This window comes from Carcharodon carcharias, chromosome 32, assembly GCF_017639515.1.
Source record: "Carcharodon carcharias isolate sCarCar2 chromosome 32, sCarCar2.pri, whole genome shotgun sequence".
NCBI lineage: Eukaryota > Metazoa > Chordata > Chondrichthyes > Lamniformes > Lamnidae > Carcharodon > Carcharodon carcharias.
In genome coordinates this window covers 17,463,416-17,607,594 of record NC_054498.1, presented here as the reverse complement: position 1 = coordinate 17,607,594, position 144,179 = coordinate 17,463,416, and the positions used below count along the sequence as shown (strand labels likewise).

The following is a 144,179-nucleotide window of genomic DNA, read 5'->3' as shown; positions in this document are numbered from 1 at the left end:
GCTGTGTCCAATTCAATTAAATCCCTCTCTCTCTCTCTCTCTCTCTCTCTCTCTCTCTCTCTCACACACTCACACACACACACACACACACACACACTATCCAAATCCCACTATTACCTAATTTTACAGTAAATCACAATAATACTATGAGAATTATTATACTTTCGTGACACCTCTTCCTTGCAGGAAAATGGACTTTCATAATTTTAAAACATGGATTCATTTTCTTAACCCATCTTACACTACCTCCTATACTTATATACTTACACTATTACATTACCAGATGCATACACACACACACACACACACACACACACACACACACACAAACCCTTGGTATCAACAGAAATAATTTCAGCCCGCTGTCCAGGTTTTAAATGTTTTTTTTTGTTTTTGAGCTTTAAACTCTTGACATTGCATCTGCAATTAGATGTTCTCATTCAGCCACATGCATAATCTGTAGATTAAACAGTTGCAGTAATAAACTCCATCCGAATACACACATCTGCACTTTGTCCAGAAACTTTGAAGGATTTTGGCTCATATAAACAGTTGTTTCTGATGAATTGTTTACAATGTAAATCTCGAACACTAACACCAGACCCAAAGTCCCCTTTTTGATTGTTGAATAATTTCTCTGTTGTACATTCAGCTTCCTTGAAAAATTCCCTATTGGTTTCTCAATTCCAGTTTCATCTTCTTGCAACAGTATGGCCCCAATGCCTGTATTGCTGGCGTGAATGATCAACTTAAATTAGTTAGACAATTGGACACTGCCAAAACTGGTGTTGTAATCAATACAGTTTTCAAACTGTCAGTTGCCTTCTGACATTCCCCTGTTCATTGAAACTTCAGTTCCATTAGTTCAGTCAATGGAGCAACTGCACTGCTAAAATTTGGCACAAATTTCCGGTAAAACCCACACATGCCCAGAAATCTCGAAACTTCTCATTTTGTGTAGGCACAGGGAAATCCACGATAGCTTTGACTTCCACATCTCTCGGTGCCATCTTACCATGTCTAATGGTATGGCCTAGATATGTAACTTGCGCTTTTGAAAATTCGCTTTTAGCCAAGTTCATCACCAAGTTGGTTCCTTGTAGTCGACTAAATAATTCTTCCATGTGTTGTAAATGCTCCTCCTACGTTTGACTGAAAACTATCAAGTCGTCGATATAAACAGCACAATTGCTCAGTCTTACAATTTGCATAAGGGATTGTTCATTCATGACTGGGATGAGGAGAAATCTTTTCAGAGAAATTTGAGTCTTTGCAATTTTCTATCCCAGAGAGTTGTAGATGGCTCAGTCATTAAGTATATTTAATGCTGAGATTGTTAGATTTATAAACACAAGGGAAACAAGAGATTTGGGGATAAGACAGAAAAGCAGAGTTGAGGTAGATAATCAGCCATGATCTTATTGAATGGTGGAGCAGGTTAGAGGGACCAAATGGTCCTGCTCCTATTTTTTGCATAGAACTTTGATGTGATTTAGCATTTGCATGTCTTCACAATGTCACATGTGCACTTAAAATCAATTAATCTTTAAAGGATTGTTGCAAACATTATGCCTTGAGAAGTTGTGCATGCATGTGTGTAAGGGAGCTATCTTGTGCAGATAGGACAATACCATTGGATAAACAGGGACAAGGTTATAGTTGACTCATGGTCAACCTATTGAATGAACAACCAATGGCTGAATGTTCAAATCCCCCTTTGGTAAATTGTAAAATTCAATAAATCTTGTAGTTTATGGCTGTCACCGGGAAATTAGACTTTTGATTGTTAGGAATTCATATCTCTAAGAACTATATACATTTTTTAAAAAAAAAACTGGAAGGACATTGAATTATTTGGACATTCTCCTGAGTTTTTTTTCTAAAAGGTTACAAGTTCACTTTGGTCTTTGAGCAAGCTGCTTTTTCCAAGAAATCTCACGATTTCAGCTATGTGGCCAGTAAGGTACCTGGGAAGATAAGAGTTACCTTATTCACTTGAATTAAAATAAAATAAAACTGCTGGTTCCAGGCTTTGGGCGCCTGCTGATTGGCTGGCTGAAAAACACCTGGCCTGGGAGAAATTATGTCTGAACATGTTTTTTGAATTGTGTGTGTCATGGGAGTGAACTGTAAAGGAAGATTGCTCCTCTCTCTTGTCCTGTATTGCTTTCAGTCCAGAGTAGGTGTTCAACTTCAGTCAGAATAACTCCTCGTCTCAGTGTAACTCGCCAGTGTTTGAAAGCCTGCAAAGTTGCAAGAAGCACAAAACAAAGTCAGTGTTTCACCGAAGACCCTTTGGAAAGGACTTACAGACAGCTGCTGTGACTAGCGCTCCATCTTTGCATGCAGGAATGCCAAATCGACAACTCAAGATTTTTTATAACTTTATTTTTTTTCATGAAGTGTTCCCTTAGGCCAGCCTCTGCAGAGGCCTTATTTGTCCTGTCCTTTTGTTCTGTGTGTATGCGCGAGCATGTGTGTGTAAGGGGTAAATCATTACGCTTCAGGATTACAAATTATGTTAACCAGCTTTGCAACTTGGTTTTAAAAATAAGTTTTGTTTCATAATAAATCAATTATTCTGAATTTATTGAAATAAGCCCGGTTAAAGTCTCTTTTATTCCGGGTCAGTGATTTTAACATTTACACTTAGGGTGTGACCTGTGGAGTAGTGGGGCTGGAGAAAATGTGTACTCCTCCCATCCCAATCGTAACATGATAGTCAAGGGAATCGAGAGTTATGGGGGGCAGACAGGAAAGTGGAGGTGAGACCACAACCAGACCAGACATAATCTTATCAAATAGTAGATCAGGCTCAAAGGGTAGAGTGACGTACTCTTGCTCCTAAGTCCTATGTCCCTAATTGTCAGAAAAAGCTGTTGAATTGTCATGAAGACAACACAACTGCTTCACTAATGTCCTTCAAGGGAGGGAGCCTCCTAACTCTACCCTGTCTGGCCCTAAATAGATGCTTCTGACTGTCCCCAAGGTTGTTAATGCACCCAGAAACAGGAACACAACATAATTAACTCAATGAAAGTTAAAAGGTAGCCGTTTTTTATACAGTAAAGCCTAGAAATTGTATAATTTGGCTAACTATAAATATCTGCAAATAAGATGGAAACATAAGCAGCACACGCACTCCATGAATGACATTGAAAGAGCTAAGGGTGAAGTTGAAAGAAACCTTAGACTCTTAGTAGAGTCCATGCTCAAAACCTCCAAGCAATCAACAAACAAAGCCAATGGAATGTTGAAGCATATAGACAGGAAAGTTGACTTCAAATCAAAGGGAGTCATGCTCAAACTGTACAATGCTCTGGTCAGACTGTACCTTGGTTATTGTGACCTATTTTGGTCATGAAGATACAGGAGGGGGAGCATGAAGTGAGGCCAGAGGGATACAAAGAGGAGGCATGAGGCTGATCCCTAATATCGAACCAAAAACATGAGGAAAGACTAGCAGATGATCTTAGGCTTTATGTTTCGGGCTGCCACCACACTTTGTACTGTCATCATGGTTTGCCTTGTTGCTCTTTACTTCTTTGGTCTTCAGGCTTGATGAGGTTTCTTTTACTCTGAGTGACTTGGAGATCCTCAGCATTGGGGTTTCTTAAAACTATCTATTCAGAACTGTTTACATCCAAAACCTCACAGTAAGTACATTATTCTCTGGACACAAAACAGTCTGTGTTTTGTGTCTTGCTCCATTGGAGTCTCTTGTCATCTGACCCTGATGTCATGCTTACATCATCATTAACATCATTGTCTAATCAGCATAACAATTAATCCTTTAAACTTTACAGCAGTGATGATTGTGAAGGAAAAACACCGAATTGCATCCGGTAATATTGGACTTTGAAAAATAGGACCTGAGATTTTAAAAAATGCACACAAGCTACTGGCTGGAATGCTGCAGGGTGACTCCCTAAGAGATAATGGAACCCCACCCTGTTGCCAGACAAGGTACTTCTATAGACATCCAGAAACTAATTGCTCCCTCCGGTAGAGGCAATGGGACATAATGGGAGATGAGTATAATCTCATCAAGAAATCTGAGCAATGCCTGGACAGATTTGTGAATTCACTTCCAACTTGGTATGTACAAAGAAGGGGTTAAAAGTGAGCTAAAAATCTGTCACAGTGTCTGTCTGTTGGTGGGTGCTCTGAGAGAGAGCAAGTGCTGGAGGTTTGACTCAGGAATAACAGCCACATACAGGGCCTCTGCAAATTGCCATTTTTCAGGTATCCCGATCTCTCTCCCTTTCTACCAAATTCAACACTACTGGAGCCTTGAAACTGACTAGTTCTGTCGAAGGATCATGAGGACTCAAAACCTCAACTCTTTTCTTCTCCGCCGATGCTGCCAGACCTGCTGAGTTTTTCCAGGTAATTCTGTTTTTGCCTTGAAACTGACTATTTGTCTACTGGAGTCAACTCTACTGGAACCTCAAATACAATGGCTGCTACACTCAATCACCTGCTCCCCACGAGTCAAGGGCTGTTCCATATACCTTTTTTTATATACATGTTTGTATTCACTTACTTCAAGCTAAATTCTTACTTTTATCCTGTATGATTGTATATGCATGTGTTTTATCCTTTCTTGCCTTTTAGAAGTTAGTAACCTTACTTTTACCTTTAACTCAATAAGGTCTGATCAAATTGGCTCCTTCAAAACCAGAACAATTGGGTCTGGGGAAAAAAGTATCCGTGAAAGGTGTCCTTTTCAGATTAAATCTTGTTACGACCAACAGAAGGGGGGTGGGGGGAATAAAGACAGGGAGCCAGTTCATCCCTCCGCACCCGGGGCATACCAATTTGGGGGTGTCCCAGCCACACTGTGACAAATTGAGGGGTCTCGCCTGGATTCAACAACTTTGGGGAACCTCACCTGGGTGGGTCGTAGCTCAGCTTAGAAAAGAGAAGTCTGAGAGGTTATGTTGTAGATAGTCAGTGGTATGGAATAGGTAAATTAAATGTATTATTTTAAATTGCAGAATATGATAAAGGTTGAGGATCATGCTTCTCTATGATGCTCCTCTTGGTCATGTAGCTTGCCAATATTCTTGGTTTAGGCACCACCCCCCCATCAACACCCCCATCCCCTAAGGAATGCAAACCCATTGCCTTGCACACGTTTGTGCCCTCAGGAGAGGAGAAGAGAAACATTAAAGAGTAAGAAACCATGAAGAGGCTGACAGCAAGGAGGCAAAGTACATTAGCAACAGAGAGTTCATATAAAACAGGTTCAAAAGGATTAAAGGATAAAATTAATTGTCACTTGTGCTAATGAATAGGTCATTCATACCAAGCTGTACATGAAATAATTTGGGTGTATTTGAATATTAAAAGCAGAATGGTCATCTGAGATGCTTAAGTCTCCAACACCTGAATGCAAGAAGCATTGTCAACTTGGGTTGAGTTTCCAATTAATTTGATATCACTCAGTGGGCACAATTATTGACATTGGCTGTCACATCTCCTGCAATTAACTCATGATGAAACTTCAAAGAAAGGCACTTTGAGGTGGCTCAATATTGTGTAAGGTGCTACATGAAGCCTTCATTTGAATGTATGTGACCGTTTTGTTTGCAAGGCTTATTTAATAGACAGATAGACATGCTAAAGAGTCATTTAGCTCAGACAGCCGCATCAAACACTGCTTTTTCCATTGGTGCCATGACAATGGTAATCCCACCTGATTTTGATGCCTTAATGAATCATTCTCTCCCTCAAGGTACCTTGCTTGGGTAAAACATCCAATGGTATTCTGCCTCGTGTTAGGAGATAATGCAGTAATTAGTGTTAAGGGTTGTAAAAGTGAGTGGCCCCAGCTGCCACACTGTTTTTAGCAATGACATTAAGACCAATTATTGCTCTTCATTCTAGAGATTCAAGTTTGCAACTGAGCCAAGAATCTCAGCAATGGTTTTTATTGCACTCAAATGGAGTCAAAAACCGAATGGTGTTGAAATGATAAAGCTGCATCGTTCCACTATTTGGTCAGTTAGTCACAATCCTACGCAGTCAGAAAGAATTGAAGGAAATATTTTTTAATAAAGCTATAAATGCACATTGAGTTCCAATGCAAACCCATAGGGTATTTTTCAACTTGCCGCGAGGGGATAGAACTGGTGTTGTGGAGCAGTCACATTATAGAAACTACTTGATTTTTGTTTCCATGAAAACAAGCAGCTTCCCTGACTGGTGGGGGTGTGTGGGGGTGTGTGTGTGGGGGTGTGTGTTGGGGGGCAGGGATGGTGGGCACTTGCTAGGGGTGGGGTTGGGGGAGCAGTTTTCCACCCAGGCTATTTGAAATTTAGCTCATTGAAATGTTACAACGTTCTATTTGGAACTCTTTCTATATTTCTTGTAAACTAGACTGGCAGGAAGAGACAACTGAAATCTTTTTGCATGGAGTGCTGTGAAATAGTCACCATTCTGTTGAGTTGCAAAGCACAGGGGGACATTTTACCAGTCAGTTACATCTGATATCATCTACTCACCATTGGCATAACACACTCATCTGTAAGGAAAAGTGTTAAGGGTACAGAGAGTGGTGTTGGCCAGAGAGTTAAACAAGAGTTTGAATCCTGGAGATGCTTGCCATATTGGGGTAATGGGCTCGTTTTTCCACCTATCAATTGATGTACTTGTTGGGAGGAAGAAGAATTGACAGCCTGTTTGGAACTCGTCAGTTAGCTACTGAACGACATTGGGAATTGAGACTGAAGAGTCCTTGATTTGGAATTTTCTATCTTTCTAACTACAAGCATCATTATGTTGGAGAGCTGGCAAAGAACGAAAACTAGAAGAATAATGCAAATCAACAACAACTTGTGTTCACATTGCGCCTTTAATGCAATAAAATATCCCAAGGCGCTTTGCTGGGGCGTAATGAAGCAAGGTATGACTCCAAGTCACTGTGGTAACATTAGGGCAGATGGCCAAAAGATTAGTCAAAGAGATATGTTAAAGGAGGGAAGAATGGTAGAGACATGGAGAGGTTTAGGGAGGTAAAGTCCAGAGTTAAGGCCTTGGCAACTGAAGACATAGCCACTAATAGTGAAGTGATTAAAACCATTTCTTCAAGAGGCCAGGATTAGATGAGTACAGAAATCTCTGAGGATTGTGGGCTGGAAGAGACGACAGGTGTGATACAATGGCTCCCAGTCAAGCAAAATTCTCATCCTTGTAAGTCAGTGAGCAATGAGTGACAGATGAACGGGACTTGGCTCGAGTAGGCAGACAGGAGAGTTTTGGTTGACCTCAAGTTTATGGAGGCTAGAATGTGAAAGGCCGGCCAGGGGTAAGTTTGAGGAGTCAAGTCTAGGGCTAACACAAGATATGGATGAGGCAAGAAATAATTTGAAATCACATTACTGTATTTCCTCTTTTTTTTCATTTAGTGGTAGTTTTTAGCCAAAGTGGCTCCATTTCCTCTTTCACTTCCTTTTCTATTGAATGTCATCTCAATCTAGTATTTGGTGAAGTTAGTTTCTAACAGTTTTGCTAATTTCTCTGCTTATGTTATTCTGTATTCTCTTGCACCTCTGTGGGGCTGAGGAACATTACTGAAGACTCTTATTATGCAACTGCTCCACAATCCCAACAGAGTGGGTCTCTCTCAGGTTGACTTCGGGTGTGAGAAGGCCCATTTACAATTGCCTTTTTTAATTTGCTGTCCATTGATGTTCCAAATAGTTTTCATCTTCCAACTTCTTTCAGCAATAGCTGAATCACAGTGAACCCTTCTATTATAATATTGTTATTTTGCCTTTATTCCAATTAGCTTGATGGAGTGAGTCAGTTTTTTTCAAAAAGCCATACCTCATGTAGATAGTGAGGGGCAAACTCCATTTTCAATTCTGAACTTTCGACCCATATTAGAGGAGATTAATTTACATTGTGGTTTGCGTTATGTGCTCTGGGCGTGAAGCTTTCAGCTGCTGATGGTTTCACTTCCACGAAGCAGGCCCATGGCTTAAGTTAATCCCTAATTTATATCCAACCTTAGTGGGCAATGTGGACAGGGATGACTTTCCCGTGGCACTACATTTGTTGTGTAGAAGTTCCCTGCATCCCCTGGAATGTGAAATATAGCATAACCCAAAATAAAAACCTGTACCCCTTTAACACTGTGACACTATGGAATGTTCTCCATGATCTTTTGCAGCCTCCACTAAGCTGAAACAAATCTTTATCCGTTACCAGATAATAATTGCCTCCCTTTGATGAATGGTTAAAGGTAAATCACACCAACCAGTCTGTCCGTATGTGTGTATCATATATGTGTGTGTGCGTATTATGTAGATGTACATGTAGATGTATGTACATGTGTATATATATGTGTGTGTGATTTCCTAAGATAATTCTAATGAATTGCCACTAATCAAAATATGCAGCCTGACCATATTTTTTATTAACTCTAATAACGATATGATTAACATATTTATTGTATTAGTTGGGCAGATCTCCATACCTCACTTGACTTTTGGGTGGTAGATACCATATCACTCCATTACCATTAATGGTCATTTTGCACTGGTATGTTTTCCCTCTTCTCTCATGGATCGTTTTGGTAGGATTTAGTTATAACTTATCTGCACTTGTGTCTCTGGTCGCTCTTTCCACAAAGAAACAGTTTATTTTCTTCCAGTTTTATTGGGGGAAAAAGTGTATAAAATGGTTGCTGCGCTTTACCAGGCTGCAGTCATCCCCTTTCTGTGCCCTACATCTGAAAGCACTTTGGGAGTTTGTCACTGGTTCAGATTAAATTCAGTTGTTTAGCCTGATATATATCCTACTCAAGCCTCTGTTCATTGCATTCTGTGATACAATGCTGTATGAAATCAGGTCCTGGGTGGCATTTACAGGTTCCATTTGGGGTGCAGTACCATCCTTCACAGCCAGGAAACAGGTAGCAATAGTCCTTGCCCTTGATCCTTGTTTAATGAGGCCTGCTAAAAAATGATGGCGCTTAAATGCCAAGCAATTATAGGCATTATCTACTTACCATCGATTTCTGAGTCAGGGCCAGCAAGAAATTCTATTTATCCTCTGCTTAACCTTTGGAGTTTTAGGGAGCAGCCATGTCTTTAAGCCAATAGTTGACTTCTTCCCAAATGAATGACTAAACTTGCTTTATACCAATTGCACTTTTAATGAATAACTAGCCAATTTTCATTCAGTACACAAGATATCATCTACCATAAACCTTTTCTCCTTTTATGAAGATGCTTTAGAAACAAATTATTAGTCATGTTGAACTAACTTGGAGACCCAGGCCTGAATTTTTCAGTTGGCGGTGGGTGGTGGGGTGGGCGGTGGGGGGTGGGCGGTGGGGGGGGGGGGTGAAGGCAGAGTGGGCGTGGGCTCAGGTCCGCGCCGCCATTTTGCGTGGGTGGGCCAATTAAGGCCCGCCCAGTCTACTTCTCGACTCCTGAGGATAGCGGGAGTGGGCGGACGGGGGTGGGCGTGGACAGACCGCCGGGTCCAATGGCGACCCGGCAGCCTGTAGGCTGCTCATAACGGCAAATGCAAGGCCGCAGCAGAGGGCTTCTGGTGAGCAGGCCAGGCCGGAGGGCAGGCCAGGGGGACAGGCCAAGCCGGACAGGCCAAGCCGGAGGACAGGCCAGCGGGACAGGCCAGGCCGGAGGGTAGGGCTGGGGGACAGTGCGCCCCTTGTTTTCCAGATGACTGCCTTGCTGCCCTACTCAAGGAGGCAGCAGCACGACGGGAGGTGCTGGTCCCCCAGGACGGGAGGAGGAGGCTCCCCCGACATGACGAAATGTACCTGGGAGGAGGTGGTGAGCTCCCGCGATGTGGTGCGGCGCACCTGGGTCCAGTGTTGCAAGCGCTTCAATGACTTGTTGCGCTCTGGCAGGGTGAGTACCATGTTGGCATTGGGCACTTAACCCAGTAGGTTCGGCTTTTACCCTCCCTGCTACCCCGCACTCCCAAATCTGAGTGTAGTGACTGCATTGAATCATTGACGGCCTGTGTCCTTTGCTGGGTGGGCCAGCAGATATTACCCACGCTGAGGTCAGCCTAAGAGGGCGGTGAGCAGATGAGTTTTGCTCACCAGCATGTGTTACACTGAGACCCACACGACTGGTTTGGGGGCAACCTGGAGGAGCTGCACCTGGGCGCAGTGCTTGAACTGTAGGACACGTCCAAGTCAGGGTGATAAGATGCTGGGAGGGGAGCTTCAAGGTGGCGTTGGCAACAAACCATCTGCTGCCCTCTGGGTTCCACATGTTTGCGCCTCCTTGCTTTGAAAGGAGATGCCGTGTGGTGCCTAATGTGATGTAGGCAGCATGTGGCGAAAGGGGTGGTGAGGGGTGGGGACAGGCCCAGTGTTTTGGCAGCAGTGGGGTGAGGAGGCACTGGAGCCCTGATATGTCCCACTCTGGTTGGGGTGGGCTGTGCAGACACAGAGTCCGTGTGCAATTTGCACTAATCAATGCTCTTATTTTCAGGAGAATGCTCATAACGCGGCCAGGCAGATCACCATTCTAAGCAGTTTCGAGCAGAAGGCCCTAGGTCCATGGTCATCAATGCTCTCACTCTCTTAAAGCATAGTATCTGAAGAGAGAGACTTTACTGCTAAAACTGGTTCCTTAAAAGATCAATTGTATATACTCCTCCCACCCTGCAACCCTCCAACACCTCGGTGCTCCTCCAATTCTCGCTTCTTGCGCTACACCATTCGAGGCAGTGCCTTCAGCTGCCTGGGTCCTAAGCTCTGGAATTCACTCCCTCAACCACTGCACCTCTCCACCCCTCTCTCCTTCTTGATGATGCTGCTTAAAACCAACCTCCATGACCAAGCTTTTAGTCACCTCTCCTTATCTGTGGCTGGGCGTCAAATTTTGTGAATCTTGTGTGAAGCAACTTGGGACATTTCACTGTGTTAATGACACTATATAAATGCAAGCTGTTGTTTTCTTAGGTATATACAATTGTTCTTTTAAGAAACCGATCCTAAAATGTGGTTCCTTTGTCTTTTGCACAACAGTGCTGATTTCACCAAACTCGGAATATTATTATTATTATTATTTTTATTTTTATGTTTTACAGTAGTTTGACTTTGCCATCAAATAGTGAAACTTAAATTTAAGACAAATATGTAAGTCCGTGGTCATCAATGCTCTCTTAAAGCATGGTATCTGAAGGGAGAGACTTCTCTGCTAAAACTAAGCCAATACCATCCTTTTTTAAGGACAAATTTCCCTGAGTAAATGGGCTGGCTCTTGTGTTAAGGGGAAAGATAATGTATTCCATGGATGCTGTCTTCCCTGAAGCAGGGGAACCAGAATGTAACAACCTGAGGGCCCAGTCCATGTTAACCAAGGAAAATCTCAAGTAATGTCTATCATCAAAGCCCTTCCATTTTTTAAATAGTATACCTCCATTGTATTAAGTTTAGAATATAAGAAGTAAACACAAAGTATATTAATATAGAATCAAAGGAGGTTATTTGGCCCATTATGCCTGTACTGGCACTATCCAATTAGTCAGTCCCACTCCCCTATTCTTTTCCCGTAGCCTGACGTTTTCTTTCCCGCTTAAGTATATATCCAGTTCTCCTTTAAAAGTTACTAGAGAATTTGCTCCCACAACCCTTTCAAATCATAGCGTAAAATCATAGGACGGTTACAGCACAGAAAGAGGCCATTTGGCCCATCGTGTCTGTGCTGGCTCTTGGAGGGAGCAATTCGCCTAGTGCCTCTCCCTTGCCTTCCTCCCTGAAAATGTTTCCTTCTCGGATAATGATTCAATTACCTTGTGAAATCCGCAGTTGATGCTGCCTCCACCACCACTCTCGGGTAGAGCATTCCAAATTTTAATTGCTCAGTAGTGTGGGTAAGTTTTTCCTCATGTCGTCATTGCTTCTTTTTCCAATTACTTTAAACCTGTGCCCTTTGCTTCTCGATCCTTCCACCAATGGAAACAATTTTTTTCCCTATCTACCCAGTCCAGGCCCCTCATGATTTTGAACACCTCCATCAAATCTCCTCTCAACCTTCTCTTCTCCAAGGAGAACAGTCCCAACCTCTCCAATCTTTCTACGCAGCTGAAATTCTCACCCCGGAACCATTCTCGTGAATCCTTTCTGCACTTTCTCTAATGCCTTCACATCCTTCCTGAAGTGTGGTGCCCAGAACTGTGCAACAAGCTCCAATACTTAAGTTTAAATTGAAGTCACAATCCTGAAACTACAGTTCCCAGTGCACCTCCGGCCTTTTGCACATGTGCAGTTGGCGTTTTTTTTCCATCTCTAAAGTCGGGATCCGGCCCTGTGCAGAAGGAAAAGGAAGCAAAGAAGTGGAATGGAGCAAAACGGCAGGTCAGGTAACCTGAAGCAGATTGCCATTGTGCTGAAGGTGTCACAGAGAGCAGAGCGCAGGAGAGGGACAGGGAGAAAGCCCCAAACCGAGAAGGAAGTCCCAAATCAGCACCGTTGTACAAAAGACAAAGGAACCATATTTTAGGACTGGTTCCTTAAAAGATCAATTGTATATACTCCTCCAGCCCTGCAACCCTCCGACACCTCGGTGCTCCTCCAATTCTTGCTTCTTGCGCTACACCATTCGAGGCAGTGCCTTCAGCTGCCTGGGTCCTAAGCTCTGGAATTCACCCCTCAACCACTGCGCCTCTCCACCCCCCTCTCCTTCTTGATGATGCTGCTTAAAACCAGCCTCTATGACCAAGCTTTTAGTCACCTCTCCTTAACTGTGGCTGGGCGTCAAATTTTGTGAATCTTGTGTGAAGCAACTTGGGTCATTTCACTGTGTTAATGACACTATATAAATGCAAGCTGTTGTTTTATTAGGTATATACAATTGTTCTTTTAAGGAACCGATCCTAAAATGTGGTTCCTTTGTCTTTTGCACAATAGTGCTGATTTCACCAAACTTGGAATGTTTTACAGTAGTTTGACTTTGCCATTGAATAGTGAAACTTAAAATTAAGACAATTATGTAATGCTGTTTTGCATTGAATGAGGTAACAATCTGGAGAAGGAAAGCACGTTACATAAGAAAATAAGGGCAGAACTAGGCCATTAACCCCTTGAACCTGCTCAACCAATCTATAGGATCATGGCTTATCCGATTGTGGCCTTGACTTCACTTTCCTGCCTGTCTCCCATATCCCTTGACTCCCTTGTCAATCAAAAATCTGTCTAACTCGGCCTTGGATATAATCATGAACCCAGCCTCGTCTACTTTCTGGGGGGAGAGAATTCCAAACGCTAACAAACCTCCGAGAGAAGAAATTCCTCCTCACCTCCATCTTAAATGAGAGACCCCTTATTTTGAAACTGTGCCCCCTAGTTCTAGATTCCCCCCACGAGGGAAATATCTTCTCAGCATCTGCCCTGTTAAGCCTCCCCTCAGAATCTTATATGCTTCAATGAGAGGTCAGCTCTCATTCTTCTAAACTCCCACGACTATAGGCCCAACTTGCTCAACATTTCCTTATAAGACAACCCCCCAAGGACTCAGTCGAGTGAATCTTCTCTGAACTGCTTCCAATGCAAGTATATCCCTCCTTGATTAAAGAGACCAAAAGTGTACACAGTTCTTTTGGGTGTGGTCTCACCAACACCCTGTACAGTTGTAGCAAGACTCCCCTACTTTTATACTCCAACCCCCTTGCAATAGAGGCCAACATTCTGTTGCCTCCCTAATTACTCCATGTACCCTGCAAGCTGGCTTTTTGCGATACATGTACAAGGACACCGAGGACCCTCTATACTGCAGCACTCTGCAGTCTCTCTCCATTTAAATAATACCCTACTTTTCTATTCTTCCTGCCAAAGTAGACAATCTCACATTTTCTACATTAAACTCCATCTGCCAAATTTTTTGCCCACTCACTTAACCTATCTACATCCTTTTGCAGACTCTTTGCAACTCGTTTTCTTACCAGCTTTGTACCATTAGCAAATTTGGCTTCAACAGAGTCGGTCCCTTCATCCAAGTCATTGATATAGGTCATACATAGTTCAGGCCTCAGCACTGATCCATGTGGCACCCTAGTGGTTACAGTTTGCCAACCTGAAAATGACCCCACTTATCCTGATTCTGTTTTCTGTTAGATAGCCAATCCTTCATCCATGCTAATATCTCACCCCTGACCCCATCTGCTCTTGCCTTGTGCAGTAACCTTTTATGTGGCACCTTATTGAATGCCTTTTGGAAATCCAAAAACACTACATCTACTGGTTCCCCTTTATTCAACTTCTTTGTCAAAGAGCTGTAATACGTTTATCAAACATGATTTCTCTTTCACAAAGCCATGTTGACTCTGCCCGATTGCATCATGATGTTCTAAATGTCCTGCTACTATCTCTTTAATAATGGATTCTAGCATTTTCCCAACATCTGTCATTGGCTAACTGGTCTGTAGTTTCCTGCTTTCTGTCTCCCTCATTTCTTGAACAGCGGTCTTACATGTGTGGCAGCAAAGACAAATGTTTTCCTTGTGAATCCTCATATCTAGACAAAGACGATAGGGAGATGTGTTCCAAGAGATGGGGCGGGATTCAGTTGCATAATTCATTCAGCCACTCTCCCTTAAAGCAAAGAGGCAGTACCTGGGACATTTCAACCCTGATTTTGACTTTCTAGAGCCTTAAAATGGTCGATCCATCCAAACCTGTCCTGCCTCTTTCAGGTGAAGTGAAAATAATCCCCTTCAATTTGTTGTAGAGATGGTACTGAAGTCCTTCAAGGGTTGAAGGGACCACATTAAGGGTTTTGTTTCTCCGCAGATCAAAATGAAAACTTAGTAGTCACTAAGCTCATTCTGAAAGACTTCTTTTTTGTTGCAATTGTCTTCGCCTCCTTTCCTGAAGGCAGTGACTCATGCTGAGGTTTGGTTTAGCTGGAACCTCCAAACCGCAAAGAACTCAGACGTGTTACCATGAATGAGCCTAAATAGAAGAGTCAGTGGGGAAACTTGACATGAGCGAGAGAGGAATAGAAGCGTGTGCTGCTAGGGTTAGATGAAGAGGGGACGGAGGAGGCTCATGTATGGGTTTAAACAGTAGGGCTGAATAGTCTTTTTCTGTGCTGTGTGTAGTTGTAATTCTAGGTGCAAGACATAGCAGCTGTGGCCCAGTTGGTAGCACTCCTGCCTTTGAGTCATGAGGTTCTGGGTCCAAGTGCTGCTTGAGGCTTGAGCACAAAAATCCAGGCTGACAATCCAGGGCAGTACTGAGGGAGTGCTGCACTGTTGGAGGTGCTCTCTTTTGGATGAGATGTTAAACCGAGACCCTATTTGCCTGCTCAGTTGCATGCAAAAGATCCCATGGTACTATTTTGAAAAAGACCGGGGGAGTTCCCAGTGTCCCGGGCCAATATTTATCCCTCGATCAACATCACAAAAACAGATGAACACATTATTACATTGCTGTTTGTGGGACCATGTGCAAATTGGCGACTGTATTTCTTAATTGCAGCAGCTTTTACACTTCAAAGGTACTTCATTGACAGAATGGCACTTTGAGATGGCTGGTAGGCATGAAAGGTGCCATATAAATGCAAAGCTTTCTTCCTTGCTTTCTTCTGTGAATCAAAATTCCCGTCCTTACCCGAGATGCCCCACGCTCAGTAGGAATCCTTGGATAGAATTCAAAACTAGCTGATTCTTAACCCATTGAGATCAGGTGCAGCACTGCTAGCTCAGCAAAAACAAGGGGTGGAATCCAGGATCTTTCTAAGTGAGTCACCTGGGAGTGGAATAGCATGATGATTTAATTCTGATGCAAGTGAGTTAAGCTCATTTTTAAGTTTGCTCCTTCTACACACCAACCTTAATTAGTGGATCAGAAACTTGAATGTTATTGTTCAGTTTCATTTATTGCAATGAGCGGTTCTGCATTTTACATTTATTAATATTTTAATCTGTACAATTGAAAAAGACAAATCAATTTCTGGCTGATCACTTAATAGAAAACATGTGCGGGCATTGGAAGGTATGTTGCTCCCGTGAGATTGTTCTTGGATGCTGCATCTTATTCTGTTCCTGTTGATTCACACTACAATGGAAATAAATTCAAATAAAGTATAAGACAGTGTTGGATGATTGGAATGGCTTCGAATTTCAGCCTCAGACTAGCTAAACCCTCTTAGATGTGTCAGTTGTGGCTCAGTGACTTGCACTCCCATCTCTGAAGGTTTGAGTCCTGCTTCAGAAATTTGAGCACAATATCTAGACTGATATTCCAGTGCAGTACTGAAGGAGCGCTGCACTGTCAAAGGTGTTGCTTTTTGGATAGGGTGTTAAATCAAGGCCACGTCTACCTTTTCAGGTGGATGTAAGAGACATTGTAACACCATTTCAAAGAAGAGCAAAGGAGTTCTCCCTGGTTCCCTGTCAAAGTTTATCTCTAAGCAAACATCACTCCGGCAAATGATCTGGTCATTATCACATTGCTGTTTGTGGAAGTTTGCTGTTGCGTTTCCTGTACTATAGTTGGGGCCGCAAATCAAAAGTGGCCGCAGAGCACTTTGGAAAGTCTTGAGGTTGTGATAGGTGATACTTAAAACCAAATTCGTTTTTTCCTCTATTTTATCATCATTGGACCTCTCTCCCCATTAGAAACAGCTGATCTGCCAACGTGTGAAGAAAACATAAATCAGAGCTGAGGCTGTTGGCTTTCTCACCACGAGAGCCTGGCTTGACCATCGGCTTTCCGTCCCCAACAGTGCCGCTGTCCATTTTCAACCAGGGCTGCCTCAGCAACTACTCTCAGCGCAGAGAGGCGGGAGTGGGGATCCCCTTGGGCAGGAGCATAAACGTCCAGTTGCAGCTAGAGTTAAAATGGCACCTGGGCTTTCTGTTTTGCAGTCAACTTTGAAAATGTGTATTTTCTGCACAGAGGCATGGCAGGCGTCTGTTTGTATCCATTGATACAGGAAGAACAATGCATATCAGACAAGGTGCCTTCAGTGATTGCAATCCTACGAACATTTTCCAAAGAAATGTGCACAGTATAATGCAAGTAAACCAGAAATGAATCAAGAACAACCAAGGAATAAAGATCACCCATTAACTGAATGGTAGGACAGGCTTGAGGCCCTGAGTGGCCTGCAGCTATTTCTAAGTCCCTATGTTTTTACTAACCAATCTCCCCTAAACTATGGAAGATAGGTAGATTATAAAATTACTTCCAATGCAAGAATTTGTTTTGCCCTAGATTTTAAAGGCCCATGGTACTAGCTTCAAGGACACCCCCATGACCCAGAGCAGTGGAAGCCTCCTGGACTTACAGTCCATGCCGACCAAAAAAGTGAGGCAAGTACAAAGCCAGCGCAGGGAGACCAAGCCCAGTTTTCTGCCCAGTTTATGCTACCAGTGCATAGGGGAGCTCTGTTTCAGACCAATAAGACCAGTGAGTTCCCAAACTCAAGACAGCTTACTTCTAAGCAAAGAGTGGGTTGAGTCAACTTTTTACAACACCAATATAGAAGCAAAGCGAGCCAGCCGAAGATGAAAGATAATTGGCATGAAATTACAGGTGGCAGAATGTTAAACAGAAGCAGCGAGCGACGAAAGGAAAGCTGAAAAAGATTTATCAAAGAGAGCTGCAAACCTCGTCAGAAATACAGAGGTATTATGCGAGACATGAATGGATTGTTGAGGGAAGAATGCTTTTGAAAAATGCAATCAATTGATGCATTCAGCAAGGAAATTCAAAGTTTTTTTTGATCAAAAGCAGTGGTTTTCAGTGACAAGTGAGCCATAAAGCCATTGAAAGATTAGTGGTACACAACGTCCAATTACAAAAAAAAACGAACGCATTTCATTATAATGGATGTTCTACTTATTTTGATCAAATGGTTAGATGAACTTGGAAAACTGTCAAAAATTTAGCTCGGGTATTGGATTTAACTTCAGAATTGAGATAATTTAGGTGGTTCAAAGACAGTTTAGAACTTCAAGCCTTTTAATTTAGCTCTTTGAAGTGACTTGCAGAAAGGGCATTGGTTCCACATGGAATTTTGGATGAATTCAATCTGTTTTTTAAACTGCAGTTTATAGATTCAGGAAAAAAATGCATTGGGCTAGAATTAGTTTACAACAGTTAGAGAGAAACCTTGAACTTCTGGAAAACTGAAATGAACCCCCAATCCCCCAAAAAACATGTGGAAGTACATAAGTCGGCCTGTGGAGAGAACATTGTCAATGTTTTGGACTCATGACCTTCTTCAGAATGAAAACTAAGAAATGGGCAAGCATATCAATGAAGATTTTTACATCACTTTATACACGTTTATATGGTACAGTCACGTGGTGGTGATAATACTGGGCTAACGTTTCAGAGGCTATGAATTAAAATCTCAAGATGTGGAATTGAATTCAATGAACCTGGACACAAAGAAATGAGAATGGTATGCGATAATGCAAAAAAAAACCCAAACTGCGTCACTAATGCCCTTCAGGGTTTAGGTTTGGGTTTAGTCTCATGTGAATAAACCACACCACAGTATGTGGCTGACTGTAAATGCCCCCTGAGAGCAAGTCACTTGATTTGCAAAGTCAAAATTAAATTGCTACCAAGAAGAAGGGTTGGCACCACTTCGGGGCAATGAGGATCGTATCCTGAGAACAAATTATACAAATGGTTGGCATGCCTCCAACAGCCGCCTCTTATTTCAGCAGCCACCAAACCTACAGTCATGTTCTTAATCACACCATCGCTTGTCTGATGACTCAAGCCAATAAATTGTGTTTATTTTCCATTTACTTTTTGCTGTATTTCCTTTCATCGCCCACCCACCTCTTTTAGCTGGACCATGGGAGCATTGCGACAGGTGTTTAAAGGGTTGCTGCAGCATCCTTTGATTGGAGCTAAACAGGATTTTTACAGCACTGTTTTACAGAACCTGTTGTTCACTGAAGTAAGTCTAAAGATTACAGCAGAAGAAAAGTTCGAGTATCCGACAATTCTGAAAGGGATAAAGTGAACTAATCTATAAATTGATTCAATGTAACTATTTTAAAGTCTTAAAAACATTCAATTTTCAGTAAACACAAAGGTCCAACACTTAAAGTGATCACTACTACATAGTAGGCAGATGGACAAAGGTATTGGTTAGTCTTAAGTCAAGGCAACTGTCATGTGCAATTACAATGTTAATGATTTTGTGGGGGTGCAAGGTATCTTTTTTAGGTCTTCCTCCATAGATGTTAGTAGTCTTTCAATAACTCACCAAAATAATCATTATTCATGTCTAGTTAATGAGTTAGGGGAATACCATAATCAAAGACAGTCAACACATCTGATTTCTGCACTTGCACTTTGCAGGAAGCATTACTAATAGTGGTCAGCATGAGGACCATTGGTTTTTCCCTTTCTTAATATGGAAGGAGTGGGGTGAAATTGCAATGAATTGTAAGACTACACTCTGCATTAGCTAAGACCAGCTAACCCAGCACTAAGCAGGAATCAAACCATGCTGTCATGGATACAGCTTAGTTTCACAGAATTGAGTCACTGAGGCATGGAGAAAGGAAGTGAAACCATTACAAAAATAATCCAAATCATAATGACTCAACCATTCTCTCGCATGTAGTGCAAAGAGCTTCAACAAGACCAAGAGATCAAATTTTACAATTCAGTAAAAAAAAATAACCATACCACCGTGCTTCAATGTTCATTCTAAGATCAATAGTTCCTTTTTGAAGATTCACTAGATGAGAAGATGATAAATGACCTGCCCTCAAGCTCCTGAGGATGCTTCTCCTGTTAAAATTCCTGTCTCCTTTTCAGCTCCTGTGATATTGAAAGGCTATTGATGGTAGGACAACTGGAGTTCGCAAGGCTGAGATGGTCCCTTGTTAAGTGAAGGTATCAGGGAGTATTGGATCAAAGGAAGAAAATTGACTGCAGGTGCAGATCTGGAACAGGACAGGAGGAAGGGTTGAATGACCTACTCCAGTTCCTATGTTCCTGAAAGACAACCAAATTGTGTGTTCAGGTCGTCTAGTTGACGTGGGAAGCAAGGGCATGAAAGACTTGAGTTTATATAGACCAATGGCATTAATCTTAGGTTGTCGTAGAGTTTAAAGCCAGTGAAGTACTTTTGAATTGTAGCCACTGTTGTAATGTAAAAAATGTTGTAGTGAATCACAAATGGTAAAGGAGAAGATAGGGTACAATTGTTCAGTATTTATATAATAGAGGAAGGAAGAAGAAATACAGTCACATGTTCAAAATTCAGCACTGTTCACAACTCCTCAGATACTGAAGCAGTCCATGCCCAAACACAGCAAGACCTGGATAATATCCAGGCTTGGGCTGACAAGGGGCAAGTAACATTCATGCCACACACATGACAGGCAATAACCATCTCCAACAGGAGAGAATCTAACCAACGTGCCATGACATTCAATGGCATTACCATTGCTGAATCCCCCACTATCAACATCCTGGGGGTTACCATTGACCACAAACTGAGCTTTCCAAAAATACTAAATAATCAAGGGGCAAAAGGGGGAGGAAATAAATGCAATAACTATCACTAGAGAAAAAGTACTATGGGAAACTATGGGGCTAAAGGCCGATAGGTCCCCTGGACCTGATGGGTTGCATCCTAGGATATTAAAGGAAGTAGCTACAGAGATAGTGGATGCACTGGTAGTAATCTTCCAAGAATCCTTAAATTCTGGAAAAGCCCTAGACGATTGGAAATCTGCCAATGTAACAACCTTATTCAAAAAGGGAGACAAAAGACAAATAACTATAGGCCAATTAGCTTCACATCCATCAATGAGAAAATGTTAGCGTCTTTAATAAAGGATGTAATAGCAGAGCATTTAGAAATGCATAATATAATCAAGCACTGTCAGCATGGCTTCCTGAAGGAGAAATCATGCCTGACAAACTTATTATTAACAAGCAGGGTAGATAAAGGGGAACCAGTAGATGTTATATATTTGGATTTCCAAAAGGCGTTTGATAAGGTACCGTACAAAAGGCTACTTAATAAGATAAGAGCCCATGATGCTTGGGGTGGGGGGGGGGGGGGGTGGTGGGATAGAGGATTGGTTAACTAATAGAAGACAGAGAGTTGGGACAAGGGGGCATTTTCAGGATGGCAACCTGTTACTAGTGGAGTGCCACAGGAATCAGTGCTGGGGCCAAAAATATTTACAATATATAATAATGACTTGGATGAGGGAAGTGAATGTGCTATTGCCAAGTTTGCAGATGACACAAAAATAGATGGGAAAGTAAGTGGTGAGGATGACACAAGGAATCTACAGAGGGATCCAGACAGATTACGTGATTGGGCAAAAACTTGGCAGATGGAATATAATTCACTTTGGCAGGAAGAATAGAGGAACTGAATATTATTTAAATGGAGAAAGACTGCAGAAAGCTACAGCACAGAGGGATTTGGGGGTCCTTGTGTGTGATTCACAAAAAGCTAGCATACAAGTTCAGCAGGTAATAGGGAAGGCAAATGGAATGCTGGCCTTTATTTCAAGGGAATGGAGCATAAAAATAGGGAAGTCTTGCTGAAACTATACAAGGCGTTAATTAGAGTGCGCCTAAAATACCGTAAACAGTTTTGATCCCCTTATCTAAGGAAAGCTATACTGGCATTAGAAGTAGTCCAGAGAAGGTTCACTAGGTTGATCCCAGGTATGGAAGGGATTTTCTTACGACTAGGGGTTGAGTAGCTTGGGCCTGTACTCATTGGAGTTTAGACGACCTTATTGAAACATATAAGATTCTTAGGGGGCTTGACAAGGTAGATGCTGAGAGGCTTATTCCCCTTGTGGGAGTGTCTAGGACCAGAGGCCATAATCTCTGACTAAGGTGTCGCCCAATTAAGACAGAGATGAGGAAGAATTTCTTTTCTCAGAGGGTAGTGAATCTGTGTAACTCTTTGCCACAGAGGACTGTAGTGGCTGGGGCTTTAAGTATATTCAAGGCTAAGATAGACAGATTTTTAATCAGTAAAGGGAATCAAGGGTTATGGGGAAAAGGCAGGAAAGTGGAGATGAGGATTATCAGATCAGCCATGATCTCACTGAATGGCAGAGTAGACTCAATGGGCCAAATGGCCTACTTCTGCTTCTACATCTTATGGCTTATGGTCTTATGGACTAGCCACATAAATACTGTGGCTACAAGAGCAGGTCAGAGGCTAGGAATCCTGCGGCGAGGAACTCACCTCCTGACTCTCCAAAGCCTATTATCTGCAAGTCACAAATCAGGAGTGTGATGGAATATTCCCCACTTGCCTAGATGAGTGCAGCTCCAACAAGACTCAAGAAGCTCGACACCAGGACAAAGCAGCCCACTTGATTAACACCCATCCACAAACATTCACTTCCCCCATCACTGACGCACAGTGGCAGCAGTGTGTACCATCTACAAGATGCACTGCAGGAACACACCAAGGCTTTTTAGACAGCACCTTCCAAACCCATGACCACTACCACCTAGAAGAACAAGGGCAATAGACACATGGGAACACCACCAACTGGAAGTTCCCCTCCAAGCCACTCACCATCCTGTCTTGGAAATATATCACCCTTTCTTCACTGTCGCTGAGTCAAAATCCTGGAACTCCCGAACAATACTGTGGGTGTACCTACACCACATGGACAAAACAGTTCAAGAAGGAAGCTCGCCACCACCTTCTCAAGGGCAACTAGGGATAGGCAATAAATGCTGGCTTAGACAGCGACACCCACATCCCATGACTGATTCAGTTTAACATCCAATACAAATCGAAAATTCCTTCACAAAGGTGGGAAAACATTTTCCGGGACACTTTCCAACTTTGCTGTCCTATCTCCTCAATCTGATTAAATCATAGAAGCTGGTTCTGAGGGTAAGATCCACAGGAAATAACAATGCATTCTAGTCTAGAAACTGATCCCACTGGCCAAAAGGTCAAGAATCAGAGGACACAGATTAAGGTGATTGGCAAAAGAACCAAAGGCAACATGAGGAAATGCTTTTTTTTGCAGTGAGTGCTTATGCTCTGGAACGCACTGCCTGAAAGGGTGGTGGGGGCAGATTGTATTGTAGCTTTCAAAAGGGAATTAGATAGGTGTGTGAGGGGAAAGAAATGCAGGGCTATGGAGAAAGGGTGGGGAGAGTGACTAACTGGATTGCTCTTTCAGAGAGCTGGCATTGATCAAATGGCCTCCTGTGCTGTAACCATTCTATGATTCTAACTGGTGTATTCAAGAGAAACTTAATTTCAGTTAGTGCAGCACAATGTTTCACAAATATGCATATGTAACGGTATACAAATTGCTCCTCTAGTTAACTATGAAGGATGGTTTTGACTGGCTTGTGGTGGAACACACATTTTGTGGGTATTATTTGGGCTGTTCCAAAGGCACCAACTGCCATCTTGCAGCAAAATTTAATGGCTTGAACATGACCCTTTACCCCCCCTTGTCTTAAATGATGTTAAGATTTCCCCTACCAATGTCAAGATAGGAATTAAGAACCATAAGGAGGATGTTTCTTGTGATGGTGGTGAGTAGTACAATCAATTGAGCAAGGGACTTTAGCCCCAACATTCCTTTGGTGCAATCATATACGGACAGCTCTTTGCAATATATTGGCCTTTCAGTCATGCCTTAGGTGCACATTATCAATGGACCTGATCTACAAACAAACCTGTGGCTTGTGGATCACTATGAAAGACCATCAACATGGAAAGGAAGTTGAGATAGATGACTCAATTGACATTGAGAACTGTATCATTAGTGCTGAAGTCAATTCCACTTAAAGGTTAGGTCACTCCTAAAGCAAGTTTCAAGGAGGTTCTGAGAGGCATTATGCCCAGTAAAGACATATCATATTCTTAACCTTCAAGGCACAAGCTTTATTCAATGGTTTTTCTTTTTAAAATGGCCAATTTCAATGTGCTGCAAAGGTCAGATGACCTGGCTTGTGTAGTCAAAAACTACCTCAGAAGGGCAAAAGGATACATTCTAGACTAATTGTCAAACTGCACCCATCTTGAAACCATCAGGAGACATTCCTGAATTGAATGAGTCTTTTTTGAAACTTAACCCACCTCTGTATATCTTCAAACAATAAACCAGGATGTGGCTAATCAACCCAAGATCACCACCATATTTGGAAAAAGAACTGCAATTCTGAAGAGTCAAATGACAAGATATTATTGTTTGTCCCTTTGTAATCTCTAGCCGCTATCTGCAGAAAGTCACAGCAGCAGGGAAGGCAGTAAAGTCTATGCCTTAAAATAACCGAAGGCTGTAACATAGTAAGGTCTTCAAGCTGGTTCTCTTTTCAGGTCCACCAATACAGCAAACTGACCTCCTGGTAACAAGACTACAAGCAACTAACTTGTGACCTACAGAAAGTCCAATCCTTTGCTAGAATCCTGGAAAAACTTGGCATACGACTTTGGCTGCTGAATTCACCTAAACTATCCTTCAGGAGTGAAGATGTCTCTTCCACAGGCCTGCAACGTGTTCTTTCCAGAACAAGGCAATGAGGTGAACTATGAGCTATTCTTTTGCTTGTAACCTGTAAAAGTGCACTATTCCCTTCAACTGTACTTTGCTTGAGTGTGTTTGTGTGAGTGCTGTAGCAGGGCGAGTGTATACATTAACAATCCTCTTTATTTAAATCCATGAAGTTTGAAGCTGGTTATTTAAATTACCCACACTCAGGGATTAAAACACACACACATCTTCGTATCAAAAGATTACTGATTTTGGACAGTTGGGAAGGAATAGGAATTTCAGTAATTCTCTCTCACCCTACCCGTAACAGAGGCCTAAAATTCAAATGACATTCTCTTAATCACATGAGCTCCAGCAGAAAGCATTATGGCCATGTTTAGCCACTCACTCTTTGACACAATGGTCACGCGATGAGAATTCCATCCTCATAAGTTTTACAATCTTTGTACAACCAAGAACAAGTATAATCAACACAATCAGCGATTTTGGATATTAGAAATAAAGGAGCTTACTGAAATTTATTTCAACAAGATTTATTTACAGTACTAGGTACAGATAAAGCACAGCTACCTTAAACCAGATAAGGTAAATGTGGTCTGGAGTTCCTCTTAAGCTAGGTCCGTTGGTGGCTAATATAGCTATATTTATAATTAACTCCATTATATTAATAATTTTGAGTTTGCCAAATGATATCTTTTACTCCATTAGTACACTTGTGGTCTGGCTTTGCTCAAGATAACCTTATAGCCATTCATGAATTCCTCTGTTAATATCACAAAATCAGATACCATCTTCTTGGCAAAGAATGCCGGTTTCCATATCCTTTCTTTAAACAGTTAAGACATATCTGAGTTAGGTGATCAGTACACACATAAGCTAATTAAAGAATGCTGGTGCTTGCATTTGTAGTAAGTTGGGCCTAGCAGTGATAGTCAAGTGTATTTTGATTCAATGTTCAGCAGCTTTCCATTTTGGGTTGGTTGCATCTAATAGATGAACAGCATACGTGTCAAGTTATAAATACCTCATCTGCTCACATCTGCAGAGTTTCCAAAAAGCTCAATATGTTTCATAGCAATTACGAGCAGGAGGCAACAAAGACAAAGGTTGTTGGTGTCTGCTATCAGAATGGTTCCAGAAGAGGCTATAAAAATTGCACAACCAGTTGCTGGCCCACACTAGATGAGTTTTCAAAAAAAAAATGACCAAAACCACGCTTAGGCTACAAAAGGCCAATTGGGGCTAAGAAAAACGAGCCTGGCAATTAACAGGCGAGATCCACAGTTCCAAAATTTTGATGGGGTTATGAAAACTGCAAAAAAAAGTTTAGCAATGGAAGTCAATTTGAGTCTAGTATTGCATTTGTCTTCCTTCCAAGACAGAACTCAGCCCCAACGACACGAACCACTGTTAACCCATTGTAATTTCCTCCACCAGGCCCCCATTGTGTAAGCTGGTAGGTTTGCTACCACTGAGTGTGGAAATTCAGATTTGCAGTGGCAGTTCAAAGCAGCACAGATCTTTCTGCAAAACAACAGCTGAACGGGTAGCAGCAGGAGTGTCAATAGTCCCAGACATATCTGTAAAAGGTCCTCTTGATGGACATGAGGGCCAGAAGAGCAACATTATTGGGCACTGAAGGGAGCCCTGTAAGGGATTTAGGTTGCATGGAAATGGCTAGAGGCAATCAGCGCAACCTCTACTATCCAGGAATTGACATCAAGTGCCAGAAGAGGTTCAATTATCGCACAAGGGGCGATCAAGGTAAATCTTATGTACTGTTGTCAATTCTTATCTTTTACCATTCATACAGCCTTATCCATTTTCTTTCATTCACTTTTTCTTCTAGCACCTGGGCATCAGGGAAGCTCACCCAAAAGAATAATCAAAAAATGAAAAATCAAGCACCGTATTAACCATACCATCAGCTCATACAGCTGGCTGCAAAGGCTCTGACTCTTCACAGGCACATCATTTTCAAGTTGCAATGTACCAAATCTCCCTCTGGGCATGGGATGAATGCCTTCATAAAGGGACAAATGCTCATACCACTCATGTCTGTTAACATTTGCCTCCATCCCACAGACAGGCTTAAGTAGAAATGCAGCATATGGAAAGCAGCCACGAGGAGCATCAAAGCTCTGCAGGAAAAGGCCGTAGACATCATAGGCTTAGACATGCTCCCATAAATGGCAAAGTTGCAGGCAAAGCTGGCAACAGATTGATAAAGCATGACTGTACATTTTCTCAGCTTCACCTGCTTAGTCAGCAATGATTGCTTTAAGCAGAAATATCACCAAAAGTCTGGCTAGGTAAGCTCTTCTGTACTTCATAATCACAAAGGGTGCCTTGGAGGAAGGGGTTAGCACTTCAGTCACTTGAGAACATCCTGATCTACAACTTCCAACAGTTCGTCACGAATGCCATCTTACTGGTGCTAGCAACAGCTCAGACACCCAGGAAGTAGCTAGTGAGACAGAAAAGGTGCCAGTGGGTGAGGCACTGAGTACGAGTGAAAATGAGCGAGTTAGGAAATAATGCAGGTAGGGTCATCAAAAGTTTTGGCACTTTTGGGAAACCATTATATAAACATGGCTTACTCAAACATCAAAATTAGGTCAGAATTCTACACGTTTTCAACTTTTGATGGTTTAGATGTTGACAGTGCTTATGAGCAAACTAGGTAGAAGCTTTTGACAGAGAGGAATTTGCAAGGACATGGAAAAAGAGAGAATATGTCTGACAAGTCAATCCTTAGTGAAAGCTTTGGGCCGTCAGTTGTGTGATTTCCTCTAGCTCCACTGTCTACAGGACGTCCTACTTCCCTTTAGGTATCTTCCATGTTTGGCAGTATCATTCTCACCTATTTTTTTATTCATTCACGGGATGTAGGCTTCGCTGGCTGAGCCAGCATTTATTGCCTATACCTAATTGCCCTTGAGAAGGTGGTGGTGAGCTGCTTTCTTGAACCGCTGTAGTCCATGTGGTGTAGGTACAGCCACAGTGCTGTTAGGGAGTGAGTTCCAGGATTTTGACCCAGAGACAACGCAGGAACGGCGATATATTTCCAAGTCAAGATGGTGAGTGGTTACCTCCAAGTCACAGGGCTGTGGGGTTAATGCTTGAGAGACTAATGCAGGATGGTGCAAATGCTGCACTGATGGAAGTTTCTTCCAATTGAGATGTTAAACTGAGGCTCCACTGGCCTCTCAAGTGGGCTTAAAAGATCTAATTGATCAAACTGAAATTGTGAGCTTTCCTGATGTGTTGTTGATAGTTATCCCTCACTCAGCACACAAGACAGGTAATGTGTTCATTTATTTCATTGCTGTTTGTGGGACTTTTCTGTGCACAAATTCACTGCCACAATTTCCTACAACAGTGACAACGTTTCAAAACAAAAGGCAGTGATATGCATTTATATAATGTATGTTCTATCTTGTTTCTCTTCTATGGAGGATCCTTCAGCTTCTAGCAGCAGTAAATGGTTCTTCATCATGGGGTTAAAGTTGCACACAGAATGCTGCAATGATTCCAGGAGAGCCACCAGGCCCTATGCAGGGCTCCACTTGATTTGTCCAATCATTTAAAGCAAGACTTGAGGATACTTTTGGGTTGCAGGGCCATGCATTAACTGTTCCCCTGCAATGGATGCAGTACATCGAGCCATCACAATTCTCTTATCTCATTTGTTACTTAAGAACACAACACAAAAGAACGAAAGACAAAGTTTCAAGTGGTTTCAAATCTTTATACAAAAGGATACACACACACACACAAAAAAGGAGTCTGCAATACTTTTTTCAACCTACCGTTTTCACATTTAGTATTTCAACAACTGAAATATGGAAATGTAACAGTAACATTTAATTTAACTAGTTAAGTTTTATATTTATTACAAAAAGTACATAAAAAACACTAGTGTAACTACACTACTTAATGCAGTCATTATCAATGCCCCAATTTATCTGAAGTCTGTACACCAGTAACAATTTAGAAGAACACATTTGTCTCAACACAGTATTATAAATACAAGCTCTCTTTGGGCGGAGGGAAAGGGAGAGATGTTTTAAAAATTTATTGCATATAGAGGCTGATCAGGCGTACATTGAAAAAAAAACTGCTAATGGTGTTTATAGAATTGCCGCTCAACAAAAAATGGTTTTAATTTGATAAAATATTGAAACTAAAGGAGGCCTCCTGTAGTACCAGTAATCAGTTCTTCAAAAATACTTCAGCAGAGGCCAACAAGCAGTGCTGTTTTTGCATTAAAGCATAATTCAAAGCTCTGCTGGCACCCACCTCCTCACTTGAGAGATGCAAATGGACAGCGTAGGGGTGGGGTGGGAATGAGTTAATAATTGTGCTGGTACTATTGAAAGTTTAAAACTAATTCTATGTCTAAATAAACTGACTTGCAGATCTGAATTGCTGAACTGAATTTGAATGGCTGTGGTACAAAAATTGCCAGTCTAAAAAACACTCATTGATTACAAGAATTTCTTGTGCACCATCTGTTAATTGTAAATCAGAGCCCTGAGTTAGTTCATTTCCACTGGGGATATGGTTGAGGGGCCCCAACCGACCTCAATAGCGCAGGCTAGGGGATACAAAAAGGTGAGCGCCAGGGTGACAATTCTGGATGGCTATCCAGCAATTTCAACTGGGAAGTGCATGTGTGGACACCCTGCAGCAACTGGACCAGGCTCGGGTGTAATGCTCGCCATCACTAAACATCCCACCAACACTCACTGACTTGGCTGGCACATGAAGAATGGTTACTTGGTCAAGAACTGAAGAGGCTGCTGCTGGCACATGAACTGTGCCCTAAAACAAGAGTCAACATCTTCACATGAGAAATTTTTTTTTTTTTTTTTTAAAAAAGTGGTGCGAAACAAATCTAAAAAATATTGATCCTTAGCTCTGGAATTCCAAAGGATGAGATCTGGTACAGGTCCTTTCTTGGATTAATTGTTTGGGACAAGGAGACCTTTATCTTTAGTTTAACTCTAATAGGAACATTATTTGATTCCCATTTTCTTCCAACATTTCCAGATGTTAGTGAAATCATTGCACTCAAAATATCATCTGCCTTTGTAATGGAGACCTGCAGTGTTCCCTTTTAACTGTGCAGCAACTCTCATAGGCTGCCGCAAATTGGTCTCTTTAAATTACCACGCAAAATATTTAAAGGGGCCCTGCACTTCTAAAATAATTAGAGGGAACATTAGACCTGCAGCATCATCTTCCTTGCAAAGTGAACTAAATAACAAAGACCTGATGAATTACTTCCCCTGGATAAACATCTACAATTCTATTTTACTTTTGCCAGTCAGACAGGGTGTTCCCCATTACAAACACTGAAACAAAGAGTGCTCAGTTTTACAAGTCAGTCATCAACCCTTAGCCACCCATTTTCATAATCCTGTAAGAGTTCAAGGTAGTATTGCCAGTCAGGTTCAGTGTCATATTTAACTTCATACACAGTCTTTAAAGGATTCTGGTGCTTTTCATGTACTCTGACCACTACACCTTTATACCAGGACTCAGATTTATCCTTTTCCTCATACAGATGTCTAATACGTTTGCCCACTAAATTTGGATACTCTTTCCCTTGACGTTTTCTGCAGGAGAGGGGTTTGGTTATCTTCTGATCCTGTCGTTGGGAATTACATGTTAATAAAGGCTTTCTTGTAGCAACAATTGATTTCAGCACTATGTTTCTGCATGGAACAGCTTGCCTTGGTTTTTGAAACTTTAACCGCACAATTGAGCTACGAAGATGCAGTACTTTTGATGTGCTTCTAGTTGGCCTGAGTGCACCATTATTCTTTTTCCTTATTGGCATTTGAGATTCTTTGATCTTTCTAGCGCAGGAAATGCCTGTTCCTTTATTGTCCTCATTGATAGGCACTCGATTCAGTCTAACTACCAAAGTACTGCCCTTTTCAAAATTGCCCTTCATGAAAGCCTTTTCATCCAAAACTCCGTCTGTTCTTTTTCGTAACTTTCTACCACCTGGCTGGGGCTCCTTGCCCAACTGCGCTCTCCTAGCATCTTGATCAGGCTCTGTGCAGGATGTTTTCTCTGAACGGACAACTGATTCTGGCTTTACTTTCTGTACAGATTGTGAACTCTCACTTGAATCAGCACATTTAAGGTTAGAATTTACAGGTGAGGTCATAGCTTTGATTTTCCTTCGTCTTTTCCTAAGCTTTGCATTACGTTTAGCTATGGCAATTCCATCTTCAGGCTTTTTTTCTTTCAAGCAAGCAGGGTTTGCTAGGGTTTTGGTTTTGATTTCTGCAGAGCTAGTCTGTGTTTGATTTTCATTAGCAGTGCTGTCAGCTGGATTTGGAATGATAGTTGTCTCCATCACGTTTGCATCATTTTGCTCACCTTGATTAAAAAAAAACAAAAATTGTGTCCCATTAATATTTCAGACAAATGTTTATGAAAGAAAACAAAAAAAAAAAATGCTACAGGATTCAAAACTCTTTGGTTAACAGATACCTGCACTGGAGCATCTAGACCAACATGTGAAGGTAGATCTGCAAAAAATAAATTAATTTACAGTGATCTTTAACTATTAATGCAAGACTTATAGGTCTAATATATTCCAACTAGGTTGCTTTGATATCATTGTTCTTTAGTTCTTGTTGCCTAGAAAATATCTTAAAGGTATTAAAATTGCTGACATGATAGCGGTGTTTGAAAAAAAAAGTCTGAAACTTTTATTGGGTAGCAATAATCTTTTTCTCCCTTCCTCTTCCACTCTTTTTTTCACTTTGCAAGTCTCCCAGAATGACTCATTTCATATTCAGGAAGGCAAAGTGATCTTATCCATGGCACCAACCACAAGACATGGATCGCAATTTGAAACATCAAAACAGGGTCATAACCTGAATATCTAGATTTCAATTTGAGACATCTACCAAATACAAATTCCAAATTGAATTTATATTCAAGTTTGTATGGGAAGATGCAAAAATATAAGATGCAAGGCACAGAGGTCCTCAATTTTTAAAAAAGGCTCTGCGTGACTGGAATATCTTCCAAAGCTTGTATCAGACACTCAATGCTGCAAAAGGAAAAAATAGATTTCAAACTCAGCTTGACATCCCCAATCAAATGACACCTTACTGATGCAATGAAAGTGTCAACCGAAAATAGCCAATTTTTTTCCAACAAGGAAAATAATGCAACCAAGATGTTACTAGGATGCCAAAAATCTCAACCTGCTTATCCCTATGACAGGATGATATTTTTCTTTGTTTTCATTTTACAGTGAAAGGATTTTTAAAAACAACAACCCAGGACCAAAAGTTCTCCAATCTAGAACAAGATGTGCAGTGGATAGGCAAGTCTTTATTCTTTGAATTGCACAAGGTAATACTCTGATATATAATCACTAGTATAAGAAGACACTTTATAAGGATGAGAACTATAAAATAGGAGCTAGAGCAGAAATAAACATCTGCAGGGTAGTATGTTGTTAACTTTCAGACCAAGCCCAAAGTACATGTAATAATGAGTTACTCTGTTTCGCCATTTCACAGATTCTTCAAAGGTCACGTAAACTCATCTAATTTTGATTCCAAAAGGAAAGTTTACACTGCAGCAGTCATAAAAAAACCACGAGTCAATTTAGTCTATTACTAGATTCCATGATCGGGATCCATGCCCCAAAACAAATTTACATGGAACAGGCCAGAAGAGAATAGGATTTGAAGCAGTTACAGCACCAATACCAATGGTTTTATTTCAGCCATTCCCACCAGGCAGGAAATGGATGACATTGGGTCAGCCGTCAGTTTTACCTTTTTCAGCAACTAGGAAAAATTGGGAGGGGTGTAAAATGGAGAGCTGACCTACTGCTGCTCACACCAGGCTCGGCAGGAATAGCTAAACATGACGACTTTTACCTTGCCTAGAATAACAAGACACTTTAAATCAGAGGCATCAGACAAAGGTTAGCTGGTCACAAATCAATGCCACTCATTGAACCTCCATGGCAAGACAGAAGCCAACATTTGAGATGATGTTCCAAGCTTTAACTCTCAAAAATAAACTGGCTTAAATAAAGAAACCCTTTCTCTAGAATCTACTGCAGAATTTTCTGACTGCTTCGTATTGTACAACATCTCCTGTATAAATTCACTGTAAAGGATAGAGAAAAATTGTTATAAACACCTTACTCTGAAGGTTACAATAAATGTTCATTGCTCCTTAATGACTCACTGGATAGCATGATAGTACTACATAGACCAGGATGATCCTAGGTTCAATTGCTGCTCTGAACTCAGTTTGCCGATCTCAGCTAGGGCAGCAGTATTGTCAGCCTCAAACTGCAGGCTTGACAGGTTTCTGCTCCTGGTTGTTACCCAATGTCTCTCTGCAAAGTAATGCATGGATATTGGATAGGGGTGAAGTCAGTTTTGGCAATGATCTTCTCTTCCCCAAAGCCCAATGTTCAACTGTCTAGGGCTGACACTTGAATGTTGTCACTTGAACAAGATGCTGAACCACTACAGATAGCTATGGAACATGTCCCAGTGCCAATAACTGTCTTCAAAAAGAGGAAGGAAAACTAGAAGAGAGATTGAAATAAAACATTGACAGTAGAGAAAAAAAAATCACCCCAGGAATGGAGATAATCTTATAATTTTACATTGGCAATAACTATAAAATAATAAAAAGGGCATGATTATGGTTGTGCAAGTTTAGAAATAGGACGTCATGTCAAGTTAGAACAAGTGAAGAAAGCAGATAATAAAGCAACAGAACAAAGCCAGTGGCGACTGGGTGGGGGATGTGGTGATGATGATGTAAGTGATAATTAGAAAGCCTAATAAGTATTACAGGGAGTTGAACGCAGCCCACACCTGATAAATTAAGAGTCTCTGTTAACTGTCTAACGCATTTTGTACAGAGTGAATTGGGGCAGTTACAACTTATGGGCCCAGAGCACAAAATTACCTTAATATGGCATCAACAAGCAAAATTAGTAAAAAAAAAAAAATGCCACATATTTCTTGGGTTAGGATAGGCAAAATAACACTAGGACAAAGAGATGCAATTGGCTGTGAACATGGATCTGGATTTCATGACATCTGAAATAGGAAAGCTTTTCACTGCTGGAAACTGAGAAAGGTATATCTCCACTATGTGTAGAAACTAGGTATTTCAAGATGTAAATAATAGAATGCTCAGCTTGAAGGCACCAAATTTTTCAATAAATAAAACTGATTAAGGAGATTATACAAGAACGGTGGAATATAAGTATTATTTATCATATGCAAATATGTACAACTAAACCATCCAGAGAAATGCTTCAGCAGTACAGGATTGCACCTGTTAAAGTGCTTTTAAAACAAAAGCTAGTAAATCTCACTCAGCATTGCCCATGGCACTTGAAGAGCCAGTTGGACATTAAAATAAAGGAGGTATAATTGGCAGAATGGGTTTGAGAGTGTAGGCTGGGATGATTTTTTTTAAAAGGTGCCAATTTGGGGGTTAAAACAGCTAGCGAGAAAAGAAAACAGATAAGCAGTTCAAGTATAGCTCAACTGAATGAAAGAAAAAAACCTAAAAAATGGTGATTAAGAGAGAGTTTGGTTTGGATAATTTAAGAAAGGATACAATTGAGAGCCTAAAAGACCAAGTTAAGAATTCAAAGCGAAACCCCACAAGACACAACAACTAGAAAATCAATAACTAGGGCTCAGATGGATTGGGGCATTGGGTGCAATACCAAGGCAGGAGGAAAAAACAAATTAGGAGGAGTGGGCAAACATTTATCTAATAGTGATAACATAATAGAGTTCGACACAGTAAAACAGCGGCAAGGTTAGGGAAGCCTGGCTTCAGTGCATTGAGACAGAGATTGCTCATAGTAAAGTGGGTAATGAGCAGAACCAACTGATCAGCGGCAGATATTCAAAAAAGATTTTAAATCATACAGAACCAGTTCATAACCCAAGGGACAAGAGCACTAAGTGCCAACTAAAGAAAGCCATAGCCAGAGAGGTAAGAAACAATGTACAATTAAAAGAAAATGCACAAGAAAGCACAAGTCCTGGTGAATGGGGAAAAAAAACAAAGAATATTGAAGGGTAACAAAACAGCTATGGCCTAAAGACAGACCTTTGGGGAACAAATGAAAACTTGCAATGATATAAAAATCAAGAAAATTTTTGCAAACAGGGGGAAAACAAAGGAGGTTGGTGTCAGGGGCCACATGGGTCCAGTGAAAGCGGATATCATCAATAAAATTAAGGAAATGGTGGATACGTTGAATAATTACTTTGCATCAGTATTTAAATAGGAGCAAGAGGTTGGGGGAGGGTGAGGAGGAGTGCAGAGAGAGAGGAGGAGTGCAGAGAGAGAAAAGGGGGAGAGGAGGAGTGCAGAGAGAGAGAGGAGAGTAGGGGGGATTGTGGAGAGAGAAAACGAGAGAAAAAGGGGGGGGTCATAGGCAGACATTGAGAGAGTGGGGGGAGTCACAGAAAGACAGGGGCGGAGACAAACAGGAAAGAGTTTCCTTTATTGCTTATTTTCAACTAAGTTTAAAAAAAAGTGCAGTATATTTTACCTGAGATTTTTGATCTCAGGGCATCAAAGGATATAGGGAGAGTACAGGAAAGTTGAGTTAAAGCCCAAGATCAGCCATCAGAATGGCAAAGCAGGCTTAATCGGCAATATGGTCTTCACCTGGTCCTATTTCTTTTCTGCTTTTGTATTTGGATGACTAGTAATTTTCAGAAATTAAAAAAAAAACTTAGTGTAATATCCTGAAATGATGTAGCACTTTTGCTTTAAAAAATGAACCATTAGTAAATCATACTGATACAAAGTCCATCTTCCTTGGAGCCAACTTTTCATCTCATTAAGTCTCTACTTTCCACGGACTAGTCCATCAAGTTTTTGGTAACACTAAGTCTTGTGTTTGTTAAAGAAAAGAAGTTGGATAATGTGTTGCTACCATCTGTCTCGAGTTCTAACCTGCTTGGCTCCTGCCATTCAGTAGAGTTGAGCAGGCAGACGCTGTGGCCTCTCCTTAAAGTAAAATGGGCCGTGGGGAAAATCTCTCCCCATCACCTAGAGAGAGTGTCATACCTCAAGAGATCACTAGCATCTTCCAGTGTATTCTACCAGCTTGGCTGCCTAGTCAGTGAACAAAATTGTAAATGGAATTTGCTGGAGGGTGGTGCTCACTAAACTCAGTGAGTAAGTCTTGCAAGAGCTAAATAGGCCATTACATTCAAACACATTATTTCACTTCAAGCCTCACCTCACGTTTAAAAGGTAGTGTTTTATCTTGGGAAAGCAAACTATCAAATTTGTCAACCAAATGAAATAAACATGCAAGTAAAAAGTCATTATCCATTTATTTCCTCCTGTTAAAAAAAACATTTTTGATATTATTGCTCTTTGCTTAAAACACCAAAGCCAATTCCCAGTCTTTTCAAATCAAGGCAAATTATGAAAAGTAGGATCAAATATAAAAACAGGGATAATTTTAATACTCTCTCTTCAAAAATAACCTGCACGGTAGTTATAAAGCAAGCTAGTAAAAGTGCAAAATATGGGTTTATATATGTGGAAAACTTCTACATAGGATGTTTTCCAGAAGGCTGGTCAGTTCCAGTTTCCATACAGTTAACTGTTTGACGACTGTTATGGTATTTCTGCACCAAAAGAAAAGTAAAAAGATTAGTTTTATAATTAGTGTTTTGGGATTTAATATTCTTATTCCATAAGATCCAATATTAGCATTGTAATAGAAATAAAGGGAAACATGCATATTTTGCAATATATATTAGCATGCAGAGATAACAAATTAATTGTTACAATGAAGATGGATAACTGGAGGATAAGTGTGTGAAAAGTGGCAGGCAAATTTAATTAGTGTAGCTTGGGAAGCGATATTAAGATGCAGAGCAATTATAGAAAGCGACGGAAGGTTATTGATGAAATTACAGTAAAAGAATCCCTGTGATAAACATTTGACCTTTATTTCAGCAGACAGAGCTTTTAAACATTTCCAAGTTACAATATAACTGTGTCATTGGTTAAGATTAAGCTTCTCTGAAGAACTGCTCTCAGCAGACACAAAGTGCAAAGTGTAAAAGTACTCACCAAGATGAATTTTCACACAAGAATGCCAAAGAACATCCAGCAAATCTTGATAGATTTCAGGTAACTGCTTTAAGGAAAGTAGCTTGATTAATCTGGATGAACACCTTTGGAGCTGCAACTCATTTTGCAGTTTCTTCTCCTCTGAAAGGGTAGTTGGTCGCAGTTCTATTTTATGCTCCTGAAAAACTTTATCAATCGTTGCTCCCTTAAGGCTAGAAAATAGTTTCTCCTTGACTAAGTATATTGGAATAAAAATCGTGCCAGCCCTTATTACATGGGGAAATGGGCATGTTCTAGAATAAATATAGCTCTCCAGGTGAGAAAGCAGTTTTTGCAGGGTCAGTTGAACTCTGCCATGGTTGCGCCAAATTCCTTTCGATTTTGACATCTTTAATGCCTCAAAGTTTCTTGGACTGTTCTTTGACTTTAACGAAGACCTGAGTTTTGGATTTTCCTGTCCTTCGACGTCCTGCAAACACGCACGCAGAACTTCTTCAGAAGTTTCAGCAACAGACTGTGTAATCATGTCACACAGGGACTGATGAAGATGCACAAAATAATTGTAAGCATCATTCTCATTCTGCATTGCTCCGTCATTACAGGGCAAATCAACTTTAGTTTCACAAGGTGACTTCCTAGCTTCTGGAACAGAACTCACAATTGATTTAGCCACGTCGGGTAATATTCGTTTCAGGGGTTTCAGGTTCCTCAGAATTAACACTGATGGGTCAACTGATCCGATTAAACTAAATTTTTTAACTTCAGTGATGCCCTCAGATGGCCGAATTGAATGATTTTCAGCAACCTTTGGAGGGGCAGGTCTCAGTATTTTATATTTATTCATTTCTATCCTATGGCGGTCACTCATGCTGCTGGTTTCAATAGAGTTTGTAACAATAGTCTTATCACCATGTTCTACTGATGGAGCTTTGCTTTCTTGCTTCTCTGCATTACTCTCAGATTCTGCAGTATTTTCTTCCTTTTCGTTTGATATTTCTTTGGTGCTTTTCAATTCTTCAGGCCCATCAGAAACTGGTGTTTGCTTAGTGACATCCAAAAGTGGATTTTTTGTCTTAATGCTGAGGTCCAACGCCGTGTCAGAATTCGTTTTGTTCATCTCAAGCTTCCCATCATCATGGTCAACTGCACAAGTTGTATCACAATTACCATGTTGCTGAGGTGTGCCATTTATAAGCCTACTGAGGTCAGGTGAAAAATTAATCTCTTGGTGCAGAATGTCGGAAGAGTTCTTCTCAATTACTGTTTTATTTAGTTCATCATCCCCTTTTGCATTAGTAGGTTCTACGCACACAGAAGGGTCGTCTTTTCTCAATTCAGCATTCTTAGGTTGCAACTCATTGATGGCCTTTGGAACCCTCAGAGGGCTATGCTTATTGGAATCCAGATCCACGACACCATCATTTCTGCAGTTTCGGGTTTTATTTTCTAAAGAACATGAACATGATTTATCGCAGTCCAGCCGACATTTCAGGCATTTTGAAAAGAACAGACCTGTGGCTTCTAGGTAAGCTTTGTAAGGTGCCAAACTGAACACATTGTTTATCACTGGCATAGGAGGGGAAGGAGGGGGAGTTGCCCTCTTGCTTTCATTAGAAGCAGGGGAGGAAGCAGGAGAGAAATTAATCACAGATGTTCTTCTGGTTGGACTAGCAGTATAACTTTTTGGTGGGCTTTCCAGTCTAAGTTCTACTGGTTTATTATTTAGGTTCTCAGTTTCTTTACTGAATATAGGCCTACCATGATCACCACTGGATGAAATGCTTGGGCTATGCTTCTGCATATAAATGTCCTTTGGTCTTTGATCTGCAGGGGAGCCAGCAGGTCTCTCAAATGGCCCCTTCAGTTGTTTTCCAGATTGTACAGGGTGAAAGGCACTGTGTTTACTTATCAACTGTTGCTGACCAGCATAGTCCTTACTATAAAGCGAGCTTAATGAATTGTAGCACTGTTCATTTGTTTGTGCAATGATTTGTGACCTGAAACGTAACATGTCTGGTGAAAGATGCCTTGCATTTGTTGGATCTTGGTGAGATGGAGACACTTTGTTTCCAGAGGGACTCTGTGGCTCAAACTCAGCTGGTTGCGCTGTAGGCTGTGATGCAGGATGAATCAAAGGATTGGTCACAGACACACTTTTCTGCTTTGAAGGAGGATGAGCAGGATATCCAAGAGATTCTAAAGTCTGTACGTAAGGATTCCCTGGACTAAGTTGGCCAGCAAAAGTGGAACTGGGTACAGGCAGCTGCCCAACTGTGCATGGAACGGAATAATGGCCCACCTGTGCTTTGTAGCTATGTGGATGTAACAATGAGTAAGTACCTGCACTTTGCTGGTTTGAAATAGTGTTCCGAGAGTGCAAAACTTTTGGCTGAATTGGCATTGGAAACTTTGGCGGTGATAGCTTATCACAATACAAAGATGGTTGTATTTGTTGCACTTCAGTTCTTGCAAATGGATGCAAGGGACCTTTCTGGAAGTCTTGGATGTTACGCATAGACATGTTACTATGGCTTGGTACATTTCCATTAGAGTTTTCATACGAGAGTGCAGAATATCTGGGATCTTGTAGAATGCTACTATTGTAAGTTCCATATCCTCGACATAGAGGTAAATGCACTCCAGGTGGTTTCCCAGTTTCTTTTGTGATTCTGGCCACAGAGTTAACCTGCATGTTGCCAGGTCCATGATGCAATGAGTTATTTTTCACAAGAGGATTACCATATTGCTGACTATGAATCAGTTCATTGTTATTCACAAGTAAACAGCTTGAAGTAACTGGAGGTGGCATCCTCCATTCAGTTTCCTGTCCTCTCCTATGAAGGTGATCCAATGAATTTTCCAAAGAGCAACCAGTTCCTGAACAACAGACACTATTTCTATATACCGGCTGTGGAAATGCTACATTTGTACAGTTGCTAACTGTAGATAAAGGAGGTGAAATTAAACTCTGTTTCTCAACCGCAGAGGAGCAAAGCACAGCTGGAAGATGCTGGCTTTTTCTCAAGGTTTTCTGCCGTTCAACAAAAGTGACCCATTTTGACCGAACGTTCATCAGATCTTTCACCAAGTCAAGCTTATCATTCTCGCTTACAGATGACTGAAATGTCCGGGGTCCAGTTTCAGATTCTGTCTGATATAAGTGGCTGCTGAGACGTGAAATATCACCTGGTTGTGACTGGATATTTGGACTGCCCATGTGTTGCATATAAGGTCGTGGCTGGTTCCAGGCTCCTGGTAGTAGATTAGCTCCATCACGATTTCGAAGATGATATGCTAAATAAGATCCAGTGTACTTAAGAGGATTTTCAACACCATAACTAGGTAGGGGACTGGGTTTACAAAGCCCTGCTGATAATCCACTGTGTTCGTTCTCCAGTCGAGGCATCTTGCTACAAATAAGTGAATCCATACGATCGAGGTTTCTTTTATTGGCCATCATGATGCTTCCAGACCTTGTGCTGCTCCGGATAAAAAATAAAGAGCCTTAACTAGAAGGAATAGAACAGAGTGTTAAAATTAAATCAGCTCTTTGTTTTAAAAGTGACACTGTATATCATAGTGCAGAATGTACATGCTAATTAACAGCTAGACATTTGAAATGGCAGTCTTTGCAAATATAAAATAATTTCAGTGTGGTGCAATTTCTTTCACAATTTAAATGCATTTTAAATGATAGCAAGAATGATGTGTCAGACAATATAGAAAAATACAATTAAAAAGAACGAATCCTAATGACAATAGTTAATATGCATTGTTTCATTATTCACTTTTAACAACTACTTGCTTAAGACAGTTATTGTCCCTGCTCATTTATTGGAACCAGGTTTCCTGCCATAAACTTCATATCATTAGGAATCAACACGAAGAGAACATATTGCAACAGGTGACTCAATTGTTCATCAGTTTTATCGAAATGAACTGGAGCATAGTCTGCTGGAACTGGCATTTATCTAGCATTGTTAACAGCAACACAAAAGAGGCTTTACTCACTCTCAATTCTTAAAATTGTGAGTCAAAAGACTAGGTTTACCTGACTCATTTTCTATTTAGCTACACTCTAATCTCCAACAAAGACAACCATTTTCTTTGTAGTAATTCTCTTTGTAGTTTGCATGTTTAATTTGCACTGTCAGGATTACAATGAACCATGAGATTTACTGGGGTAAAGTGTCAATTAAACAAGTCTTAGCTGGGGCTTAAAATGAGCCAAATACAAAGCTATATAAAATACAATTTATAAAGTGGTTCACAAACTGTAAATTAAAATCCCAATTACCTGCTCCCAATTTGTGGCATGCTAATCCTCTTAAGTGAATACATTTACCTCACTTCCTATTTTTAAAAATCTTCATGAAGATCAATTACTTAAATCATTTATACAATGAACCTCTCACTATTACTCACTGACTAGTCAGTCAAAAGCAGTTCAACTATATGATATAACCAGTGGTGCTGGTTTAACTAATCTATTTCTCATCACACTTGCCTATTAGGTTTACATCAAGTTCTGAAGTACAAACAGAGAATTTGGAAGGAAATTAAAAATGAATCCATTCAAAATTGCAAACTGCTGTGAAATATTCAAACAAGTCTGCAGGACTATTATATGCCTTCCACCTAATTTCATGGGAATCACTTCCAATGTTAGAATGTTTGAACGTAAAATTACATTCACAGAGATAGGATATTGTTTTATTTTAAGAATGCCATTTTAAAAATCAAAACTCTGAGCTCCAATGTCATCTGCTTTGTAGCTTGCACAAGAACTTGTGGAAAAGAAAAAGCAGCTGTGTTATTGCGCTTAGCAAGGAGTATATCTCAAAACTGGACTTAAAGCAATCTCAAACTAGTAACAAGTGAAGAGACTATTCAGAGCACATACCTCCACCAAGATTTTTCCCTGCCTGGTTGATGCTAACACTACAAAGCTGAAAAAAATGAATCTTCTTATTAAGAGCTTCCACCTCACTTAGGAGGCATATCCAACAACCGGCTCTGAAAACTCTGCTCACATTTTGATAGCTGTGATAAATTCCACACAGCAGTTGAGACTAACACTGCATTCTAAATAAAACAATCCACAACATTCTAAAAAAAAGTAAATTTACCCTGTCTGCCAAATGATGAGCAGTTTTCCCTTAGACTATAACCTGTGTACCAAGTTTCATTAAAGTCCATCCAATAGTTATTGAAATATATTGTTTACAAACAGGGTGAAAACATTATCCCTGCCCAATTTCAGTGGCAGAGATAAAGTTATTAATTAGCATTGCACAGGCATGTCCAATGGACAACTGACATTCCAATTAATAAAAAACAAAGTAACTGAGTTTAAAAAGTGAATGAACAGTTCTGGCACATTTACAGTATATACCAAAGACTTATCTAGAGGCAGGGTCTTACTATATTCTAACCTTTTCTCTGAATTTGGCTCTTTGAGTTCAATATTGACTTATTCCAGTTAGATATTCAAATACAGAATGCACTATAATTGTTAAATACAGTGTAAGCACTTCACGGTATGTTCAGTCAAGATTGGACTGTGAGCATTACAGTTGCGGACCAATAAAAAAATGGTAGTTACAAGAAAGGTTAAAAGCTTCAAGTTGGGTTATCGTCTGCAAATCTTAAAACTGATATAGGAATCAAAAACATTTTGATATAGTCATGAAAACCAATTATCCAAATCACTTGGTTTTATGACATAACTCCTGTGTATCTATATGCTGCAAGATGAGGGGTTTAGCTAAACTCAAGCCATAGGAAAGTTACGGTGCAGAAAAGAAGCAATTCAGCCCATCGTGTCTGTGCCAGCCAAAAAGAGAAAAGAAACGAGCTGCTCATTTTTAATCCCACTTTCCAGCACCTAGTCTGCAGCCTTGCAGGTTACAGCACTTCAGGTGCAGATCCAGGTACCTTTTAAATTAGTTGAACATTTCAGCCTCAACCACCAATTTAGGCAGTGAATTCCAAACACCTTTCAAACTCTGGGTGAAAAAGTTTTTCCTCACATCCCCTCTAATCCTTCTACCAATCACCTTAAATCCATGCCCCGTGGTAATTGACCCCTCAGCTAGGGAAACGGGTCTTTCCTGTCTACCCTATCTAGGCCCTAATCTGTTGTCAGCCTATTGTGATTTGAACACACAACCTTCTGATCTGGAGTCCGTTGTGCTACCATTTCACAACAAGTGATCCCTGTGCTTTGATACTATCTCAATTAATTTACTCAAGGCTGTATATCAGTCATCCATCTGCTACTTCAAGTGAACGTATATTATAAATGCAAGTGTTTCGTGTAAGTAAGCAAGACGCTAGTGCAAAAATGAAGTATTATAACATTAAAAAGTGCAATACAGGGTATAATCAACTGAACAACAACCTGCTGTTTATTGCACTGTGGTTATACATTTTAAGCAGTGCAGTTTTTCCAAACCACCACTAAGTGGCAGACACACACCAAGATTTCTACTAAGACTTGTTACAATGTCCTTTCTCAGTAGGACAGATTGATCAAAAGACCCTGTTCACCGAACGCACTATGTTGTCGGATTGCTAATTTTAAACGGTGCCATCAAGAGAAAAGTAGATGTGGAATTTTACAGAGCTTCTTCTGTAATTTAAGGAATTAAATGATTTTTCACAGAATTTTGGTCGAACTGAAGACAACTCATTACACTTAGCAACTTGTAGCATTGACTTCTAAATATTACAGTGTTTAATCACAACCTAAGAAAAATGTACACAATATATTACAATATTAAAGGGGAGGCATCTTCCATCACTTAATGTATTCTCAGCCAAGTTTCTAAATGAACTACATTCCTCATGTAGAAAAATGCTCCAGTGTATGATCTTAACTTGTAATTTAAGAACCCCCTATTGCAACAAAAGGGTTGTGACGACCAAGAGCTCAAATAATGAAAATACATACCATTATAGGTCTTTACTAATAATAATCCGTAATTAATTCCACAGATAAAAAGACACGAACAAACAAAAGTCGGCTCATCAGAAACTTCAGGTAATTCAATCTACCTCCAGTGCTGTAGCAGAAGCAATAACGAATGGGAAGCCTTTAGGTGCTGCATGCTGCCTATTTGGCAAAGGAAACAGACTCGTGACAATCACTGCAGGTTCAGCCAATAACCAACTGCCAAGTACACTCTCTGAAGAGCAGCTATCAGCAGGGATTGTAAATATTTATCATCCACCATTCACTATTAAACTAACTATAGTGATTCAACAAGCAGATCTAAAAATTAAGATAAGCAAATTTATACCTAGACAAAATCATAAAGATTGCCCTAACTACAGCAATAATGACAACGAACCAGAATAATATCATTTAAGGTTATAGTTTCTTTCTCTGTGCTTGTATTTTGAGCTGAAGCTTTAGCTTCCTCTACCAGTGTAAAAGTGAAACTACACTTCACTTTCAATATTCACCAGCTACAGAGACCTGAACTCTCAGATTTTGAAGTGAAACTTTTGGTGAATAGAATGCTTTTTAATTTAAAAAAAACACAGACAGCCATTAGGTGTCCCATCTCTTCAATACTTACCTTTTAAGGTTCTATAAAATGTGAAAGCCAATAATTCAATTTTAAAAGGCATTCCATTGTTGAAGTTCTTTGGAAAGAAAAAAAAATGTCAAAAAACAAAATCTTTGTTGATGCCAACACTCAAAACAATCTGGTTTCATTAGAGAAAAAAAATGCACTACATATATGGTTGAGTTAACACAATGTGTTTAATTTGGATTGAAACCCAAGGGTGAACGCCAAGGTACCCCCAATCTGGCACACCAACTATTTGTTCTAAATCCTTGATTTAGTTCCAAACTAATGATGCAAGTACAAAAACAAAAACAGCTGGAAAAACTCAGCAGGTCTGACAGCACCTGCGGAGCTAATACAGTTGATGTTTTGAGTCCGTATGACCCTTCATCAGAACTAAGACATATAGAAATGAGATGAAATATAAGCTGGTGGGTTGGGGGGTGGGGGGGGCGGTGAGTGGGACAGGTAGAGCTCGATAGGGGGCCAGTGATAGATGGAGGCCAAGAAGAGACTGCCAAAGATGTCATAGACAAAAGGACAAAGGAGTGTTGATGGTGGTATTATTTAAAGGATGTGCTAATGGGGACATTAAGGGTAGAAAGCAGGACAAGCAAGTGGCAGATGGCCCTAGTGGGGGCGGGGGAAAGGGATCGAAATGGGCTAAAAGGTGGAGATGAAACAATAGATCCAAATAAATTTAAAAATAGGAGGGAAAAGAAAAATATATTTGTAAGAAAAAGTTATAATTTAATTATTGGAAAAAGTGGGATTGGAAAGGGGGTGGGAATGCTGTCAGACCTGCTGAGTTTTTCCAGGTATTTTTGTTTTTGTTCTAGATTTCCAGCATCTGCAGTATTTTGCTTTTAACTTAATGATGCAAGTACCATGACAAAAGTAACTGTACCAGATTTAACAACATAATTCCCTCCCTCCACATCTATCCATTCAAACAGAAACAAAAATCAGATGGAGGGGAGGTAATTGAAAGAAAAAGGGCATTAATTGCCACTAGTTAAAATATTTTCACAAGTTCCTAGCAGTCTCTTAAGCCGTCTTAGTATCGCTTTTCTAAGCAAGCAGAAAGCATGTCACAGTAATTTAACAATCCTCGACTACAAGAGCGATTTGTGGGTTTCAATATTTTTTTGTGGGCCAGATCAAATGTAATAAATGCCAAACCAAAAAATATTGCAGACGTTAATAATTTCCAACTGTAAGCTTCAAACTAGTATTTTGAACTACAAGCCTTCAACTTCAGTAAAAAAAAAACATGAAATAACTAGGGAAATTAATCATATCTAGTAACCCTCTTCCCTTCAGCAGTATTAAGTGTTTTCATGAAGTGGTTTATAACCATAACCCTTTATGGGGTTAATCTAAATTATTAGAGAAATGCTCCCAATTACTCTTAAATTTAAGCTAGCCAGATCTTTCAGACATGTGTTTGGGTCTGAACAGCTGATCTCCCTCTTCCTTAAGGAAAAAAAATTACCTTCTTCCAGATAGCCATCTTTAACAAGCATCAGCTAGGTCATAAATATCCCAGAAATAATAAGAGTCTGGAGGTCTCACTTCAATAACAAATCTCCCCACTTAAGAGTCTAAAGAGAGGGGCTCTTGGCGGTATATACAGAATACTATGCGGGATTATATATTTACTAGCTTATTTAAACATTTAAAGAATTAACATGCAATAGACTCAAATTGGCTAAGTTTTTTTATTCATTCATGGGATGTGGGCATCACTGGCTAAGCCAGCATTTATTGCCCACCCCCAATTGCCCTTGGTAAGGTGGTGGTGAGCTGCCTTCTTGAACCGCAGCAGTCCATGTGGTGTAGGTACGCCCATGGTGTGTGCAAGGGAGGGAGATCCAGGAATTTGACCAAGCGACAATGAAGGAACGACGATGTATTTCCAAGTCAGTTCCAACTGAGTGGCTTGCTAGGCCATTTCAGAGGGCAGTTAAGAGCTAACCACATTGCAGAGAGTCTGGAGTCACATGTAGGCCAGACCAGGTTAAGGGCGGCAGATTTCCTTCCCTAAGGAAGTGAACCAGATTACGACAATTCCAAATTTTTATTGATCGAATTTGAACCCAGGCCCCCGGAGCATTACCCTGGGTTTCTGGGTTACTAGTCCAGTGACAATACCACTACATCACCCCCTCCAAGTATATTACAACATTAAGTGAAACAAGCACACACTTGCCCGTTATATGCCATCCGCAAAATATTTACCCACTCACTTAATCTGTCTATATCCCTTTGCAGACTCTCAACTACTTCTTGATAATTTACTTTCCTAACTATCTTGGTGTCATCGGCAAATTTAGCTAAAACAGTTTGCCAATCTGGAAATGGCCCATTTATCCTACTCTCTGCTTCCTGTTAGCCAGTAAATCCTTTATCCATGCTAATGAGTATTACCCACTACACCATGTGCTTTTGTGTAGTAACTTTTGATGTCATACCTTATCAAATGCCTTTTGGAAATCTAAGCACACATCTACCGGTTGCCCCTTTATCCACCTTCAACATTACTTCGTCAAAAAACTCATTAGTTAAACTTGATTTCCCTTTCACACAGCCTAGTAGATGCGCCAGGAATCTGGTGTCAGACATATGAACATCATGTTCTACCCAAAGGAATTGGTTTTGAGTGATTAGCGCTTTGATGTTGGGCGAGTTGGCTTGGCAGAGGATGTTGCTGGTGGACTGCCTTTCTTGCCACCGGATTTGGAGGATCTTGCGAAGCCATCACGGGTTTGTACTTCTTCAGTGCTTTGGGGTGTCTGCAGTAAGTTCTCCAAGCCTCCAAAGCATATAGGAGCACAGGAATCACTGCTGCCTGGTAAACCATGACTTTTTCCCCAGGAAACACTTTTTTTGCGCAATACTGGTATTATAAAGTCTGAGAAACGAAGTTGGTGCTAGTTCCATTTGACAGGAAAAGTTTATAGGGGTGCCTAGTTTGGTTATCCATTCGATGGATTCCTGAGATGCCAAGTGGAGAAATGTCATGCCTCCTGCAACAGACCTTAGTGGGCAAGTTAAGTGTCGCATTCCACAGCCTAGGATTCAAGACCACAATCTCATTTTGAGTCGTCACTCATCTTCTACTTGTGCAAGTGTCATATTTAGTTGAGCACTGACCAGTTTAAGGGTGGTTGAAAGCAGGGGTCTTTGCTGCTGGGTCTGTGATGAGGTGTTGGTTCCTCATGCTGCACGAGACCCACAGTTCTGGTCATCTGGGTAGAGATGATAGCAGCTAATATCTATGTAGCTGATATTTCACAGAACAATCCGAGCCGTTTTAAGCACTTCCGTGGTGCGGCTTTCAAGTCTTCATGAATGGTAAGGTTGGTGTCGCTCATGATTTTTTTCCCATCTCACTAAGCACGATGGTGTTGCAGTGAACAGTGGGTAGGACAACGTGGGACATCAATGGAAGCCATTCAGTTGGATCTCTCCGACACTGTCCTCAAGGCCGAACGTCCACAATCTTTGTGTGGCGGCTGCAGGGCCATGAGGCAAACAACTAAACTAGAGCCGTTTGTGGTGTGAAACGTTCAGGCTGTGCTTCTTCTTGAGGAACCATTGACAGGTTGCACGTGGTCTCCGTGTGTGCTAATTAATTGAGAATGCTAAGACTTCCATCTAACAGACAACTGATCACCCGAAAGTGGTGACCCTGTCCGAAAAGCAGGAAAGCATCAAACGAAGTTAGTGTTTAACTGGAAAAAAAATAGTGGTACATTGCAATTTGAGGCACTGGAGATGACACAGTCACCATCAGAATGCATTACGCTAACTTTCAATTAAATATAAGCGTGAATTTTATAGAATTAACTTAAATGCCTAAAACCCATTAATGTGATTGTGGAAATCATGCTTTGGTGTGTTGTAAAGCATTGCATTGAATTCAACTAATAATGTGCGACTGCAGTACTGAAACTGAGCTATTATTTGTTCGGATCATTGTGATGGCAATATTACTTTTTAAATAAATTTTAAATAATTAGAACAGTAAATCTCCTACACAAATCTGATATTTACAAAGTGAGCCAACGTTGAAACAGACGAGGAGTCAGAATTTAGATCTGTTTTAAAGTTCGTATGATCCTTAGTATCCTTAATTCAGACATCCACAGAAACAGTTAAAAAAATGTCACCAGCAGGGACCAATACAGCACTGGCTAAAGAATATTTAACTCAAAAATCTCAACCCCAAAGTAAGTAAACAATTTGATTGTGTTACTAACAACAAATTTATTTTTCCATTTCCACAGGATAATATGACTGGCACCTATAATCATACCTTGCCTTTAGAATTGCAAAAATAACTCTAATTGGGTTGAATTTAACAGGGCATAACAGTAAAATTGACAGGAATATATGCACGTTTCAGAGTTGGCCTTTTACAATTTGTAAAGTAACTTAGCCAGCGAGCAGCTGTTGATTCCCTAATCAAGAAGTAGTAATGGTTAAACTGTAGTAAGAGGAAAATACTGGAAATCTGAGGTGCTGGAAATACTCAGCAGGTCTGGCAGCATTTGTGGAGAGGGGAGCTCTGAAGCCATATTTGACTCAAAATGTTAACTCGGTTTCTCTTCTTTTAAAACGTAGCGCTCTATTCAGACTGCACCTTAAATACCATGTTCCGTTTTGCTCAACAAGGTACAGACAAGGCCTGAAGACTTGCAAGCTGGTGTCCCTGGTGTAAGATGGTTGAGCAATCCAAGATGAAAACCCAAGAAAGGACTTGAGCAAAAGAGGTGAATCCAGAACAGAACCTCAAATTAAACAGTAGCGTGAGGCAGCACAAAATGAAATTAGTGAAGTCAGGATATTCTTCCTTCACAAAAAGACTAATCAACATGTGGAATGGATGGCTTCCTTTAATGTATAAATTGTACCTCTTCTTCTTTATCCATCTTATAATCTTGTAAATGCAGTCCATGTCCAAATGCAGCAAGACCTGGACAATATCCAGGCTTGGGCTGACAAGTGGCAAGTAATATTCACACCATACAGGTGTCAGGTAATGACCATCTCCAACCACAGAGAATCCAACCATCGACTCTTGACATTCAATGGCATTACCATCACTGAATCCCCCATTACCACCATCTTGGGGGTTACCATTGACCAGAAACTGAACTGGACTAGCCATATAAATACTGTGGCTACAAGAGCAGGTCAGAAGCTAGGAATCCTGCAGCGAGTAAGTCACCTCCTGACTCCTCAAAGCCTGTCCACCAAGGCACAAGTCAAGAGTGTGATGGAATACTCTCCACTTTCTTGGATGAGTGCAGCTTCAACAACACTCAAGAAGCTTGACACCATCCAGGACAAAGCAGCCGCTTGATTGACACCACATCTACAAACATTCACCCCCTCCACCACTAATGCACAGTAGCAGCAGTGTGTACTATCCACAAGATGCACTGCAGGAATTCACCAAGGCTCCTTCGACAGCACTTTTCAAACTCACAACCACTACCATCTAGAAGGACAAAGGCAGCAGATAGATGGGAATACCACCACTCTGGAAGTTCCCCTCCAAGTCACTCACCATCCTGACTTGGAAATATATCGCCGTTCCTTCAATATCACTGGGTCAAAATCCTGGAACACCCTTCCTAACAGCACTGTGTGTATACCTGCAACACATGGACTGCAGCTGTTCCAGAAGGCAGCTCACCACCATCAGCTCAAGGGCAACTAGGGATGGGCAATAAATGCTGGCCTAGCCAGCGACATCCACATCCCGTGAATGAGTGAACAAAAAGATGGTTATAACCCTGGAATGTACCTATCTGGTCTCTGGCCACAACAGCCTTTTAATCTGCCAGGTTTTCCATGTTTTCGTCATTATTTTGTAACCGTTTACACCTCCTCTAGACCTGCCTTTGCTTTGTTAATGCCTCACTATACTCTCCTTTCCCTTGCACCATCATCTCTTTTGTTACAAAATCACTCCTGCCTCCACCTGATCACAAACCTTCCTCTTTGTTCTTGCCTATCTCCAGTCTCCTAGCTCTATACTTAAATAAATCTGTTTCTCTCTCCATGGCAGCTGCCTGACTGAAGTGCTTTCCAGTTTTTCGTTTTCATTTGAGATTTCCAGCAGATGCAGCTTTTAGGTTTTATTCTGATCTAGAGTGCACTGTCTGAAAGGATGGTGGAAGCAAGTTCAATAATATCTTTCAAGTTTTTATCCAGTTCTTTCTGAAGGGGGAGAATTTATGGAGCTGTGGAGAATGAGCAGATGAGTGGGGCTAATGGGTAGCTCTTTCAAAGTGCTGGTACAAGCTCGATAGGCTGAATGACCTCCTTCTGTGCAGTCATTTTATTCCATCCTGGCTGGCCTCACATCCTCCACCTCCATGAAAACATAATCAAAACTCCGCCGTCTATTCTAACTCACACCAAGGACCATTCATTAATCATCATCATCAGTCCTAAAATGCTGCATACCTTCAACCCAACTTTTGCCCCACAATTGGGGGTCGTGTCTTCAGCTGTCTCAACCCCAATCTCCAGGAATTTCCATCCTAAACCTCTCCATCTCTTTTCCCTCCTTTTTGGGGTTTTTTGGTACTACACCTTGGACCAAACTTTTAGTCAATGGTCCTAATATCTGTCAATCGTTCTTTGATTATTGTCACACAAATATCAAGAGCGCTGTGCTCCTCAGAATCTCCATTTTCCACCACTGCTGCGCCTTCAATTAGAAGCCCTGAACTCTGGAATGATCATTTTTCTACCTCTCTTTCCTTCTCTCCTCCTTTAAGACACTGCCTAAAAACCTACCTCATTGACCAAGCTTCTGGTCACCTATCCTAATATTTCCTTAATGTGGTGCAGTGTCAAGTTTTATTGATAAAACTCCTGTGAAGCACTTTGGGAAAGGGAAATGTTACCATGTTAAAGGTACTACCTAAATGCGTCATATAAATGCAAATTGTTATTGAATTTCTTTGTCATTATTTGAAAACATTTATCTTGAAACCCCATACAGAGCAAAATATATCAGCTTTACATTTAAAACTCAAGTGCATAGGATTTAGATAGATGTAATGTCACGACTCACTGGGCATACAAAGTACGCTGTAATGTCAAGCCTCATTGCTCCCCGAGCTACAACAAATGTGCAAAAAGTGATCAACCCACGTGTTTGCTTAATTTAGGTCAACAGAATACAAGCACCAGGTTTGTAAACTTAATAAATAAATAACTGTTTATTGAACAAACTGTCGTTAACCACTGGCACAAGAAAGAAATATGAACTGCTAACTTCTAACTCTATAACCTAACCTCTATCTCTTCTTAAATCCCTACACACACACACACATACAAGACACATAAGTCACACAAAAACCTGGATTTTAAGGGTGGGATAAAACAGTTCAATAGCACCAATTCTGGAGTACAGGATTCGATGGGTTGATTTTGATTGATGTCTTCCAAATTCCTTTCAGTTCTTGCTGATGCCATGAGGCGGTCTTCCAGCACTTTTCAGTATTTAGTTCACCAGTTGAGAACTTGGTTTTCCAATGTCTCCAGCAGAGGTTTTCCCCTTTTCCTTTTTATAGGGGGTTTTCAGAGACAGCAAGTTGTAGAGATATGAGAAGAAAAAGTCAGCTAGCTATTATTGTGGAATTACTGGAATCTTCCACATACAGGAGGAGGTTTTAGGTTTTGTTCCTTTCAGGCTAGGAGCTATTCTGCTGCACTGCTTCTCACACAAAACCTGGTCAGGAGCCACTTAAAATGTTATTATCAGTCAACTCCCTTGGTCCAGGGCTCCTTTCCAGCACCATCCCGTCTTTCATGGCACACTCTTGTTCCAGGACTACAACATTGTATACATCTCTCACCCTGTTCCAGTAGGCATGTCTTTCAACCTGCAGCCAATATAATTTTAACCCCCAGTCTAACAGAAAATAAAGATATGTTCCTTATAGTAATTAAAATGGTTTCCCTGAGCCTGCTGCTGCTAACTAGTCTTTAAAGGTAGACAAAAATCTTCCCATCAGCATGAAAACATTGCACCTTAGCAGGAAGCAGACCAAAAAGAAAATGGTATAAGTTAAGTGCCATCCTCACTGGTGTTTCATGACATCTACAGTACTTGTTTCAACAAATAGCCAGATAAGCATGCAGGGCCTCATGTCTTTTCACACTCCCATTACTTATCATTATACAACAAAGCTATGGCTCAGGTAAAACAAAGCTTTTTGCAAAATTGTCTTTCTATACAACAATCTCTTCTATTACACTGTTTCCTGCTGTGATCAGTTTTTAGCTATAACAGGAATGATGCAGAGGTATAGTCTCCATTAGAGGGTGCCACATGCTCAAACTATCAGTCAGATAAAAATCAGACAAAAACAATGAAAGCAAAAATACCGCGGATACTGGAAACCTAGAACAAAAACAAAAATACCTGGAAAAACTCAGCAGGTCTGACAGCATCTGCAGAGAGGGATACAGTTGACGTTTCGAGTCCATATGATGAAGGATCATACGGACTCTAAATGTCAAAAAATAATGAAAGCTCTATTCCACAGAAACTCAGAGATCTGTGACACAAAGATCACTGCATAAGCGACAATGATGCTTCCTAACCTGCTGAAATTTCCTGTTTTTATTCACCCCATTTCTCATTTGTGGGACCTCACTATCTAAATTGGTACCTACATTTTACCAATTGGACAGTGACTACATTACAAAAAGGATTCTGGTGGATGCGAATTGCTCTGGGAAAGCACCAAAGATTCAATAAAGGCATTGTAGACACCCCAACCCTCTCCAGCAATTGGTGGACAAGACACAAAATTGCAGCTTAAAGGATATACACCACTGAGCAAGTCTCCCCCAAAGCAAAATGTAAACATCTATGTAAAAACACATAAGTGCAAAAAACACTGAGATGCAACAAACTTTTGATACCAAGTGATCACAAGAGGTTTGCATGACAGCAACATGAGTCAAATTTCCTTCCTTTTCTGTGGTTTAAGCACTTTCCTCTTGAAAAAACAAAGTAAAATTGGTAAACAGACCAGCAACTCTCCAGTCTAGTATGGAGCTCATCAAGAGTAAATACACTTTTGCAAATTAGAACATCAGTTACTTGCTAAACTACAGCCTTTTAAAATCATCATTAGGTCAAAATGGACTACAAGGTGAACTACATTACAATCAACAAATGGCATGTCTGCTGCAATGCACTGCAAGAACCCAATCTAAAAATGCGCAGTAAAATAATGCAGGATTTCTTTCAGGCAGACAGCAAAATACAGGAAAGCCGCGCACACATCATACACCAGATATGCATAGGAGAGGGATCCTGCAATAAAAGAAGATTCTGCAAAATATATAGGGAGATACAAAATGAAGTAAAACATTTTTTAAAAAAAAGTTACAGAAAAAATTATGCAAAATTGCACTGGGTCACGAGCAAACCATAGCAGCAAGTTACAGAAAGGGGGAGGGATGATTTGTGTAAAATCACCAATACCTAGGTACTTGGGTTGGGGGTACACATACGAAAGGCATGAGAAAAACAAAAATACCTGGGAAAAACTCAGCAGGTCTGGTAACATCTGTGGAGAGGAAACAGTTAACATTTCGAGTCCGCATGACTCTTCAACATAAGTAAGGAAAAATAGAAAAGGGGTGAAATATAAGCTGGTTTAAGTGGGGGGTGGGGGTGGGTGGGACAAGAGCTGGATAGAGGGCAAGTGATAGGTGGAGATAACCAAAAGATGTCACAGACAAAAGGACAAAGAGGTGTTGAAGGTGGTGATATTATCAAAGGCAATGTGCTAATTAAGGGTAGAAAGCAGGACGAGCAAGGTACAGATAGCCCTACTGGGGGTCGGGTGAAGGAATCAAAAAAGGCTAAAAGGTAGATATAAAACAATGGCTGGAAATACATTTAAAAATAATGTAAATAGGTGGGAAAAGAAAAATCTATATAAATTATTGGAAAAACAAAAAGGAGGGGGAAATCGGAAAGGGGATGGGGATGGAGGAGAGAGTTCATGATCTAAAGAGAGGTATGAGATGTTGCTGAATATAATCAACTCAGCCCTGACCCTCAAACTTCTCTCACTCCCCCAATCAACGCCACCACTGCCCCAATCTCCCACTGCCCCATTTTCCCCTTCCACCTCCTCCACCCACACCCCCACAATCCCCTTCCCCAACCTTTTCCCTCCTCCCCACTTGTCCTCCCCCACCACATCATCTCACGCCACGCCCCCCTCCCCCCATACCTCACTCCACTCAACACTTTCCCCTCCCCCACCACACCCCCTCCCCTCCCCTCTTCCCCCTCACCCGCTCTTCCCCCTCCCACCCCAACACAGGCCGCACCAACCCCTCCCCCACCACCACTTCCTCTTCCCCCCCAACCCCGCCACTTCCCCCACACCCTGCTCCCCCTCCACTTCCCCCACAACCCCCCTCCACTTCCCCCACAACCCCCCTCCACTTCCCCCACACCCCCTCCCCCTCCTCCACACCCCCCTTCCTCCTCCACTTCCCCCAAACCCCCGTCCCCCTCCACTTCCCCCCCTCCACTTCCCCCACAACCCCCCTCCACTTCCCCCACACCCCCTCCCCCTCCTCCACACCCCCCTTCCTCCTCCACTTCCCCCAAACCCCCCTCCCCCTCCACTTCCCCCCCTCCACTTCCCCCACAACCCCCCTCCACTTCCCCCACAACCCCCCTCCACTTCCCCCACAACCCCCCTCCACTTCCCCCACAACCCCCCTCCACTTCCCCCACACCCCCTCCCCCTCCTCCACACCCCCCCTTCCTCCTCCACTTCCCCCAAACCCCCGTCCCCCTCCACTTCCCCCAAACCCCCGTCCCCCTCCACTTCCCCCAAACCCCCCTCCCCCACCACTTCCCCCACACCCTCCTCCCCCTCCACTTCCCCCACCCACTCCCCCTCCACTTCCCCCACACCCCCCTCCCCCTCCCCCACACCCCCTCCACTTCCCCCACACCCCCTCCACTTCCCCCACACCCCCTCCCTGCCACTTCCCCCTCACCCCCCCTCCCCGCCACTTCCCCCTCACCGACCCTTCTCCCTCACCCCCCTCCCTGCCACATCCCCCTCCCCCGCCACTTCAAACCCCCCACTCCTCCCCCCCCCTCCACCCACTCCTCCCCCACCCCCTCACTTCTCCCCCCACCCCCCCAACTCCTCCCCCCCCTCCACCCACTCCCCCAACTCCTCCCCCCCCCCTCCACCCACTCCTCCCCCACCCCCTCACTTCTCCCCCCACCCCCCCAACTCCTCCCCCACTTCTCCCCCCCACTTCCCCCCTTCTCCCCCCCCACTCCTCCTCCCCCACCCCCCACTTCTCCCCCCCCAATCCCCCACTTCTCCCCCCCCCACTCCCCCCCCACTCACCCACTTCTCCCCCCCCACTCCCCCACTTCTCCCCCCCCAATCCCCCACTTCTCCCCCCCCACTCCCCCACTTCTCCCCCCCCCACTTCTCCCCCCAATCCCCCACTTCTCCCCCCCCAATCCCCCACTTCTCCCCCCCCACTCCCCCACTTCTCCCCCCCCCACTTCTCCCCCCAATCCCCCACTTCTCCCCACCACTTTCCCCTCACCCCCTCCCCTCTCCTCCCCCTCCCCGCCCTCCCCACCCCAACCCCCACTTCCCCACCCACCCCAACCTCCACTTCCCCCCCACCCCCCACCCCCCACTTCCCCCCCCCACCCCCACTTCCCCCCCCCACCCCAACCCCCACCCCCCCCCCCACCCCACCCCCCACCCCAACCCCCACTTCCCCCCCACCCCACCCCAACCCCCACTTCCCCCCCACCCCACCCCAACCCCCACTTCCCCCCCACCCCACCCCAACCCCCACTTCCCCCCCCACCCCAACCCCCCACTTCCCCCCCCACCCCAACCCCCACTTCCCCCCCCCCACCCCCACTTCCCCCCCCCACCCCAACCCCCACTTCCTCCCCCCACCCCCACTTCCCCCCCCACCCCCACTTCCCCCCCCACCCCCCACTTCTTCCCCCCCCACCCCCCACTTCTTCCCCCCCCACCCCCCACTTCTTCCCCCCCCACCCCAACCCCCACTTCCCCCCCAACCCCCACTTCCCCCCCAACCCCCACTTCCCACCCCAACCCCCACTTCCCCCCCCACCCCAACCCCCACTTCCCCCCCAACCCCCACTTCCCCCCCCACCCCCCACTTCCCCCCCCCACCCCAACCCCCACTTCCCCCCCCCACCCCAACCCCCACTTCACCCCCCCACCCCAACCCCCACTTCCCCCCCCCACCCCAACCCCCACTTCCCCCCCCCACCCCAACCCCCACTTCCCCCCCAACCCCCACTTCCCCCCCCCCCACCCCCCACCCCACCCCCCCACCACTACTACCACTTCTCCACTCACTCACCCTACTTCCCTCCTCGATCTCCTCCGAAAACCATAAGCCCATACGAGATAAACCAAAGCTATTTTATTTTCCTCCACAAGCTCCCATGGCAGTTCGTCAATCTCCAAACCAGTTTTAATCTTCTAGTCTCTTGAGTTTTTATTTCTCCCGCCTACACAAACTCTCTCTCTCTCTCTCTGTGCACTTTTTTCAAATCTCTTCTCCGGCGCCGCCTCCATGCCCTGGGGGCGGGGGGGGGTGACGTATGTCGGTGACGTATGTCGGTGACGTAAACGGTGGTGGCTGTTCTCCGTTTGAAAAAGAGCGGGACGGAGAGGGCCGGGAGAAGAGGAACAGGGGTCGGGGAAATCGAGGGAAAAGGGGCGGGGAGAAGTGGGAAAGGGGGCGGGGGAAGAGAGAAAAGGGGCGTGGGGAAGGGGGAAAAGGGGCGGGGAGGAAAAAGGGGCGTGGAGGAAAAAGGGGCGGGAAGAGGGAAAGGGGGCGGGGAGAAGGGGGAAAAGGGGCGGAGAGAAGAGGGAAAAGGGGCGAAGAGAAGAGGAAAAAGGGGCGGGGAGAAGGGGGAAAAGGGGCAGGGAGAAGAGGGAAAAGGGGCGGGGAGAAGAGAGAAAAAGGGGCGGGGAAATCGAGAGAAAAGGAAGGGGAGAAGAGGACAGAGAGGCGGGGTTATTGGGAAGGGGTCAGGAGAAGAGGGGAAGGGCGGTTGGAGGGTCAAGGGGGCGTGGATCGCGACCGGCTCGGGGGGGAGAAGGGAGCGGTGTTCAGACGGAGGGGGAGGGGATCGGGGCGCGGTGCTCGGACGAAAGGGGGCGGGATGCGCGTTATAGAGGGCGGGGCTTGGTGGCGGTGTGGGGTTTAGGTGGGCGGGATTGAGGGGAATGGGGAGGAACTCAGGGAATAAAGGGGCGGGGCTTGAGGGGAAGGGGCGGGGTGAACGTGGTTGGGGCTCTGAGGATTCGGGGGCGGCGAGGCTCGGGGCGGGGCTCCGCTCGAGCTGCCTATCACGTGAGCTTCAGCTCCCTATAAAAGGCGCTAACGTCAGCGCCATCTCGTCAGTTGATGCTGGCGGTCGGTGAGTGGATGTCTGTCTGAAGAGCTTTTATTTAGGTGGCGACTGTGATAAGCAGCATTAATAAGGCGTAGCTGATGAGAAAGAGCAATGTCGGTGCAAATGAGAGAGGAAGCAGCAGGAGCAACGTCTCCTGTCAGCAGCACATTGAACCTAATGTTGTAGGGGACCCATCTCTTCCCCTCCCCCTCCACTTCCTCCACTCTTAAGAGTGACCATTGGCTGTGAAGCCCTTTAAGATGTTCAGTCTAACAGTGCTATAAACGTGCTGGAAATACTGAGCAGGTCAGGCAGCATCTGTGGAGAGAAGCATTTCAGGTCAAGATGACCTTTCATCAGAACAGAAGGGACAGAATGTGTGAGTCTTTGAAGCCAGTGGAAAAGGGGGAAGGAAGGACAAAAGGGAAGGTCTGTGGGTAGGGTTGGAGGACAGGAGAGATTAACCAACAAAAGATTTCCTTGCGCAAAAGCCAAAGAGTAGTATTGTGCCCAGGTGAGCCTTGAATGACAACGGCCGCCATCTGAGTGCAACGTTAAGGGGCAAAGAATGAACCAACCAAAAAAAATACAGCCCCCCCCCCAAAAAAAGACACCGAGCAAGATGAAGGCAGAGGTTATGATCTAAAGTTGCTGAAATTGATATTGAGTCCAGAAGGCTTTAGAGCACAGAGACTCCGGATAAAAGCAAGCTGGAATATGTGGTATGTTCCTTGTTCCAGTCCTACTCCGGCCCCCTCCCACAACTCTTTCTCCGGTACATCGATGATTACTTCGGTGCTGCTTCATGCTCTTGTCTGGACCTGGAAAAAGTTATTAATTTTGCTTCCAATTTCCACCCCTCCATCATTTTCACATGGTCCATCTCTGACACTTCCCATCCCTTCCTTGACCTCTCTGTCTCAATTTCTGGTGATAGACTGTCCACCAATATTCATTACAAGCCTACCGACTCCCACAGCTACCTCGACTACAGCTCCTCACACCCCGCATCCTGTAAGGACTCTATCCCATTCTCTCAATTCCATCGCCTCCGTAACATCTTCTGATGATGCCACTTTCAAAAACAGTTCCTCTGACGTGTCCTCCTTCCGTAACCGAGGTTTACCACCCACAGCGGTTGACTGGGCCCTCAACTGTGTCCGGACCATCTCCCGCGCATCTGCCCTTACACATTCTCCCTCCCAGAAACATGATAGGGTCCCCCTTGTCCTCACTTATCACCCCACCAGCCTCCGCATTCAAAAGATCATTCTCCGCAATTTCCACCAACTCCAGCATGATGCCACCACCAAACACATCTTCCCTTCACCCCCCCAGTGACATTCCACAGGGATCGTTCCCTCTGGGACACCCTGGTCCACTCCTCCATCACCCCCTACACCTCAACCCCCTCCCACGGCACCTTCCCATGCAACCGCAGAAGGTGCAACACCTGCCCCTTTACTTCCCCTCTCCTCACCGTCCAAGGGCCCAAACACTCCTTTCAGGTGGAGCAGCATTTCACTTGTACTTCCCTCAATTTAGTCTACTGCATTCGTTGCTCCCAATGCAGTTTCCTCTACATTGGAGAGACCAAATGCAGACTGGTTGACCGCTTTGCAGAACACCTTTGGTCTGTCCGCAAGCATTACCCAGACCTCCCTGTCGCTTGCCATTTCAACACTCCACCCTGCTCTCATGCCCACATGTCTGTCCTTGGCTTGCTGCATTGTTCCAGTGAATCTCAATGCAAACTGGAGGAACAGCACCTCATCTTCCGACTAGGCACTTTACAGCCTTCTGGACTGAATACTGAGTTCAACAATTTTTGATCATGAGCACTCTCCTCCATCCCCACCTCCTTTCCGATTCCCACCCCTTTTTTTTCCAATAATTTATATAGATTTTTCTTTTCCCACCAACTTCCATTATTTTTAAATGTATTTCGATCCATTGTTTTATCTCTACCTTTTAGCCTTTTTTGATTCCTTCACCTCACCCCACCCCCACTAGGGCTATCTGTACCTTGCTTGGAAAAACTCAGCAGGTCTGGCAGCATCGGCGGAGAAGAAAAGAGTTGACGTTTCGAGTCCTCATGACCCTTCAACAGAACTAGGTGAATCCAAGGAAGGGGTGGATTCACCTAGTTCTGTTGAAGGGTCATGAGGACTCGAAACGTCAACTCTTTTCTTCTCCGCCGATGCTGCCAGACCTGCTGAGTTTTTCCAGGTAATTCTGTTTTTGTTTTGGATTTCCAGCATCTGCAGTTTTTTGTTTTTATATTTATGTTTGTACCTTGCTTGTCCTGATTTCTACCCTTAATTAGCACATTCCTTAGATAATATCACCACCTTCAACACCTCTTTGTCCTTTTGTCTGTGACAGCTTTTGGTTATCTCCACCTATCACTGGCCCTCTATCCAGCTCTACCTGTCCCACAGCCCCCTTAAACCAGGTTATATTTCACCTCTCTTCTATTTTTACCTAGTTCTGTTGAAGAGTCATACGGACTCGAAACATTAACTGTGTTTCCCTCCGCAGATGCTGCCAGACCTGCTGAGATTTTCCTGGTGTTTTTGTTTTTGACTCAGGATAAGGTGGTATTGCTGGCATTTTTGTGTGAAACACCAGCAGGCTATGGAGTGAAAGGGCTGCCTGGGAGCGAAGTGGCGAATTAAAATGACAAAAGATGGGGAGCTCTGGGTCATGCTTGTGGACTGAATGGAGGCAATCACCCAGTCTGCGTTTGGCCTCCCCCCATGTAGAGAATGGGGAATTCAGTATGCTAAATTGAAAGACATACACTTAAGCCACTGCGTCAATTAGAATGAGTACTTGGGTCCTTAGATGGTGAGTTGGAAGGAGGCAAAAGGACAGGAGTTGCATCTCCTACGCTTGCTCAGAAAGGTGCTGTAGGAAAGGGACAGAATGTTAGGGGTGACCGAGGAGTGGACTATGGGATGTTGTAGATGGAAGTGTCTCCCGAAATGCTGAGAGGGGGAGGGCAGGACAAGATGTGTTTGATGATGGGTATCACACTGAAGGTGGTGGAAATGGGGAAGGATGAACTATTGAATATGGACACTGAAGGGGTGGATGGTGAGGATGAGAGAAACCCTATTGTGGTTCTTGGAGCGAGGGGAAGGAGTGAGAACAGAAGTGAATGAAATGGATCGGATTGGTGGAGGATCCTGTCAGCTACGCTGGGTGGGAATCCTCAGTTGAGGAAAAAGGAAGACAAATGGCAAGCGTTGGTGTGGAAGGTTGCATCATTGGAACAAATGCAATGGAGATAGAGAATATAGCAGAATGGAATGGAGCCCTTACAGGAAGCAGGGTGTGAGGAAGTGTAGTCAAGCTAGCTGTGGGAGTCTGAGAGTTTGTAGTAAATATTAATTGATAGCCTATCTCCATAAATGGAGACAGAAGTTGAGGAAGGGAAGAATCAGAGATGGACCTGGTGAAGGTGAGAAGGGTGGAAATTGGAAACAAAGTTAATGAATTTTCCAGTTCATCGTGAGAGCAGGAAGCAGCACTGATAAAGTTATGAATGTGAGAAAAAGAGATGTGTGGGTGAAGAGTGGGGGGCAAGTAGATCTGGATAATGAATATTTCAACATATCTCAGTAAAAGGCCAGGAATGGCTAGGGCCCAGTGGGTACTCGTAGCAACACCTGTTATTTGGAGGAGGCGAATAGAGTTGAAGGAGATGTTGTTCCGAATGAGAACAAGCTCAGCCAGGCAGAGGAGGGTGGATGTGGAGTTGGACCTCCATTGGCAGAAAAAGCGGAGAGCACTGAGACCATCCTGGTGGTTGGGGGTGGAGGTGTAAAGGGATTGGACATCCAGAGTGAAGAGGAAAGGGTTAGGGCTAGGATACTGGAAACTGCTGAAGTGACATAGGGCATCAGAAGAATCATGGATGTAGCTGGGAAGTAATTGTACAAGGGGAGGGAAAAAAATAGAGTTGAGATAAAAAGAAATAAGTTCAGTGGGCCAGGAACAGGCTGAAACAATGGTCAACCAGGGCAGACTTGTTTATAGATTTTGGGAAGAAGTTAGAAATGGGCTGTTTGGGAAAGTCTGTCCTTCCTTTCACACTCCATCTCCCCTGACTACATCTCTCATTCTTGTCCAAAGCTCATCCCTTTTCGAAGGACATTTGTAGTGGCTTGCTTAGTTTTTTCTTCCTAATATACTAAATATATTTTGGAAAGGATTTATTTTTGTTCAGAAAGGAATAGTAAATGCTTCTGACCTGGAGTTTATAATTGACTACAGTGTTGTTTGCCTTGGATCTCACAACCATTGTTGTTGCTGATTAATTGCTGGTATGCACTTGGCATTCTTTTCATTTATGGGATGGGACTGTTGCTGGCAAGGCCAGCATTTATTGCCCATCCCTAATGGCCCTTGAGTAGGTGGTGGTGAGCTGCCTTGAACCGCTGCAGTCCATGTGATGCAGGTACAACCACCGTGATGTTAGGGAGGGAGTTCCAGGCTTTTGACTCAGCGACAGTGAAGGAATGGCAGTGATATAGTTCCAAGTCAGGATGGTGTGTGACTTGGAAGGGAATTTGCAGTTGGTCATGTTCCAATGTGTCTGCTTCCTTTGTACAATGAGAAGCTATTGAAGGGTTTACAGTTTATGCGATGCCTTCTGACTGACACAAAAGATGTAAATGTGCTCTCCACCTAACTTGCACAGGGCCTGTGTTAAAATTGAAGTTGGCCTTTTGGTTGGCTAAAGTGCTCCAATTTGGTTTGATTGACAGCTCCATTGCCCGAGTGTGATCAGTGGGATATGAACATTTGAAATAGGAGCAGAAGTAGGCCATTCTGCCCCTTGAGCCTGCTCCGACATTCAATAAGATCATAGCTGATCTGTTTGTTTCAAATTCCACATTCCCATCTACCCCAATACCCTTTGATCCCCATGCTAACAATAATTATTTACCTCCGCCTTAAACATGTTCAATGACCCCGCTTCCACCCACTTCTGAGGCAGAGAGTTGCAAAGTCACACAACACTCAGAGAAAAAAATTCTCCTCATCTCTGTCCTAAAACTGCAATTCCTAGTTTTAAAACAGTGCCCTCTAGTTCTGGATTCACATTTCTGAACAGAAACATAGGCTGAAGACTGCAGTATTGAGTGCTGGAAGATGGTAACAAGAGTCCTAGTTGTGATGAAAATGGTAATATCTGAAAAGCAATGAGTTCTCTCCTTGCCCTCTATATAAAGGATTTTTATAATCTCTATAATAAAAGGAAGAAAGACTTCCATTTATATAGTACTTTTCACAACCACGATGTCTCAAAGCGTTTTATAGCTAACAAAGTGTAGGCGCCGTTATAGGGCTGAATTTTACATGCCCCCAGTGGACCTGTTTCTTGCGGGGGGGGGGGGGAATGGCACGTAAAATGGGGTGGACGCCCATCCCACCATCTTCCTGCCTACCCCGAGCTCTCCCCCATAATATTGGGGGGGAGGGGCTGCAGGGTGCCGAATTCAGAAGCCAATCGCCATCATTTAAATGAACAATTGAGGGTTAACTAGGCTCGTTATCAAGCCTACTGACCCGATAATATGCTGCCCACGCCATAAAATGTTTGACGTAGGTAGCAGGGCCGGGACTGGGAAGGGGTTGCTTCTGGGGACTGCCCTTTGCTGATTGTGTGGCAGCCCCAGCCTACCTTAAACTGAACCCCCCCACCGTTCTTTATACCTGCTCCGTCCCTTAAACCACCCCCCAATCCCACCCCTCCCTGACACATGCACACTCTCCTGGCCCAAGACACCACACTTAACTGCTCCACTCTTCAGCTGCAGTCCCGGTAGCTGCCGCTACACCTTCCTAGTGCTGTCAGGACTGATGGACCAATCGGACCGGCCAGCAGCTTCAGAAGTCGAGACTTAGTTCCACTCCAACCTCGTTAATCTGCCCCACAGCACTTTTTGGCTGCGGGGTGGGTTGCCGTGGAGCTTGTCGGTTTCCAGAGGGGTATGCTGTTCACACCCCTCCCCCCACACCCCCTCATATTATTCCACCCATAATGTGGGAAATTTGACAGCTAATTTTGCACACAGCATACTCCCACAAACAGCAATGTGATATGACCAATCTCTTAAAAATCTCAATTTGACCTTTTATTTAATACTCAAGTCACTTAAAACATTCAAGCTTTTAAGCATACGCATTTAATTGATTATTCTTATTAATCCTTACTTATAGTAAATCACAAGACTCATGGCTTGGACTTAGATACTACCTGTGCGAGGTGAACTGGCCAGGCTCCCTCCAATGGGTCGTTCTCTTTGAGTACCGAAATCAGGATCTCCCCTTCGTGATGATTGTTCCCAGGTTGTCGCTGCTGAGGCTTCAAACCCTCCTATTTTTACATGTTTTCTTCTGGTCTCCAGAATGTTTGAGAAGGTTACATCATCCAAGACCCCATGACCCTGAGGTCATCCTCCAATTCAATGGTCGTTACAAACAGGATACATCTGTTCTATTGTTGTTCCCTTTATCTGTCCTTAACTTAGCGACCTTTACCTCCAGAGGTTTTGTGTTGAGCAACCATTAGCATGAGGAGTCTGCTCAGCAGATTAGTTCCTCAAACTGCAATCTCAGTCTTTTCCACAATCCTTGGTTCATCCTCTGGAAAGGCCACCTTCCCATCATGTTCTGAGGGCTTTACTTGTTAGCCATTCGGCTATAGCAGCTAATCCGTTTTTGTGATATTGATTGAGGGATAAACATTGGCCAGGACACTGGGGATAACTTCCTTGATCTACTTCAAATAGAATCCTTACATCGACTAGAGCAGGCAGCTGGGACATCAACTTACATCTCATCCGAGAGACTGCACTTCTGACAGTGTAGCATATCCTCAGCACTACACTATAGCATCAGCTTGAGTGAGCCTAGAATCTAGAACCTTATGACTCAGGGGCAAGAATGCTATAATGAGTGACAGTGATTAATGCTATTTGGTATGTGGCAAAATAATTTAGTGACCAACTCAACAAGTCATTTGAGAATTAAGACAGTGGACTACAATAACAAATGTTAACATTATCTTATGGTTGGGGGAAAATCCAGCAGTACAAACCATAATATAATTGAAATAAATACTTCTGTCTACATTCTGAATTTAATTGCTAATTGTCTTGTTTACTTGGAATCTTGTCCAGAAGTTTGAGTTAATAAATATCATTGAACCGCAACAGCCATGGCAATGAGCATGATTTGGTGCTTTTAAATTTGGGAGTTTAATAATACCATTTTGTCTTTCACAGCACTTTTTGCAATTGTCCTTGTCCCCTGTGACATAGCTTTTTCATATTATGCCCTCACAGACAGCGCGTGTATATGTCCTTGTAGATAGCATGTGACCTATAAAATTAACAATTACCTAGTTGCTGTCATGTGCTATATCTCTGGCAGAGTATTAGACTCTGGTCAAGATGTTTACATAGTTAAAGTAACTAATGTATTTATTGACACAGTAAAAATGAAACAGATTTGCTAGTCACTAAGGATAACGTCCAACACAAATCTGAGGTTCAATGTCCTGTTGGATTTGACTTTAATTAAAAGTTCCAATGTGCAGAATGTCAGTTGTCAGCAGTCTCTTCACTGAACGCTTAATAGTGAGTCATCAAATTAAGTTGGATGAGATCACATTCAAATAAAGAATGTTGGGAATTAGACAAATAAAAGGACAAATTTAAATCTTAAAGCAAATTAGGCAGTACTTAAAAATATTAACATGTGAACAACTTGACATTGAATGATAGATCGAGACAGCATAGTAAGAGGCAATTCAGCTATGAGCTGTCCAATTTATCCCATAACCTTTTGAAAGTTGATACTGAATCTGCTTTCCACCACCCTTCCTGGCAGTGCATTCCATAGGATATTAGTTTGCACCAATGACCTTGTAAGTGTATTCAATAAGTATCCATGCCAGACAGGTCTAAGATTTGGCTGATGTCATTAGGGCTGCAATATGAGTGCTACAATTGAATTCATCATTACTGTGTCAGGGAGTGCAAAACTGACTGAAGTTTCAACATCTGCTCATTGTCCAGTGACGTGCAGGTAGACTAAATCAGACCGAATCTTAATTTACTACAATTCACTGCTAAAGCTGGTGTGAAGATTAACTACTTTGACAGAGTATTGGAGGGTAGTGACTGGTCAGCTGAGGAAGTGAATGCCTGCAAGCAGTCAATGTTTTCAGGAATAAAGAGATTTTATACCTGTCTGGGGGAATGCACAACTATTACTAACTTACAACTAGCAGTCAATCCTTTCATCCTTGGTTAAAAGCAAAATATTGCGGATGCTGGAAATCTGAAACAAAAACAAAAACTGCTGGAAAAACTCAGCAGGTCTGACAGCATCTGTGGAGACCATAGGAGTTGAGAAATAGAAATGTGGTGAAATATAAGCTGTTTAAGGGGGTGGGACAGATGGAGCTAGATAGAGGGCCAGTGATAGGTGGAGGCAAAGGAGAGATTGCCAAAGATGTCATAAACAAAAGGTCAAAGGGGTGTTGACAGTGGTGATATTAGCTAAAGGATGTGCCAATGGTGACATTAAGGGTAGAAAGCAGGATGAGCAAGTGACAGATGGCCCGAGTGAGGGTGGGGGGGGGGGGGGGGGGGGGGGGGGGGGGGGAGGGGATCGAAATAGGCTAAGAGGTAGGGATAAAACAATATGGAAATAAATTGTAAAAACAATAATAGAAATAGGTGGCAGGGAAAAATGTAAAATATATTTAAAAATATGTATAATAATTATTAGAAAAAAGGGGTGAGGATGGAGGAGAGAGTTCATGATCTGAAGTTGTTGAACTCAATGTTAAGTCTGGAAGGCTGTAAAGTGCCTAGTCGGAAGATGAGGTGCTGTTCCTCCAGTTTGTGTTGAGCTTCACTGGAACATTGCAGCAGGCCAAGGACGGACATGTGGGCAAGAGAGCAGGGTAGTGTGTTGAAATGGCAAGCGACAGGGAGGTCTGGGTAATGCTTGCAGACAGATCGAAGATGTCCCGCAAAGCGGTCACCCAGTCTGCATTTGGTCTCTCCAATGTAGAGCAGCAAATGCAGTAGACTAAATTGAGGGAAGTGCAAGTGAAATGCTGCTTCACTTGAAAGGAGTGCTTGGGCCCTTGGACGGTGACGAGGGGGGGGGGGTATTAAAGGGGCAGGTTTTGTACCTGTATGGGAAGGTGCGGAGGGAGGGGTTTGAGGTGTAGGGGGTGATGGAGGAGTGGACCAGGGCATCCTGGAAGGAACGGTTCCTACGGAATGCTGACAGGGGGGGATGAAGGGAAGATGTGTTTGTTGGTGGCTTCATGCTGGAGTTGGCGGAAATAGTGGAGGCTGGTGGGGTGATAAGTGAGGACAAGGGGGACCCTATCATGGTTCTGGGAGGGAGGGGAAGGTGTGAAGGCAGATGCACGGGAGATGGGATGGACATGGTTGAGGGCCCTGTCAACGACCGTGGATGGACAACCTCGGTTAAAGAAGAAGGAACACATGTCAGAAGAACTGCTTTGGAAAGTGGCATCATCAGAACAGATGAGATGGAGGCTATCTTGCTATCTTCTCTCTCAGCTTGTCCAGTCTCTTCCCACCTAGATCTGCAATTCCTCTGATGCTCTACATCATATCAACAATTTCCAGTTCCCTGGCCCCAACCGCCGCCTCTTCACCATGGACGTCCAATCCCTCTATACCTCCATTCCCCACCAGGATGGTCTGAGGGCTCTCCACTTCTTCCTTGAACAGAGGCCCGAACAACCTCCATCCACCACCACTCCTCTGTCTGGCTAAACTTGTTCTCTCACTGATCAATTTCTCCTTAAACTCGTCTCACTTCCTCCAAATAAAATGTGTGGCAATGGGTACCCACATGGGCCAGAGTTATGCCTGTCTCTTTATGGGGTATGTGGAACATTCCTACTCAGGTCCTCTCCCACAACTCTTTCTCTGGTATGTCGATGACTGCTTTGGTGCTGCTTCATGCTCTTGTCTGGACCTGGAAAAATTTATTAATTTTGCTTCCAATTTCTACCCCTCCATCACTTTCAAATGGTCCATCACTGACACTTTCTTTCCCTTCCTTGACCTCTCTGTCTCCATTTACAGTGATGGACTGTCCATCAATATTCATTACAAGCCTACCGACTCCAACAGCTACCTTGACTACAGCTCCTCACACCCCGCTTCCTGTAAGGACTCCATCCCATTCTCTCAGTTCCTTCACCTCTGTTGCATCTGTTCTGACGATGCCACTTTCCAAAACAGTTCTTCTGACATGTCTTCCTTCTTCCTTAACCGAGGTTTTCCACCCACGGTGGTTGACAGGGCCCTCAACCATGTCCGGCCCATCTCCCGTCATCTGCTCTTACACCTTCCTCTCCCTCCCAGAACCATGATGGGGTCCCCCTTGTCTTCACTTTTCACCCCACCAGCCTCCGCATTCAAAGGATCATTCTCTCCCATTTCTGCTAACTCCAGCATGATGCCACCACTGAACACATCTTTCCTTCACCCTCCCCCAGCTGTCGGCATTCTATAGGGATCGTTCCCTCCGGGACACCCTGATCCACTCCCCCATCACCCCCTACACCCCAACCCCCTCCCACGGCACCTTCCCACGCAACCGTAGAAGGTGCAACACCTGCCCCTTTACTTCCCCCCTTCTCACCGTCCAAGGGCTCAAACACTCCTTTCGAGTGAAGCAGCACTTCACTTGCCCTTCCCTCAATTTAGTCTACTGCTTTTGCTGCTCCCAATGTGGTCTCCTCTATATTTGAAAGACCAAACGCAGACTGGGTGACTGCTTTGCGGGACACCTTCGGTCTGTCTGCAAGCATGACCCAGACCTCCCTGTCGCTTGCCATTTCAACACACCACCCTGCTCTCATGCCCACATGTCCGTCCTTGGCCTGCTGCAATGTTCCAGTGAAGCTCAACACAAACTGGAGGAACAGCACCTCATCTTCCGACTAGGCACTTTACAGCATTCTGGACATAACATTGAGTTCAACAACTTCAGAGCATGAAATCTCTCCTCCATCCTCACCCCTTTTTTTAATCCTGTTTTTCCTAATAATTATTATATATATTTTTAACATATACTTTATATATTTTTCTTTTCACACCTATTTCTATTATTATTTTTACAATTTATTTCCATATCGTTTTATCCCTACCTCTTAGCCTATTTCAATCCCCTCCTCCCACCCCACCCCCACTCGGGCCATCTGTCTCTTGCTCATCCTGCTTTCTACCCTTAATGTCACCATTAGCACATCCTTTAGCTAATATCACCACCGTCAACACCTCTTTGACCTTTTGTTTATGACATCTTTGGCAATCTCTCCTTTGCCTCCACCTATCACTGACCTTCTATCCAGCTTCACCTGTCCCACCTTCTTAAACAGCTTATATTTCTCCACATTTCTATTTCTATTTAGTTCTGATGGAGAGTCATACGGACATGAAACGTTAACTCTGTCTTCCTCTCCACAGATGCTGTCAGACCTGCTGAGTTTTGCCAGCAGTTTTTGCTTTTATCCTTGGTATTGTGAAAAGAGGAATATAATGGCTAGCGAACCATTCTTTTTAAGACCGTAAACCAATGTTTTTACATCCAACTTGCACTTTACACTTAAGACTTTGTGAAACAATTCGAAGAGCTGTGCTGACTGCCATTCTACACTTTGGACATTTGATGTATACAATAAAGCTTATGTATAACACAACCAAAGTGTAGATGAAGCTTAAGACAAATTCTGTTTTCTTTCCCTTTCAGACATTCATCTCCCAAATAAAATAAAACAGTAAAAAGTACACTGGCACCTTTGCCCATCAGTTCCTGTGGTGTACACTCTCTGTTTTTACCTTTTACAAGTTGAATTGGCTTTTAACTTTGAGTTAAATTTCCACGATATTAAAAGCATACAGGAATCCGTAATATTGTACTTCAGAAACAGCTCTGGTTTTGGTATCCAATTTCTTGTGCCATAAAGCCTCTGCTGTTTCCTTTCTCTACCAGTTTCTGTAATAGGTAATTAGGGTGATAATTTGTGTGTCTTTGAACAGGCACAATAGGAAGAATGTGGCAGACTTCTAGTAGTCCTTGTAAAGTACTCTGGAGCCAAGCCTTCTGTATACTTAAAATAGAGGTGCATATTATATTGAATGAGCATAACATAGGAACAATTAGACATGGGCAGGATGTTCATTTGATCTTCACTCTAGCATCCAGAGTATATAGATCATTAATTGGTACCAACATTTTATCCTCAAAATTTACTGTATCAGATTGTGCGGAAAGAAGTAAACCAGTTTTTGTTTTATTTCATTTTAAAAAAACAAAGATTTTACAACACAATTAACATCTAAGAATTGATTTTAGTAAATAATAATTACATTTTGGTGTGTAGGTGAAGTACACTTTAGGGTTTACTATTCAATAATATCTCTTGACTATATTAACATTGCAGGTTTGCCAGCAATAAGACTTGCATTTATATAACTCCTTTCACAATGTCCCAAAGAGCTTTACAATGTTGAAATGAAATGTCACTGTGTAATGTAAGAAACACAGCAGCCAATTTCTGCATAGCAGTCTTTCCATTATACTCCTCTTTTCACAGATAAGATAATGACAAGACAAGATTATATCTGAAGAAGAGTCATGCAGACATGCAACATTAACTCTTGTTTCTCTCTCCAGATGCTGTCAAACCTACTGAGTTTCCCCAGCATTTTCTGTTTTTATTTCAGATTTCCAGCATCCGCAGTATTTTGCTTTTACATTATATCGACAAGATAATCTTGTTTTGATTGGGGAAAACTTCCCTGCTTTTCTTCAAGATAGTGTCACGGGATCTTTTACGTCCGCCTGGGATGACCAATGGGGCCTCAGTTTAATGCCTCACCCAAAAGTTAGCACCTTTAGTAGGCTAGTACTCCCTCATTACTGCACTGGAGTACCAGCCGCCTTCTTTGTGTTCAAGTCCTGGAGTGGGTCTTCAACCCACAACCCTTGCCTCAGAGGCAAGTGGTGCTACCAGCTGAGCCACAGCTGCTACCAGTATTTTAACCCCCTTAATGTAACAAATCTGTTTCCCCTGCATGTACTGCCACCCTAGAGAGCAACAGAATACATCTTGGTATTAGAGGCTTTGCACCAGTTGCATACGCAGAAGTTGACACCATTTGAAGAGATTACAATACCTCCAAATATATTACTGCAATTTGATGCTGCCGTTATTTCTGATTTAGTGGGATGAGTGCTCAATCTGACTATAGGTTGGTTTCTATGTCACTGGTCTAGACTTTGGAGAAGGTAAACTTCCCAGGGACAAAGGCAGAAATGGTGACCGAGTGTGATGCCTGCACCATTTACCTACAATTTTAGAAGAGTGATTTCGACTCAACAGGATATAACGGAAGAGGTATTAAACTTCTCTGTCCCAAGGAACTGTTCAAATACTCCTGGGAATCCCTTGCAAATATGCATGCTTTTGGAGATGCCATAATCCCACCTTCCGAAAGTTATTAGCTGCTCAGAGAAAAATGGCGTAATCACCACAGAAAACATACTATTATTCAGAATTACCTGGAAAAACTCAGCAGGTCTGGCAGCATCGGCAGAGAAGAAAAGAGTTGACGTTTCGAGTCCTCATGACAACTGATTCAGTTCTGTTGAAGGGTCATGAGGACTCGAAACGTCAACTCTTTTCTTCTCCGCCGATGCTGCCAGACCTGCTGAGTTTTTCCAGGTAATTCTGTTTTTGTTTTGAATTTCCAGCATCCGCAGTTTTTTTGTTTTTAATACTATTATTCAGTGTTAGAAATAATATGCTTGCCCTTCATTAAATATAGAACTCTAATGACAGTAACCCCACATAAATGCGTTTAGATAGACTTCAAGAAGGCATTTGGTTAGGGTCCACGCAAGAGATTATTCACAAAGATGAGAACGCAGAATTTTAAAAAATTTTTTAACTTTTTTTTGGGCTGTGAGCGTCACCAGCAAGGCCAGCACCTGTGAATCACAAACAATACCTTCCCTGCCTCCAAAACGTTCGGTTTCCTAAATGAGTGTCAACAGCCTGGAATAAGAAGCACAAACCACATATTCTAAGGTAGTGATGCAGAATAAGGTTACTTTTGCAGATTTACAACTATTTTATCCTTTGATCATTTACACAATGCTTCAGATTCACACCTCATAGGTGTTAAGTGACAGTAAATATCCTCTTATCCAGGGCAGTGTTTCTGTGAATAATAATCTCTTCAGTCTGAATCCAGGAGACAAAGATTTCCTTAGGGCTATTAAGATTATCTGGGACTCATCAGGAAATTGCCAGGCTGATCTCTGCTGAGTTAACTAATTGTAGTAGTGTCTTTAGCTAGGCAGAGGAATGTTAGGAATATATTGTTTATATTGTTCCAATGACCCTCTTACCCCCTCCCCTCAAACTCACAAGCCAGCTGGACTTGCCTTTGTGGAGATGCAGGCTGAAGATTTCACCAGGCACAATACAGACAAACAGTGAGCTGACATTCTCCCCATTGGCTTTTAAATGAAGAGCACTTAGCTGAATTGAAGTCATGACCTGTTGCCTTTAGGGGTGGAAGAGCAAGGCAAATTCAGGTTGATGTAAAAGATCCCAAGGTGGTATTCAAAGATGAGCAGAGGAGTTCTCCTCACACCCTGGACAACATTTATCCCTCAACCAGCACCTCTAAACAGATATAAGGATCATTTATCATTGTAGGACCATGTGTGTAAATTGGCAGTTGCGTTTGCCTGCACAACGATACTGACTGAAAAATAATTAATCTTAAAGCACTTTTGGGATGTTCAAAGGTTGTGAAGCATGCTACATGATTACAAATCTTTTAAAGCAATTGGGGGTTTCAAGCTGGAGTCAAGGCAAGATAAAGGAAAAATACTGCGGATGCTGGAAATCTGAAACAAAAGCAAAAAATGCTGGAAAAGCTCAGCAGGCCCGACAGCATCTATGGAGAGAAAGACAGAATTAACGTTTTGAGTCCTTATTACGGACTCGAAACGTTAACTCTGTCTTTCTCTCCACAGATGCTGCCAGACCTGCTGAGTTTTTCCAGCATTTTTTCTTGTTGGAGTCCAGGAATGTCACTCAGCTATATAGGAGCACATTTTCTACCTGACCCAACCATACCTAACTTAGAGGGGCCAGACACAAGACAATGGATACTCACAAAGGGAAAGTATCCCACACCTAGCCTTGGACTGTTCATGTTGGCCAGATGAAAATACAAATGTTGAAAATTAAAGTAATGTTTCTGTATTATGAAGACAGGAAGGAAGCACTGACCTTCAATTGGGAATGTTATATATAAACATGTTTGTTCTGAATCATTGTATAATGCTAACTAAAATTAAATTTATATGGGTAAAAATTAAATTCCCATGAAAATTATGCATGCCTGCAAAGGAAAAATGTGATTTGACTGGTTCCAATGAGATTGTAACAAGGACACTTGACAAAAAAGCAAATGGCTCAAAATTCTGAGATGTGGAGAGCAACTGTTGCTTACATGAAGATGTCCATATGGCTCGCTGTGCAAACCCTTGTGCTGATATGGCAAATTGCCAAGGAACAGAGAAGGACATTGTGTGAACAGGAATGCAGGCAAACAGACATCTACACTTACAAAGCATGGGATTAGCTCTCGAAAACAATGTGTTTTTAATGAACAAAGGGACCTTGAGGAGGTTAACACAAGATAAGGAAGAATAGCTGAATACCAAGTGTCTGATGTTATGCTCCAATTTCAACAGGTAAGACGTCAAACCGTTTGTAATCAAGTGGGTTCTGAAAGCCTGAACTATATGGGAAGGCACTTCTGTAGTCAGACAAGAGAAGCCAGAGGCAAAGCTAAAGATCTTTGTCTCCTTGCAGAAAAACTGCTGGTCCTTGTGTACACAAGTGAACATAAATCCATGTTTTGTAATGTAAGCAAATACAGCCAAGGTTAGCTAGCAACTATTCACATAATGGAATAAATGTTAATCAAACTCAGTGACCCCAAGTGTTCTTGGGACCAAACTAATTGGGAATCAGACATTCACCAGTTTTGACACTTCCCGACTAAATAGAATCATAGAGGTCTACAGCACAGAAAAAGGCCTTTCAGCCCATCAAGCCTGCGTCGGTCAAACAATTGCCTAACTATTGTAATCCCTTTTTCCAGCACTATGCCATGGCATCGCAAGCGCACATCCAAATACTTCTTAAATGTTATGAGGGTTTCTGCCTCCACCACCCTTCCAGGCAGTGAGTTCCAGATTTCCACCACCCTCTGGGTGAAAAAATTCTTCCTCACATCCCGTCTAAACCTCCTGCCCCTTACCTTAAATCTATGCCCCCTAGGTATTAATCCCGCAAGCAAGAGGAAAAGTTCCTGCCTGTCCACCCTATCTATGCCCCTCATAATTTTATACACCTCAATCACGTCCCCCCTCAATCTCCTCTGCTCCAGGGAAAATAACCCCAGTCTATCCAATCTCTCCTCATAACTAAAACTCTCCAACCCAGGCAACATCCTGGTAAATCTCCTCTGCACTCTCTCTAGTGCAATCACATCCTTCCTATAATACGGATTCCAGAACTCCATGCAATACTTGAGCTGGGGCCTAACCAGCGTTTTATACAGTTCCAGCATAACCTCCCTGCTCTTATATTCTATACCTTGGCCAATAAAGGCAGGTATCCCATATGCCTTCTTAACCACTTTAGCTACCTGGCCCGCTACCTTAAGGGACCTGTGGACATGCACACTAAAGTCCCCATGATCCTCGGTACTTCCCAGGGTCCTACCATTCATCATGCATTTCTGTGCCTTGTTTGTCCTATCCAAGTGCATCACCTCACATTTTTCCGGGTTATATTCCATTTGCCACTGATCAGCCCATCTGACCAGCTCGTCTACATCTTCCTGTAATCTAAAGCTATCCTCCTCACTATTTACCACCTCACCAATTTTTGTGTTATCTGCGAAATTACTGATCAACCCTCTTACATTCAAGTCTAAATCGCGTATATATTCCACAAACAGCAAGGGACCCAACACCCTGTGGGACCCCACTGGACACAGGCATCCAGTCACAAAAAAACCCCTCAACCATCACCCTCTGCTTCGTGTCACTCAGCCAATTCTGGATCCAATTTGCCATGGACCCCATGGGCTCTTACCTTTGTTATCAGTCACCCATGCGGGACCTTATCAAAAGCCTTGCTGAGGTCCAAGTAGACTACATCAAATGCATTGCTCTCATCTACACATCTGGTCACCTCTTCGAAAAATTCAAATTGGTCACGTATAACCTCCTCTTAACAAAACCATGCTGACTATCCTTGATTAATTCCTGCCTCTCCAAGTGTAGATTAATTCTGTCCCTCAGAATTGCTTCCAATAGTTTCCCCACCACTGAGATTAGACTCTAAGATAAAAGCAAAATACTGCGGATGCTGGAAACCTGAAACAAAAACAAAAACAAAATTAGCTGGAAAACTTCAGCAGGTCTGATAGCATCAGCAGAGAGGAACACAATTGACATTTCGAGTCCATATGAAAAGTTCTGATGAAGAGTTAAACAGACTCGAAATGTTAACTGTATTCCTCTCCGCAGATGCTGTCAGACCTGCTGAGTTTTTCCAGCTATTTTTGTTTTTGTTGTGATTGAGATTAGACTGACTGGCTTATAGTTCCCTGGTTTATCTCTTCCTCCCTTCTTGAATAACGGTACCACATTGGCTGTCCTCCAGTCCTCTGGCACCTCTCCTGTGGCTAGAGAGGTATTGAAAATTATTAACAACAACAACAAAAACAGAATTACCTGGAAAAACTCAGCAGGTCTGGCGGCATCGGCGGAGAAGAAAAGAGTTGACGTTTCGAGTCCTCATGACCCTTCGAAAATTATTGCCAGCATCCCTGCTATCTCCTCCCTTGCCTCACTCAACAGCCTGGGATACATTTCATCCGGGCATAGAGATTTATCTACTTTTAAGCCTGCCAGACCACTTAGAATCTCCTCCCTATCTATACTAATTTCTTTAATTCTATCACAGTCCTTCTGCCTGATTTCCATACCCACGTCGTCCCTTTCACTTGTGAACAATGAAACAAAGTATTCATTTATGACCCTAAGTCTTTCAGCTCCACACACAAATTACCACTATGGTCCTTAATGGGTCCTACTCTTTCCCTAGTTATCCTCTCACTCTTAATGTACTTGTAAAATAACTTTGGATTTTCCTTTATTTTACCTGCCAATGTTTTTTCATGCCCCCTTTTTGTTCTCCTAATTTCCTTTTTAAGTTCCCTCCCTACACATTCTATACTCCTCTAGGGCTTCCGCTGTTTTGAGCCCTCAGTATCTGCCATAAACCTCCCTTTTTCTCTTTATCCAATCCTGTATATCTCTCAACATCCAGGGTTCCCTGAATTTGTCTTTACTGGAATATGTTGGCCCTGTACTCTCCCTATTTCCTTCTTGAATGATTCCCACTGCTCTGACGCAGATTTACCTAAAAGTAGCTGCTTCCAGTCCACTCTGGTCAAATCATATCTGATATTATTAAAATCAGCCTTCCTGCAATTTAGAACTCTGATTTCTGGCCCATCCTTGTCCTTTTCCATAATAACCTTGAATCTAATGGAGTTATGATCACTATCTGCAAAATGCTTCGCTACTGATACCTCTACCACTTGCCCGGCTTCACTCCCTAAAATTAAGTCCAGGACTGCCCCCTACCTTGTACTATGTACTGGCTTAAAAAGCTCTCCTGGATGCATTTTAAGAATTCCACTCCCTCTAAACCTATCATTCTATGACCATCCCAGTTAATGTTGGGGAAGTTGAAACCCCCCACTATTACTACCCTATTATTTTTACACTTCTCTGAAATTTGCCTACGTATCTGCTCTTCTATTTCTTTCTGACTGTTTGGGGGCCTATAGTACACTTCCAGCAATGTGATTGCTCCTTTTTTGTTTTTAAGTTCTACCCATATGGCTTCATTTGAGGAGCCTTCTAAGATGTCATCCCTCCTTACTGCTGTAGTTGATTCCTTGATCAATATTGCGAAACCCCCTCCTCTTTTACCTCCTTCCCTGTCTCGCCTAAAGACCCTATATCCTGGAATATTGAGCTGCCAATCCTGCCCCTCTCTCAACCATGTCTCTGTGACAGCAATGACATCATACTTCCATGTGTTAATTTGTGCCCTCAACTCATCTGTCTTATTCGTCAGACTCCTTGCATTAAATTAAATACCATCCAACCTTGCCAAACTCCCTTGTGCCTTAACTGGCCTATAATTTCTATGCCTTCCAGACTCACTTTCTCTCTCTTCTAATTTTGGCTGTGCATCTCCCCCTGCTGAACCTCCTCTCAGGATCCCACCCCCCTGCCATATTAGGTTAATGAGGACTGGCCTCATTCCAGTTCAGGTGTAACCCGTCCGTCTAATACAGGTCCCACCGCCCCCAGACATGGTCCCAATGTACCAGAAATCTAAAGCCCTCCCTCCTGCACCAACTCTCCAGCCATGCATTCATCTGGACTAACCTCCTATTTTTATACACACTAGCATAGTGGCACCGGAAGTAGTCCAGAGATTACTACCTTTGAGTTCCTGTTTATTAATCTGCTACCTAGCTCCCTAAATTCTGCTTGCAGGATCTCATCCCTCTTCTTCCTATGTCGTTGGTGCCAATATGTATCACGATCTCTGTCTGTTTGCCCTCCCCCTTTAGAATGCCCTGCAGCGGTTCAGTGACATCCTTGACCCTGGCACCAGGGAGGCAACATACCATCCTGGAATCACATCCACCTGACTAATAGTTGGGCTGTATCAGGTGTCCTATGGATCAGATATCATTTGTAGAAAGTAAATGACCTTTGGTGCACTGCTGCTTGTGTACAGATGGCTCAAGCTCCCTCTACACCGAAAGTTGATGTTATTTTAGTTTACAACAGTCATTCTCTTCAGGTATGCAAAATATTGAGAATTTGGATGTGGAAGCAGACAGCTGAACATATGGATTAGGAGCAGGGAGTAGGCTAAGCCTCCTCTGCCATTCGATAAGATCATGGCTGATTAGATTGTGGCCTCAACTCCACTTGCCTGTCTTCCTCCTATACCCCTCGTCTCCCTTGGCAATCAAGAATTTTTTTAAAATTCAGCCTTAAAAATATTCAAGGACCCTGCCTCTGGCGCTCTCTCGGGAAGGGAATTCCACAGATCGACTACTCTCTGAGAGAAAAAGATTCTACTCATCTCCGTCTTAAATGGGAGGCCTCCTCTTTTTAATCTGTGTCCCCCTAATTCTACAGTCTCCCACAAGGGGAAATATCCTTTCAGCATCCACCCTGTCAATTCCCCTCCTGTGAACACATATCTCACCACTCAGTACATGTTGTACCATCATTAAAAGCTGCGAGTATAGCTTCCACAATTCATTTAGATTTTTGCTGTTGATCCTTTGCCTGCACAATACTGTCGATAATTTGCATAACTTCATATAAGGATGAACATATATTGAAGTATTTAGTCAGTTGACTTACGGTATTACCTTAATCGTGACTTTATTAAGCTCTAATCCCCTTCCCTGGGTTAGCAAAATTTAAGTAGGATGGGAAACTGTCTGCCAGGTGTAATAATTAATGCTGTAAATTCCACAGTCTGATTCCTCATAGTAATGTCAAATGTCTGCCAATTCCTTACCTAACTCCATTTTGCAATTGAGCTTCCTCTACCTCAAGGAAGCATTTGCCAGTTTCTGGGTGGATGTTATAGACTCATTTACGGCACAAAAGGAGGCCATTCGGTCCATCGATACCTTGCCGGCTCTCCAATGAGAACTCCTTCGGTTCCATTCACCTGCTCCATCCCTATAGCCCCGAAGTTTATTTCCTTCGCTTGACCATCTAATTTCCTTTTGAAATCATCGATTCTCTTTGCTTCCAATTTAAGGAAATAGATGTTAGAAAAATGTATTGTGGATACTGGAAATCTGAAACAAAAAAAGACCCCAGAAATACTCAGCAGGCCAGGCAGCATCCTTCAGGTCGACGACCTTCCATCAGGTGTCTGCCCTGGGGCTGCCTGACCTGCCACATGTTTCTAGCGTTTTATATTCTTGTGTGAGAAAACAGAAATGCAGGTTTCTGTACTTGTGGGACTTCTGCATTTCATAACAACCAATTACACTGAAATGACACCAAGCACCAAATCTCAGTTGTGTAAGCTACGTTGTGTAAGCTCAGTTGTGTAAGTCCGTAGGTAGGACTCTCACCTGTGAGCCAGATGTTTGTAGGTTCATGTCCCACTGAAGGACATGAGGACAAAAGGCAAGGCTAACACTCCAATGCAATGCCGAGAGGAGTGTTACGCTGCTGGAGGTCATGTCACTTGGATAAGTTAAACTGAGGCCTTGTTTCTCCCGCGCATCCATAAAAGATCCCTTGACACGTTTTTGAAGAACAGCAGGGTTCTCCCTAGTGCTCTGGTCAGTATTTATCCCTCAATTAATATATCTGGTCATTATCCACATTGGTGTTTGTGGGAGCTTGCTATGCGCAGATTGGTTGCTGCATTTCCTATTTTACAACAGTGACTATACTTTAAAAAGTATTCCACTGGTTGTAAAGCACTCTGGGATGTCCTATGGTCATGAAAGGAGCTCTTAAATCTAAGTCTTCCTTTAATAGCTGCATCGTAGGTGCACCCTCCTAGTCTTTGTCCACCTGTTGCCGGGGCCAGGAGTGAGTGGATAGAGACCATAAGATGCAGGAGCAGAAGCAGGCCATTCGGCCCATCGAATCTGCTATGCCATTCAATGAGATCATGGCTGATCTGATAATCCTAAGCTCCACTTTCTTGCCTTTTCCCCATAACCTTTGATTCTCTTACTGATTAAAAATCAGTCTATCTCAGCCTTGAATATACTTAACGACCCAGCTTCTACAGCCCTCTGCAGTAAAGAATTCTACAGATTCACTACCCTTTGAGAGAAGAAATTACTCCTCATCCCTGCCTTAAATGGGTGACCCCTTACTCTGAGATTATGTCCTCTGGTCCTAGACTCTCTCACGGGGAAAACAACAGAAAACAGATAAGTCAGAGAACTATTTTGTGGGCCTGCCCCTTGCCAAAAGTGCTATTTGTCAGTCTAGAAGTGGTGCTCTGGCTGCTTGGTTTCTGTTTTATGGCATTGGGGTCATGCCTAGATTGCCTAGGAGAGGGAGCACGCAGTATCTACCACTGCATTTAAGGCCTTCCAGGACCTGTGGGATGCACTGTGGATGCCAATGACTATATTATAATTTAATTTCTTTTCCTTTATTTTTTCATTTGATGTGGCTGTCGCTGGCAAGCCTAGCCTTTGTTGCCCATCCCTAATTGCCCTTGAACTGAGTGGCTTCCTAGGCCATTTCAGAGGGCCGTTAAGAGACAACCACATTGCTGTGGGTCTGGAATCAAATGTAGACCAGACCAGGTAAGGATGGCAGATTTCCTTCCCTAAAGTGGGCCAGATGGGTTTTTACGACAATCAATGATAGTTGCCATGGTCACCATTACTGAGGCCAGCTTTATATTCCAGATTTATTTGTGTGTGTTTTATTCTGCTGATTAAGAAGTACCTTACTTCATTGGATATTTTTTGTTTAGTTATTATGTTAAGGATGCGCTAAAGGACAGTTGCCACATCTATCTGGTGTCACTGGGGTGATGTAATGTCACTCTTATAGGTCACTGAAAAGTGGCCTAACCTGATTGTGACCAGACAAAGTAGTAATTTAAATATATACTTTTGCTGGGAACCACTGATTATGCAAGATTTCAATGATTATTAGAAACCATTGAGTGTATGAGTTAAGACAAGGGTTGATTGTGAGGACTTACTGATTATAGAAGATTTATTGTTGATTATCAGTGGACTCTTATCATTTGTTGGAAGTGGAAGAATTAGACCCGGTGGCTATATATCGCTCATGAGACTGTCAGGAGCAGCCGATTAAGCGGAACGATTAAAGGTGTAACAATGTTCTTCTGTTTCGTGTACAAGGCCAGGATTGTGAAGTCACAAAATCAGACAGATGAAACAGAACAGCTACAAGTCGAAGGAAACCACAAATGAGGACAAGCAGCATTCCAAATGAAGGTCCAGGCAAGGAGAAAGGAAGAACTGTGGCCCAGTCAAAGGAGAGAGCAGAAAAACAATCAACCTGTTATTTTAATAGGCCCTGTAGAACACTCCGTAAGATGAGTCAGTGTTATTAGTCCATGATTGTGCTTTTGCTGATTTATTTCATATAAAGAATTAATTTTTGATTTCCATTGTTCTTGTGACCATCCTCCTCTCCCTCCCCCACCCTTATCCTCAAACATTCCCACCTCCCTGCATGTTCCCCATACCCTGGCACTCCCTGTCTTCTCTCCCTCCTCCCCCTCAGCATTAAGCCAATAGCAGGGCTGTCCTGGGCTATTTACAAGATGATTTTTTTTTAAAAAACGACACATGAAGCAATTTCTTTACTTGTTGCTTCAGTCCAGTCGTATACATTTATTCTGTTTTCACTTATCCTAGCACCACACGGTAAACCACAGCTGTGTACCAGGAAATCCAATGGACAAAAAGAGAACACAAGCAAAATAAAAATGGCAATGCTTCAAAACGGTTATGTTCTGCAGCTTTTGGCAGGATATCGTAATTAGATAAAGAGAATTAGATTATTTTTCATGAAAATGTGGAAAATAGAAGATTTAAACTTCAATATTTGGGACATTCCTTGGCACTGTTCTCTCTCCTCTGGTGTCACTTAGGTAAGGTGTCACTGAAGCACAGGACACTTTACATTGCTGTGTTCCATGTATCTTATAACTATTTTCAAACAACTCTGCTTTAGTTATCATAAACCCCTGACCATACAGCACTAAATGGTCCAATTCTGGTCTCTTATTCATTTTAGTATTGCTGAAAAAAGAGACATGTCGAAGTTTTCTGTCTTGCACTCATCAGGACACTTTGCCTGATGACTGCAAGATGAAAAGCTTTGACATGTCTCTTTTTTCAGCAATACTCAAGTTCTTATGCATTTACAGTTTTAATCTCTCCATTATTGGCAGCTGCACCTTCAGCTGTTTAGGCCCCAAGCTCCCTAAACCTCTCTCTCTATCTCTTGCTCCTTTTCTTAAGTTACTACTTAGAACCTTCCTCTTTGTCCAAGATGTCAGTCATCTGTCCCAATATCTCCTTATTTGTCAAATTTTATCCTATAACACTCTCATGAAGTGCCTTGAAATGTTTGAAAGGTGCTATGTAACTGCAGTTGTTATATTTATTGGTAGCGGGTACACAGGAAAGTACACGGACTATCATAATACAATGTGCATATTTTTTGTTTATTTAGGACCATGCCAATCTGAAAAATCTGATTTGAATTATTTGCATGGTTTATAATGCAATGGATAAAATGCAGAAGCAAATGACAGGTTAATATAATCGAATGATTGGTATGTAAGTTGTTGTTAGGAGTTAGTGTAATGGTGTGCAAGTAATGACGTGAGTACTACTCCACTGAATTCTCCTTGCTGTATACATGCCACACTTTGGGATCGCTTGATCAATTATTTTCATGGAAGAGATTGGAAAAAATAAAGAAGACTTGCACTGAGCTAGCACATTTCATGACCACCACGTCTCAATATGCTTTACAGTCAATGAGGTACTTTTAAAGTGTAGTGACTTTTTTTAATACAGGTCAAGTATCCTTTAGCTACAACTCTCGGGGCCAATTTCAGATTTCAGATAATTTCGGTTTTTCGATACCGCATGTAGGCCTCGGCCTACTTACATTACAATGGCCTGACCCTTGGCTAGCTACAGTCTGAAGTTAATAAAATGGCGAGAAAAGTAAGGATCCATGGGCAGGATGAGGTTTCCTAAAGCAAATAAAGGTAAAATAAAAATTTTACACTTGAATTAAAAACATGACCCTGCTCATGTGACAGAATCACATGAGGGGACACGTTTTATGACATTTTTACTTTGTTCGTTAGTTTTTTTAAACAGCGTTTCATCTCCCTGAAGCAAGCTTGAAGTGTTCTTTCGTGCGCATGTGTGAAGTTTGCACTAGACCCGCTCGCCCTCCTTACCCGCACAGGGTGAGCATTGTCACCCGTGTTCCACGCTGGGCGGGCCTTAATTGGCCTTAAAATCATGGTGCACTGCCAAATACGGGCGCACCCCAGCCGAGCACCCCAGCCAAGGGCAAAATCCTGCCCCATGTTTCAAGTTAAAAATGACTCTTCTTCAGAACTGAAGGAGGGTAGAAATGTGATGGGTTTTATGCTGTTGACGGGAGGGAGAGGAAGAACAAAAGGAAAGGTCTGAAATAGGGTAGACGGTGGGAGAGATTAAATGGCGAAGATGTCATGGAAAAAAAGTCAAAGGGAGAGGTAATGATTGTAGTAAAGAGCCAAAGCATTGGTCCAGAGTGAGTGTGATGCCAGAATAATGAGCAGCTCTGACAATATTCAAACTGGCACATAATGCAAAAATCCAGAATCAAAATGGGGGACAAAATTCATGGTCTGAAATTGTTGAACTCAATGTTAAGCCCAGAAGGTTGTAAAGTGCCTAATCAGAAGATGAGGTGCTGCTTCTCACACTTGCATTGAGCTTCACTGGAACTCTGTTGCAGGCCAAGGACAGAAATGTGAGCGTGAGAGGAAGGTGGTCAATTAAAATGGCAAGTGACCAGGTCATGCTTGCGGACTGAATGAAGATTTTCTGCAAAGCGGTCAGCCAATCTGTGTTTGGTCTCCCCAGCATAAAGGAGACCGCATTGTAAGCAGTGAATACAGTAGACTAAATTGAAAAGATGTACATGTAAATCGCTGCTTCACCTGGAAGGAGTGTTCGGGGCCTTGGATGGTGAGGAGAGAGGAGGTTAAAGGGCAGGGGTTACACTTCCTACGATCGAATGGGAAGGTGCTGTGGGAAGGGGACGAGGTGCTGGGGGGTGATTGAGTGGACCAGGGTGTCCCAGAGGGAACGGTCCCTATGGAATGCTGACAGGGAGAGGAAGGGAACATGTGTTTGGTCGTGGTATCACGCTGGACATGGCAGAAATCCTTTGAATATGCAGGCCGGTGGGGTGTCAAGTGAGGACAAGGAGAGCCCTATCGTAGTTCTGGGAGGGAGGGAAGCGGGGAGAGCAGAAGTGCAGGCAATGCATCACACATGTTTGAGTGCCCTGTCAACCACAGTGCTTCTGGGGTGGTTGGGCTTGTTGTGGGGAGTGGGAGTGGGATCTTCAGTTGAGGGAAAAGGAAAGCATATTTCTCTCTCTACAGATGCTGAAAGACCTGCTGAGTATTTCCAGCACTTTGTTATTATTTAAGATTTCCAGCATCTGGAGTATTTTGCTTTCATTTTACTCATTTTAGATGTTGTGTTCTAAAGGCAATTTTTAAAAAAAGTGGGTTTGAGATTATAAGATACTAATGAGCTAGATTTGAAGTTGTTTCCTCACAACCTGTAATATGTTAGCTTGTTCTTACAATCAATAAAAAGCTTACACCAAAGTTCTCTGATAGGTGCACAGCGCAGCAACATGAATGTCCCCACGCAGGCCATGCACAGGTTGTCCCCTTTAGGTTACTGTCGGTGCATGGCCAGGTACAACAATTCAAAAGGAACTACACCTTTAAATACATTAAATACTTCAAAATTAAATGGGGTTAAAGTTGCCTCACACTCATTGTGTTGACAAGTTGCTTATCCCTTGCCCTTGGCAGAAGATCTTGGATCTTTCCTTTCAGACTGAGGTAAAACAATCAGCTAGCAACAGGTTGAGAGAAGGCTGGACTGCAGGAGGTCAATCATCTCAGCCCCAGGACACTGCGGCAGGAGTTCCTTAGAGTAGTGTCCTAGGCCCAACCAACTTCAGCTGCTTCAACGACCTTCCTTCCATCATAAGGTCAGAAGTGGGGATGTTTGCTGACGATTGCACAATGTTCAGCACAGTTCGCAACTCCTCTGATACTGAAACAATCGTGTCCATATGCAGCAAGACCCAGACAACATTCAGGCTAGAGCTGCTAAATGGCAAGTAACATTCATGCCACACAGTGACCATCTCCAACAAGAGAAAATCTAACTATCTATCCTTGACATTCGATGGCATTACTATTGCTGAATCTCCCGCCATCAAATCCTGGGGGTTACCATTAACCAGAAACTGAACTGGACAAGCCATATAAATACTGTGGCTACAAGAGCAGGTCAAACACTAGGTATTCTGCGACAAGTAGCCCATCTCCTGACTCCCCAAAGCCTGTCCACTATCCACAAGGTTCAAGCAAGGAGTGTGATGGAATACTCCCCACTTGCCTGGATGAGTCTGATAAAACTCAAGAAGCTGGACACCATCCAGGGCAGGGCAGGTCAATTGATTGGCACCCCATCCACCATCTTAAACTTTCACTCCCTCCACCACCAACATACAATGGCAGCAGTGTGTACCATCTACAAGATGCTCCATCGGCGCACCTTCCAAACCCGCAATCTCTCCCACCTAGAAGGAGAAGGGCAGCAGAACACCACCACCTGCAAGATCCCCTCCAGGCCACTCACCATCCTGACTTGGAAATATATCACCGTTGCTTCACTGTCGCTGGGTTAAAATCCTGGAACTCCCTCCCTAACAGCACTGTGGGTGTACCTACACCACATGGACTGCAGCGGTTCAAGAAGGCAGCTCACCACCACCTTTTCAAGGGGCAATTAGAGATGGATAATAAACGCTGGCCTAACCAGTGACACCCACATCCCGTTAATGAATAAAAAAAAGAGAATAGTCAGAAGTTACTTGTTTGTCAAGTAAGCTAATCCACGGCTTGTGGGAAATGTGACATTCATTATTTTCATAGAATCTTACAGCACAGAAGGAGCCCACTCAACCCATCGTGCCTGTGCCAGCCCTTTAAAGGATCTACTGAGTTAGTCCCACTCCGCAGCCCTTTCCCACAGACCCACAAATGTTTAGCTTTAGAAGTATATATTCAATTCCCTTTTGAAAGTCACACGTGTAAAAGTATCTGATTCTAGCCACTAGGGAGTAAGACTGTTACATCTCCCAGATTATATTGCTGTGCAAGAAGATATAGGGCAACCTGTGCCAACTCCCAACAACAGAAGACATGCAGTCCACTTATGGGACCAACTGACTCCACCGAAGCTGAAAAGAAATCAACAGCAGACCAATATTTGTAACAGATATTGCTGTCTTGCCACATGGGGCTGAATGAAATTCCATTATGTGGTGCTGTCTTTAATGGCAGCCCTTGGGACACACAAGAATTTGCGTTTAGAGTGTTGTTCAGTGGAAAGTTTGAGTTCTTTATGCTGCGTTGTGCTGGTAGTTACAAGAGCAAAGTAAAAGTGACATTACTCTGCATCCACAGTGAGAGTTCTCACATACATTATTACATTCCACTGCACACACATACATTCCACTGCATTTTCTAATAGGACATTTATGGAATCATAGAAAGTGTCCATTTGGCCCATATATTTGTGCCAGATCCTGAAAGAGCTATCCACTTGGTGTTATTTCTCTTCACTTTCCTGATACACTCCTACAATTTTTTCACCCTATTGTATTTGCACATCATTATCGGTGACTGTTTTATCATTATTGATTTTCTGCTTGATAAAATGCAGCCTTTGTCTAAAATAGTGCCCTAACGGTAAATCATTGTCAAACCAATAACTTTTATTAAGATACATGAATAAATCTCAAACTGAAAAAAACTCACAGATACAGACTTGAGTTAACTGGTTTATTCATGCCATTAACAAGGCATGTTAAGAAAAGTCAAACACTGAATGGGGGAATACTGCTGTTTATATCTTTTGGAAACTTGCAGGACATGTGACTCTTTAAAAAAGACAAACCTGCATTTCTTTAGCACCATTCACAACCTCAGGATGTCCAAAAGCACTTCACAACCAATGAATAACCTGAATTGTAGTCACTTTTGTAATGTAGGAACCACAGGAGCCAATATTTCGCACAGCAATGTAACATCTGAGAGATTGAAAATTACAACTGACAACAATTTTACTGCAAATCCAACAGCTTTATTAGCAAAACACTTTAAAAAGCTAAAAAAAGAGTTGCAAATAATTTTTTTTAAAAAACCCCATATTGTTAACCCCTGTGGTAGTTAGTCTAGTTTGACATCAGGTCAATTGGATTTGACCTGACTACCGACTGATCCGCTTCCAGCGGGACTTCTCTTCTCAATGTTATTGTTCTAACAGCACCAAGCTGCTAAGGGTTTTTAGCCTCCTTTTATCCTTTGGCTGCACAGCAGTTGTTCTCATGTCAATCTTTCTGTGCGCCTTGATTGTTTTCTGGTATACGTGATCAGTCACTGATTGGTCTGCTTCGAGCTGAACTTTGTCCAAAATACCATGCATAGTTGGTTTTCCCCACACGTGATTCTCCTGCACGTTGTTTGACCACGGGACGCCTGGTGTACTTGCCTTTTTGCTTCTTTCAAGGTTCAACTGTCTCACAGGTAGTTGTGCAACCACTCCCAGGTTATCTGTTGTTGTCTGTATCAAAGGTCTTTCAGGAAAACACAATGGAAAAGACAGTTTTTGCAGCCATAACATGTTTCTGAGATTTGTAACATGTTCCAAGGATTTTCAGTTTATTTGCATTGACTCTTTGCAATAAATGTAAGCCTATCCTTACAGCAAGCTCCCACAAACGACAATTTGTTAATGACCAGATAATCTACTCTAGTGATGGTGGTTGAGAGATAAATATTGCTCAGGACATTGGGGAGAACTCCTGTGCTTTTTGGACCTCGGATCTAAGGCCTCCCGACCAAACATCGGCACCTCTGACAGTGCAGCAACCCCTCAGTACGCACCGCAGAGATTGCTAGATCGTTGTTGCTAGCTTTCTTTGAGGCCAGTAGCAACTGCCATTGCTTCACCATTGACAGCAAAATATACCCGATTCACTTAAGTATATTATTCTTCAAAAAAGCACTTCTAAATGCACATAACTCATAATGTTTAAATATCAAATTCACTATTTAGGCTACAAGATACAGAAACGTACATCCGTCACAGCCAGTCCTTTGTAATTGTTGGTCAGGAGCTTCATTCGTACACATGCAGAGTTCGGGATCTCTACCTACTATTTTTTCATTGTCTCTATTTTCAGCAAGTATTGTACATTGTCACGCAAGCGCAACTATACTCCTGATTTTATGGAAAATTGACCCTACTTTTAAAACAGGAGAATGGGCACTCTGCAACAAAATGGAGCTGACTAAAAATTGCCTTCAGATATTCTGAAATGTAATATGCCTTCAAGACAAGTATTATAATGAAAGGTCACATGATCTTAATGTCCAATAGCAGAGTAGCGCGGGCTACTTCTGTGTGGGAGAGTCTTGAGTTAGTCACTGATGAGTGAAGACAGAGTTTTATGTTGTGAGCACACTAGTGTAGTTTCAGAGTTTAGTTTATAAATAAACAGCATGTGTTTATTCTAACAATGAGTCGCCTGATGTTCTCTGTCTCTGTACCAACTCAGTCACCCCAAAACAAGTTTGCAGCTCGGATCCTTTAGCCCCAACAAACCAAGGGCACTGGGTCCAACAAACTGGTGACGAAAGTAAAAACACGAAAAATCGCAGAAAGAAAAACGAGGTAAAAAGCAAGAGAAAAAAACCCGAAGGAATCCAGAAGAACCGAAATCGAGCCGTACCTCGCATGGTAATTGTAAGTAAAAGAAAATTTCCTTCTGAGCATCGAAGTGATCCCCTCAGATCATGCCGCAATTTGGAAGAGTGGAGCCATTCGATCCAACCTTGGACGACTGGTCTCGCTATGTTGAGCTATGTTCTTCTTCCAGGGAAACGATACCTCGGTGGCGAAGAGGCGAGCGATCCTTCCATCCACGTGTGGGAGTAAGGCATTCAGATTAATTCAAAATCTGTTGGCACCTAGTGCCCCAGATCCAAAAGTTTGGATGATTCAGTGAATCTCGTAAAGAATCATTACCAGCCCAAGCCATCAGTGACGATGCAACAGTTTAAATTTAACTCAAGAAACAGAGGTACAGAGGAGACAGTTGCTTGTTATGTGGCAAGTCTGAAGCAATTAAATGAATATTGCACATTTGGTACATCTATTAATGATACGCTCAGAGATTGTTTAATGTACGATATAAATGAAAATGTGATTCTTAAGAGTTTGGTGGCTGAAACAAATCTAGGTTTTCAGAAGGCATTGGAAATCGCTCTTGCAATGGAAGGTGCAGTGCGAGACTCAGAAGCCATTCGTGGAGCACAAAATGGCGCCATCCTCCATGTTGGGCGGGGAGCCTCAACCAAAAAGAGCGCAGAAGTGTGGAGCTTTGCTCCAAAGTGGGAAGCAGCCACCACTAGCAGAAAAATTAAAAAGCAAAACTTAGCAGCGGAGGCATGGCATAATAGTGACAGAGCTGGAAGCAAGCAACCTTGTAATGAACCACAGTTTAAAACGATCGAATGTTTCTTCTGCCATCGAAATGGACAACTCAGGAGACATTGTAAAGATAGAATCAGGCAGACTGTCGGACAAAGGCCCAATGAGATAAACAGCGTCGAAAAGCCTGAAGTAATAGATGCTGATGTCTATTTGCCATATAATTTAAAGGGAGAAGAAGGGAGCCTCTCTATGTAACCATGAGAGTGAATGAGAAGCCAATCAGAACGAAGGTGGATACTGGTGCGGCCACTACGGTGACTGGTGAGATTAGTTTTAAGTAACTGAATCATGGAGAACGTAAGATGAATTTAGAAAAAACTGTTGAAAAATTAAAGACTTACACAGGAGAAAACATACAAGTCAAGGGCGTATGTAAAGTCACAGGACACGATGAAAGTCAAACAGTGAGATTAACCTTGATGGTAGTAGCAGGCAAGTCTCCTCAGACAAAACTAGCTGAAAGAAATTAAATAGGAATGGACTGAAATCTTCTGACTGAAAACTAATGGATTATCAGAGTTACTACAAAAACATGCCCCAGTTTTCAAGGAAGAGCTTGGAAAAATTGAAGAGCCACAAGCAAAAATTCATGTAGATCAAGAGGCAACACCAAGATCCATGAAGGCAAGACCAGGACCTTATGTAATGCAGGATAAGGTAGATGCCAAACTGCACAGATTAAAACAACTGGGACTGATACGACCAGTACAATTTTCAGAGTGAGCAGCTCCAATTGTACCTGTTCTCAAACCTGACCGAAGCATCAGAATATGTGGGGACTATAAATTAACAGTTAATAAAGTGGCAAAATTGGATAGACACCCTATACCTAAAATCGAAGATTTATACACTAAACTGGCAGGTGGAAAGGCCTACACGAAGTTAGATATGAATCACACCCACCAGCAATTGGAATTAGAGAAAGCATCCCGAAATTTGTCACCATAAATACACATAGGGGATTGTACCAATACACCCGTTTACCTTCTGCTTGCACCATATTCCAAAGAACCATAGCAAGTTCACTACAGAGAATGCCCCATGTTGTAGTTTATTTGGATGACGTTCTCATGACTGGACTCACTGAGAGGGAATGTGTGATGAAGTTGGAAGAAGTTCTGAAATGTTTTGCGCAGGTTGGAGTGAGATTGAAAAAGGAAAAGTGCACATTCCAGGCAAAAGGGGTAACTTACCTCGGTCACAAGGTAGATTCACAAGGCCTACATCCAGTTGATGATAAAGTGAGGACCATTAAAGAAGCCCCAGCACCAAAGAATACATATAAACTGAAATCATTCTTGGGGATGATCAATTACTATGGACACTTCGTGCCTGATTTATTAACAGAACTGGCACCCCTGTATTACATGCTCATGAAAAACCAGAGATGGTCATGGCAAACACCACAAGAAGAAGCTTTCACAAAAGTGAAAAAGCTGTTACAGTCATCTATACCTCTTATACATTTTGATCCAAAGGAAGAGTTGATCTTAACGTATGACGCATCACTTTATGGAGTGGGAGCAGTGCTTTCCCATTGAATGGATGATGGATCAGAACGACCTATAGACTGTATGTCGAGAGCACTTAGTACTGCAGAGAAAAAGTACTCACAAATTAAAGAAGGTCTGGTGATCATTTTCGATGTTAAAAAGTTTCATCAATATGTGCAGAGTTAACATTTTACTATCATAACGGATCACAAGCCATTATTAGGACTATTCGGTGAAGACAAGGCTATATCCCCAATAGTCTCACAAAGCGTACAAAAATGGGCATTGATATTAGCAGCGTACGAGTATACTTCTATTCATAGACCCGGAAGTCAAATGGCAAATGCCGATGCACTCAGTCGTTTACCCCTGCAGGTGAGAAATGAGGATGTTCCAATCCCTCAGGAGTACGTCTTGTTATTGAACTTCCTGGACTCATCACCGATATGTGCTAAACAAATTAAAGATTGGATGAACCGAGACTCGGGGTGGAATTTTCCGTGCCCGCTGGCGGTGGTGGGCACGATAGGTGGTGTGCGCGGAAAATATGGCGGGACCCACTTTGCGATGGTATGAAGACAGGTCGCGATCTTCTGCTGAGCCAGCCGACGGTGGGCCGCGTTTCCCGTCATCGGTCGGCAGGGAGCTAATTGTGATACATTGGCATATATTTAAAAGGCCATCCAACCAGGCTCTTGGAACCCCGCTGTATCCACGTCAGCGGGAACGCACCCCGATGTGTTTCACAACAGCACACAGGCGGCCTTCACTTTGGGGGAACTGAGGTGAGTGAGCAGCAGCGTTCTCCACAGCTCGCCTGCTGTTTACAGGCCTCAGGGACACCGGGGTCGGGGGGGTGGAGGGGGTCAAGTGCTGCCTTGGCACTGCATCCCGTGCACGGGCAATCGAGGCGGGGGGGCAGGGTAAGTGAGGGAAGTGGCCGCGCATTAGGGACACCTGTATAAACTGACCAGGCCTCAGCAACTGAGACAGATCAGGCCCAGCCACAGTGATATAACTGGGGTCAGGCTCCTCGCCTGCCCACTCATGCAAGCATTGCGGAGACACCAAAGGGCCACCAAGCGCTTCAGACCTTACCACAACGCCGCCCCCACCTCGCCGGCACAGACTTCGAGTCCGCCACCACTTTATTGGACCGCGGAGCAGTTGGACTGCACACGTTGTACAATCTCCTCACCAACACTGGCCATGGAACAGTCAGGTCTCCGTCGCTACACTCGCTGGACTTCATCAACCGCAAGGGCTTCCACTCACTGAACATGCAGCTGGTATGCAACCATCAGAAACTCATCTTGCAGGTCTGTGCATGGATTCCAGGAAGAGTGCATGATGCTACATCCTGAGTCGCTCACAGATCCTTGCAGTCTTCCAGGGTCCACAGCGGCTGCAAGGTCGGCTCCTTGGGGACAAGGGCTACCTGCAGCAGAGTGGTGCTATAATGAGGCTCATGCAGCAGCTCACAGCTTGGTGGAGCAGACCATCGAGATGCTGAAGATGTGGTTCCAGTGCCTGGACCGGTCTGGTGGAACCCTGCAATACAGTACACAGAGGTGTCGTGCATCATCGTCTTCTGCTGTGCCCTTTACAACCTGGTACTGAAGCGGAGTGAGGAGCTGGCTGAGGAGGAGGTGGAGGAGATGCATATCTCCTCCGATGAGGAGGATGCTGACAGAGATGAGGGTGAAGGGTCCTCGGTGGTGGTGACGATGGAGATGAGGCTCTCGCTCTGGCCAGACAAGGCAGGTGCGCTCGGGAGGCCCTCATAGCTGCCAGATTTGTGGAGGATGATGATGAAATGCAGTGAGGTGTTCCCTGTAGATCCTCACATCACAGTTGTGACTGTGAGAGTGCTCCTGTCATACAGATGCAGTGGAGGCCCTAATAGTCACTCGATGACAGGATGATGACAACATGCAGTGAGGACACTCATAGATCTTCATGTAGCCCCTGAGAATCTCTGACTCCTGTCTGGCCGGGGGCAGTTCACTTGCGCCCCATGATCAGGACCATCTCAGAGACGCAGCCATGAAACTTTAAGCATCTGACGCTGTGTCTGCCTTCAGCACCTCAGCCCTTCAGGAGCTGGTGCACAGCATCACTGGTTCCAGATGCTGGTGTGATGGGGGCCAGCCCCACCTTAAAGATGCTGAGAGCACAGAGAGAATGAGAGAACTCTGTGGTGCCTGCCCACTACATTCTGGCAGCAATGATCAGCACTGCCAAGGTGCAGACATCAGTAATGTTTCCAGGGAGTGTGAGGCTGGACCATCGCTCTGGCCTGAAAGCTACACAACGCACAGGGAAGAGGCCCTGGAGTGGGACACCTGCCTTTATCTTGTGCAGAAAGGTTTCACATCTGAGTGACAAGAACACTGCTCATCAGAACAAGGAGCCACAGGCAGGGAGACATCCTTTGGAGTTTATTGACAAGAGTGAGCATTATGTAGAAGCGATCAACACCCGTGGCCAGGCTGTGCAACTACTTTTAGCTAACTTCCCTAACCCTGCTGCTACATCTTGGTGCTCCCTGGACATCCACAGCAGAGGTCCCGGTCATCGCCGGCCAGCTAGATGGCTCTGTTTTCTGTCAGGACTTTGATCTCCAGCATCCCTCCACCTGTCTGCAATCTTTCCCTCCTGTTGTGAGCCAGGTTGCCCTGCATAGATAGAGATGGGGCGAGTGTATCAGGACGCCTGCCGGGCCAGATGATAAGTATGCCGGGCCAGTGTGGGTGGTGAGTGGTCCCATGGACAGGATGAGGACAATGACGGTGAGTGTGCGAGAGCGCACGGTGATGTCCCTTGCACTGGCGGTGAGTGAGGGCCCTGTGGATGTTTGATGGGTTTGTGAGTGTGTGAGTTGGGAGTGATGAAAAGCGTGACTTACTCTGGTGGAGCAGAGGAGATCATTCATCCTTTTGCAGCAATGGGTGGCTGTCCTTCTCTGCAGGGTGCTCATGTCAACCACCGCTACCACCGTCTCCCAAGCCGGGCTGGTGACATTGCTACCCATCCTGCGGCCAGAGCAGGGGTAGAGCACATCCCGGCGCGACTCCACGGCATCCAGCAGTCGCTCGAGGGGCCCGTTGTTAAAGCGGAGGCTGCTGTCTTTTTTTCCCTTTGCTGGCCGTGTCTCCAAGGCAGCGGTGGTGAGCTGGTGGCCACGAGCGCTTTGCCGGTGGCTGCCTTTTAAGGATGGCGTGATGCAACAGCGGGCGAACGAGACCCCGCCCGCCATGGAAACGCTGTGTTTCGTGGGAGTGAAATATAATGAGACGGTCATGGGAAGATACGGGGTGAAAACCCGCCATTTTCAGCGGCAAGTAGGACTCCATTTTGGCCGCCCGCTACCGCGCTTAGTGCAATTCTGGGAAAAATTCCGCCCTCAGTCTTATCCAAAGTGAGAAATTGAGCTCTTTATGGTTGGTCACAAACACAAGAGCCTGATGAAATGAAACAATATTTCCAGAGAAGGTACGAGATAACCAGCCAAGAAGGTATTTTATTGTGGGGAGCTCGAGTGATTGTTGCTCCAAAAGGAAGAAAGCCGTTGTTATCTGAATTTCACAGCGCACATCCCGGAATTTTCAAAATGAATGCAATAGCACGTAGCTACGTGTGGTGGCTGGGCACAGGTGGAGAATTAGAAAACTTAGTGAGAAACTGTATGCAGTGTCAACAAGTACAAACATTACCTGCAACAGCTCTGTTACACCCTTGGGAAAGGCCAGGAAGGCCATGGGTACAAGTACACATCAGCTGTGTGGGACCTTTTATGGGAACGATGTTTCTCCTTATCGTAGACGCTCATTCAAAACGGATGGATATATACAAAGTAAGGTCACCCGCACCTTCAGCGACAATAGACAAGCCACAGCCAAGCTTCGCTACAAATAGATCACCAGAAGTACTAGTATCAGGTAATGGAACAGTATTCACAGGTGCTGAGGTTAACCAATTTACAAGCCTCAGTGGTATTCTTCATGTGCAAACATCTCCATATAACCCTTTTTCAAATGAACTTGCTGAGAGAGCAGTTCAGACATTCAAATCTAGTATCAAGAAATTGTCTGGAGATTCGATAGTGACTAAATTAGCATGATTTCTCTTCCATTATCAAACCACCCCTCATTCGACAATAAGTGTCACACCTGCTGAATTGTTGATAATGCGCCGTCTCCGATTGAGACTGAGCCTAATTATGCCAAACTTGATGGGGGTGAGGTAAAAGAAGGCAGGAAAATCAGAAAATAGGACAAGATTGTCACAGTCGGGACAGAACATCCAACGCAGGAGAGAAGGTATTTGTGAAAAATTTTAGACAAGGACCAGCATTGTTGTCCGGTGAAATAAGTGCTGTAATGGGACCTCTTTCCCACCATGCAAAGGTTGAAGATCGGATAATAAGAAGACACGTGGGTCACATACAAAGTGGAGAAACCAAATATCCAGAAGTGATTCCACCAGTGTTCGAGACTGAATCAACATTTTCTGTTGAAGGAACTCAACCAAGTAGAAATGTATTTGAAGGGTCGACTGTACCTGAAAGAGTTGAAGAAACAAATTTACAGGTACCTGCTGTAGAATATGATACTCAGACGACTTCAGTAAGGGAGATTCCAAAGCAAACTTCAAAAGCTGCAGAGCTGAGATGTTCTACATGCATAAGGAAACCCCCAGAGAGACTGACTTTGTAAATAATTGATCTGTGTGAATAACTTGATATGTTGAAAAATTGTAAAATGTATTTTTCAGTAAAGGGAGAGGGATGTAGTAATCTGATATGTAATATACCTTTAAGGCAAGTATTGTAATGTAAGCTCACATGATCGTAATATACAATAGCAGAGTAGCGCGGGCTACTTCTATGTGAGAGAGTCTTGAGTTAGCCACTGATGAGTGAAGACAGAGTTTTATCTTGTGAGCGCACAAGTGTAGCTGTTGAGTTTAGTTTGTAAATAAACAGCATGTGTTCATTCTAACAACGATCTCCGAATGTTCTCTGTCTCTGTACCAACTTGGTCACCCCAAAACTAGCATGCAACCTGGATCCTTTAGCCCCAACAAACCCAAGGGCACTGGATCCAACATGTATGCAATGCTATTCTTCAGCCATGTGCTTCATATAATGCTTATATTCAATTCTGCAACCTTGGCTGGGTAGATACTTCACTTCTGTTTGCTGTCAAAAACTCAGGAGTCCTCAGACGTGCAGGATAATGCACAAGTCCAAAAGTTGTCATCCGTGATTGACGCTGTGGCTGTGAAGCAGCATCCTCATGTCGATCCTTCTGTACCGCTTGATTGTTTTCTAGCGTACGCGATCAGTCTCTGATTGGCGCACATCGAGCTGAACATAGTCCAAAATATCATGCACAGTCGGTTTTCCCCACACGTGACTCTCCTGCACATTATTCGACCAGGGGACGCCTGGTGCAATTTTGAAGTTGCACCCCCCACATCCCCCATCCCAAAAAGTGCAATCCCAGGAATCAGTGAACTGACAAAAGCTTCCACGTTTACTCTGTTAGTCTTTCTGGAAAAATCCTTGAAGAGTTACAGTTTGTTGAATGAGGTGTAACTGGCTGTGAAATTATGAATTTCATAATTGTTGTTGAACACGCTCTTTGGCTCTGAAAAGCTAATTTTATATTTGTGAGATGTCAGATTTCTCCACCTTCTTTAAATAGCCTTTTTTAAACAGGTTGTTTCTGTTGATATTTAACTAAACCCAATCACCATTTATTTTGCTATCTGCAATTTTAAATCAAGAGTGAAGGGCTTTGCATTTCCTGGTTTGCTCTCTGTGGGAATACTTCAATGTGGTTGGCCTCTTCCCTGCTTGCTGGCAACATTGCAACTGCACACCTGGAAATCTCAATGCTTTGGCTCTAGATTTAACTGCCATTGGGGAGACTGCCACTAGAGTGTCAGCTTAGATTTTGGACTCAAGTCTCTGGAGTGGGTAATGATCCTACGACCTTCTGACTCAGAGGTGAGAGTGCTGCCAACTGTGTCACAACTGGCACCCAATCAGTTTACTCCATTTCTATTCTTTGACCACCTTCATCAGAAAGGGTCTTTACTCTCTAGTGCTCATTAAATAAGGCATTGGATTAAAAAAAGGTATCTGCTGCTAGAGTGTTGCTTAGAAAGAAGACAGGGAGACTAGGGAACGTCCTGCTTTAAACTGTTCTTGATTGATATTGGATTGGAACCCACCCAGTACAGACAGGACTTGCTACAGGAACTACCCTTCAAGCATATCTTATTAAATCTTAAAACTAGAGATGTCATAATATCATGGGTTTTAAAAACTACAACATAGATTACTGAAAATGACAAGGGGTGAAATTGATGTTTACTGTCATGTGCGATGGGATCACAGGGAACCCGCAGTCTGCCTTACATTGACTCCCACTTTCTTTCCCATTACTTACGATTGCTGAACATCAATTTCATCGCCATACATTTCAATTCATCCTGCTATTGTTCATGTAATTTTATTGATGCTACAGCTACTTTTCCATTTATTTAACAGTTGTGGCTCAGTGGGAAGCACGCTCGCCTCCGAGCTGTAAAGTTACGGGTCCATATCCTACTCCAGGGACTTGAGCACAGAATCTAGGCAGTAGATTCTGAGGAGTGCTGCACTGTCAGAGGTGATGTCTTTCAGATAAAACGTTAAACCAAGACCCTGTCTGGCCTATCAGGCAGACGTAAAATATCCCACGGTGTCCTGGCTGATCAGGAATCATTAAAAAAAATGATTATCTGGTCATTATCACATTGCTGTTTGTGGGACTTTGCCTCTTGTCTACATTACAGCACTGACTACATTTGGAAGGTAATTCATTGGCCACAGAGCTCTTTGGAACATCTTTTGGTCATGAAAGGTGCTATATGAAAGCAAGTCTTTCTTTTCTTTCTTATTGTCATATCTATGATGACCAAGGTTTTCAAATGTTGCAGTATAGGTTGACCTTTTTGTCAATACTTTAAAAATTTTGAACACAGTTTATTACTGCAACTCATTGACTATTTGACTTGAGCTTCAGTCTTGAGTCTCAAGCAAATACCTAACTAAATATGGACATTCACAGCCATCCGGAGAATTCGCACATCTCTTTGTTTAAGGATAGACTGTCAACAAAAGAACTATAGAATTCCAGCTGGCTCATCTTTCTGTTTCACTATGGACAAAACTCAATGTGTTTTAGATGAATGTGAATGGATTCCCATCAACCTTCTATTGTACGATGGTGGTCTCTCATCAAAACTAGGCTGGTGAATTTCAAAGTGTCAAACAGCAACACAGGAGATGTAATCAATACTGTATTTTGTAAAAAGGACTTTGAGTTTGTAGAAGTCGCATGGTTAGGAAGCCATTTTGTGGTCTGCACTTAAAATAATGGAGAGAAACTGCTTAGAGACAGAGATCCATCAGAAATCCCATGAGCCAGCTACAAGTTAATGAAGCAGCCAAGCTAATAAACAGCCATACCTTGAAAGTGGGAGGACACTCTCCAACTTGTTCTAACTTCAAGTTCACCTAAGAACCAACCTCCTGGAAATGCGATTTGAAGAGGCTTCGCAGCTTACTAGAAATCCTCTGCTTTACAAGGCCTGGATTTCAACCAAAGCATCAACTCATCTAAGAAACTACAGGCCTGCCAAGAAAGAGACTGAGACAATCACAAGTTGTAATTGTATTGTTTTTCCCTTCTTCATGTGAGTGATAATACGGGTAAGCCCGAGTTAATGAGGTGTTGCATTTTTAAACCTCCGGGGAAAGTGTGTGATAATAAATAACTCTTTTATTTTTAAATTCACTAAAAGCTTGCTGCTGGAATGATTTAAATTAGGGCAATCTCTCTGGAGAAGGCATACAGCCCTCATATAAAAAACACACTGATCACAGGGAGTGAGCAAACACATAAATTCTTTCCATGACTCATGCTAGGGAATTAAAATCATTTTTCACATGATACATATTTTAATATCTTTTGGTCCCCTTATACGGAAACTAGAAAGCAATAGCATGCCCTCAGTATGTTGTCTAATGGAATGTTTGAGTACTTGTTGTTCAGTGTCAGTGGTCACCAACCTGCTTGTCCTACATCCGTTTTCACACCATTAAAATGGTTTTGCGCACGGACAAGATAAGGTGTAATAACCACTTCAATTCAGCTTGTGTAGGCGGGTCATGCGAAACACCCCAAACCACTTGCCTGTTGAACCACAAGATTTCGAGTGGGAGAGGAGGGGTTGCCCTACAATTTGCCCTGGGACAAAAGTGCAATTTCGTTTTGTTACGATTTAGGAAAATCAGGGGAATACCATCTCTGTATATGTTCTTCCCTCGCTGGCTTCTGTGAATAAACTTTGGAATGGACAGTTGCGAGAAATCCACATAACTTAATATTTCTATATGCTCTTTACAGGCTGCTAGCCACATAAAATTCAAACAGGATAGATCCAATGATAAGAAGCAAAAAGCACACAGAACAGAGTGCCAATTCTGATGCCAGATTGCCAGGGGTCATGCTCTCCTGATTCAGTTTCTCCAGGGAAGTACTTTATAGATGACCACATAACTAATTAAAATTATACCCTTCCTTGAAATCACTTCTTTTTCTCTTGACTTGCCCGTGCTGGCTGAGCTCTACATGAAGCTGCCTAGAATCCCCCAACCCTTCTGGTAGAGGAACTGCTCTAAGAACATGATGGGCCACAAGTGCGGTCTGACCATGACAATGACTGCTGGCTGCAAGCAATCACTTTAAAGGATGACTCCACTGGATGTGACAGGCCAATAGCCCCAACTGAAACCTGCATGTTGAGAGTAGAGCTGTGCCTCTTGCTAATAATTAATGCAAATTTCTAAAGTTTTATCATACTGTTGGATTTCTTACATTGTTAGAGGATGAACTTTTGTATAATTGACAGCAGCAGCACACAAAGCACTGTTATATTGCAGTATTGTCCAATATGTTAGCTATGAGCTACATGTGGCTTATTGGAAATCCAGATGTGACTAATTGGGTTCACACCCCACTCCAGGTCTCAAACCTGTAACTTCAGTGCAACATGCCAAAGAAGCTCTGGATTTTTAGGCAAGATGTTCAAACGAGGACCTGACAGCAACAAAAATGCAAAATGCTTCAGGTGCTACACACCTGGTTCCGAGGAAAGATCATTGCGCTGAAAAGTTAACCCTATCTTCCTCTGTCCACACATGTTGCCTGAGTGTGACCAGGATGTAAAGGATCCTTGAGGCCTTCCTACATGCATGGGACGACTTCACTTCAGAACTAACTCACCAACTGGGCACCACTTTGGAACATCCTCAGATTGTGAACTGTACTGTACAGGGGCAAGTTTGTCTTTTAACACCATGCATTACTGGACTATTTTGTTACGATCGAGGCTAAAAAAAAAGTGTACACATTTGTTTGATTTGTTCTTGGGGTGTGAGCGTTGCTGGCAAGGTGAGTATTTATTACCGATCCCTAATTGGTGACCACCTTCTTGAACCACTGCTTGCCAATACCCCCACTGTGCTTTTCTTTGTGGTGTTTTGACACAGCTGAGTGGCTGGCTGGGCTAGTTCAGACGGCAGTTAAGTGGTAACTGCATTGCTGTGAATCTGGAGTCAAGTGTAGGCCAGACCAGGTAAAGATGGCAGATTTTCTCATCTGAAGGGAATTTGGTGAACTAGATAGGTTTTTACAACAGTCCAGCAGGGTCATGATTATTATTACTGAGGTTAGTAAACTTACAAGTTTTATCAATTGAATTTAAATACCCCAAGTTGCTCTCTAAGGTATTCCAGCCTCTGGATTACTGCCCTCTCGCTACCATCCATCTCTTTCAGGCCTGCAATAGATGCTCATTGGTCAGTGTAGGTTGAATCTGTCTCGAGTCATATTTGGTTTCCAGTGCACCAGAAAGGTTAACTTCAAATGTAACTCGACGTTGCCTGCCACTTGAACTCAAGGTGACCCATCTTTTATGCAGCTGTGACGTGATATAATTATGGTACACCAAAACAGCCAGCAGTAGTTCAAATAACTTTCAGCCTCACATTAGGCCTGCTGTTGCCCCAGGCATAGATTCAGATTTCAGTCCAGGAATGTTCCCCAAGGTATAATTGTAATCAGCAGTTATCTGATTTTCCGCCTTCTTTTCCTATTGCATAGCCTACTGTTGTTGGAACCCACTGTGCTCTCATTCATCATGAAATATTTGTGGCCAGGTCACTCACTTTCAATGGTATCTTTTGCATTTGCCAAAGTGCTTGGTTGTCTCTTGATCTTTTCTTGTCCTCCTGTGCTGGAAGTTTGATGGTAGCCCAACCCACAGAGCTCCCCACTCGCTGGCTGTTCCTGGATAACGCAAGATGCAAGAACCCCCCCCCCCCCCGAGGAGTCAACGCCTTGGCGGACAAGCGGATAACCGGAGGCACCTGCAAAATCTTCCAACTTCAGGTAGGATGATCTGGAAGTACAGGCAAGATCCATGGCTGTGGTTCCAGTTGCAGCTACACTCCAGAGTATGTAACTTTCCTTTGTTTTTATTCTACCTCCTCCTGCAGGCTTTGATGTGCTATGTTCATAGGCAGCCAAGCTAACCTAACCCAGCATCTAGCCTAACCCGGAGTTACATCACAGGTATTCCTGATCCTTACCGCACAGTCCTATTACCAGAACAAGCATCCAGGTTACCATTCTTCATATCTACACCGGGCAGGTGGATCTGGAGTTTCCATTAGGATGTGCTGTTTCTCTCAGCACAATTCGCCTGAAATTAACCAAACCAGCACAAAGCGATCGCCATTTCAAGAGCAAACCCCGTCATCTTTTACAGTAGTTCAAAAAAATATTGCGTTAGAACCATGATAAAGCTCACCAAAACTGGCCATCACCACAGATTGAACTAATCACCATTACAATTTTCTGCTAAATGTGCCTGTTCGCATGCCCTCAAGATGGTTAAAATCAATCTTTTTTTTTGGGCATGGGGACACCATCAGGGCAAGTTTTAAAAGCTTTTTAAAGTAGACTTTCATTTCCTTGGATGCTGACTGGTGAAGACAGTAGCTAGGAAACGGCTCAGTATAACCCTAACATCATTTTCAGTTATTTAAAATCGGATTCCTCACAGGTCATGGGCCAGACACTTTGATTAAAAGTGGGTTTTGTTGTGTGATAGACCCATTTTCGGCTGTATTAATAAAAACGGCACCAAGTCACCCTGAGTAAACAGATCAAGGATTTTTTTGGGTGAAATTTTTAAAATAAAAATTACGCTCTCAATCTACATAATTGCACTTTACATTTGAAGGCATGCAAATATGTCTGAGCAGAGTCTTGAGCAACAATAAACCCCTAAAGCTAGCGCAGTTTTGAGTGCAATTTGTGCTCCTATTGCAGCTGAAGCAGCAACTCCAGGCCCAGGTATTAAATATGAGGGGCATTACAGCCAATTATGCTCCTATCTGTACAAGTATCTGCACATGCATCTGAGGGAAGTGAACGTGGAAATTATGAAGACACAGGCTGTAATTTTCTAAGCTTCCTTAGATTCAGTGCGAGAGGACTGGAGAATTGCAAAGATCCCACCCTTGTTCAAAAAGGGTACAAAGATAAGCCCTGGAACTATAGCCCACTCGTGGTGGGGAAGCTCCTAGAAACAATAATTTGGGACAAAATTAGTAGTTACTTGGGAAAATGCAGGTTAATTAAGAAAAGCTAGCATGGATTTGTTAAGGGAAAATGGTGTTTAAATAACTTGCTTTTTTGATGAGGTAGCAGAGAGGGTTAATGAGGGTAATGCTCATTGATGTGATGTGCGTGGACTTCCAAAAGACATTTGATAAAGTGCCACACAACAGACTTGTGAACAAAGTTACAGCTCATGGAATAAAACGGGCAGTAGCAACATGGGTACCAAATTGGCTGAGTGACAGGAAACAGAGAGTGGTGGTTACTTGATATGTTTTCAAACTGGAGGAATGTTTATAGTGGAGTTCCCCAGTGGTTGGCATTAGAACTGCTGCTCTTCCTGATATATATAATAATGACATAGACCTTCATGTACGGGGCACAATTTCAAAATCTTGTGAACTATGAGGAGGATAGTGTAGAACTTCAAAAGGACATAGACAGGTTAGTGGAATGGGTGGACAAGTGGCAGATGAAATATAATGCAGGGAAGTGTGAAGTGATTCATTTTGGTAGAAAGAACACGGAGACATAATATAAAATAAAGGTTAAAATTCTAATGGGCATGCTGGACCCGAGGAATCTGGGTGTACATGTGCATAAATCATCGAACATAGGTTGAGAGAGTGGTTATTGAAACATATAGTATCATGGAAGCAAAATACTGTGGTTGCTGAAAACCTGAAATAGAAACAGGAAATGCTGGAAAAACTCAGCAGGTCTGGCAGCATCTGTGGAGAGAGAAACAGAGTTAACGTTTCGAGTCCGTATGACTCTGCTTCAGAGCTCTGAAGAAGTCATACAGACTCGAAACGTTAACTCTGTTTCTCTCTCCACTGCTGCCAAGCCTGCTGAGTTTTTCCAGCATTTTCTGTTTTTATTTTATAGAGTATCATGGGCTTTATTAATTGGGGCATAGAGCACAAGAGCAAGAAAGTTATGTTAAACTTTGAGAAAACACTGGTTCTGACTCAACTGCATCTAGTTCTGGGTGCCACACTTTAGGACGTGAAGGCATTAGAAAGAAAAAAGTCACGAAAATGGACCCAGGGATGTGGGACTTCAGTAATGTAGATAACTTGGAGAAGTTGGGATTGTTTTCCTTGGAGAAGAGAAGGTTGAGAGGAGATTTGACAGAGGTATTCAAATTAACATGGGTCTGGACAAAGTAGATAGGGAAAAAATGTTCCCATTGGTGGAGGGATCGACAATGAGAAGGCACAGATTTAAATAATCGGGAGAAGCAATGGTGACATGGGGGAGAAACCTTTTCACACAGTGAGTGGTTGGCATCTGGAATGCACTGCCTGAGAGTCTGGTGGAGGCAGATTCAGCTGAGGCATTCAAGAGGAAGTGGGATTGTTATCTAAGAAGGAAGAATGTGTAGGGTTACGGGGAGAAATGGGGGTGGGGGAGTGGCACTTGGTGAATTACTCCTTTAGAGAGCCAGCACAAACATAATGGGCCAAATGGCCTCCTTTTGTGCTGTAACCATTCTATGCTTCAATGTATATTTCCACCTGAAAGGCAAGGGAAAATCACAAGGTAGGGATCAATAAAGTGTAAGTGGCCAATTTCTTGCCATCTATAACATTGTCTCCTGGGGTAAGTTCACCTAACTCAGGACATACAAGAATCATATGAGCGTTAAATTTCTACACGCTTTTGCAGTTATATGATTGGGAAAGTTTACCTGAGGCCAAAAATTAATCATGGCGTAGTGGTAATGTCATTGGACCAGTAATCCAGAAGCCCAGGCTAACGCTTTGGGGACATGGGTTCAAATTTGAACGTGGTGAAAATTAAATTCAATTAATAAATCTGGAATTGAAAACTAGTCTCAGTAGTGGCAACCATGAAGCCATCATTGATTGTTGTAAAAACCCATTTGGTTCACTAACAACCTTTAGGGAAGGAAATCTGCCATCCTTACCTGTTCTGGCCTACATGTGACTCCAGACCCACAGCAATGTGGTTGTCCTTTAACTGCTCTCTGAAATGGCCTAGCAAGCCACTCAGTTCAAGGGCAACAGATACTGGTCTATCCAGCAAGGCCCACATCCCATGGAAGAGTAGAGAGAGAAAAAAAAATCAGGATCATCTGAATAAGCTTGAGCATTTTATTAACTTAATCAAATGTTGATGTAATTATAGCAAATTGTAGGATAGCTTTGGCATGTCAAGCGAAGCTTAATGTTTTGAACTAAACACCACAGACCCATATCCATTGCCACCAAAATCTTTTTTTAAAAATTTGTTCATGGGATGTAGACATCACTGGTCTAGGCCAGCATTTATTGCCCATTCCTACTTGCCCTTGTTCAGAGGACATTTAAGAGTCAACTGCATTGCTGTGGGTCTGGAGTCACTTGTAGGCCAGATTAGGTAAGGGACGACAGATTTCCTTCCCTAAAGGACATTAGGAAATCTGCTAAGTGAATCCAATTTGTCGCTTTTATTCGATGGTTTGTAATCTTTTAGGTTAAACACGCTTGCATTTCCAATAGAATTCTCATGTCTGGCACAGACAAAAAAAATTATCTACTTGCCAGCTACTGCTAGTTATCAACAAACTAGCTACTTTATCAGTTATTCATAACCCAAGGCTTTAATTGTCTAAACCAACCAGCTGCTTTAATGCCTGATACAAAATGCAAAAACTGCGGAGGCTGGAAATCTGAAATAAAAACCGAAAATGGCTGGGAATACTCAGGAGGTCTCGCAGCATCTGTGGAGAAAGAAGGGGAATTGCCATTTCAGGTTGAGTGCCTCCAGCATTTTCTCCCTTTACCTCTTGAGTTTCCTGTGAAGTTCAATTTCATTTTCTGACTCTGATCAGTCTGCTCCTCATTGAGATTCTGGTCGGCTCTGCTGTGACCTCTCGCTTCAGACCACGTCCTTATCTCGCCTTCGATTTCCTGTCCACCTCTTAACTGCTCGCTTTTCTCACTTCACCAATCTCACTCTCTTTCTGTGCCTTGCTAAAAGGTGGGTCTAGTATAGTTCTACTATAAAGTGGTTCGAAATTGAAGGATTTTGTTTTTGCTTTAATGCAACTCCTCCCTGCTTCTTCTGATCCTCAAGGGTCTCCTCGGTTGATCAGGTTTCCTCAGCTTTGGATTACTTCACTCAATATAGCCAAAAAAGCACATTATCCAACAGTATAATGCAAGTTGCTGATTAGTATGAGGCACGTGCTTGGATTGCACTCAAGTACAAACTCTAGGTTTGAATAGGACTAAAAATAGAAATAGAATAATACTTTTATCTAAATGCGCATATTTATTACACGTAGTCAAACATACCTCTACACCAAAGAGCAACAATCCTTGTGTAATCCTGTTGAAGTATTCATGACTTGGTGGCAGTCATGAATGTAGATTTGTATGGCAAACCTGAAACAGCAGTAAGTGAGATATGGTCAATTGCTGAGGGCAGTCTCCTGAAACAGTTGCTTGTTCAACAACACTGCACTAATAGCTAAAGCAGAAGATGGGGAAGAGAAGCTGAGATAATATTGTATCAAAATATTTCCTTCACTTTGCTTTTCAAGCTTCCAAGTCTGCAACTGATGGCAAGAAAATGTGTAGCACCTTTAACATAGAAAAATGCTTCAGAGGTTCAAGGAGAAATAGATGGTGAACCTAGGATTAGGAAGGATGACCAAAGGTTTGATCAAACATTTAAGTTTTAATGAGGGTCTTGAAGGGGGAGATGGTGCTGGAGAGGGAAAGCTTTTCTCATTTGTTCCTGGGGTGTGAATGTTGCTGGCAAAGCTTAATTGCCCTTGAGAAGATGGTGTCATTTCCTTGAACCATTGCAATCCATGTGTTGTAGACACACACATACACACACACACACACACACACACACACACATACACTGTTCTTTTTTAATCTTTTATGGGACGTCAGCATTACTGGCAAGGCCAGCATTTGTTGCCCATCCCTAATGCTAGGGCCATTTCAGAGGGCAGTTAAGAGTCAACCACATTGCTGTGGGCCTGGAGTCACATGCAGCCCAGACCGGGTAAGGACGACAGATTTCCTTCCCTAAAGGGCATTAGTGAACCAGATGGGTTTACAACAATCAATGATAGTTGTCATGGTCACCGTGGCTGGCTTTATATTCCCAATTTATTAACTGAATTTAAATTCCACCAGCTGCTGTGGTGGGATTTGAACCCATGTCCCCAGAGCATTCGCCTGGGCCTCTGGATTGCCACCCAGTAACATGACCGTTATGCTATACCTCCCATTTTGATCCAGCAGCAGCGAATGGACAGCTTTCTAAGTCAGGGTGGTGTGTGATTTGAGGGGAGCTTGCAGGTGGAGGTGTTCTCATGTGCCTGTTGCCCTTGTCCTTCTAGGTGGTGGAAGTCGCATGTTTGGAAGATGCTGTCAAGGGAGCCTTAGCGAGTTGTTGCAGTGCCTCTTGTAGATGGTACACACTGCTGCCACTGTGCACACGTGGTGGAGGGAGTGAATGTTTGTGGCAGCGGATGGGATGCCAATCAAGTGGTCTGCATTAGAAGCTCTGATGATGAACAGGGCTTTGTGGAACCGGTGTGATCAAGGCCACCCATGGTTGTCATGATTCCCCAAATGAACCCGGGAATAAACCAACCTAGAGGCAGCCGGTTGTGTTTACATAAATTTCATATCATGCATCTGCAAAAATCAATGAAAGGCAGGTAGGAGGTTATTCTTCGGTCAATCTCCTCAGTGGTAAAATTCATCTGCCTTGGCTTTCCGACGCCTGCTCAGCTTTCATTTATTTCCTGTTGTGCTCTCAATCCAAACGCTCTTCATGCTATTCCCCCACTCTTCCAAATTGCACCTTCAATTCAGAAGTCAAGTCTTGGGACTTGTCTGATTATTTTTTCCAAGAGGAAAGTGGGGAACCTGTTTTCTCACCAATTGCCTCTCTGCTCCTGAAGGCTTTCCTGGGGTGCAATTGCACAGGGATCAGGTGCCTCACCCAGGCAGCCATTACTCTCATGTGGAAACATAGGCTGCAAGATCAGCTGTGGGGCACTAGAGCTGAAGCTGATCCTGTTCATGCCCGACAGCCACAGGCACAGACGTCGAGCACTGGACGGCATTCTGAAGCAATCAGCTTGGCTCATTTTCCTAATGCTAATCTACGGAAACCCATTTCATGTCTACCCCCTTCTGCCGTTGCCTTGGTTGAGATCAGTTAATTCGGCATAGACACGAGCTCAAACAGTTAGCTTGTGTGACTGACTCAGTTGCTCTCTGGGTGAATATTGAGATAAAGGTCGGGATCTCCAGTGAGGATTTGTTTTTCAGAAGTTGTGTTCAGCCTCCAGGTGTCACTATTGTACTTAGTACAGAGTCAGATTGGTGTCATTTGGCAGTACACATGGCATAATACATCCCACCACTAAGTTTGTGACACCTTGGCTACCATTGTTTTCTACGGTCTTTCAGATTATTCCATTGTTGTTAATGCATTTTCATAAAAATCAATGCTAATTATTCTCATGGACTCCTTAACTAGGATACAATAAAATTAGCACTTGCCTCTAACTATAGGAACAAAAATGAACTTACCACAGTTTTTGGGCGTGTTGCTGCTTGACTCAGAGCCTGAAGAGGAAGCAAAATCACTTTAGTAAGAACCATTATTTCTTCAGCAACATTTCCTCTTTTATCTGTTATCATGGTCAGCATTTACATATATTTAGCTTCCCCGATACCGTTCAAATGTATTGCATAATCAGCGTGTTTTTTTCCTTTCAATCGGAGATCTAGAAATAGCAGTTTTCATCCAGGGCAAACAGAGAAAAAGTGAAAACGATGCCCTGTATTCTCAGGGGATGATCCAGCAGCTCATCTCAACATCCAAAGGTCTATATGTTGCTCGTTTTGCAAAGTAAAGCAAAAATTAAAAAAAAACCTGCAAGAAATTGGATGGGTTTTTAAAAAAAAAAAATTCTTTCATGGGATGTTAGTGTTGCTGGCCGGGCCAGCATTTATTGCTCATCCCCAGATGTCCTTGAAAAGGTGGTGAGCTGCCTTCTTGAACACTGCAGTCCATCCGGTGCTGCTAAGAAAGGAGTTACCTTGAAAGAAATAAATGTACAGGGCTTGGGGGCCATAAATTGGGGAATGGGACTGATTGCATTGTGAGAATGACTCGATGGGCTGAATGGCCTCCTTCCATGCCATAATGACTCTATAAGAATTAAAATTACGATTCTGTGTGCTGAAACTTTGAAAAGTAACGCACCAGCTGAGTAAGGGTCAGTTGGTAAGGTACCAGTGGGTGTTACATCCCCATGGAATTGTACCTCAGAAAGCCCTTCAGAGGCGAAGAGAAAATTAGTAAAATTTTCTGGCAACAGCGACATGTCTTTAATTGACCATTGTACCTTTATCCTAAGTTCACCACGATCATTAGTAGTGAAGGAAGTTAGATTCCTATCTAGCTCATATCAAGTTGTGGTTCAAATGCCTGACCCCTTTCTTAAGTGAATTGGCACAGAATTAACTGTAGCAGGGTCTTTAACGGCATCTGCTGTTAGCTAGGCTTGGCACTGCATGTTCAGGTCTTTAGATTTCTTATGCAGCAAGCTGCTGAGCATGTGAGCTGATAATGGTGCAACGAGGGAAAAGGGCGTCGGAGTGAACAGTGTATCCCCCTCAATCAATCAAATTGAAGGATTGAAAAAAGAAGCTGAGCATAGACTGAGAAGGAAGTGCAAATTAGAGTGCCTGAATTCAATATCAAATCAGGTACAGAAAAAAACATAAAAATATTAGGTTGAGAGAAAAGAGACAGAAAAGAAAAGTAAATTTTTTATTTTTGAAAAAATCTCCAACAACAATTAACACCTGAAAGGATAAGGTTCTATACTTTTACTAGTTAATTTTCAGTACCAGATAGGTTGGCCGGCAGTAATTATCACTTGCTACATGGCTAAAAATGTACTTCTGCTTGTAATGACATGTACCCCTCCCTTTAGTCCACAATAACCACATAAAATCATTAACTTCACACCATTCAACGATGAGGCAGATAACAAATGCCACTTTTACAAGCTAATCTTGAAATAATGCTACTCAAGCAGCAAACTTTGGATAGTGGCATCTGCCCCTCATTTGATGTTGCTGTACCATTTATGTTTAAATACCAACTAGCGCCACTATTTTGACAGCAAGAGTTGGGACATTGTTCATATTCAAATCCCTATGAGTTTCCCAGCTCTTGGAATTGCAACATTAATATTACTTCCAAATTCCTAATGTGTGTATAATCTCAATATAAGAGGCATTTCACTAAACACACTCTCATTTAATGAGGTGATATTATCCAAATTTTTGAAATCATTAAGATATTTATGCTGTGGGTAGTTCTTTGTTTACAGTCATGAATTATGATTGCCAGCTTAAAGTAGCCTAACTGCTTTATAATTGCTGGAATAGATTGCAACCGAGCAAGTGAACATGGACTTTATTCAACATGAAAAGAGGAAATGAACTGATAATTAAGCAGGGAGTAGAGGGACGTGGACTTGGCCCTGCCGTCCACTTGTTAACAGTTTACAGAGGTCCTGAGCACAAACCTTAAACGATAGCAAGTTTGACCATCTCTTGATCACATGATCATATTTCAAGTGCTCAAAAAAAAATTCAACATGTGAGGGAAACCTTGATTTATGAAATGTTTTTTCAGCTCAATTCCCGCCTTAATTGTAGCCAGTAATAATTTTGTAGGTTATGAGTGTAACTATTTTTTTACAGGTTAAAGTACCTGGGATTTATAGGAACACATTTGCAAAATGAAAAGCACAGAAGCTGGTGTAATTTCCTTGCTTTTTTTTTATTTTGCTCAAGTTTCTCAACTTGTTTTAGAAGTTTCTCATCTTGTTTGAGAACTTCCAGTTGAAAAGTGACGCGAAGCCACCGCAATCGCCCCGAATGCAGTTTAACGAAAGGATGAGAAATGATCAACAAAAGCATATTAGAGATCGCGCCTACCTTTCCAAAGGCACTCTTTGCAAAAAAAAAAGTTAAAACGGTTCATTTCTGTCAAGTCATGATCCGCCACTGCCGCCACATATCTTCAGTCAAAGCAACAAGAATATTCTACACGAGATAGTTCTTGCACACTGCAATGCTAAGCTTGGACAAGGGAGTGAGAAAAAGAGGCAGCGCCTCTTGTGATCACACTTCAGTTATCGAAGAGTCCCAGGCACGTCTCGAAGCAATAATATTATTCTAAACTGAAATTAAGCAAAGCCAATGCCAGCTTCTTGCTGTCGAAACCAAATGGAGTACGTTGTTTTTTTAAAAGCTGCTCCGGAGCCCCTCGTGACGATAATGTTTGAGGTTTTAACTGTTGATTCAAATTCAGTCAGCCGCTGTTATTTTCCTTGCAAATCTGACTCGACTTCTGACTTCTCCCACTTATATACATAGCTGAAATGATGAAGTAGCACGTGATGTCACCAAGACCGGGCTGTCAGCCAAGTTAAACACAACAGGCTAACTATTGCAAGAATTGCAGACATGTAGGTATAAAGCGAGATAAAATATCTTCTGGCATATATCTGAGGATCGTTGGACGGTAGTTTAAAAAATGCTACGGGGACCGGTGGGTTCCGAGACACCAGAAAATAGCAGAAAACTGCAAATGATCTACAATCATACAGCGGTGAAAACTAGCTTAAATAATAGAGTAATTAAGCGTTACAGTGTGAATAAAAAGAAACATTAATTGTGCAAAGGGGCTTCTACTAGTGTCATTTAAACTATTTGTATACCAAAAGCAGAAAGTCAACTTAAGGTTCCTCTACCGAGTTTATTACCTTTCTAAATAATGGCATTATTTTGTTTAAGCAGTCAGCTGTTAGCAATCGTATTTTTGAACCATTTTTCTAATTAAAAAAAACCTCCTGTTGCACCAATGAAGTTTAGCAGCACTTGCAAACGCACTGCTCCTCATTGTAACGAACAAGTTACAAGAACCTCGTGTTTATTACGGGAGGAATTGAACATCAAGAGTAAGGATGTTATGCTTCAGTTATACCGAAACCATCTCGAATATTGTGTTTCATTCATTCACGGGATGTGGGCGTCGCTGGCTGGGCCAGCTTTTATTGCCCATCCCTAGTTGCCCTTGAGAAGGTGGTGGTGAGCTGCCTTTTTGGACTGCTGCAGTCCATGTGGTGTAGGTACACCCACCGTGCTGTTAGGGAGGGAGTTCCAGGATTTTGACCCAGCGACAGTGAAGGAACGGTGATATATTTCCAAGTCGGGATGGTGAGTGACTTGGAGGGGAACTTCCAGGTGGTGGTGTTCCCATCTATCTGCTGCCCTTGTCCTTCTAGATGGTAGTGGTTGTGGGTTTGGAAGGTGCTGCCTCAGGAGCCTTGGTGAGTTCCTGCAGTGCATCTTGTAGATGGTACACACTGCTGCTACTGTCCGTCGGTGGAGGGAGTGAACGTGGACGGGGTGCCAATCAAGTGGGCTGCTTTGTCCTGGATGGTGTCAAGCCTCTTTAGCGTAGTGGGAGCTGCACTCATCCAGGCAAGTGGGGAGAATCCCATCACACTCCTGACTTGTGCCTTGTAGATGGTGGGCAGGCTTTGGGGAGTCAGGAGGTGAGTTACTCACTGCAGCATTCCCAGCCTCTGACCTGCTCTTGTAGCCACAGTATTTATACATCTCCTCAGACACTGAAGCAGTCTGTGTCTGAAAGCAGCAAGACCTGGACAATATCCAAGCTTGGGCTGATATTCCCATAGCCCCTCTGGCTGAAATTAGCCAATTGACTAGTAACTGAAGCTCACTATGACTCAGTTACCAAATAGGCAGGACACAAAGTACAGCCACTCCCTTCACATGTCGTATCACATGCAGAGTTAGATAATTGTGTATAAGATGCTGTGTCAACATATCTCTCCGTGTGCTGCTGCTTTGTCCTACTCTTGCCTACTCTTTGGGTGGAATTTAATGCCCTCCCTGGTGCCAATTCTGGAAGTGGGGATGGAATCCCAATGCCTTCCCACCTCTGCCCTGATTTAAGTCAGGGGTGGCAGGGGCTCACGGGCAGCCTTCCTGACCCGCCCTAGTTAATGCCCACTTAACGGCCTCATCACGTCACTGCTGGCATTCACCCAGCACCGGGCAGGGGACTCGTCATGTGGGAAGCCCAAAATGCCAACCCTCTTGGGGTTGTTTATGGGCTTCCGGGTTGGGGGTGGTGGGAAAGTTCAAAGGGACTCGGTGTCTGACAGCAAGGCAGGAGGGGGCCACTGAGAGTCGATGCCTGCCCTTGCTGCCGACACCCCACCTCCACCACCGTGCAACCCATGCCCCCCCCACCCCCCCTCCCTCCTCCCCACCCCAGCCATCACTCACCTGTACGTGGGTGCAGCACCATTACCCGTGGGAGGTTTCCTGGTGGCACTGCCAAGAAATGCACAGCTGCTGGTCTCTGATTGGCTGGTAGCTTTGGGGGGGGGGTGGGGGGGTGGTGGTGGAGAGGCCGAATTTCTGCCGCCAGGGTCTTTGATTCCAGGGAAGGGGTGCCAGTGCCCAGTTAAGTGCCTGAGTGGTATTTAATTTGGCTGCCTTTCCCAGAAAGAGATGACGTGGGGCTCTCTTCATCTCTCCAAGTGGTGGTCCAGATCCCCAATGCCTGCACTAAACACTGCCCCTTATGTTACCCAGGAGCTGTTTCCTTTTGAACTTTGGCCTTTCAATCGTCTCAAGTCTTCCTGATGACTTGGAGTTAATCATTTCAGTGGCGGATCAGTCAGCTACACTTCATGACTCAGAAGTCACCTCTTTCTGGGAAAGGCTGCCAAATTAAATACCTCTCAGGCACTTAACTGGGCACCACACACCTTCCCTGGAATCAAGGACCCAGGAGGCAGAAATTTGGCCCATTCCACCATCCCCCCCCCCATCAAAGCTACCAGCCAATCAGAAGCGACACTCCAGAGCAGCACTCTGCAAACCTCTTCCCACTGCTACTCCATTTTGAAGTTCGAAATGGCCGGGACCTCGGGGTGAAAGCCAGTTTGTTGGGGGCGGTGGGCAGGGAAGTGAGAGGGGGTGGGTAAAGCTGTGAGAATGGGAGTGGGGTGGAGGGAGATTTGTGAGAGTGAAGGAGGAAGAGATTCGTGAGAATGAAGTGTTTAACCTGCAGTGTTTTTTTTTAAACTGCCTTTTCACTGACTTACTTGGAGCAGGAATCAGTCCTCAAAGACCAGTCCGTTGGGCCATGTCCATCATTAAGAAGAAACTTGAGGACTTAAAGGGGCTTGCAGCTGTTAGCATTTAATCCAAGCTCCAGCTGGAAGACACTGCTGCCTCAAAGCTCATGACCCCAGAGCCCAGTCTTTGGCAGTCAATGTGGATCACAAAATCACTGGGATTCGTGACCCAGAGTTTGGAAAGCTTGCTCTAGAGACCTGAGCACCAAATCCAAATACACACAGTGGCAGGGCTGAGGGAGGGCAGCAGTGTTGGAGGCGCTATCACACCTAGGGTAGAATCTTCGGCTTGGCGAATGCAGGGTGATGTTGGGCATGCATCCCAAAGTCACCGTGCATCATTTAGGTTTTCAGTTCAGCGAGTGCGCAGCTGACTTGGCTGCGCACCCACCAAACTGTCAAAGGCCTATTAAGGCCTGTTAAAAAGCAAGTAAGGCAATTGGCTCAGTTGCCCATCCAACTAGGGGGCACAGTTTCAAAATAAAGGATCTCCCACTGAAGACTGAGGTGAAGAGAAATTTCTTCTCTTGGAGGGTGGTTAGTCTTTGGAATTCTCTTCTCTATAGAGCAGTGGAGGCTGGCTCATTGAATGGTTACCCCCAAGCTTTTGTTTAGTGAGTGGACATGTTCTTTCTGTTTACAGTTGACAGGGCCCTGTGTGTGAATGTGTACACCTTCTAGAATGTGTAAGTGAGCCACAGTACAAGCCTGACTGATAATCTTAAATTGATTGTCCATGTAATTCTTAGCACAATCAGGATTGTTTAGCAAGTGTTGTCCAGTTGCAAAATCACATCTAATGTTGGACACTATGTTCTGTGTTTTGCAAATACGGGCTGGTCAGCACTTTGTGTGTTGCGAACAGCCAAATGGGCGTGCTGTTTGATATGATCCACCAGCCCTTAGGATGTATGACTCGCATACCTGGCATCACACCGGCACTGAAATTCATATATCACATTACTCTTTTGTGTGATAGGCCGAACGTCTTTTTGGCTTGTTGGCAGCATCCTGTTAGTGAGGAATACCATTTGTGTTGTTGTTGCATAGTAGCAGTGTGAAATAGCTAGCAGCTAGCTTCACCTGTCGTTCAAATATTTGAGACACCTTACCCTTTCAGGGAAGTCTGAGGCAGACTGGGCACTTTTCAGGACCAAAGTGGTCCACTCATTGCACCTTTTTCAACTAAACAAAAGGTTGGGGGCAGCCATTTCCTGGTTCATTCCCCATGGCAATGCCTTGTCCAATCAGAGTCAACCTGCCTGGTTTGAATTTAAATAAAAGCTTGGCAGTTAACTGTTCCCTGGTGTATTTTCCAAGGCAACAACTCTACCAATTAAAGTTTACTTTGTGATTCGGCCTGTTCATGAGTTTGTATGATATACAGTGAGCAATGGTCAACAATTAGTGTTCTTACAAACCCGTCCTGATGCGTACAAGTTGAACAGCTTGACATCATGTCTCTTTTTTCAGCAATACTCAAATTAAGACATTATAGACTTTATGTCTTAAGTGCTGACCAATCTCTTCACTTTTCTTCAGCAATCAAAGAAAATAGCCATATAAACTAATAGAAAGTTCCTTTTTTTATTCATTCATGGGATGTGGGTGGCAGTCCATGTGGGGTAGGTACACCCACAGTGCTGTTAGGAAGGGAGCTCCAGGATTTTGACCCAGCGACAGTGAAGGAACAATTAAATATTTCCCAGTCAGGACAATGTGTGGGTTGGAGGGGAATTTCCAGGTGGTGGTGTCTACCTCCCCTGTCCTTCTAGATAGTAGTGGTCATGGGTTTGGAAGGTGCTGTCTAAGGAGCCTTGGTGAGTTCCTGCTGTGCATCTTGTAGATGGTACACACACTACTGCTAGTGTGCATCAGTGGTGGAGGGACCAAGTTGCACTTGACTGTGTAGTTGGTGGACAGGCTTTGGAGAGTCAGGGGGTGAGTTACTTGCTGCAGGATTCCCAGCCTCTGACCTGCTCTTGTAGCCACAGTATTTATACGGCTGTGGCTAGAGGACTGCAACATAATTTATATCTGAATGGACATTTTGAATATAAGTCCTAAACTTAAAATGTTTGTCAAAAGTTCTGTTCAAGTACACTAGAAAAAAGGGAAGGGGCAAATAGGAACAGATTAAAATAAGGTTTTACCTATTTTTGACCTTTTCTATAATAACAGATGGACAGCAATGACAAAAAGCTCTCCTTCACAGTAAATGATTTATTTGTTTGTTTCTGCAAGTGTAGCACATGAGGGAACAAAGGTTGTTTTCCTATCTATCTGGATTTGGTTAGGGGAAGTAGTAGCTATTGGCTGGAAATGATCAAAAAACGCTTCACTCCCACTTGAGTGTTTTCTTTTACAAACTTCTGTCCAGGTTATTATATAATTATAACTAGTCTTGTATACCTTAAAATGGAACTTACTTCAGACCAGTACTAGTCATTTCCAAGTTTTTCTGGTTTTTCCATCTCAGTGGAGATATGCAACCCTCCCTCCACCCTTCTCCTCCAACGCTCCTCCTCCACCCTCGATCTCCCCCACCCATCCTTGCCTCACAACCCATCCCCTCTGTCACCTTCCCCAACTTTCTCCATTCCATACTCCCTCTGCCTCCACCTTCCTTCCCCTCACCCTCCTCCCCCCCCCCCAAACCCCCCGATCCCCTACACCTCCCCATCTCTCCTCCTCTTCCCCCACCTCACCTCCGTAACCCTCTCCCACTCCTCTCCTGTCCAAGGAGTTAGCTGGTATCAATCAGGGCACCGATTGTGGTCTTACATTTGACCTTGGCCAAAGTATAGCAGAGGCAGAAAATCAGCCAGGGATCGTCCTCCTGACTAGCCAAGCTCCAAAGAGTGGAGGAGTCGGATGAGGGCGAGATGAGAATTGGCTGTGATGTCCCTGGCAAGGTGTTATGGTTCTCCAACATTCATTGCCACAAAGCCCACACTTACATAGTTAATTTTATTCATTCACGGGATGTGGGCGTCGCTGGCTGGGCCAGCATTTATTGCCCATCCCTAGTTGCCCTTGAGAAGGTGGTGGGTGAGCTGCCTTCTTGAGCCGCTGCAGTCCATGTGGGGTAGGTACACCCACCGCGCTGTTAGGGAGGGAGTTACAGGATTTTGACCCAGCCACAGTGAAGGAACGGCCAATATATTTCCAAGTCAGGATGGTAAGTGACTTGGAGGGGAACTTCCAGGTGGTGGTGTTCCCATCTCACTGCTGCCCTTGTCCCTCTAGATGGTAGTGGTCGTGGGTTTGGAAGGTGCTGTCTCAGGATCCTCGGTGAGTTCCTGCTGTGCATCTTGTAGATGGTACACACACTGCTGCTACTGTGAGTCAGTGTTGGATGGAGTGAATGTTTGTGGATAGGGGTGCCAGTCAAACGGGCTGCTTTGTCCTGGATGGTGTCAAGTTTCTTGAGTGTTGTGGGAGCTGCACTCATCCAGGCAACACTCCTGACTTGTGCCTTGTTGATGGTGGCAGTCTTTGGGGAGTCAGGAGGTGAGTTACTTGTCATAGGATATATCGCCACTGACCTGCTCTTGTAGTCACAGGGGTGAATTTTTCAGTTGGCGGGCTGGCTGTTCAGGAGTGGGCATAGGTGAGTGCGGAACCAATCGCCGCCCACGATTGGCTACACGCCGCCATTTTACGTGGACGGGCCACTTAAGGCCTGGTCAGCATAATGCACAGTCGGTAGCGCTCAGCGCTACTTGTGTGGGCCAGGGGGAGGAGGGAGAGTTGGGGCCTGCGATCTTTTGCACATGTATGCGAAGGAGCACAGCGATCTTCCCGAGGCACGGAGCTGCCTCATGGAGATTAAGTTGGTAATGAAACTTTTTTTTAACAAACAAAAGGAAAAAATGATTTAAACACGTCCCCTCACATGAGCTGGACATGTTTGTGAATTTAGCAAACTTTTATTTCATTATTTTATAAAACCTTCAGGAAACCTCATCCCGCCCGTGGATGAGGGTCCGTGAAAAATGTGAAGGCCGCCTGGGCTCCTCTCCTGCCGCCCCCCCCGGCGTCCGACCTTAAGGTTGGACGGGCAGCCCTGTTAATAAGGTCATTTACTTTCTTCATGGCCTTAATAGGCTGTTGACAGTTTGACGCGCGCTCGAATGGAAATCGAAATAATGTGTGATGATGTCGGGACACACGCCCGACATCATCGCGCATCATTTACACATCGGCCCCTCCCCCGCTTGCTGTCAGCAATATTTTGCCCACGGTATTTATACGGCTAGTCCAGTTCAGTTGCTGGTCTGATGGCAAAAGAGCAAAATGGTGATGTGGACAAACAGGAACAAGAGAGGATTTGCATTTTGATAGACTCTTTCAACTGCTCAGGATGCCCTCAAGAGCCGCACCATTATTAAAGTGATAATAATGTTGAAAAATATAGCAGGGCATGTTACAATTAAAACATAAGATTACAGCCTTGTTGGTCTATTTTGATGGCATGGGCTTGAGTGATTACCGTTTGCCAAAGCATTGGAACACTCCTGCTTCTCTTCAAGTAGCTCAAGTCTGAACAGGCAGCAGGATTCTGTTTTACATCTTACCCGAAAGGCAGTACCCCAGCAGTGAGTCAATGCTTGTGTGGAATTAAGGGCGGGGGCTTCCAGTCCTGTCCACTGCGGGACCGGAAATTCCTGTTGGGAGTCAACTGACCTATTGCTGGAAAAACTCAGCAGGTCTGGCAGCATCGGCGGAGAAGAGCACAGTTGACGTTTCGAGTCCTCATGAGGACTCAAAACGTCAACTGTGCTCTTCTCCGCCGATGCTGCCAGACCTGCTGAGTTTTTCCAGGTATTTCTATTTCTGTTTTTGTTTTGGATTTCCAGCACTCGCAGTTCTTTGCTTTTATTTGCTTTGACCTGTTGCTGGGCTGTCAAATTTCCCATCCAGCCCGTGACACTTCCAGTGGTGGGGCGGGTGCTGAAGGTCCTGCCTAAAGCCACCGAATGGTGGAGTAGCTCCAAGGGGCTAAATGGTCTGCTCCCAGCGTGGGCATTCGCCCTGTTTCGTACTGCGCAGTCCAGTTCTCAGCCAGTCTGACCTCTGCTCAGTACTGGATTTGTGCCTTACTCTTAAAGTGGTGAAGCAGCACAAGAGGCCCTGTGCTCGTCCCTGCACCCGTCTGTAGCAGCCTGATGCCGAACGTTTCTTCTTGACTCCAGACCTCAGTGGTCAAAGGTCATGTAAGTACTGAGGGCAGTCAGCGAATTGCACGACTCAACCCCGGCTTAGACAGCTCATTTTTAGTTGTGGGCTTGTGGCCGGTGATAATGTCAACTCCGTGACCACAGTGATCATTCTTCACCCCCCCCCCCCCCACCCCGCCAAACCGCCATAGTCTGGCCTGGTGTCCGGCATTCTTGGTCTCCAGCAGCGGCCACGCTACCTACCCCCTCTTCCTATTTTCCTACATATATTCCAGAGAGAAGGAAGAAAGGACTGAAAATTGGCAGCTAAAGGTGGGAGGGCTGGTGGGGTGGGGTCGGGGGGGGGGTTGGTGGAGGAGGAAGGGTAGGGGAATAAAGAGTTGGAATGTTTTGAAATAGAAACTAAAAATTGCAGCATTGTAAACCCAGCCAGTACACTTCGTACTGCAATCTGTTTTTAGCATGTCATTCTCTTACCGTATGGCCACCATGTTTTTAGACCAATTGTCAGGAACAAGGGCGGAACCATCCCAGATTTGCACTAAGTGCGGTAGTGGGCGAGTGAAGCGACGTTTTACCCGCTGGCTGCAATAGCGGCCTTTCACATCATATCGTCTCAAACCCACGTTAATTACGCGTTCCCAGGAAATACACTGTTTCCATGGTGGGTGGGCTCTCATTCGCACCCCTCTACACCATCACCTCGTCACTTCACCACACCGGGCACCATATTTAAGGTGCAGCCGCGTGCACACCTCTCGTTGTGCAGCCCAGGACTCTGCTGCACCAAAGACAGGATGGCCCTGACAGGCAAAAAGACCCCAGGTTTAGTGACGTATCCCTCGAGCACCTTTTGGACACCATGGTGGCTCGTTGTGATGTCCTTTACCCCCCGCTCTGGCCGCAGGAGGGGCAGCGGCATCACCAATCCAGCTTGGGAGGCGGTGTCAGCGTCAATGCCCTGCAAAAGCGGACAGCCACCCAGCGCCACTACAGGATGAATGGTCTCATCCGTTACGCCAGAGTAACTCACTCCTCTCATCACTCACAACTCGCACACTCACAAACCCATCTCACATCCACAGGGGTCTCACACCTCAAGAGACAACACCACTAACTCTCACACACACCCTCACATCTCCATCAGGCTCATACCCTCTCGAACCCACATCCTCATCCTGTCCGTGTCTCCGCTCACCACACAAACATTCCACCCAGTGCCATGTGTCCCTCTCACACTCTCTCCATCTGTTTTCATGCAGGAGAAGCTGGCTCACATCAGCAGGGAGAGGTCCCAGACCGGGGGGTGGAGTGACCCACATTAAGCCCCTCACTCACTTTGAGGAGTGTGCCGTTGCACTGACCGGTGAGGGTATGGACCGTGTCTGTGGTGACAGTGAGGTCAGCGGTGAACACCCTCGTGAGGATCCTGCACCACATCATCCCTCTCTCAAAGCGACTGTGAGTGTCTCTCTCTCTCCTGCTTCTGACTCTGCTGCCCTGCACTAATTGTCTCTACTTTGGTTCACAGGGAGCTCTGCCAAGCGACTGACACCCTCAGCCAGCCAGTCCCTCAGCTCCATCCATGTCCTCACCTCCAGCCAAGAGGACACCTCCTCCATTGAAGAGCTGGGAATAAGCAGCCTGGAAGACCCGTCACAGCGCTTACCCACACCCTGCACCAGCGCAGAGACACACACCTCGGTGGGACCTAGATCTAGAGCAGGCTCAGGTTCACAATCTGGTGGTCACCGCACGGACCCATGTCTGCAGCAGCAGGAGGCAGGCTCAGCTGAGCTCCCTGGCACTCGGAGGACTGCTGGAGATCAGGCATCTGTGAGGTCCGGGTCAGATGACGAGCCTCTGGATTTGGCCTTCCAACTCAGCAGGAGGCGTGGGAACATCACCCAGAGCTGTTGGAAGCCCTCAGCAGAGTGGTCACACACTATCTGCACGTTCATGGAGTGGAAGCCCTTCCTGTTGACGAAGGCACCGGGCTCACCTGCTGGCACCTTGATGGCCATATGTGTGCAGTCTATAGCACCCTGGACACGGGGGAAGCCAGCAATGGCCGCGAAGCCTCTGGCTCACTGTGTCTGGCTTGTCTGGTCCCAGCGGAAGTGGATGAAGGTCAATGCCCCTCTGAACTGAGCGTCTGTAACCTGCTTGACACAAGTGTGGACAGTTGATTGGGAGACACCACAAAGATCACCCACCGAGCCCTGGAAGGAGCCAGAGGCATAGAAGTTGAGGACAACTGTGACCTTCAGAGCCACTGGCATGGGGTGTCCACCCACACAGTTAGGGGAGATCTCAGGCCAATCATCTGACAGATATAGTTGACTGTCTCCCTTGAGAGATGGAACCTCCTTTGGCACTGCACCTCAGTCATATTGAGGTAGCTGCTTCACCGCCTGTAAACCCTGGCAGCAGGATGGTGGTGTTTTCTGCGGCCCCTTCCGCCTTGGACTACCTCTTGGCCCTGCACCCCTTGTGCCTGCGCCTGTCCTCCCAATGGTGGCTCCCCTGGAGGCTGAATGTGGATTCCTGGCCCCCTCCCCCTTCTAGCCCTCCCTTCCTCCTCAGAGGAGTTGCCTCCAGTGGACAGTTCAGTTCCCACTCCCAGACTAAGGGAAGGCTTCCTGAAACCCGCAGGCCCAGAAAAGATTCCTCACAGCAGAGAGCTGACCTGAAGGTTAAGAGTCCAGAAAAAGCAACTGGGGTGCATTCTGAATACTGCAGATCACACAGGCAAGTTTTTAAAACTTTCACAAATAAATACGTGACTGTGCACATTCATGACCCCAGTGACCCCTCTTATCCCGCCCACAGATGAGGTTTATGCAAATGTGTCTCACCCGCCTACCCGTTTCGCCCGTGCGCCAACCCGAAGATCCCACAGGCACCGAAAAACTGGCACCAGTTGAACACTTAAGGGTCTTAAGTGGCCCGTTAACTAATGGCAGGCGCGTGTCGGACATCACCCAGCGTGCCTGCCCAGCCAAATATCGCGGTAGCACGTGACCATGTCGGGACGCCCGCCCGACCTCACCACGCGTCATTTTTACGCGGGGTTGTGTGGGGCCCCACCGCCCCCTGCACATCAATGGGGAAATTCTGCCCTTGGGAGTCTGTGGTACTCAAAACCGCTGACTGGTGCCTAGCTCCTTGATGTGGCCATGAGAGGTGTGGGGGGGGGCGGGGTGGTGGTGTGGGCACGGGGCGGACATGCCACTAGTTGCTGCGTCTTTATCCACTCAGTTCCAGGTAACCGTAACGTGTCGGGTCCGTCTACATGGGCAGGTATAGTAGCTCAAATCCAACTATCCAAAAACTGGCAATGACCAAAAACCGGGCATTTATTTAAGGATATCTTGGGCTTTTTTTTTCTCCTAGAATAACCTTCCCTTAGACTGCTGATAGAGTAATGCTGAGGTAATGCTGTGTGATTTTAGCCATAGAACTTATGATCTCTGCAAGCTTTTACAGCCATCACATTCTCAGCTGGCTGCCAAAGACAGGGTACCTGTGCATGCTAAGAAAATAATAATGTAGCCCCCTAACTCGAACCGTCTAAACTGAAAACTGGCCAGATCCAAAATCTGTGATGGACTCAGCCCAGAGGCTGCCGGTTTTGACACGCTGTACCCTGCAGCAATATCCTTGTCAATCTGTATCTCCAGTTTGGGCAAGGCCAGTATCTTCCTCTGGAGCACGAGTGTACAAAGTGTATGAGGCAAACATAAATCCACAACAACGTGGATTTCTCAACGTGTCAGTTAGGAAACTGAAGCCGAATGATGGATATGTCAACACTTTTCTGACAGTGTTAATCCTCCTTTAACATCTATTTAATTTTGTTAAGCTTGCTTTAGTTTCTTTCCCTTCATTGGAATATCTTACTCTATTGGTAAAATTAATAGAATTGAGATGTTAAGAATTATTAAGGGCCGAGATAGAATGGATAAGAAGGATGTATTTGCCTTAGTGAAAAGTTCAATAACAGAAAGACTTGGTTCTAAAATTATCCGGAGAACGATTCGAATAGTTGGGAGTTGAGGAGAAAAGGTGTTGGGAGTCTGGAACTCACTGGCTGAAAAGGTGTCAGAGGCCTAACCACCCATTTAAAAATTACTCGAATATGCACTGCAAGTGCGTAACCCACAGGACCACTAGATCAGAAACTAGAAAATGGGATTAGCCTGGCTAGCGCTTTTTCAGCCAGCAAAGACACGATGGGCCAAATGGCCTCCTTCTGTGCCATAAATTTTCTGTATTTCTAACTCACTAAAGGCAAGGTACTTAGTTATAATGGCAGCGCAGTGTATTTTGAGACTGGATGGTCAAATCGGTACAGGTTGATCATGGTTACACGGTAGAATACCACGAAGACTATCCTTTTTAATCTAGGAATTGCAGCATTGCATCTGATCAAGAATTTAGATAAGGCGTTCTCACTCAACTCGTTTCCTGTCTTGTAATCATTGTGGTGACTTACTTTCATAGCAGGGTCAAACTGAGAGTCACAAATTGAGGAACGGTTTCTAAATAAGTAATTAGACATAGTCCACAAACGGACCAGAAGCATTTCCAACTGGTTATAAAAATCTAAATTCCCACTGTACTGTACTAATAATGAATTACTAACAGTTAATTTCTAGAGACGGCAGTTGCTATTCCTTTAGCTCTAAAACCTGCAAAATAAATGGAGAAACAAAGCCCTCAGGTAATTATATTGTCTGTTACTAAATGCTTTTCAAGACCCAAGTTGCTTGTTCTATATCTTCACACATGGTTTCTCCCTTTGTGGCATCGTGGTGAGAAGATTAGCCAGGTCACATCACAAATGCTCCTTCAGCAGCCAGCAAGCCCTGGAGCAGGAATTGAACCTGGAGCTTCTAGGCTGGGAGGCTGGGGTGCTGCCCACTGAGCCTCGAGACCTTCGCAGAGCTTCGGATTGGCAGGGAATGATGTCCAGTAATACCGGTGTAACAAACTTCAGCTGCCGGACAGGCAAAGCATAAGGGCAGATAGAACTGAAGTTTGGTAAAAATAAAGGAACCTGAGAAAAATGAACCCCATAAAGACATGGCGCAGGGAGACGACAATGAACCTGTGCAGATTCATTTGAAAGAAAGCGCAAGTTGGAGGTCAGGAAATGGGTCAAGCATGCAAGGGAAAATTGCGACTTGTGAAGACGGAAATAAGGAAATTAGCAGGGAACTGTAACGGAGATCGTGACCTTTGAAGGAGGGCAACAACTGGCTGAGGCAGTGATTGCCATCTGTGGCTAAAAACAAAGACCGATGAGCGAGAGAGGGGAACGGTGTAAGCAGAGACAGCCATCCGTGAGGGAGACACGTGAGATGCTGATGGATAGATTGCAGTGGTTAAGGGAGAATCACAAGCAGCAGAAGCAGAAATGTACTTGCATTTCTCCCTTGCAAACAATTTTATGCCGTGGCTCAATCCAATCCAGGTTTTAACAGCATAACCGTAAATGGTCATCTTGTGTGGGATGTCCCATTTTCATATGAGGTTTGCTGCCAGTCTCTTACAGCCTAACCAGTATTTTATAAAGATTCAGCAGAACTTCCTTGCTCTTGTACTCTGTGCCTCTACTTTTAAAGTCAAGGATCCCATATGCTTTTTAAACAGTGTTCTCAACTTGTCCTGACACCGTCAAAAATTTGTGTACATACACCCTGTCCCTGTAATAAACTTGATGTACCGGACAGGTTTCTTACTTGAAACAGATAACTTTATTTACAAAGCTCTTGCAGAAGCGACATGCTTGAAACAGGTCCAGGACTAGAAAGCCCCGCCCCTAAGATTGCCCATACTTAGGGCTGATTCATCGGTACAATCACGTGACTCCTAAAGGCAGGAAAGGGTATGCCTACAATCACTACATTTCCTCCCCCTTTAGTTCTTTTACACTTCTTGCTTGCAAAGAATAATTTAATCCATGACATATACATATATGCACAGGTCATGCCATTAAAGATTAAGTCTTTGAGTTGGTTTCCTAATTCAGTTAGAGCGGCGCAGATCTACAACTTGAGATTCTCCCACTGGATCGACATGATTAGGAATTGCAGCATCAGGGATATCCTTAGACAATGGCAGTTCAGGATTATGTAATTCAACAGAGACATCAGGTATGTCTATTCTATGTTGATCTGTTACCTCAGGGATTAAAGGTTCTACATCAATTACAGGTGGAATAACTGGCTTTTGAGCGTCTCTCTACTCTTTAGATGATTCACATGTTTTTGAACAATCTGGGCTTCTACTGGTATGACAGAGGTCCAGTTGCAGAGATAATTATACCAGGAACCCAACGAGGGCCATTTCCAAAATTCTGCACAAAAGCTGTATCTCCCACAATAAATTTTCAAGCTTTGCTATGAATATCACGATTCACTTTCTGGCTATTCTGGTTCTTCTCTACCTTCCCATCTAAGTTTGGGAACACCAGACTTAACCTTGTATGAAGACGGCATTTTATCAGTAATTCAGACAACGTTGATCCCGTAGTTGTCTGAGGAGTCATGTGATATTTGAGAAGAAACCATGAAATTCGAGTTTCTAAAATTCCTTCAGATAACTTCTTCATTCCTGATTTGAAAGTATGCACTGCTCTCTCTGCTAACCCATAGGATGAAGGATGATATGGTGCTGTTTTAATATCTTTAATTCCATTTAAACTCAGGAATCTCTGGAATTCTGTACTTGTGAAGGCAGTACTGTTACCCGAAACAATGACTTCTGGTAAACCATGTGCACTAAAACATTGGTGCAGCTTTTCAATAATCGCACACGATGTCAGTGATCTAATTCCATCCACTTAGAATGCCCGTCGATGATCAATAAAAACATGTTATCTAAAAATGGACCTGCATAATCTATATGTAGTCTAACCCAGAATCAACCAGGCCACTCCCATGGATGCAGTGGAATTGAAACAGGCAACTTCTGTTGTTGCTGATACTGGAGGCAGTGCTTGACAATGCTTTCAATGTCACTGTCAATACCCGGTCACCAGACATAGCTTCACACAAGCATCTTCATCTCCAAAATGCCTGGGTGCGCACTGAGATTCTCTGTCAAGAGTGGTTCTCTTCCTTGCGAAGGCACAATGACTCTTGACCCCCACAACAAGATTCCATCTTGACAACTTAACTCAATTTTACAGGCATGGAATGGTCTCATCTCTTCAGAGGCTGGTGAACTCGACCATCCTTGCAACCCCTGGTCTCGGACATTCGACAAAATTGGATCCCGGTTTGTCCAATTCCTTATTTGCTTCACACAGACCAGCAAAAAGTCCAAGAAATTCAGTACAAGTATAACTTCTTGTGGCACTGGAGCATGTACAATGTTAGCTGGTAACAGGAGACGACTGAGTGCATCTGCATTTGCAATATGCACACCCGGACTGTGCATAAGGGTGTACTCATAAGCCGATAAAATCAAAGCCCAACATTGAATTCTGGATGAGGCTATTGGTGGAATGGCTTTTTCTTCACTAAATAAACCCATTAGTGGCTTATCACCTGACACTATGGTGAAATGTCGACCATGCAGATACTGGTGGGATTTCTTCACTCCAAATATTATGGATAAACCTTTTTCTAGTAGTGAATAACTCTTCTCGGCTGCAGAGAGGGTTCGGGGGACATAACCAATTGGACTTTCGGAACCATCTTACATCCTACGCGACAACACAGCTCCCATACTGTAAGGAGGTGCATCACAAGTTAATATTAATTCTTTTGATCGGCCTTAATGTACCAGTAGACATGATGAGTGTGAAAGCTTTTATGAAGGCTTCTTGTTGTGCATTCCATGACCAACAATGGTTCTTTTTCAATAATAAATATAAAGGCGCTAACACTGTTGACAAGTTTGGCAAGAAGCAACCTTAATAATTTATCATGGCCAAAAAAGACTTGAGTTCAGTAACACTGGAAGGAGAGGGCACCTCTTTGATTGCCCTGACCTTCTCCTCTACTGGATGCATCCACTCGGTGACCCAAGTAAGTGACCTCAATTGCTTGGAAAGTAGACTTCTCTTTCTTCAATCGTACACCAGCCTCCAAAAATCTTCTTGAAGCCTCTTCTAGGTCGAGCATATGTTCGGCTTCCGTTGATCCTGTGATCAGGGTGTCATCCAAGTACACTGCTACTCGGGGAAAGATTACACATGCAGATGATACACCAGATAACAGACAGTTTCTTACTTGAAACAGATATTTTTATTTACAGAGATCTTGTAGAAGTTACATGTTTGAACCAGATCCATGACTAGAAAGCTCCGCCCCTAAGTTACCCGCACTTAGGGCTGATTCATCAATACAGTCACGTGACCCCTAAAGGCAGTAGGAAAGTTCATACCTACAATCACTACAGTTCCTCCATTCCCTTTATAATTGCAATTTAGATTATATTGTTTCTCCTTATTCTGCCTACTAAAATGTAACAATTCACACTTCTCCGCATTAAATTTCATCTGCCGCGTTCTGCCATTTTACCATTTCCACCTGTTTCCTCCTGAAGCCTGTTGCTACCCATACGCTACATTTACGAGTTTTATATCATCTGCAAACTTTGAAATTATGTGCCTTATCCACAAGTCATGGAATCACAGAGTCCAGACCATTAATATATATCAATAAGAGTAGTGGTCCTAATGCTAATCCCATGGTGACACCATTTTGTCTCTCCCTGCAGTGTATAAAAAAACAACCATTCACTACTACTCTCTGCTCTCTGTTTCAGTCAATTTCTATTCCACATTTCCCCGCCCTTTTAATCCCATGAGCTTTAATTTTGCTAACAAGTCTGCCATGGTCAGAGTTCTCATCAAATAACTCAATCAAACTCCATTCGCCTGTTAGCAGCTCTCCATCACAGTACAGTAAAATTCTGACTTGTTCATCAAGGGAGCATTACCTGTGATCTACAATGGTTTGACTCGATCAGCTTTGCTTCCTATTTGTTCTCAGAGTAAGGCCAGTGTGAGCAAAGCCACATTTTTTGCCCATCCCTCGTTGCCCCAAGATGGAGGTCAGCTTTCTTAGCAACTGATTAACTTGTTACAACTCTTCGGAGGCTATCGATATAGTGTGGACTAGAATCACATTTAAGTCAACGCCATCCAGGACACCCAAGCCCACCCCACCACCTCCTGGCCTCCACTCTGGCCATCTCAGGACCAGGAAAACTCTGTTTCTCTCTCCACCGACCTGATGAGTGCTTCCAGAATTTTCTGTTTTTATTTGTCGTGATCAGTATGTTATTATCTTGCTGTGCGATATATTTTAATGGCAAATGAAACATTCATCACTTTTGGGTTGTTGAATGTCAGTGACAGCATTTTTAAAATGAGAGAGTGTCTTTGTGTGAGTTTGTGCTTGTGTCTGTGTGTGTGTGTGTGTTATTTTGTATTTTATTGCGTGTGTGTGTTATTGTGGCTGGGGATTTCTGGCTCTGCCATGGTGGGACCTGCCGCAGGATATTTGGTGCACCAGCCAAAAGTCCATTGAATTTTGGCAGTACTGGGTGATCCCACTGGCGGGCGGGGCTGGAAACCACCCCCCCCCCCCCCCAACCCCGTGTGCATATGTGTATGTGTTGTTGTTGTGTGTGTGTTTTATCGTATATGTGTTTTACTGTGTGTGTCGTGTTTGTGTTTTATTGTGTATGTCGTGTGTGTGTTTTATTGTATGTGTGTGTTTTATTGTGTGTGTGTGTGGTGTGTGTGTTTTATTGTGTGTGTTTTATTGTGCGTGTGTGTGGTGTGTGTGTTTTATTGTGTGTGTTTTTTATTCTGTGTGGTGTGTGTGTTTTATTGTGTGTGTGTGTGGTGTGTGTGTTTTATTGTGTCTGTGTGTGTGGTGTGTGTGTTTTATTGTGTCTGTGTGTGTGGTGTGTGTGTTTTATTGTGTGCGTGTTTTATTATATGTGTGTTTTATTGTGTGTGTGTGTGTGTGTGTGTGTGTCCGTGTGTGGTGTGTGTTTTATTGTGTGTATTTGTATGTGTGTGTTGTGTGTGTTTTATTGTGTCTGTGTGTGTGATGTGTGTGTTTTATTATGTGCGTGTTTTATTATATGTGTGTTTTATTGTGTGTATGTGTGTGTGTGTGGTGTGTGTTTTATTGTGTGTGTGTGGTGTGTGTGTTTTATTGTGTCTGTGTGTGTGGTGTGTGTGTTTTATTGTGTGTGTGTGTGTGGTGTTTGTGTTTTATTGTGTCTGTGTGTGTGGTGTGTGTGTTTTATTGTGTGTGTGCAGTGTGTGTTTTATTGTGTGTGCATTTTATTGTGTGTGTTATGTGTATGTTTTGTTGTGTGTGTATTTTATTGTGTGTGTGGTGTTGTGTGTTTTATTGTGTGTGTGTTTGGTGTGTGTGTGTGTGGTGTGTTGTGTTTTATTGTGTGTACTTGTATGTGTGTGTTGTGTGTTTTATTGTATGTGTGTGTGTGTGTGTTTTTCTGATTTTCTGTTGATCTCTAGGGATTGTGTATATAAGGTTGACCTGTTCTTCAAGGTATGGGATGTAATAATGGAACATTCTTGATTTTTTTAAAAATTAAGCACTTGGGACATCTTACTATGTTAAAGGCAAAATGGAAATTATTGTTGGTGTTTAATCATTGTTCAGCAAGGCCAGATTGTGAACGGAGTAAATTAATTTTACTGTGAATACAGTTAGGATAACAACAGCTTGTTAGAACAGAGAATTGATCTCCAAAATCAACCCAAGTCTGGTTTCTGGATTACAGTAAACTTATTAAGATAACATTGTTGTGAGCTTGATTACTCGTTCTCTGAAACTAGTGGAGTTTATCTTTGCATTCAACGGTAGGATCATGTCTCCTAAACGTTTCAAAATGCTTCACATTCAATGACTTTTGAAGTGAGGTTAAGTTATTATGTAAGCCATCAGGGCAGCCATTCTAGCAACAACAAGATCCAAGGCACAAGAAGTGAGAAGGATGGACAGCTAATTTGCTTTTGGTGGTGTTAATTGAGTGAAGGCTGTTGCTCAAGACAGCAGAATTGCCTGGCCTCCTTCAAATAGTGAAATGCAATTTTTAACATCCAAGTAGCTAGGCTCTCAGTCTAACGTCTCATCCAAAGGTCACCACCTTTGACGATGTAGCACTCCCTCAGGAGTTCACTGAAGCTTCAGCCTAGCTTCTGTGCTCAAGTCTAGAGATAGAAGTGCTTACCAAAATTGGGCTGTGGAGGAAAATAATGCCTCTTTCCCCCAAAAAAACACCTTGGAAGATATCACAACAAATTTAAAGGCATTAATATAGCGCCTTTGATGTAGTAAGACATCCCAAGGCACATCGTGAAAGTATTAACAAGTAAAACTGAGCTACATAAGGAGATATTGGAACTTCGCTGTCACTGGGTCAAAATCCTGGAACTCCCTCCCTAGCAGCACGGTGGGTGTACCTACACCGTAGAGGCTGCAGCGGTTCAAGAAGGCGGCGCAGCACCACCTTATTAAGGGCAATTAGGGATGGGCAATAAATGCTGGTCTAGACAGCGACGCCCAAAACCCAGGAATGAATAAAAAAAAAGTATTAGGAGGTGGCCAAAAGATTAATCAAAAAGGTTCTGTTTTAAGGGACACCTTCAAGGAGGAGACAGAGGTTTGGGGAGGGATAATGTGAGATCTTTTGAAACTTTGGAAGTGACCAGATGGGGCATCGATGATTTTCCAGCCCTGTCCAACTCTGGCTCCGGTTTCCTGTTTTTTATGATGGTTCGCTGCCGCTCTGGAATTTATTTATTTCACAAATTTCCCCTCATGTTCCCCCGCATCTCCTGGATTTTATATCCCGTGGGCGTTTGGATTTCTTACGAAACCTCATCCATCTGGTTTCCGGCAGCGATTTAAAAAAAAATTCTTACACACATCATTTTTAATATGTCCCTGTTCACGTGACTGAGTCACATGAGGGGGACACGTTCCTCTCATATTTAAAATCTTTCTTTTTATGTCCACAATTTTTCAGCTCTCTAAGGCAGCCCCCTGACCTAAGGGAGCTTCCAGTGAGCGCTCGCCCGCGCATGCACAGACGTTCGTGCTCTCCCTCCTCCCGCACCCTGGCAGCTCATTCGTCGTCAGGTAAGCTCTTCACGCTCGCTACCTGAACACCAGATCTGTCAAATACAATGGGCTACCACCACTGTCGATGTCTGTGGGAACTGGAAACGCCTAAGCGTGAGCGTCAATCAGCCGTTAGTCCAAAGAGCCCCGCAGCATGACAACAGAACTGAACCCTGCCCTAACCTGGAAACAGCACGTGTACTTTGCAGCACCTCGCTGAACAGCAATCAGAATGGGAAGGATGTCTGCCAATCCCCTTCCTCTAGCCCAGGGGTTACTGACATTCACTGTATTGTTCCAGTCGGCCGAGCCTCATGAACTCGGCCCAAACCTGGACTCGTACTCGCTTTCAAAACGCTGGATGCCTTACCTCTCTCAATTTTCCATCTCCTCTTGCAATCTAGGAGCTTTAAATACCCAAGCTTGGCAACGCTATTGTGCTATTTGCCTACTTATCTAATCTCATCTACATTTCCTCTATAAAACAATAGTCAACAGTACTTTTTAGCGGTTAAACTTGTTCCGTATATCTCTCTTCCGCCCATTCGTTCTCTTGAGATAAATTAGACAAAAGCTCAATGTCCTGTACATTTCCCAAAGTTCTGTATCAACTACACCAGGTTGTAATTTCACATTTCCATTGAAGCATTTTATAAATTAAAAGTATGATTCACATTGCTTCCATTTACCATCGCCTTGAGGCTATGAATATTCTCTCCCCTGATTCATTTACAAACACATAAAGCAAACATTCTCCATTCATTAGGACATTAATCTTCATGGCTGCCTCTAGTCAAGTGGGAAGAAGACTAAACCTCATTTAAGCCCCAGCAGTGAACAAAGGGGCGATGTTTGCCTTGCCAGTCTTGTGCAAAGGTTCCATTTGGACCCCCTAGATTTTACAAGCAAAGGTCCCAAATGCTCCAACTGTGGTTCAGTTGGTGGCACTCTTGCCTCTGAATCAGAAGATTCCCCATTTAAGTCCCACTTCAGGAACTGAGCATAACATTCAAGGCCAGCACTCCTGTACAGCACGGAAAGAGTGCTACACTGCCAGAGGTGCTGTCTTTCAGATGAGATGTTAAACTGAGGCCCTCTACACTGTCTTAGGCGGACATGAAAGCTCCAATGTGACTATTTTGAAGAAGAGCAGGGGAGTTCTCCCTGGTGCCCTGGCCAATATTTACCCCTCAGCCAGCATCAATAAAACAGATCATCTGGTTATTATCACATTGCTGTTTGTGGGAGCTTGCTGTGCGCAAATTAGCTGCTGCACCTCCTCCATTAGAACATACACTTGACAAGTAGTTCCTTGGCTGTAAAGCACTTTGAGATGTCCTGAGGTAGTGAAAGGCACTACATAAATGAAAATCTTCCTTTCTTTTTACCTGAGTAATCTGTTGTCAAATCTGTAAACGAATGATCGCAAAATTGCATTTTTGCAAAAAGTATTATAAATAGTTGACAAAATAGGAAACAATGGCTTACGTATGAGTAAATCACGTTGAATGTTTAAGAAGTCTTGAAGCACTGAGATTGTTTCAGTGTATGAATAGTGTGACAATTCAGAAACCTGCTATTTCTATGTTAGTTGCTGTGAAGTCTGGGTGATGGAGGGGGTATTGACAGTACTCGAGAGCTGAATTTTGTTTGGTTCTTCTTCACTTGCTCCCCCCGCGCTCTTTCACTCTCATCCTCCCTCTCATATTCATTCGCTCACCTGTTCGCAAACTCACACTGAAGCTCGCACGCTCCCTCGTCCTCTTGTCGTCTCGCTCTCTCAATAGTTCCTTAAACTGCTGCAGGCCTCAAAGCTTCAACAGCTCTCGAAGCCAGCGGGAATCCAAGCACTGGTGAAACTTTACGAGGTTGGCAGTAGTTTAAAGAGCTATTGCTGAATCTGGATACAAATGCCAAGCAGCAAACAGCTTTGTGCGACTGTTGGCGGTGTGTGTCTTACTGTGACCTCTCAGTACTTGCTACAATAACAGAGGAAAGATTTGCCAATGGACTGGGATACATTGGAGGCGGGGGAGGGGGTTGTGAGGCAAGTAATTGCTGTAGGGTTAGCGTCATTCATTTTATTTCTCCCTATATGAAGACTATTTTTCATTCAATGTCCTTAATTTAATATTGAATGATGCCACTTCCGTGTGTCCAGCTGCACAGGGAGATAAAACCCTCACAAATCAGAAGTGACCCCTCCACAGTCTATTGCGACAGAAGTAAGGATTAGCTCCCAATCACTTATTATTTTGTTAAGTACAAATAATAATAAGTCCCAACAGAAAGTTAAACCAAAACCTTTACAGCTTTTGACCCTGGACATGCAGAAATCATCGGGAATTTCAAAGAGATGGGAAGCAATTGATACTGCAAGTAAATCATAGTTCAATCAAACCTCATGCTTCTGTCTTATTTTCTAATGTAGAAAGAAGAATTGGAACTCCAAATCCTTTCATTCAGCAGTATTCTACTTTCGTTAGTCCCAGGGAGTTTCCCTCCTTTCCCCCAGTCAGTTCTCTTTTACATAAGTGCTTGCAGTGCTTCTGTTGGTAAGACTCTCACCTCTCAGTCAGAAGGTCGTGGGTTCATATTCCCGTTCCAGAGACTTGAGCACAGTAATCCCGGTTGACACTCCAATGCGGTACTGTGGGAGTGCTGCAGTGTCAGAGGTGCCATCTTTCAGATGAGGCATCTTCTCAGGTGGGCATGAACAATCCCAAGGCACTGTGGCAAACAAGCAGGTGAATTAAGTCAGCTTGATTCTGCATTTCACCTCCTGAATAGATCACACATCTGGTGGGTGAGCTGAGAGCTCAGCACCAGCTGTGTCCGGACCCAGAGGAAGGGGGCAATTTCGGTGTCACTGCTGGCTGCCAATTCTAACTGCCCAACCCAGCGATGGAGAGTGTTGGACCACTCCCACCCTCTCAAGGGGGCAAATAATGGCACAGGAGTCACTATGTTCAGCAACAGCAACTTATACTTGCATAGCTCCTTCAATGTAATAAAACATTCCAAGGTGTCAGTGCAGACTCGATGGGCCGAAGGGCCTCTTCTGCACTGTGTGATTCTGTGCATCACAGGAGCATTATAAAACAAAGCATGGTTCCCAACCGCATAAGACGGTATGAGGCCAGATGGCCAAAAGCTTGGTCAGAGAGGTAGGTTTAAGGATTGCCTTAAAGGAGGAAAGGGAGGTAGAGAGGCAGAGAGATGTAGGGAGGGAATTCGGAGCCTAGGGGCTAAGTGGCCATTGATGGTGAAATCGGGGCTGAGGAGGCCAGCATTAGATGAGCACAGATACCCTGGCGGGTTGTAGAGCTGCCAGAGATTTTGAGGCAGGGGGAGGAAAGGCTGTGAAAGTTGCAGTGTTTTTTTTTTACAGTAATGTTGACATCAGAGGGAGCTGGTTAACGTCAATGAGCTATGAACCAGAGCACTGAGCAATGAGCGACTCTCATTGGCCCTGCTGCATCGCACTGAGCGGCGGACGGTGCCACTGTTTGCATCCTGCCGCTGTGGAATACCCGGAACGCTGGTGACTGGGTGATGCGCCGGTGGTTATGGCTGTGCCTTTCGTTGCCTTATTGAAATATATATAAGATCCTGAGGGATCCTGACAGGGTGAATGGCGAAAGGATCTTTCCCCCCGTGTAGGCGGAACATAGAAGCAGGGGCAGGGTTTTGACGTCTCGTGGGTGGGCGCGCGCCCCACCCGATCAGGCGTGAAATCTCGCGCGAGAGTCCCCGACGTCATCACTCGCTCTCGCAATATTCCGGTCAGCAGGCGCCCGCGAGAGAGTCGGCCGCACTCCGGCCAACAATGAAGAGGCCTATTAAGGCCCTTAAAGTATTAATTCATTTGTATTTTTTTGCTGCCCGCTCAACCGTTCGATTGGCGGGCGGGCAATTCGGCCCAGGTGGCCTTCGCATCTTCTACGAAGCCTCATCCACGGGCGGGGTGAGGTTTCCAACAGTGGGTAAAAAGGACATTAAAAGTTTTTCCACTTCATTTTAAACATGCCCCTCTCCATGTGACTGAGTCACGTGTGGGGACATGTTTGCTTCATTTATTAAATCTTTATTTTCCTTTGCCCAGACCTTCAGCTCCCTGAGGCAGCGCTGTGCCCTCGGAGAGGGTGCCAGCGCACGCACCCCACCCCCCCCTCCCCACCCCCCACCCCCACGCACGCGCAGACCTCCTCCCGCCCCCAGCCAACCCTGGGCAATGCTGAGCCACTCAGGCAGGCTGCCCCTCCCCCCCCCCCCCACCCCGTTAATTGGCCCGGCCAGCGTGAACTCGCGTTCGGGGCCCGATCGCGGGAGGCGGGTCCGTTTCAAGAGGCACAGTTTTAACAATCGGGGCTCTCCCATTTATGGCTGAGGTCAGGCGAAATGTTTTCTCTCAGAGGGTCGTCAGTGGGATGACTGTCGCTTTAAGACTGAGTAGTGGGGGGAGGGTCACGCGATTTGTTCAACCAATGTGTGGCCAGCGCGGGGGGAATAAACTCTAGGGAGGGGTTTCCTAGGGAAGAAAAATGGCTAGATGAGGGGGCTGGCCAGATACAAGCAGCCACGGAAGCCCTTGTGTAAATAAAGTTGGTTCTGTTTGACTAAGAAGCCTGGCAGACTGTTTCTACAGTTAGCCTGTGGAACTGTCTTCCCCAGAGAGCAATGGGGGTTGGATCAGCGAATATATTCAAGGCTGAGTTACGCAGACTTTTTGACCAACAAGGGAGTCAAGGGGCAAGCTGCAGGCGGGGAAGTGGAGTTGAAGCCACATATCAGTCAGCCCCATGATTTTATTGAATGGTGGAGCAGGCTCGATGGGCCAAGGGGCCTACTCCTGCTCCTAATCCTTGTGGTCCTTGCGGTGCGTTCTTGGCTGCTGATGGTGATCACCGCCCCAAAGCGGGGGAAACAAAAAGGCAATTCACATAGCAATCGCCGGAAAAATATAGACTTTGTGGTGATGTTCGGGGGAGAATTAAATTTATAAGTGATAGAAGTCAAACTTGTTCTGTGGCAGGGGTGAGAGATGAGCAGGATGTGACACTGCATAAGATTTCTTTTGAGGCGTAGTCAGTGTTATGTTAAGCAAATATTAACCATAGTTGCACTTCCCGCTTCTGCAAAATTTTCCAGAAGGTTGCTACCTGTATCAAGCAACGCCCAAGGATAACTGAAATCCGGTAATATTTATGGGGAAACCTGGTCACTTGAGCTGTATTTAATGCAGGTGACAGGGGTCTTGCCTGCTGCCTCAAGAGCCAATGAGAACCCTGAGTCTTCTCCTTTGGGGAAGGCCTGCCAAATTGAGAGTCAGTCAGGCACATAAGTGGCCAATGGGTGGGCCTTCCCTGGGATTAAGAAATCCCCTGCTCCCCTCACCCCACTCCACCCCATTGAGAGCTGCCAGCCTCTGTTCATTGCGGGGTGGAGGGGGGGGCACCACTGGGGGCATGGCACTCCCAGAAAGAGGCCAAGGATTGCCGACGGATGCAGGTCACAGAAGAATAAGGGGGTGATGGGGTTCATTGGGGTGAAGGACGGGGGGGGTAGGCAGCAAGAGCGGGGGCTTGGCTCCCCTCCCTTCCTGATGTCAGGACCCTCAAGGGGGGGCACTGAGTGCCATTGGGCAAGGGACCCCCCACTCCGGCCCCGAGGAAAATCGCAAGCAAGCATAAGAGGGCTTGTTGTGGACCCCGCCCAGATGGTTGAATACCAACAGTGGCAGGGTGAGGCCCTTAAATGGGCACTTATTGCCCATTTAATGGCCTCAATTGGTGGCCGGGCAGGTCCATGAGCCTTCCTGCCCCAGATTTAATCAGGGCAGAGTAGGGAAGGTGGCAGGGTCCCCACCCAGCACCCTCCGGCTCGATTAAATGCCACCTTTCCCCCACCAAACCACTGCCCCCCCCCCAACCCCCCAGTCTCCAAACCTTCCTGTGGGGAGGGCAGTAAATTCTGCCTCTTGTTTGGAAGTGCAAGTTATAGCTGTTCAGTCAAGTACTCAGAACCAAACTAGATGCTTTGAATAGGAAAGGAACTTGCTCATTTCCAGGAGCTCTCACTTAGTTACCCAAAGAGCTAATTACTCATTCTGAAAGGTCACAGTAAAACGGATATGGTGTGATAAGATGAGGAAATATTCTAACACCTCTTATCACTGCACCTCACTGTAATAAAACGACCGCAGCAAGTAAAACTAAATCCCTTTATATGTCACAATGGTCAAACTTCTCAAATTGTTTGCGGACAGTAACTTGGGCCTTTATTGCAAGAGGATTGGAGTACAGGAACAAAGGAGTCTTGAATAGTTGTACAGAGTTTTGGTGAGACTGCATCCGGAGTACCGTGTGCAGTTTTGGTGTCCACATTTTAAGGAAGGGTATACTTGCATTGGAGACAGTACAGTGAAGGTTTACTAAATTTATCCCTGGGATTAGGGGGTTGTCCAATGATGTGAGGCTGAGTAAGTTGGGCTCACATTCTCTGGAGTTTAGAAGAATGAGAGGCAATCTCATTGAAACCTACAAAATCCTGAAGAGGCTTGGCAGGGCGGGCGCTGAGAGATTGTTCCCACTGGCCGGGGTATCTAAAACACGGGGGCACAGTCTCAGGATAAGGGGCCGATCGTTTGGGACTGAGATGAGGAGAAACTGCTTCACTCAAAAGGGTTGTGAATCTTTGGAATTCTCTACCCCAGAGGGTGGAGGATGCTCCACTGTTGAATACGTTTAAGTCTGGGATAGACAGATTTTTGATCTCTCAGAGAAGTAAGGCATGTGGGGAGCGGGTGGGAAAGTGGAACTGGAGCCCAAGATAACCATGATTGTTCAGAGGGCATTCTTTAAGAGTCAACCACATTGCTGTGGATTGGGAGTCATATGTAGGCCAGACCAGGTAAGGATGGCAGATTTCCTCCCCTAAAGGGCATCAGTGAACCAAATGAGTTTTGATGACAATCAAGGATAGTTTCATGGTCACCATCACTGAGACTAGCTTTCAATTCCAGTTTTTATTAACTGAACTTAAATTCCACCAGCTGCTGTGGGATTTGAATCCCCAGAGCATTAGCCTGGGCCTCTGGTTGACTAGTTTCAATGATGTTATCACTGTATCACTGTCTCCCTCTTTCATGATGTTGGGACATCCTAAAGTGCTTGACAGCCAATGAGCTTCTTTTGAAGTGGAGACAACGTTGTAATGTTGGAAACACGGTGGCCAATTTGCACACAGCAAGCGCCCAAAAGCAGCAATGTGCTAATGACCAGATAATCTGTATTTTGGTGTTGCTTGAGAGACAAATATTGGCAAAGGACACCGGGCAGAGCTTCCCTGCTCTTCTTTCAAATAACGCCATGGGATCTTTCACACCTAGCTGAGAAGGTAGCCGGGGCCTCATTTTGAAAGTTCACCTGCAAATCGGCATTCCGACAGTGCAGCATTCCTTCAGTACTGCATTGGTATGTCACTCTAGATTTTTCCAGCAGTAATTGGAGGCACCTGGGGAGGTGGTGGCATAGTGGTATTATCACTGGACTGGCATTCTAGAGACCCAGGGTAATGCTCTGGGGACCCAGATTTGAATCCCACCACGGCAAATAGTGCAATTTGAAGTCAATAAAATCTGGAATTAAAAGTCTAATGATGACCACGAAACCATTGTTAATTGTCGTAAAAAACCCATCTGGTTCACTAATGTCTTTTAGAGAAGGAAATCTGACATCCTTACCTGGTCTGGTCTATATGTAACTCCAGACCCACAGCAATGTTGTTGACTCTTAGCTGCCCTCTGAAATGGCCTAGAAAGCCACTCAGTTGTATCAAACCGCTAAAAAGCCAAAAAAAAGGAATGGAGCCAGACGGATCACCCAGCATTGACCTAGGAACTGTAAATGACAACAGCTGATCCTGCAAAGTCTTCCCTATTAACATCTGGGGGCATGTGCCAAAATTGGGAGAGCTGTCTCACAGACTAGTCAAGCAACAGCTTGACATAGTCATAGTCACAGAATCATACCTGACAAATAATGTCCCAGACACCAACATCACCATCTCTTATGTCCTGCCCCACTGGTGAGAGGGAGTTGCCCTGGGGGTCCTCAACATTGACTCCGAGCTCCATGAAGTCTCATGGTATCAGGTAAAACGTGGACAAGGAAACCTCCTACTGATGACCATGTACTGCCCCCGCCGCACCCCACCCCCCCCGCCCTCAGTTGATGAATCAGTGCTCCTCCATGTTGAACACCACTTGGAGGAAGCACTGAGGATGGCAAGGGCACAGAATGTACTCTGGGTGGGGGACTTCAATGTCCATCTCCAAGAGTGACTTGGTAGCATCGCTACTGACAGAGCCAACTGAGTCCTAAAGGACATAGCTGCTAGACTGGGTTTGCGGCAGTTCGTGAGGGAACCAACAAGAGGGAAAAACATACTTAAACTCATCCTCACTAACCTGCCTGCCACAGATGCATCCGTCCATGAAAATATCATATGGAGTGACCCAACACCATCCTTGCAGAGACAAAGTTCTGTCTTGACATTGAGGATACCCTCTAGCATGTTGTGTGGCACTATCACCATGCTAAATGGGATAGGTTTCGTACAGATCTAGCAACTCAAGACTGGACATCCATGAGGCGCTGTGGGTCATCAGCAGAAGCAGAATTGTACTCGAACACATTCTGTAACCTCAGGACCCGGCATATCCCCACTCTACCATTACCACTAAACCAAGGGATCAACCCTGGTTCAATGAAGAGTGCAGGAGGGCATGCCAGGACCAGCACCAGGCATAGCTAAAAATGAGGTGTCAAACTGGTGAAGTGACGACATATTACAACTTATGTGTCAAACAGCATAAGCAGCAAGTGATAGACAGAGCTAAGTGATTCCACAACGGACGGATCAGAGCTAAGCTCTGCAGTCCTGCCACTTCCAGCTGTGAATGGTGGTGGACAATTAAACAACTCACTGGAGGAGGAGGAGGCTCCACCAATATCCCCATCCTCAATGATGGGGGAGCCCAGCACATCAGTGCAAAAGATAAGGCCGAAGCACTTGCATCAATCATCGGGCAGAAGTGCCGAGTGGATGATCTTTCTTGGTCTCCTTGGGAGGTTCCCAGCATCACAGATGCCAGTCTTCAGCCAATTTGGTTCACTCCACGTGATATCAAGAAACAGCTGAAAGCACTGAATATTGCAAAGGCTTTGGGCCCTGACAATATTCCGGCAATAGAACTGAAGATTTGTGCTCCAAAACGTGCCCTAGCCGAGCTGTTCGAGCACAGCTACAACACTGGCATCTAAACGGCAATGTGAAAAATTGTCCAGGTGTGTCCTTTACACAAAACAGCAGGATAAATCCAACCCGGCCAATTAGTGCCCCATTAGTCTACTCTCAATCATCAGTAAAGTGATAAAAGGGGTCATCAACAGTGCTATCAAGTGGCATTTGCTTAGCAATAACCTGCTCGCTGACACTCAGTTTGGGTTCCACCAGTGCCATATAGCTTGTGACCTCATTACAACCTTGGTTCAAACATGGACAAAAGAGCTGAAGTCCAGATGTGGCCTGAGGGTGACTGTCTTTGACTGAGTGTGGCATCAAGGAGCCCCAGCAAAACTGGAGTCAATGGGAATCACGGAGAAAACTCACCGCTGGTTGGATTCATACCTAGCACAAAGGAAGATGGTTGTGGTTGTTGGAGGTCAATTATCTCAGCTCCAGGACATTACTGCACAGGTTCCTCAGGTTACAGTCCTAGGCCCAACCATCTTCAGCTGCTTCATCAATAACCTTTCTTGTGGGGATATTCACTAATGATTCAATGTTCAGGGCCATTCACAACTCCTCAGATACTGAAGCTATCCGTTTCCAAATGCAGCAAGACCTGGACAATATCCAGCTTGGGCTGACAAGTAGCAAGTAATATTTGTGCCACACAGGTGCCAGGCATTGACTATCTCCAACAAGAGAGAATCTAAAAACAAAAAACTGCGGATGCTGGAAATCCAAAACAAAAACAGAATTACCTGGAAAAACTCAGCAGGTCTGGCAGCATCGGCAGAGAAGAACAAAGTTGATGTTTCGAGTCCTCAAATTCTGTTGAAGGGTAATGAGGACTTGAATCGTCAACTTTGTTCTTCTCCACCGAAGCTGCCAGACCTGCTGAGTTTTTCCAGGTATTTCTGTTTTTGTTTAAGAGAGAATCTAACCATCGCTCCTTGACATTCAATGGCATTACCATCGCTGAATCCCCCACTATCAAAATCATGGGGTTACCAACGACCAGAAACTGAACTGGACCAGCCATGTAAATGCCATGGCTACAAGAGCAGGCCAGAGGCTAGGAATCCTGCGGTGAATAGCTCACCCCCTAACTCCCGAAAGTCAGTCCACCATCTACAAGGCAAAGTCAGGAGTGTGATGGAATATTCTCTACTTGCCTGAATGACTGTGGCTCCAAGAAGCTTGACACCATCCAGGACAAAGCAGCCCACTTGATTGGCACCCCATCCACAAACATTCACTCACTCAGCCACCGACGCACAGTAGCAGCAGTGCGTACCATCTACACTGCACTGCTGGAACTCTGCAAGACAGCTCATTCCAAAGCCATGACCACTACCATCTAGAAGGACAAGGGCAGCAGACACACGGGAACACCACCACCTGGAAGTCACCCTCAAAGCCACTCAAAATCCTAACTTGGAAATATATCACTGTTCCTTCTCTGTCACTGGGTCAAAATCCTGGAACTCCCTCCCTAGCAGCACTGTGGGTGTACCTACACCACATGGAAGGCAGCAGTTCAAAAAGGCACCACTTTCTCAAGGAATTAGGGATGGGCAATACATACTGGCCTCACCAGCGACGCCCACATTCTATGAACGAATAACAAAAAAGAGTTGGTGCGAAATTAAGAGTTTCCCTGATTGTTGGTTTGGATAAATAAAGAGGGGAGGATGGGGGAAATTCCACCTCAGGCATGGGCACATAAAGATAAATTAAGAGAAGAGAGGTGACCACAAGCCTAATCAAAGTGTTAGCCTTTAACTGAGTCACTTGGAGGAAAGAGAGTTAGAGAGGTGGAGAAGTTAATGGAGGGAGTCTCAGATCTCATACCTCTATAAGATCATCTTCAGAATCCAAGCTGAAAAGTCCAAGTATGTCCTCATGACTCAAGGTCTGATAGTGGGCATTAGACTGATGGCATGCGTCTGCATTGTCGCCAGAACTCACTTATTTCTTGCTGTACCAGTACCAGATGCAATATTCATGGTGCAATCTATCCAGAGTATTACACGGTTCAATCACATCTCCCCTGATTTATATTCCACTGTTTTGCCTATGTAGTTTCAGCATTGTTAGACACTGGATGGTGTAAAGCCCAGAATTAATCATCCCACTCAGCGAAGGCAATAAAGAAATGGAAAAAATTCTTATGGAAATTAAGAAAAACAGTTGGACAGAATAGGTGGAGCTCTCTTGTGTTTTTACACTGTGCTGTTTCTGGCATTGAAATTAGGCATTGGGGTAGGTCTTGTCTCTATGTGATTGCATAAAATGGGTGATTATTCAGTTACTATTGCAGTGCTGCTTATGGGATCTTGCTGTGCAAATCGGATGCGGTGTTTCCTGCAACACCGGCTACACTCAAAGAAGGTAATTTATTGGCTGTAAAGTGCTTTGAGATGTGCTGAGGTCGTGAAAGGTGCTACATAAATGCAAATTTTTCTTATTTTATATCATGATTTGGCAGCCCATTTTGCATTATCTCTAGATTTTTCATCTTCATTGAAGTGAATGGATCCAGGAGAAGTTAATTAGCCCCCATCTGGTCTCAATGAGCTTCTTCTGTAGAGCGGTGGTCTTGAGTAAAGGCTTTGGTGGAATTTGCACCCAACCTCAGCCTTACTGGGATATGCTAAACAGAATTTCTGGATAGCCTGAAAATTGCCAAGGATATGTTCCCTTGATGTGGGAGAGAGTGTATGAAAGATACCCCTTCCCCTACCAAAACTGGCCCTAAATCCTAGCAGGGCCACACTGTGCCTCTGGTTCTAGCTGCCAATCGGTCTGCCTGCTCTCCACCCTTGATCCAGGCGGGAATTTCAGTCCCTTGGGTTTCCGTATATAAGGTCAAAATGGGGGAACAGAGATCCTGATACAGTTCCAAACACAAATGGACTTAGTGCCACTTCTGAAGTAAGAATTGGTGAAAAACTACAAAGCAGCTTCTGTATACATCATAAAAGCAAAAACTGGCCTTGTATGCTTTTCAACAATAATCCCATCCTGCTCCTGCTTAGTAAATATTTAAGTATCCACTGATCCTCTTTGATGCGTTGGGAGATAAGAACTGTTTAATGCAAAGCAGTTACATAGGTGGAAGAACTAAAAAGCTTTTGTCTGGGGAACTGCTATCGAAGGTTGAAATCAAGAGTGGCTCGATAATTGGTGGAAAGCCCTTCAGCTCGATTATCATGTAGTGCACAGGCGGTAGACGGAGAGAGCACAGACTATTTTTAGCATCATTTTGAAACATGTTTGTCTGCGACTGTACGTGTGGTGCCGGGTGGGTGGGGCAGAACAACACGCAGGTCGAGCTGGTTCAGAAATTGGCTGTGTCTAGCAAATGGAGATTCAACACGGACCACAAATCCAGTGCAGAATTCAGGAGAAACTGCTTTAAGCAGGGAGTGGTTAAAAAGCGGGACTTGCCACCACAGGGAGTGGTTGAAGCGAATGGCACAGAAATATTTAAGAGGAAGTTCAATAAGCACATGAGGAAGGATGACTAAAAGGATATGAAGATAGGGTTAGAGATAGAGAGGGGTGGGACGAGGCTTGCCTGGAGCATAATTTCCGGAGTGGACCAGTTGGGTGGAATGGCTTTTGTTGTCCGTCTCAACTATTCCGAAGCTTTCAGATGCCGAAGTCCTAAACTCTGGAATTTTCCCCCTAAATATCTGTGTCTCTCTATCTCGA

General features: G+C 43.9%; 1 protein-coding gene across 6 annotated transcripts; it reads right to left on the bottom strand.

The window, feature by feature from the left end:
- Positions 1 to 28,229: 28,229 nt before the first annotated feature.
- Positions 28,230 to 111,027, bottom strand: c32h15orf39 (chromosome 32 C15orf39 homolog). 6 transcript variants are annotated; one of them, XM_041178406.1, is made up of 6 exons: positions 110,610 to 111,027; positions 108,180 to 108,215; positions 105,909 to 105,998; positions 36,634 to 40,142; positions 31,006 to 31,043; positions 30,740 to 30,891 (listed from the first exon to the last, which is right to left on the bottom strand). In XM_041178406.1, exons 4-6 carry the CDS (start codon positions 40,091 to 40,093, stop codon positions 30,868 to 30,870), a joined length of 3,522 nt encoding a protein of 1,173 aa, XP_041034340.1. In that variant the 5' UTR covers positions 40,094 to 40,142; positions 105,909 to 105,998; positions 108,180 to 108,215; positions 110,610 to 111,027; the 3' UTR covers positions 30,740 to 30,867. The 6 variants fall into 6 exon arrangements, with proteins under 6 accessions (XP_041034334.1, XP_041034335.1, XP_041034337.1 ...); XM_041178400.1 differs by lacking the exon at positions 31,006 to 31,043 and having other exon boundaries at positions 28,230 to 30,891; positions 110,610 to 111,026; XM_041178401.1 differs by lacking the exon at positions 31,006 to 31,043 and having other exon boundaries at positions 28,230 to 30,891; positions 36,634 to 40,112; positions 110,610 to 111,026.
- Positions 111,028 to 144,179: the final 33,152 nt, after the last annotated feature.

What these genes read in the sequence shown, in the direction of transcription:
- c32h15orf39 (XM_041178400.1), bottom strand. Translation starts at nt 40,093, where the DNA reads ATGATGGCCAATAAAAGAAACCTCGATCGTATGGATTCACTTATTTGT. An exon ending in TTGTGTGAAAATTCATCTTG is followed by an intron (nt 30,892 to 36,633) that starts GTGAGTACTTTT and finishes TTTTTAATCAAG; the next exon opens with GTGAGCAAAATGATGCAAAC.